This window comes from Pecten maximus, chromosome 12 (assembly GCF_902652985.1).
Source record: "Pecten maximus chromosome 12, xPecMax1.1, whole genome shotgun sequence".
NCBI lineage: Eukaryota > Metazoa > Mollusca > Bivalvia > Pectinida > Pectinidae > Pecten > Pecten maximus.
The window spans coordinates 30,434,352-30,578,530 of record NC_047026.1 but is presented as its reverse complement, the minus strand read 5'-3'; the positions used below and the strand labels follow the sequence as shown (position 1 = coordinate 30,578,530).

General features: G+C 34.8%; 5 protein-coding genes and 1 long non-coding RNA gene across 9 annotated transcripts; 4 read left to right on the top strand and 2 right to left on the bottom strand.

Annotated features, from left to right (window-relative positions):
• Positions 1 to 6,731: 6,731 nt before the first annotated feature.
• Positions 6,732 to 18,914, bottom strand: LOC117339523. Its single transcript, XM_033901175.1, has 10 exons — positions 18,762 to 18,914; positions 17,889 to 18,057; positions 16,957 to 17,261; positions 13,142 to 13,267; positions 12,406 to 12,465; positions 9,475 to 9,597; positions 8,662 to 8,706; positions 7,939 to 8,046; positions 7,710 to 7,816; positions 6,732 to 7,230 (listed from the first exon to the last, which is right to left on the bottom strand). Exons 1-10 carry the CDS (start codon positions 18,853 to 18,855, stop codon positions 7,051 to 7,053), a joined length of 1,317 nt encoding a protein of 438 aa, XP_033757066.1. The 5' UTR covers positions 18,856 to 18,914; the 3' UTR covers positions 6,732 to 7,050.
• A 6,288-nt stretch (positions 18,915 to 25,202) lies between these two features.
• Positions 25,203 to 44,503, bottom strand: LOC117339320 (succinate--CoA ligase [ADP/GDP-forming] subunit alpha, mitochondrial-like). Of its 3 annotated transcripts, none has more exons than XM_033900850.1 (9): positions 44,435 to 44,503; positions 42,548 to 42,651; positions 41,567 to 41,683; positions 38,834 to 39,104; positions 37,678 to 37,839; positions 37,477 to 37,550; positions 34,068 to 34,256; positions 33,649 to 33,686; positions 25,203 to 25,453 (listed from the first exon to the last, which is right to left on the bottom strand). In XM_033900850.1, exons 1-8 carry the CDS (start codon positions 44,469 to 44,471, stop codon positions 33,672 to 33,674), a joined length of 969 nt encoding a protein of 322 aa, XP_033756741.1. In that variant the 5' UTR covers positions 44,472 to 44,503; the 3' UTR covers positions 25,203 to 25,453; positions 33,649 to 33,671. The 3 variants fall into 3 exon arrangements, with proteins under 3 accessions (XP_033756741.1, XP_033756742.1, XP_033756740.1); XM_033900851.1 differs by having other exon boundaries at positions 33,660 to 33,686; XM_033900849.1 differs by lacking the exon at positions 33,649 to 33,686.
• Positions 44,504 to 48,528: 4,025 nt separating this feature from the next.
• Positions 48,529 to 58,128, top strand: LOC117338836 (golgin subfamily A member 7-like). 2 transcript variants are annotated; one of them, XM_033900194.1, is made up of 6 exons: positions 48,529 to 48,583; positions 50,333 to 50,413; positions 50,811 to 50,939; positions 52,026 to 52,178; positions 53,531 to 53,632; positions 53,936 to 58,128. In XM_033900194.1, exons 2-6 carry the CDS (start codon positions 50,405 to 50,407, stop codon positions 53,975 to 53,977), a joined length of 435 nt encoding a protein of 144 aa, XP_033756085.1. In that variant the 5' UTR covers positions 48,529 to 48,583; positions 50,333 to 50,404; the 3' UTR covers positions 53,978 to 58,128. The 2 variants fall into 2 exon arrangements, with proteins under 2 accessions (XP_033756085.1, XP_033756086.1); XM_033900195.1 differs by having other exon boundaries at positions 48,554 to 48,646.
• A 1,173-nt stretch (positions 58,129 to 59,301) lies between these two features.
• On the top strand, positions 59,302 to 60,198 carry LOC117339783. Its single transcript, XR_004535321.1, has 2 exons — positions 59,302 to 59,724; positions 60,063 to 60,198. It is a non-coding gene; the product is annotated as an uncharacterized LOC117339783 (long non-coding RNA).
• Positions 60,199 to 63,331: 3,133 nt separating this feature from the next.
• On the top strand, positions 63,332 to 77,013 carry LOC117339181 (schlafen family member 13-like). Its single transcript, XM_033900629.1, has 8 exons — positions 63,332 to 63,450; positions 67,837 to 67,977; positions 68,685 to 69,379; positions 69,867 to 69,985; positions 70,294 to 70,444; positions 71,004 to 71,117; positions 73,186 to 73,945; positions 75,127 to 77,013. The coding sequence occupies exons 2-8, from the start codon at positions 67,850 to 67,852 to the stop codon at positions 75,965 to 75,967; spliced, it is 2,808 nt and encodes a 935-aa protein (XP_033756520.1). The 5' UTR covers positions 63,332 to 63,450; positions 67,837 to 67,849; the 3' UTR covers positions 75,968 to 77,013.
• Positions 77,014 to 77,105: 92 nt separating this feature from the next.
• LOC117338981 (prominin-1-A-like) lies at positions 77,106 to 134,399 on the top strand. The gene is made up of 27 exons (XM_033900346.1): positions 77,106 to 78,003; positions 81,180 to 81,226; positions 97,269 to 97,474; positions 99,472 to 99,592; positions 100,221 to 100,290; positions 100,549 to 100,620; positions 101,761 to 101,882; positions 102,529 to 102,567; positions 103,996 to 104,047; positions 112,957 to 113,045; positions 113,777 to 113,856; positions 114,410 to 114,562; positions 114,895 to 115,027; positions 115,353 to 115,429; positions 117,972 to 118,077; positions 118,211 to 118,275; positions 124,309 to 124,414; positions 125,638 to 125,775; positions 127,614 to 127,652; positions 127,818 to 127,874; positions 128,613 to 128,666; positions 129,614 to 129,688; positions 131,134 to 131,202; positions 131,431 to 131,523; positions 132,089 to 132,192; positions 132,770 to 132,793; positions 132,938 to 134,399. The coding sequence occupies exons 1-27, from the start codon at positions 77,784 to 77,786 to the stop codon at positions 132,978 to 132,980; spliced, it is 2,454 nt and encodes an 817-aa protein (XP_033756237.1). The 5' UTR covers positions 77,106 to 77,783; the 3' UTR covers positions 132,981 to 134,399.
• The last annotated feature ends 9,780 nt before the right edge of the window (positions 134,400 to 144,179 follow it).

The window sequence follows — 144,179 nt, the reverse complement described above, 5'->3', positions numbered from 1 at the left end:
GACTACTATAACGTGTTCCCGTTGTTAACTGAGTTAGTCCTGTCTAGACTACTATAACGTGTTCCTGTGTTAACTGAGTTAGTCCTGTCTAGACTACTATAACGTGTTTCTGTCGTTAACTGAGTTAGTCCTGTCTACACTACTATAACGTGTTCCCGTCGTTAACTGAGTTAGTCCTGTCTACACTACTATAACGTGTCCCCGTCGTTAACTGGGTTAGTCCTGTCTAGACTACTATAACGTGTTCCCGTCGTTAACTGAGTTAGTCCTGTCTAGACTACTATAACGTGTTCCCGTCGTAAACTGAGTTAGTCCTGTCTAGACTACTATAACGTGTCCCCGTCGTTAACTGAGTTAGACCTGTCTAGACTCCTATAACATGTTCCCTTCGTTAACTGAGTTAGTCCTGTCTAGACTACTATAACGTGTCCCCGTCGTTAACTGAGTTAGACCTGTCTAAACTACTATAACGTGTTCCCCTCATAAACTGAGTTAGTCCTGTCTAGACTACTATAACGTGTCCCCGTCGTTAACTGAGTTAGTCCTATCTAGACTACTATAACGTGTTCCTGTCGTTAACTGAGTTAGTCCTGTCTAGACTACTATAACGTGTTCCCGTCGTTAACTGAGTTAGTCCTGTCTAGACTACTATAACGTGTTCCCGTCGTTAACTGAGTTAGTCCTGTCTAGACTACTATAACGTGTTCCCGTCGTTAACTGAGTTAGTCCTGTCTAGACTACTATAACGTGTTCCTGTCGTTAACTGAGTTAGTCCTGTCTAGACTACTATAACGTGTTCCCGTCGTTAACTGAGTTAGTCCTGTCTAGACTACTATAACGTGTTCCTGTGTTAACTGAGTTAGTCCTGTCTAGACTACTATAACGTGTCCCGTCGTTAACTGAGTTAGTCCTGTCTAGACTACTATAACGTGTTCCTGTCGTTAACTGAGTTAGTCCTGTCTAGACTACTATAACGTGTTCCTGTCGTTAACTGAGTTAGTCCTGTCTAGACTACTATAACGTGTTCCCGTCGTTAACTGAGTTAGTCCTGTCTAGACTACTATAACGTGTTCCCTGTCGTTAACTGAGTTAGTCCTGTCTAGACTACTATAACGTGTCCCCGTCGTTAACTGAGTTAGTCCTGTCTAGACTACTATAACGTGTTCCTGTCGTTAACTGAGTTAGTCCTGTCTAGACTACTATAACGTGTTCCTGTCGTTAACTGAGTTAGTCCTGTCTAGACTACTATAACGTGTTCCCGTCGTTAACTGAGTTAGTCCTGTCTAGACTACTATAACGTGTTCCCGTCGTTAACTGAGTTAGTCCTGTCTAGACTACTATAACGTGTTCCCGTCGTTAACTGAGTTAGTCCTGTCTAGACTACTATAACGTGTTCCTGTCGTTAACTGAGTTAGTCCTGTCTAGACTACTATAACGTGTTCCTGTCGTTAACTGAGTTAGTCCTGTCTAGACTACTATAACGTGTTCCTGTGTTAACTGAGTTAGTCCTGTCTAGACTACTATAACGTGTTCCCGTCGTTAACTGAGTTAGTCCTGTCTAGACTACTATAACGTGTTCCTGTGTTAACTGAGTTAGTCCTGTCTAGACTACTATAACGTGTTCCCGTCGTTAACTGAGTTAGTCCTGTCTAGACTACTATAACGTGTTCCTGTGTTAACTGAGTTAGTCCTGTCTAGACTACTATAACGTGTTCCTGTGTTAACTGAGTTAGTCCTGTCTAGACTACTATAACGTGTTCCTGTCGTTAACTGAGTTAGTCCTGTCTAGACTACTATAACGTGTTCCTGTGTTAACTGAGTTAGTCCTGTCTAGACTACTATAACGTGTTCCCGTCGTTAACTGAGTTAGTCCTGTCTAGACTACTATAACGTGTTCCTGTGTTAACTGAGTTAGTCCCGTCTAGACTACTATAACGTGTTCCTGTGTTAACTGAGTTAGTCCTGTCTAGACTACTATAACGTGTTCCCTCGTGTAACTGAGTTAGTCCCTGTCTAGACTACTATAACGTGTCCCCGTCGTTAACTGGGTTAGTCCTGTCTAGACTACTATAACGTGTTCCCTGTGTTAACTGAGTTAGTCCTGTCTAAACTACTATAACGTGTTCCTGTGTTAACTGAGTTAGTCCTGTCTAGACTACTATAACGTGTTCCTGTGTGAACTGAGTTAGTCCCGTCTAGACTACTATAACGTGTTCCTGTGTTAACTGAGTTAGTCCTGTCTAGACTACTATAACGTGTTCCCCTCGGAAACTGAGTTAGTCCTGTCTAGACTACTATAACGTGTCCCCGTCGTTAACTGAGTTAGACCTGTCTAGACTACTATAACGTGCTCCTGCGTTAACTGAGTTAGTCCTGTCTAGACTACTATAACGTGCTCCTGTGTTAACTGAGTTAGTCCTGTCTAAACTACTATAACGTGTTCCTGTGTTAACTAGGTTAGTCCTGTCTAGACTACTATAACGTGTTCCGTCGTTAACTGAGTTAGTCCTGTCTAGACTACTATAACGTGTTCCCGTCGTTAACTGAGTTAGTCCTGTCTAGATTACTTAACACGGTCCGTCGAACGTTATCGTCTAGATCTATACGTGTTCCCTCGTATACTGAGTTAGTCTGTCTAGACACTATAACGTGTGCCTTACGATGTTGTCCTTTAACACTATAACTGTTGTCGTTAACTGAGTTAGACCTGTCTAGATAAAACTGTTCCTGTGTTACTGTTGTCCTGTCTAGACTACATAAGGTCCTGGTTAAGAGTAGTCTGTCTAGGGGTACAAACGGTTCCACGTATAACGGTTATCCTGTAGACTACATACGTGTCTGTCTTATGATTAGCCGTCTAGACACTATAATGTTCCTCGGACTGAGTAGTCTAGCTATACACGTACGTGTTTCACTTACATAATAGTAGTCCTGTTAGTACTATATAAACGTTCCGTCATTTAACTGAAGTAGTCGATAACACTAAAGGTTCCTTGTAACTGAGTTCGTCCATCTGACTACTAAACGTTCCCGGTTACTGTTAGTCGCTATTAGACTACTAGTGTCCCGTGTCTCCGTCTAAATATAACGTGTTCCCGTCGTTAACTGAGTTAGTCCTGTCTAGACTACTATAACGTGTTCCGTGGTTAACTGAGTTTCCTGTCTAGACTACTATAAACTTGTCCCGTCGTTAACTGAGTTAGTCCTGTCTAGACTACTATAACGTGTCCCGTCGTTAACTGAGTTATCCTGTCTAGACTACTATAACGTGCTCCTGCGTTAACTGAGTTAGTCCTGTCTAGACTACTATAACGTGTTCCCCGTCGTTAACTGAGTTAGTCCTGTCTAGACTACTATAACGTATCCCCGTCGTTAACTGAGTTAGTCCTGTCTAGACTACTATAACTTGTCCCCGTCGTTAACTGAGTTAGTCCTGTCTAGACTACTTTTACGTGTTCCTGTCGTTAACTGAGTTAGTCCTGTCTAAACTACTATAACGTGTTCCCGTTGTTAACCGGGTTAGTCCTGTCTAGACTACTATAACGTGTTCCTGTGTTAACTGAGTTAGTCCTGTCTAGACTACTATAACGTGTCCCCGTCGTTAGCTGAGTTAGTCCTGTCTAGACTACTATAACCTGTTTCTGTGTTAACTGAGTTAGTCCTGTCTAGACTACTATAAGGTGCTCCTGTCGTTAACTGAGTTAGTCCTGTCTAGACTACTATAACGTGTTCCTGTGTTAACTGAGTTAGTCCTGTCTAGACTACTATAACGTGTTCCCGTTGTTAACTGAGTTAGTCCTGTCTAGACTACTATAACGTGTTCCCGTTGTTAACTGAGTTAGTCCTGTCTAGACTACTATAACGTGTTCCTGTCGTTAACTGAGTTAGTCCTGTCTAGACTACTATAACATGTTCCTGTCGTTAACTGAGTTAGTCCTGTCTAGACTACTATAACGTGTTCCTGTGTTAACTGAGTTAGTCCTGTCTAGACTACTATAACGTGTTCCCGTTGTTAACTGAGTCAATCCTGTCTAGACTACTATAACGTGTTCCCGTCGTTAACTGAGTGAGTCCTGTCTAGACTACTATAACGTGTTCCTGTGTTAACTGAGTTAGACCTGTCTAGACTACTATAACGTGTTCCTGTGGTAACTGAGGTAGTCCTGTCTAGACTACTATAACGTGTTCCTGTGTTAACTGAGTTAGTCCTGTCTAGACTACTTTAACGTGTTCCTGTGTTAACTGAGTTAGTCCTGTCTAAACTACTATAACGTGTTCCTGTGTTAACTGAGTTAGTCCTGTCTAGACTACTATAACGTGTTCCTGTGTTAACTGAGTTAGTCCCGTCTAGACTACTATAACGTGTCCCCGTCGTTTACTGAGTTAGTCCTGTCTAAACTACTATAACGTGTTCCCCTCATAAACTGAGTTAGTCCTGTCTAGACTACTATAACGTGTCCCCGTCGTTAACTGAGTTAGTCCTATCTAGACTACTATAACGTGTTCCTGTCGTTAACTGAGTTAGTCCTGTCTTGACTACTATAACGTGTTCCCGTCGTTAACTGGGTTAGTCCTGTCTAGACTACTATGACGTGTTCCTGTTGTTAACTGAGTTAGTCCTGTCTAAACTACTATAACGTGTTCCTGTGTTAACTGGGTTAGGCCTGTCTAGACTACTATAACGTGTTCCCGTCGTTAACTGAGTTAGTCCTGTCTAGACTACTATAACGTGTTCCCGTCGTTAACTGAGTTAGTCCTGTCTAGACTACTATAACGTGTTCCCGTCGTTAACTGAGTTAGTCCTGTCTAGACTACTATAACGTGTCCCCGTCGTTAACTGAGTTAGTCCTGTCTAGACTACTATAACGTGTTCCTGTGTTAACTGAGTTAGTCCCGTCTAGACTACTATAACGTGTTCCTGTGTTAACTGAGTTAGTCCCGTCTAGACTACTATAACGTGTTCCTGTGTTAACTGAGTTAGTCCTGTCTAAACTACTATAGCGTGTTCCCGTCGTTAACTGAGTTAGTCCTGTCTAGACTATTATAACGTGTTCCCTTCGTTAACTGAGTTAGTCCTGTCTAGACTACTATAACGTGTTCCTGTGTTAACTGAGTTAGTCCTGTCTAGACTACTATAACGTGTCCCCGTCGTTAACTGAGTTAGTCCTGTTTAGACTACTATAACGTGTTCCTGTGTTAACTGAGTTAGTCCTGTCTAGACTACTATAACGTGTTCCTGTGTTAACTGAGTTAGTCCTGTCTAGACTACTATAAGGTGTTCCTGTCGTTAACTGAGTTAGTCCTGTCTAGACTACTATAACGTGTTCCCCTCGGAAACTGAGTTAGTCCCGTCTAGACTACTATAACGTGACCCCGTCGTTAACTGAGTTAGACCTGTCTAGACTACTATAACGTGTTCCTGCGTTAACTGAGTTAGTCCTGTCTAGACTACTATAAGGTATCACCGTCGTTAACTGAGTTAGTCCTGTCTAGACTACTATAACGTATCCCCGTCGTTAACTGAGTTAGTCCTGTCTAGACTACTATAACGTGTCCCCGTCGTTAACTGAGTTAGTCCTGTCTAGACTACTTTTACGTGTTCCTGTCGTTAACTGAGTTAGTCCTGTCTAGACTACTATAACGTGTTCCTGTGTTAACCGGGTTAGTCCTGTCTAGACTACTATAACGTGTTCCTGTGTTAACTGAGTTAGTCCTGTCTAGACTACTATAACGTGTTTCTGTGTTAACTGAGTAAGTCCTGTCTAGACTACTATAAGGTGCTCCTGTCGTTAACTGAGTTAGTCCTGTCTAGACTACTATAACGTGTCCCCGTCGTTAACTGAGTTAGACCTGTCTAGACTACTATAACGTGTTCCTGTGTTAACTGAGTTAGTCCTGTCTAGACTACTATAACGTGTTCCCGTTGTTAACTGAGTTAGTCCTGTCTAGACTACTATAACGTGTTCCCGTTGTTAACTGAGTTAGTCCTGTCTAGACTACTATAACGTGTTCCTGTCGTTAACTGAGTTAGTCCTGTCTAGACTACTATAACGTGTCCCCGTCGTTAACTGAGTTAGTCCTGTCTAGACTACTATAACGTGTTCCTGTCGTAAACTGAGTTAGTCCTGTCTAGACTACTATAACGTGTTCCTGTGTTAACTGAGTTAGTCCTGTCTAGACTACTATAACGTGTTCCCGTTGTTAACTGAGTTAGTCCTGTCTAGACTACTATAACGTGTTCCTGTGTTAACTGAGTCAATCCTGTCTAGACTACTATAACGTGTTCTTGTGTTAACTGAGTTAGTCCTGTCTAGACTACTATAACGTGTTCCTGTGTTAACTGAGTTAGTCCTGTTAAGACTACTATAGCATGTCCCCGTCGTTAACTGAGTTAGTCCTGTCTAGACTACTATAACGTGTTCCTGTCGTTAACTGAGTTAGTCCTGTCTAGACTACTATAACGTGTTCCTGTGTTAACTGAGTTAGTCCTGTCAAGACTCCTGTTGATGACATTTTTGAGCAAAATGGAATGGTTGTTTTGTGCCACAATCATGCGTGTATGTAGTCCACACGAACTGCACAAATTCTTCAGAAACGGGCTGGTGATTTATGGGCTTGTTAAAATATCACGGGGTATGCTATCTAGCTCTCCTTTAACTCGTGCGTTAAACTTTTTAAGCAAATAACGTAGAATAAGTAAATTAAGCAACAAAAAAAAAAAAAAAATGAAGAAAATTACTTATGTATAAATACGTTTAATATGTAAATTAAAAGCCGACACACCTTTATATATACTGTTGGTAGCACACGCTCCTGTTTCAGTGACTTTCTCTTCAATTTACATGTCCAGCGTTATATATATATTTAAACGATCTTGTTATGAGTAATTCTTCTTATCCCCAACACGGAGTCGAACACTCGATCTATTATGAGCTCATTAGTGAAATAATGATTTCGTGCATGCTCCGCACACGTTCGTGCCACCATGGGTTATTACAACATAGTAACTTCATGTCAATGTGTATAATAAAAAAAAAACTTGTCTCTGATCTAGAAAACAGGAGATCGCTGGGTCGGCAAAAGACCACTAATAACGTCACTCCCTGCGCCAGCAGCTGCTGTCTTCATGTTGATATACATAGAACGAAGATTAATGATATTTGGACTAGGCACGATGGCAGACATCCGGACGTTTTGGTACTTATCATGGTAAGTATTCGCGTAAGTAATCTGAAATAATAAAGCAATTCCATAATTTAAAAGAAATGTACAGAAAACACACAAGTGACTGTCGCATATAAAAAATGTATTAGATAATATATATACATGTGTACTGTGAACGTAAAAATTTAAGCGAGAGGTTCTCGAACATTATAATGTTGTGGTGTAGTATCTATGGAACAAGGAGAAGGGCAAAACGTACATACACCGATTGCGGAAATAACTCACAAAGCGTAATTTACCTATTGAAATCACACACACACACATCTTTTCCCTTTTGAAATCGTGAATTAAACCCTCTACGGAAATAAACCTCTCGCAAATTCAACACTCGCGAAAACAGTACCAACGCGTACTTTATCTATCGAAACCGCGAAATTAAATCCTTCAGTTAAGAAAAGATTATGAAATGGTATTCAATTAAACTGGTTTCACATGAATGAAAACAAAAAAGAGAGGCATCGAAAGTTAAGAGATGTTAAACTTACGGATGTAATAAAATTTCCTTTAGTTCTGACAGCATCAAATATCTCTTTGATACGCTGCAAACGATTAACGGCAGTGCCAGCTTCAGGTAAAATATCATATCCACAAACTGAAAAATATACACACATACTGTATAATCTGACATTCGTTTAGTTAAGAATTAATTTTGATAGTACACATTAACAAGTTTTCAATAAGCAAATAATAAGACAATGGATTACATCTACTAACCGTCGTATATCAAGGGTTTGTTAGTCTCCGGACAGGAGAAGGAAGCGGAACAGGTAGATATCATCTGACGGCATTTTCCTCTTCCACTACATTCGAGGGTATCAGACTCTACGGAATTATTAAACAAATTCATAAAAAAATTAGTTGATCCTTTGTCCAACTAGTCACTTATTAATGACATTTACTAGACATGATTATTTTTTGAAAAATATATTTTGAAAAAGAAAATTCAGAACAGAGTAAATGACTTATGATAAATTCCCTTCTATAACTGGTTTAATTAAACCACAAAAATATTTTGATCTGTTTTACATCGTAAGACAATAAGTCGAACTAAATGACAAAATAAACAACAGTAACAATAGCAATGATAACACAATGTAACAATAACACCAATAACAACAACTTTTAACAATACTAACAATTATAACAATAAGATGACAATAGTACCGATTATAAAACACATCAGGAACAACTACATATATTGATATATACAACTCGCGAACATGAAAAAGATAAACATATTAAATATTGTTCTGATTAGTTGTTTGTTTTACATTTACATATATATGCATATTGCATTGCTTTTTTTCTATCTCGAATAATGATTGGTAAGGCTGTTGGTTACATATTTGTCAATTATATGTCTAAAATAAACGAAAGTGAGCATTCTTATATTGACATTTGAAAGTTCCTTTATATCATGTCATTATGAAAACCTACCTCCTGTCGCAGCTTGCTTCGCACCTCCCATAAACCTGCTAGGCACTTTAAAGAGAAAACAAGTTGTTACTGTCGGTGTTATTAATGTACAGATTATAACCCTGCTTGTTTAAGAAATACCTATTCCTACACTAAAATGAAAATGTCAGTATTTTACATGCATATTTTACATATCTAGAATCTGACACAACTTCGATAGGTAGTTTTAATGTTAGATCTGGCGGAGACTCAGAATTGCAAATGTAAATAAAACTAGTCGGTAATCAACATTTCAAGTATTGTTATATCAATGTAGATATATTTATTGTGGTCCTCTAGATTCCGTGTGTTATGTTATCAATGTCAATATATTTATTGTGGTCCTCTAGATTCCGTGTGTAATATTATCAATGTCAATAGATTTATTGTGGTCCTCTAGATTCCGTGTGTTATGTTATCAATGTCAATATATTTATTGTAGTCCTCTAGATTCCGTGTGTAATATTATCAATGTCAATAGATTTATTGTGGTCCTCTAGATTGCGTGTGTTATATTATCAATGTCAATATTTATTGTGGTCCTCTAGATTCCGTTTGTTGTGTTATCAATGTCAATAGATTTATTGTGGTTCTCTAGATTGCGTGTGTAATATTATCAATGTCAATAGATTTATTGTGGTCCTCTAGATTGCGTGTGTTATATTATCAATGTCAATATATTTATTGTGGTCCTCTAGATTCCGTTTGTTGTGTTATCAATGTAGATATATTTATTGTGGTCCTCTAGATTCCGTGTGTTGTGTTATCAATCTTTAGTAAGAAAGTGACACTTACTACCAAATGGTATTTGATGGTGTATTTTTGTCAACATGCTCGATATCTGGGTTCCGTTAGCAACATTTAGATTTTTCATGATTCCTGAGACCATTTGAATCCAGCGCTTCGTCCTCTTACGTTCTGCAATAGGAAATACAGTGTATAATGAAATGTATGACTATTCAAACGATATGCAGTGAAACCTATGATAATATTTAAAATGTCAACAACTATCATTATGGTACAAATATAGTAGCAATCTTTGACATTTGTGCATTTCTTAAACATCGACGGATGATGTTTACAGAAGCCCAAATGTAATTAAAACCCCTATGTTTTAATCATAACACATCTCGCGCTAGCTTTCACCCTGATAGGAACATTTCATGATGCTGTGGAGGCTCATCTCTTAAATATTTCATCTTCTCGTTTTCTTTTATATTTTACTTGAAAAAATGGCAGTTTTCACCTTTCTACTGAATGTTTTGACATGCGTAGGACAATATATAGAACAGTTTTGGTTTGAAGGTGCAGCATTTTTAACATGCTTTCCTTTGCATATATCTTTAATACATTAAAATTTCTCATTATTCAATTGGATAGTAAAAAGACACAAAATAGCTTTACATATCGATACAAAATGAGAAAAGTTAGATATAATAGATCAAAAATGAATATGAAACTGCACCATACTGCGAGGGCTGGTTGATAAGTTGGGAGTCTCGTATTGAAGGAAGTACTCAAGATGTTCTGTTTAAGTCCTACTATTCTCTGACTATAATTATAGGGCCGTGTACCCATGTACTGGTCTCATTTTGTTAGTTTATATCGACGAGGTAGCACTCTAAAGTAAACAAGACAAGCGGCTTTTGCAATATGGACAAAATCGGCTATAGGATTAGGGTTAGGGTGAAAGAGTCTGTCATTGCCATGGCTGCCATTCACCATTGTGGCTACAATTGTGGATTAATATTGATTGAGCATCCTCTTTATTCACCTAATCTCGCTCCATCAGACTTTTATCTATTTTCAAAACTGAAAACAGCTATTTCAGGCACCCTAACCCTAACATGCAGTGGGTGACTTTCTGAACAGCCAAGAAATGGAGTTCTATAAAAGTGGCATTGAGGCCCTTAAACACCGCTGGCAAAAGTGTATAGATACTGAAGGGGATTATGTTGAAAAAAAAATAAATACGAGGCTCATAACTTATCAATCAGCCCTCGTATATATCCGAAGAACATTACCGATTAAAGATTGTTGGAACGAAAAAAATAAAAATAAATAAAAAAATAAAAACCTGGTGTACTCCATTTTTACATACAATTTATTGCTGCATGACTCTTATGTAAATGCAAATTAAGTATTTCCGTATGTTGATCGATCAATATTTTTGACTGTTAACTGGCGAGGAACATCTGCACGCGCCAAAAAACCCAAATGTGTATTTCTGATCGTGGTTTGAAAACAGTGTCTCTACCAATGTCTAGCGATTGCTGCTAATTCGAAGTCAGAATGGTTCGAAGAAATCTCAAATCAGGGTTTGTTGTATCTAATTGAAAACAGGGATTCGACTACCACATAAAATGTCATCAACGGGCCAGTAAGAATTCTTACAGCGAACTGCGGGGCTAAAAGAAAGCCAACTTTGGAGTTCGAAAATGCACCAAAGCCGGGATTAACAGTTTAATTAAGAATTGTTACGCGTTTCCCAGCGTAAGAAAATAGCCTATATGTGAATCTTGTAGATTATTTAGGTAACAAAGCATTTGTTTTTGCCTTATCAGTCACCAGTCAAAACTCTTCCCTCGGTGTTGGGACCAATCCGATGAACTGTTTCCCGAGGCCGCACCAGCACCTCGAGGAACAGCTTAGACTGTTGACTGATAAGGCATGTAACAACTGAATACTGAAGAATATCATGAATATTTCAGACAAACTATGGGAGGTAAATTATATCATAGTCTCGCTTCGTGTCTTCGTCGCATGCAAGACAAATTCAGACACAACCAATATTTGCAGATACCTTATTTGCTACTTTTGTTATGTTTTGAAAGGTGTTAATATCCTGGGTCCTTTGTACAGTAATTTGTCAGATCACGTCCCCCCTTTTGAGATAATGTATAATATTTACATTTCCACTGTGTGTTCTCTATGAAGATACTAACAAAATTAGCGTTCATTCCTAGGTGAACAATTAACCTGCCGCGTATGAATACATACAGTACATTGTTGACGGTGCCAATGCAGAAGTGTGAATATAAAATCGCGTTTGATTACACATGAAATAATGATTTATCAACTTTAAAACTTGTTAATAATTGTAAAATTGAAGACAACATTTCAATATTTTTCTTTCATGATGACTAAAATAATGAATTTGTGTGGAACTATATTTTGTGTACTTGTGTACTTGATTACCTTTCCCGCCAAATTGAAACTATCTGTTACGCTGTTACATCGATCATTCAGCTGTTTCGTCACTACGTATAACGAACGTAGAATACTGTTTCTTATGATTTTTTTCAAAGATTACGTTGAAAAATAGTTTTGAAATGTAAATATAAGAAATAATTGTTATTTTTTGTTGTTCACTGGTGTATGAACGGCATTTTTTGACAGATATTTCAACATGACGCGCTAACGCGCATTTCATTTCATTTCATTTCAACAAATTTTATTGTATAAATACAAAGGGATTAGACAACAGGCAAAACCTACATAAGTCTTTTACTAAAGATAATGTGTATCTTCACCATGTTATGGAACTAGACGATAAAACATGTTTGATAAGGCAATCGATCCTACCTTTAGCAGTTAAACATGTTTATACCAAATAAGGCAATCAATCCTACCTTTAGCTGTTTAACATGTTTATACCAAATAAGGCAATCGATCCTACATTTAGCTGTTTAACATGTTTATACCAAATAAGGCATTCGATCCTACCTTTAGCAGTCTCCTTTCTGGCTGACCGTTTTACTTTTGGAATCGACATTCCTGAAAATTCTGAAAAATACAGACACAGACCCTCTTTTTTATAAAACAAAACACGGTAAACATTGGTTTCAATTGATGTATTAACAAGTATGTTATTAGTGCACTAAAAACGGTTAAACAGTATGATTTAAATTGTTATTCTTTCTTTTGCAATCCTGCAAAAGAACCTATTTGAAAAAGTAAACGCCCAGGAGAAACTCCAGGAACTCCCGACTTCCTCCTAGCATTTCACGCGCTTCCCTACAGATCAGCATGGGTAATTAATATCAGGTAATTTGCAGATACGCACTCTGACTATCGCGCTATCCAAAACATAATCATAACTCGGTACTCTCTTGACATGATGACGAGACAGGAAAATGTCGCAGCACCTACTGTTCGTCTGGGCGCATCATTTCTACTGGATGTCACATTGGACTAAGGTCTGGTAAATAGGGTCAATCTGTTCTCATTTCTTATGTATTTTCTTTACAAATCTAAATATACATATACGGTTATCATATTTTATCATTGACGTGCTATTCTATTGTATGTTGTAGTGACATAATTTAATCGTACATGTATTTTTATAATATACTAGATGTTGATTATGTTGATATACGATTCCATTTTAATTGTACCATAAAACATAATTTGTAACAACAACCTAACAAAGGACTATTTAAGTTCTGAAATTTGTACCTACCCTTTGCCATCTTCATATATTTCTTGATTTGTGACGCAATTTCTGGATTTTGTTTTTGTACTTCTTTAGGAATTTTGTCAACGACAGACTTCATATAATTAGTCCATCTCTTCCGCCTCACTGATGCTGAAACCCATTAAAGTATCTATCAGCAAGATTTTGACATTGGTGTTGTAATACTTTATAATAAAATATTTCAAAATTATATTGTCTGATTAATAATTACGATTTATTTTAGTATTTATACAAATAATGTATTTATACATGGCTATTTTTCATATTGCCTAATACAAATATTTTATTATTTTTTTGGCAATTAATTTTCTTCGTGTTTATAAAAGAAATAAATAGAAAGTCAAATATTTCCCTGTTGGGTATCTTCGCTGTTTCAGATGTATTACAGAAAAAAACACATGTATCTTTTTTTTTTTTTTTTTTTTTTACTTTTACACTATTTAAGATATTCTACAGGAGGACCATTCAGTACAATCACTTAAATATTATATTTTAGTGCTATGTTTGTTCTTCAAGGTAAGACCGTCATGAAAACCATAATTCTAACTTGATATACAGCGCATAATGTACACAATACATTTGAATACAAACAGGGACGAAAAGACCAGATATTACACGGCGAAAAAAAAAAAAACCAATGGCAGCATGATATTGAAATAAACCAGAGACACATGACTTCACTAGGGTTAATCGGAATACGAGAACACACCTTAATGATATGACCCATAACCCAGCAGTTTTCCCGAAACATAAATGGACAGTTGAGGCGCTACCACTTTTCTCTTTAAAATGAAATAATTACATTTCCACTGTGTGTTCTCTATATGAAGGTACTAACAAAATCAGCGTTCATTCCTAGGTGAACAATTAACCTGCCGCGTATGAATACATACAGTACATTGTTGACGGTGCCAATGCAGAAGTGTGAATATAAAATCGCGTTTGATTACACATGAAATAATGTTTTATCAACTTTAAAACTTGTTAATAATTGTAAAATTGAAGACAAAATTTCAATATTTTTCTTTCATGATGATTAAAATAATGAATGTGTGTGGAACTATATTTTGTGTACTTGTGTACTTGATGACCTTTCCCGCCAAATTGGAACTTTCAGCTGTTTCGTCACTACGTATAACGAACGTAAAATACTGTTTCTTATGATTTTTTTCAAAGATTACGTTAAATAATAGTTTTGAAATGTAAATATAAGAAATAATTGTTATTTTTTGCTGTTCCCTGGCGTCATGTTGAAATATCTGTCAAAAAATGCCGTTCATACAACAGTGAACAACAAAAAATAGCAAGTATTTCTTAAATATCCCACAGTTTGAATACATGCAGTTATATTGCCGGAATATAGCTACACATCACCGATGACTTAATTATCTGACCACGAATGTACGAAGTCATTAATCTAAACACTCTTCTATTATCGAGATGGTCGGTGGCACAGTGGTAACAAACCTGCCTTTCACATAGGCGGCCGGGGTTCGATTCCCCGATCGGAGGTTATAAGGTATTGAGTCATCTGCCCGACCACGTGGGTTTTCCCCGAGTACTCCGGTTTCCTCCCACAGTAAGACCCATCGCGCGCTTTCATCAGGCCTACAGGCGTGATTTATATAAGTTGATATAAAGAAAATTTTACATGTTTTACTACCTTTGAGGCAAGCTCCGCGGGGAGTTCTTCCTCCCCTTGCGAGAGAATTGACCCAGACGGGACGCGTACTACTTGTCATAAAGCGTGTGTATCCATTGGCGAGGGCGGGGAACTGTATGAGTTTGTCGATTTACCTCAACGAAATACCTGTCTTTTGGTAGGACTATGGTGTTCCGTTAGGGCCAATTTTCCAATTTCGCTCGTGTTTTCGCTCCTTCGCATATAAGTCGAAGGAGCGAAAACACGATGTCGAATGAACGAAAACACGATGGCGAAGGAGCGAGGAGCAAAGTTCCATAGCTCCTTCGCCATCGTGTTTTCGCTCCTTCGCCATTGTATTTTCGCTCCTTCGCCATCGTGTTTTCGCTCCTTCGCGTTTAGGTCGAAGGAGCGAAGAAGCGATATTGGAAATTCGGCCCTAACGGAACACCATATAAGACGGATAAGAACATCGTTCGCCTCAATAAATGGAAGTAATTTCTATAAAACTGGTATAAGATGATGGAATGCGCAATCAGATACTGTGAATGTTGAAAGTAGAGTATTTAAGGAAACGAAAGCACATGTTCCTGTCAAAAAACAAAACAACACACACATACACACACCAAGAAAAAAACGAAGCAGAACGAAAGAAAGAGAAAATTGTTTGTTTGAAAATTGGCGCCCCATGTAGGCCAGGAAGAAGCTAATAAATGTGTGTGTGCGCGCGACCCATTTCATATATAATATCATTTGTAACGAAGCCGTGTGCAAGGTTTCACTGAGGGCAAACTGGAACACGAGGACATGTCCTACGTAATAACATGACCCAGAACTCGAACCGGGCGGTAGATCAGAAAGTACACACACACACGCACACGCACACACAGTGATAGCTCATGGTTTTCATCAATTCTTCATCTCCTGGCATAGTGCAGACTGGCCACCAGATCCTGAGATATTTTTGTTAAGAATTTCCGAGCTAAATTCTAACACGAGATTATCTGCCCCTAGTAATCCTAGGGACCAAAATCATCAAGCTCAATTTATTTATAATTTTAATATTCTAGAGACAGGGGGCCAGCCTAGGCATGGTGTGTTGTAAAATTTTCTCCCAGTAGCCGAAAGTTACCATGGAAATCATGATACTTGGAACAATTCTTTAAATAACTACAGGTACTTCGTACTGCAATTTCATCGGTTTTGGAATTTTAAGACTGCATAATGTATATCGGGAACAGTTAAACGTTGAAATGCCTGTTTCGTTGATTGATGAGAGGAAAATAAAAAACCGTGTTTAACATTTTAAGTTTCAATTCTTATATCTAACAGTACAGACATTTGGTGTATTCACCATACCAAATAGGTATTTAAACTGATCTAGGATAAAAATTGTTACACTACTGGCAAACATAAACGATTAAGATGATGGGTATCATGAATAAATTCCAGGATAACCATTTATCTGTGACACAATCTTGACATTATTGCATAAGGCACCTTTATGTTAAGAGGATTTTTGTAAACTTCGTTTTTCTGCCTGCACATGCCGAATGACATTTGGTGCACGACACCATTAACTTGATATGAGCGTGACAGAATTTACCAATGAACTACACAAATGTCATTAAGCTTCAGGTGAGAAATGGAAATATACAGCTGGTAATATGTAATCTAACTATATGAGAACCGCAAGTTCTACTTCCCTCAATTAGTGGACACAGATCCAGGCAATCTACCATAATTTTATATTTTACACATACATTCACCTTGATTGTTAATTAGTACAAGCTAGCATTTGTCTATAAAAAAACCCAACAGGGAACGCCGACATCAAAACAATGTACTTATGAAACCGTACTCACTCATGCTCAAATACACATTTTGTGCCCGACCACATTTTAATTAATATTTTTCAATGAGTTCAGGGCATTTTGGAAAGACTTCCAGTAAGACATTATTGACAATGATTAGGTGTTTCTTTTAAAGTGTTATTTTATGATTTAAGAGAGTTTACAAAAATCTGGATTGATCACAATTTTTATGTTTGAGCATGAGAATAGATTATGGAAACGGGCCACGTGTGCTCTTACGTCATTCAAATTGAGAACATATATACATAATGTAAAATGTCATGTAAATCTTATCAGTTACGTACCTTGTTTTCCCTGAGCGGACAAGTTATTTTTAGAGTTTGTAACATATGTTTTTAGGCTGTCGGCTACAGCTGAAGCCCATGGCCCATTCAACATATCTTGGAAGACTTGTAGCATTTGGGGAGCATCGATGGAAGGTGTGAGCACAGAAAACATCGTTTGTTGAACTTTTTTCGTTGCTCGTTGGATGAATTCTAGAAATGGCTGGTCCTGATCTATAATTATCTGACATAATTCGTAATCAACATTGCTGTTGTTACAGAGAGACATCAGAGCATTGTCGATAGACAAAACTTTAGTTGGTTTGCTGAAACAACAAGAAATTATGTATTCCTCAAGCATTTGTTGGACTGAAATATATAAATATGTGACAAACTTTGAATTAAATCACACGAGAAGGCTTATAGTGTTACTTGTAGGTATACGGGCATTAAGGCCTGCTATTATTACAAAAAAATCTTTATACAGCATGTAAGAGGAAAAGTTACTTTTGTAAACATCACACTTTTTTCGTTGGGTGAGGATTTATGATACTGCTTATAAAAAATCACTTAATTAGATAAAACACGTATGTGAATATCAAGTTTGAAATATTGATTTGGTAATAGAGACAGAACTTGTGAATACCTAATAACAAAAAAACAGTGCATCCCACATCTGATTCAGTCTTTTATGACTCTCCATTGGTGGGAAAGTCATCATAGGCCTTAACATATGTAACGATTTAAGAGACGCACTAACTCACCGATTTAAATGTGTTGAACTGTTGCCACATGTGTATAGCCTACGCACCATTCATCATTATTCACAAGTATTCAGGCGTTATATGCAGCCTTAATTTGATAATGTTCACGAACAGATCTCTGTATTGTTACACCGTTATTATATGGAGAGAATAATGTTGTATAAATTGCGAGTTAAAATGTTTCCTTACCTTTCTGTATATTTGTCTTTCAGGCATTTGGCGCAATCAAAATACTTTTGCTTGATCACATCTTTGCATTTAGCGATGCCAGCAGAAATGCCCTGAATCGAAGACTTTGTGTTTTTTAGTTCAAGCCCAACCTGTTGCAGCAGAGGTCCGCGAATGGCTTTGTTGAATTCTAAAATTACACAATTTTTTTTTCATACAATAAAATGCTAATATTTAGTAAAGAAAGGGCAAATTATTCGCTAAAGCAACAGAAAAAATAACTAAAACTTGATCATTCGCTGCAGAAGCAAATCGTATGCGCCGGAAATATGAAAACATTTGTTTAATTGGAGTGGTTATACACGATTTTTAACTAAAATGAAATGTATTCTGAATATTTTCTGTATTGTACAAATAATGATTTGCGGTATAAGTTGCTATATTGAATTCGATATTTGAGGAAGGTGCGTTTGTAACTATTACTAAATTAGAATAGAAATATAGTAACTGACACCATTGATTCCTATTGCATTTCAAAGAATGCAGTTATCAGCGGTAATCTTTGCCACTAATATATAACCGTATGCATATTGTACTGACTACACAGATTACCTATTTAAAGGAATGCTTCTTCATTTCCCCGAGCACGGAAATTAAGACAATGTGAACTAAAACCTAGTGACAATACCCCAAGCGATAGAGTCACTTAAATATACAAGAAGAAAACTAAATTATATAAATAGGATTTAAAAGTCTCAACAATTTTACCACCTGTTTACAGTGAACGATTGCTTCAACAAAACATAAAATATTTTATTATGTATTTTCATCGTTTTCTACATTATTCTCCCTTTTGTCAGATATTTCATTAAAAAGAATTAAAGAATTACAAACCTGTGCGTTTATCCGCAGGTACATGTCGCATAAATGCTGAGCTCGGTCCAAGTTGACTCGAGAGAACACAAACTGCCAGCAGTGATAACCACATTGTCACCCTCCTGCACTATGATGGTAATAGACAGCCGTGTACAGGAACAAGCTATCATATATATGGAGCAACCAATGGGTTCACAGTATGTAGAAGCATCTCGTCAACACCTCGTGATCCTTCCTTAATTAATGCATGTCTACTGATGTTTTATGAAGTTCACGGGATGTATGACATGTGTTCTGATTGAATTATCATGTTTGTGGCACACTTTATAGATCATTTTAATATTACCTATTGTTTCGAATTTACAGGGCTAGCAAAGTGTACACATGAATCTAGGTATATCTTTGAGATACATTAATCATATCCTGCGTAAGTATCAGAAAGAGTTCACCGTAAGTAAGTAAGAGATTAAAATACACAGAGCCACGACATAAACATAAGCATAAACAAAGTAAGGCAAAACGTAGCCTGAGTTTCCTCTGGCCCTGACACCATGTCTGGTGTTAGGCCAGAGCGAACTACAATATGAAAACGTGGAATTCTCCGACACCGTTTGGTGTCGCTAAGATTTTGGTGCAAACCAAGAATTACCAAAAAAAAAAAATAATTAAACGAGGCCATACTTAAGCTAAAATTGTGCACTAAATCTCAGTAAAAATTTAAAAAAATCACAAATTCTGCATGTTATTTAATTGCACTTAATCCAGACATGCTAGATTAATTCATATATAATATATGTCATTAATGACATCGAGGTCTCGACGTTGTCACTGTATTTTGACAGGCTCATTTTCAACCCAACCCATTGGAGAAAATTCAGTAAATTCTATGGTCTTCATACACATTAATTCTGGCATCAACGATATAAATCATTATTATGACAATATAAACTTCACGAAATGAAACAAAAAATGTAATAATAGATGAGACAACTTAAAATGATTTGGCAGAAGTTGACCTTCTCAAAGGTTCCCTACAACTAGGTGACCATGATCATTCGTCGTACAATAGTGTCACCTCGGGCAATTCAGTCAAGGCTCGTGTGAATCAGAGTTCTGACGAAATTGGTCGAGATATCTAGATTACGCAAACGTACATGTACAATGAATGCATGTCGATGAAACAAATTCATGGTTACATATTGAGAAATATTTCATCTTCCAATTAATCCCACATGCCAATCATCTACCTACGCTGCATGTTTCCCTATCAATTCATTGTTCAGAAGAAAATAAATATAACAGTGTGCATAAACGAACGTTGCAATAACTGCAAAAAATACATCTTGCTCTTCCTCCATAATACTTTCACTATCGTTACTTACCCTCCCTGTGCGCTTATAGAGTTTATGTGTTTTAAGTACTAAAAATTCTTATCGATTCGTATCTGTCTATCTTGAAGAAGGCTGTCAATGTTGAGAAGATGGCGTCCATTCCTTCTTAGCTGTATTTCATTGCCGACATTAAGATCAGTCTCATTAAAGACCTATATATCATATATTTTTATTCAGTACACTAAGTTCCAATATAAGGATCTGACGTCTCCTCTGGTATGAAGGGGTTAACAAACAAGTCCGTGTACACGTTAATAAATGGTTGCCATTTGATACAACATAAAATCACTGCATGGTTCTCATGAAACATTTATTTGATACACAAACATGTAAAATCTATTCCGTAACTGTAACTCGATAAAACAGGGTATAACGTACCATTTTGTGTAATTGAAGAGGAAGGTTAACTTTTGGTGTTCTATTTGATATTTAGAGTTATGAACAAAACTATACTGATTTTTAACAATAAGAAGTATTGTAACTTTGTACTCACAAAATGTAAATAAAATATCTCAATCGAAGAAGAAATAACTGCCATTTAACAGTTTCGAATTGTCGTTTGTGTAATATACCCCGGGCTTATGTTTTATTGGCCGTGCCAGTCGATTGTGATGTCCAGAATTGTGAATGATGCAACAAAATGTCTGTCCCCGCTTGGTCAAACAATCCACATTTTGACTTTTAAAACCAGTTTTGAGATAAAAAGTATCTTAAATTTGATTTTTGACGTTGTAATATAACGATAGAAATCTAAACAATGAATGTTTTAGCGTGATTTCACTCTTAATTATAAATTCTGACAGTAAAAATTTAAAAACATAATGAATAAATTTTGAAAACATGAATAATATAATAATTAGACTGACAAATCTTAGCAATTATTGATAAAATTTATTAATGAAGTCATTAAAAGAAAACTTAAGAACACATTTTTGTATCTACCTCACTGATTCCCTTAGTGTAATAAGTCTTTATGAGTCTTTTCTGTTCAAGAAAGAATAATTATGTTTATGCTTGTTCCAGAAATAGGTCATGGAAAAAAATATATCAAAAGTTCGGCCATTTTGGAAAGCCCTCATTTCAGGACCATTTTGTTACACTTACAAGTTAATACCACCGGCGTTAATTACATGTCTCGTATGTCATCTCACGAATACATTAAGATACTTACTGTTGACTTCGGCATTTATTAGCTGAATAGAAAGTGTGTTACACGACGGTATTACGATGGCATGTACATCTGGGGGAGTTTGTGTAGATCAATGCATTATTTCTACATCTGCAAGACCATTGTGTCCAACAGCACAATCCGGCGACAAAGACCAGGCTCGAATTGTGACAGGATTTGTATCAATGCGATGTGTTTCTGAAAAACTTCAACAATGATACGTCAGTTAATTGGTTTATGTATATCAAGGCGTTTTTCGCGTTGAGGTTTCTGTTTAGTGTTTCTACACTACAGGTATTGTGCATTGGTGTTTCAGTTCTAGTAATGCGCAAAAAACAAGTGTCAAATAGCATTACCTTTACAAAATGCCAAATAACCAGTTGTTTTTCAAGCAAAACTTTTTCTAAATCTCGCACAAATTTACGAAACAAAGAGACTTTGTCGCCAATACTGCTATCAATTCCCACTGCTTTTTCAACACATCTGATAGAGTTGCACTATTTTGGTGCCAGTTTGCATAGATAACATATTGCCGACTTCCAATGACGAAATCGTATATTTTACTTCGAGAAATTTAATTGCACTACATCAATGTCTCAATTGTATAATGCGCACGTTATATTACTCACAGGCCCCTGGTGGTCAGTCTGTGCCAACATGTACATACTATCAAGCTTTCATCATATGCTGATAATGTTAACAAAGTTAGAATAAATTCCAATAGAAATTAAACAAATGATAATCAAAATTGTGATTTCCCTAGATAAACTATAGCAAAGTTTACCTTCTCCCCAGGGGCAAACATGAGACCACCCCAGTGTCGTGAAATTCACAATTTTCGTAAAGCAACTTACGACCATTCTATCTGTGGAGAGTATTTTATTCTACCATATCTGGAAGTTGAGTAGAAGATTTTTGAAATTAAATTTGTTAATTTGATCCTTTTTGGCCCCGCCCCTCAGGCCCCTAGGGGTTCGGGACCATATAATTCACAATTCTGGCTGAACTCCGGCCATGGAATCGTCTTACCAAATTTAATTGAATTTGGCTCAGCAGTTTCTGAGTAGAAGTCAAAAATGTAAATTGTTTACGGACGGACGACGGACGATGCCGGACAAAAGGCGGTTACAGTAGGTCACTTCCTCTCAAGTGACCTAAAAAGGCAAACAACTTTTTTTTCTTTGTCCCCTTTGTACATTTTCAATCACTGGCATAACAAAGTTTTTCGTTGCTGAGCAAACTAATCATCTTGACTATTTCCACTTTCACATAACATCCACCTTTCTTAAAGATATGTACACTATACAACTCAGTATATCTGTTGCGGATCAGGATTGCATACTTTCAACAATACATAACTTGTTCAATTCTTGTCGGTTTGTTTTATACGTACGTTTCTATTTAAATGCATTTAGTGATGTACCAAGATTATTTATTGTCTCTTCGTGAAGTGACGCATTGCATATAATTAATTAGCAAATTAAGATATTAAATTTAATTTTGCATATGTTGTTTAGTATAAATGGCTTATCGAGTTATTTATTATATTTTTTTTTAATATTTGGTATTTTTTCCCATTCAAGGGATAAATCTCTGGCCACATTATCTCAAATGACGGTTAATGTAGATTCCCGAACATCGTTACATGAACCCTACTTGCATATACGTATTCATAAATATTCAATAAGGACAGTTTGAAAATGGATGTCCTCTGTTTAACGTACGGAATAAGTGCAGAACTGGTCCTTTCGATCGCTCTTGTTACACTTCATACCGCACCTGTGTCCTACATATTTAGACAACTTAGATAGCATAAATGATATATGCTTTATAGAACATCTTCCAAATTGTATAGATTACCATATATATGTCATAAGATATAAGATCTTGTGCATGCAAAAACGTTTTGGTATAAAAGTATAATCAAATCTCATTAACATTTTATATCTTTCAGATTTTTTTAATTGATTGATTTTAAAGATATAACTTTGAGTGACGTAGGTTTGCGATGGTTTGGACGATTAAACAATCCCATGCAGACGTAATGCATGAATGAACAAACATGTCCAAGCTCCCTCTAGAAAATATAAGTAAAAACACTCGGTCACGTTCCCACTACGTCTAACCACGCCTTGAAAAATTATGGAGGTCGCAGTGAGAACGAAACACAGTAGGAAAACTACGTAACAAGCGTTACTAAGACAACAAGGCAGTGGAAGCATCTCCCGCTTCTCGGTAAGTCTGTCTTCGATTGTACTCTTATCCCGCGACTTTCCATTTATCGATATAGCTTGGGTAACATCCCAAGGACTATAATGACATCACTGGGTCACGTGACCGCCTAGCTCATTAACTCTCGGCTGAGATCGACAGTACCCCCAAATCGCTACGTAAACCAAGTTATAAAATCAAAACCCGGCCGATCGCTTGTATGAAAATATTTTTTAAATGATAATCAAAAGCGATTGCCTACTGTAACTAAAAAAAAATTGACTGCACAAATCCTTTAAGTACATTTGATGCATCTACAATTCTATGACTGCCAACTGATTACTCACAGAGTAAGTCCTTGTTCCAAACATCCAAAGACCATCCTCGTATACTCGTAACTTTGACGGTGTTTTCGTCAGGACAGTCACGTAAAATTCTAGCGATAATCCACACAAGAGTTATTTCAGGTCTATCTGAACGTCCAAAAATCAATATACGTAATGGTGACAACGTATAAAGTGTATTACAAACAATCATAGATGATAAGATTCAACAAAGAGGAAAAAAGATATCGTTCGGATATCAAACTATGTAAGCTACCGTTTGGACTTTTACAAAAGAGGGCCAGAAATTTGATCTGAACATTTTTATTTCATTTTTGCTATCATTTCAGAATACTTCCCCGTATTTCGATAGGTGATCTTTCAATTGTGAGGTTTCATATTGCATTAGCAACACTTAAATTGTTATTCATTCTCCTCTCGACTCCTGTGCCTTTTCAGCGTTCTTTCGGTTACAAATGCGCCCTGCAAACTTCACACTTGTCCATCCTTTCTTTCGACTGCAAACAGTCACGATGTCATAAATCAGACTTACAGAAAAATATTTTCTGGCACTCTTGACACTGGTATGGTCCCTTATCCTTGTGGCGTACCCCATGCTTTCTTAAAGAGGAACTGTTGGCAAACACCTTACCACAATGAGCTTACAGCATATGCGGTTTTCTCAAATGATAAAAATGAAATAAAAATCAAAATAAGTAATCAAATTTTGGCCCCCTTTTCCAAATGTCCGAAAGATAGCTTACATAGTTTGATATCCGAACGATATCCTTTTTTCCCTCTTTGATTTCAATTATATCACTCACTTGATCATTGTATGATTATTTGTAATACGCTATATACGTTTTCACCATCACGTATATTGATTTTTGACGTTCATGTAGACCTAAAATAACTTCTGTGTGGATTATTGCTAAAATTTTACGCTTTTGTCCTAACAAAGTAACAAGTATACGAGGATGGTCTTTGAATGTTTAAAACAACGACATATTATGTGAGTAACCCGATGCCATTCAAAGAATTGCGGATGCATCAAATGAACTTAAGCTTTCATATCGATAAATGCGAAATCGCAGGATAAGAGTAACTTACCGAGAAGCGAGAGATGAATCCGCCATCTTGGTGTTCTCTTGTTACGCTTGTGTCATAGTCTCCCTTCCGTAAGAACGCAATATCCTATAAAGACTCCATTTCGACTAATTCCTCTCAGAGTTCCTCGAAATTTTCAGGAAAGCAAAAAGACATACAAAGATGCATACATGTGCAACCACTGGTTCGTAGCACGGGTGTAACAACAGGATACAAAACCTAATCCTGAATAATCTAAAGAATAACACAAACAACGGGCAATTTCTTTTATATCTGGATAACTTTAATAATGTATATCAACGGTCATATGTCGGCTATTTTCCGTTTTAGTCACCTATCACACAATAAAACCAATCACGAATAGGTGCCTCACTAGTCCTTCGAAACTGTCGCACAGGATAAATCAGAATAAAATTAATGAAACAGTCAATCACATCATTGCTATGTTTCTGCTAGGTATCATATCAGTGTTGCTTCTGCGAACTAAGATTCCAGGGTCAATCCCATAGCCTGAAAACAAAATAGGATTTTAACAGAAATGGAACAACAGATTAGATATTATCTCCTAAAAATATACATTTTTTAACTATCACATTATGTATATATTATTTAAATTTACCTTGGAAATGTTGGTACTTCATAAAAGTACAAATCTTGTGAAAGACACAAATATGTGAAACACACAATTAAATATGGATTTAGTGATAATTACGTCATACATATATAGCTACTATAAGCAAAAGTTGTATCAAAGGCAAGCCTTGTCATATGATCACAGAACAAATATAGTTCACCGGAATATGTCAACACTTATTAATGTTTAACATATACACAAAAAATGTACATATCATTCTTTTGATATTAAGGACAAATATACTCAATGTCCTCCACCACCCTTCAAGCATTTCCAAAAAGATAAAAACCAGACCCTAATTAAATACCACTATCCCAGTGACCATTTACACCAAGCCAGTGGGATGTCCTACTAATTTATGCATCCTGGGAGTTTGAGGGGCCTATTTAGTGAATCCACTGATAACAAGAACATGATACTAGAAATGGTGTCATCAATAATACATATTCATTTAGGACCTGGTTTTAATCCAGAGTGTGCAATTAGACTTTTGGAGTGCAAACTATATTTATAGCAGAGGGAATTTAGTAAGACATCTCTAGTATCTACTTGGAATGATAATCAATTATTGTGCCTATTTCAAAAGTTGCCAAGAGAAACAATTGTATCATAACTTAAGCAGGTACATTTGAATGTTTCTTAAGATTTATATGACAAGCCATAACTTCAAACATTCCTAAAACATAAGCAGAAGCCATTCATTCCACGTGAAAGTTTCATGAAAATTACCAATGAACCTATTAAAATAATATTTTTTAAATATTATAATGATCATGAAATTGTGATGATTTTCTTTTGCACCATGAAAGCACAACCTCCGTATTGACATACATTACTGACATTCAAAATGAAGCATTTTGAAGGTATAAACAATCAAGGCCACTTTTTTATTTGAAGGTAAGACAATAAATTTAACATGGAAACTCACACTGTATAAATTCATAAAAAATAATGGTTATTAACTTGTTAGATAGAACATACAATGTACGGGAAATGTTGCAATGAGTAGAGAGTAGAATTTTCTTTTAAGATTATTTAAACAAAGTATCATACTTTGCCCCTCTACCACAGTTGTCCTGTTTCTATAGTGACCGACTGATCAAAATGAAGCCTGTATTCATGATCTAAAGCTTAATCCTGCTAAAAACCTAGCTTGACCGTTATTGCTTTCAATAACATTTAAATATTACTTTGATTTTCTTAGCAACTTTAGAAATAAAAAGAATATGGCCATTATGGTTTTAACTACTGACATCAGACAAAGAAATCTCTATATCTATGTGGAAACGTTTCAAGATGATCTTTTATGCTTTTGGCAGACTTTGAAATAACACATGTGCTATCATATCAACAATGAACATCATATAAAGATAAACACTACAGATAAGTATCAACTTTATGCATATTTTCATTTTGTAATATCTTGGTATCTTCCTATATTTATGCATGGCAGAGTAAAGGAAAATGCAAAGTTTCTTTTATTTGAATCGCCTTGATTATATCATTACATATATCAGATGATAAATATTGATTTTGGAATTTAGAAGATATCAATGTTTTGATACATCTGACCTCTCAAAATGAAAGTAGATGTATGTCAGTTTGACTGATTTTTGTTTTATGATTTCTCACTAACACCCTCTAAAAATAGCCTGTAGCCATAAAGAATGAAATTGGAATTGTTTGTGAATCTTCTTCTTTTAATGGCCTTGGGTCAGGTGCTTTTAAAGACAAAACAACATGACAGATGGTCCAGAAAACGAATAAAACTATCGTTTACAAATTGCATGATAAATATTCCTGAATAAAAATCCAGCCAAATGAAATAAACCTGTGACAGTTAGAAAACTAAAGATGTCATTATGCATTTATGCAGCAGATTTCTTCACATCACGATATGACTTATAATCATGAATAATTTTACTAGGAGATTAATTGTGCATATCTAAAAAGGTCAATTATATGATGAACCCATAAACAAGAGTGGTACACATACATATTCATGTATATTACCTGTTACACATAATAAAAAGACCCTTGCAATAGAATTTGGACACACCTATATTTGTATAACGTTCGTACAAATTTTTCATAAAATTCCAGCATTTACCCTAAATTCAAGCACTGACCCTAAATTTTAGCACTAACTCCAAATCCCAGCACTTTTCATCATCTAAATGAACCATATCTTGTATAATTCAACTTTGTTCATAACATGGTATTCTACTTGGTTTTAGTAATGGTTTTCAGTCGCTAATGCTATCACTCTCCGAGAGAATATTCAAATGATAACATTTTACGACTTCCGTGATTATTTTTCTTTAATCAATAAAATCAAAATATTGTGTATGTAGTAGGCCAATTTCGTGGGCAATGGATATAACCCTACTTGTGTCACTTTCATTCAAGCCTAATTGGTCTTTCATGAGGCCGCATTCAATCCTTGATATTTTTTTTCATTGAGTCTTTGCATATTGCATATGAAATATCACATGACATAGTATTCTTAAATAAAATTATACACATAGATGTGATTTTATATAGTATAATATGATATTTGTCTTTCGATCCTGTGTACATACATGTACATTGTATATTACCAAGGTTCTGATATAGAAACTTGTGTTAGTAAGAAACATTCGAAAAATAAAATATTGTTATTGATGCAAAAGGTCATATTGCTTATGGTATGAAGTACTATTGTATATGGATTTTCCGTTTAGTTATGTATTTTCTTTTAGTATATATCTTTTGAATAAAAGCAATTATTTTCTAGCTAGTTATAGTCAGATTGATTGTTTATAATTGGCCCTATTTCCGTAGTCCAAACGAAAAATGCAATGTATGACGTTTTCCAACAAACTTCACCGAAACCTTGCGTGGATCGGCCAGGCAAAAAAAAAGGCAAGATTTTAATCAACACATTTAGGGTAATGAGTTGTTTGTGTGATCATTGCAGTACAGCTGTGACAAACCAACCGTAAATATACATCAGAGATTTTAGCGTTGCTGCAGTTTTTTTTTATCTACCACTTTCACCGAAATGGGGGATATTGATTTGGGTTTGTCCGTCCGTCTGTCCGTCCGTCTATCACACTTTGATTCCATTCAATTACAGTAACAAATAGTATCGGATTTTCTTGAAACCTGGTTACTACATTTAATGCCTGAATGGCTCGGCTGAATTTCATCAACACTTATCGCGGACATTTGCATCATTTCAGGTAATATTTAGTATATGCTTATTTCAACCAGTTCACTTTGTTTCATAACACACGTTCAATAAAATATCTAACATGTTTAATTAAGGCTTTTAGTTTTGTTTGTTTTCCAAGCAATATGATTACCCCATCATGAAAGGGGAGATATAAATTATACGAATTAGCTTGTTTTACATTGTTTGAAATGCATCTTGCACAAGATGACTAATTGCAACTTTTGGCCCCAAAAATGTATAAATAACATGCGATCAGTACCAGCTGATGTCACGCCTATGCTAGTATAGCAAACTAAGAAACTACCTGTGTATTCTCAAATACAGTGTTTATTAAGCATTTTGATTATTTAATTGTGACCAGACATCTCTTATTTATTGCCAATCAAGGTATTACATGTAAACGTGTGCCCTCACACGATGTCTTCAATGTATTAAACAGACCGTTTGTTACTGTGTATTGTTTTTGAGCCTTAACAATGTCATATGCTGAATTATAAGAACCATAATTTAACATCACAAAATGAAGAAAGTTAAATGATTAATAAACATTGAATCAAAACTAGAAAATGACTGTAAGACATAAATGCCCCCGCTGCCACTTGACACCCCAAAACACAGTTTGGTGAGGATAGCATCAGTAGTTTCTGAGATACGCTAGTTACATTACATCGGGACGGGACCGGACGGACATCGGTAACACTATATGCCCCCTCCCTCATTTCATGGTGGGGGCATAAAAAGTGCTATAATTTTCCCCATTTATAAATGTGCCATTTTTCTATGCCAGCTGTTGTTGATACATATACATGTACATAGGCCGAAATTTTGGAATGTATTATATTATTTGTGCCTTCATTTACACTTTGTTGGCACTCTTGCAAATATTGACTCCGATAGTTTGAACTTGTGCTTACTTTTGAAGCATAATTTCACATGATTTGAACAGGTTTATTGAGATATATAAAATATTGTTCAAATTAACTGAAAGTTTACCATATAACTGACTACAGTTAACATATGAATGTCCATTCAATTGTCAGATATCAAGGTTCATATGAAATAAAATTTGATAATTCAGTTAAATGGAAGACTGAAAATTGCAGCTTCAAATACAAGTTCACCATAATAAACAACTATCCATATAGTCAGAATAAAACTTAAGTTACACTTTCTTCCATCAAATCTTAATAATAAAGTGATCTCACAAAATAGCTTCCTTAACTTTGGAAAGTTTCAGTGTGACAGTACTTCCAGTACTTTGATTAAAAGTCTTTTTACACAGTATTGAAATTCAGTACACATTTTGATGTTTTAATACACAAAGGACAATAAGCAAAAACAAGTTTTGTATGTTGAATCCATTTTTATCAGAAAAGAAAGTGGGTAGGAGAACATTTAAGAAAAGATTAATGGATTGACTTTATACATGAAGTGAGTATTATAAATAACTATTTTGCATGGTGACGCATCAATGTATGATTATTGCAACTTACGCTCATTTGAAGTATTCTCATACTTTGAATTTTGTTAAGAATGCATTCAATAATGAAGTCACTAGAGTGCTGATAAGATTTTCTATAAATAGAATGGTAACCTTCTTATTAACCTTGGCACAATGAAACACAAACTCGTTTAATGAATTCTCAGCCTTGATCTATTTTTTTAAATTCTTAATTGAAGTTGCAAGAGTGCCTATCAAGATTTTCTATGAATAATAATGGTGACCTAAAGCTTGTCGACATAGACTTGTCTGATGTATTTTCATTACCCATACATGAAGTAAATGTATGTTCATTCATAAACATGTATGTATGGCAAGCCGTTTTAACATTTAATCCCATTTCCTCTTAAGGGGATATTTTTTCACTTAAGTGAAATTCTTATTTTACTTAAGTGAAAAAAACATAATGCAAATAATTTATTCACCTTAAGGTGAAAAGAATTTCACTTAAGTGAAATAAAACATAATGCAAATAAATGTTAATATCCCTTAAGACAAAAAGAATTTCACTTAAGTAAAAAAAAATTATGTGCAGACATAATGCAAAATACTTGTCCCTTAAGTGAAATTCTTTTCATCTTATGGTAAATAAAACTGACCATATGTCCATAAAGTCACTCTGTCCTCCTATCCACCCCATGGTATAATGGAATGAACCCTCCCCTTGGACCTGTCTCCAAACCGGTTTTATACCACATTTGTATATCCACAACCATAACTTGAAGATACTTTTTTTATCATCATGAAAGTAAAGTGAAACAGATATCAATATAGGTTATGTTTCATTTCCATTAAGTTTTATTTTCTCCAAGGTCAACAAAAATTATTTCCATTATGTTTTATTTCACTTATGGTTTATTTCCATTATGTTCTATTTTTATTATGTTTTATTTCACTTATGATTTATACCTTCAGTGTAAACCTTTCGCTTATACATACTAATAACTATGAACAGATTTTTTCCTAAAATACTGAAATATTGGAATTAATTAGAAATCATGTTTAAGAAACGCCTTCATTTTTAATTTCTAAAAGTAAATTAAATAAAATAACCGATTTTGACAAAGAAGATGTAGTTAAAACCATTAAACACTAATCCAATGCTATGTCAACTAAGAACCAGCATGAGTAAACTTTAACTTTGACACTCAACAGCAGCGTTTGCATTATGTTTCATTTCACTTAAGTGAAAAAGATTTTCCCTTAAGATGAATAAAATTTATTTCACTTAAGTGAAATTCTTTTTCACTTAAGTGAAATAAAACATAGTGCAAAAAAAGGTCTTTTAACCTTAAGGTAAAAAGTATTTCACTTAAGTGAAATAAATTTGAAGCATATTTTACCTTAAGAGGAAATAGGATTAAATGTTAAAACGGCTTGCCATATGTATGTACGTATGTCCCCTCCCCAACTTTGCCATTGAGGGGATAGTTTAGAGTGTTTTACTGACTGCATATTCTGTACACTGATAAGAATTTTTTTTTTATCTTGCTCAAGTTTTTAGAATAATTGATTTAAAAGAATTAAGACTTCAGTGTGATTTTTAAAAAAATCAGTTATATTTAACCATGAACTATTGAAATACAGTATGTCAAAATGTCTCCATTTTGTCTGTCATTAAGTCTTTCCTAGCCTTGGGCAATAAATCTGGTCAGAAGGAACTGATACAGCATTATGTAAATATATACATCATACATCAATTCAAAGGTAACATTTAGTATCTTCAGTCCAGGAAATTAGGGAAGCAAGCAATATTGTGAATCCTTAAAAAGATGTGATCCATCATCATCATTGATACGTCAATCAGGAACAGAAAGGTCATATCTCTAAACATTGCATTCACTAAAATGAGAGAAATTTGTGGATATCGGTAAAGGTAACTAGCATTGCATTTTGTACTAAAATCAGAATTTTTGTTGGTTTAATCACTTTTCCACACTACTGTAAATCTGAACAAGAGGCCTAATAGGCCTATACTTTTCACCTGCTTCTAATGCAACTTTGAGGTTGATCTATGCCATTTTGGCATTTATGCAAATGTTAACCTAATACAAACTAGGCTAGGTTTATTTTTTCAAATTAACTTTGCAACCCTTGATTTTAACATTCTACTCATCCCATATCAGGTCTCTGGGTCTTTGGATATTGAGGAGTTGTCTTTTAAAGATTTTGACACAATTGACCCCTGTGACCTTGAAAGTCATCCAAGGTCATTAAACTAACTTGATAGCCCTGCACTCCAGCAAGCTACCTACTAAATATTAGGTCTCTAGGACTCTTGGTTATTAAGAAGAAACTGTTTAAAAGATTTTAATTTAGTATAATATTGACCTGTGACCTTGAATGTAGGTCAACGTCATCCATTTGAACAAACTTGGTAGTCCTTCAACCCAGCATGCTACAGGCCAAATATCAGGTGTCAGATGCCAGTGACAAGTACATGCATGACCATTATGTGCAAAGACTTAATGCAGCATAATTTAATGACATATTTCATCAAAAGATATACACAGAAATGTCTAAACAAAATACTAGACATGTATGTCAACAGGAGGGAAAATGTTCCAAAGTTCAAGTAAGCTACCAGAAAAATATTTCTAGCTAGTCCCTAGTGTATGATACACAAAAAAATATGGGAAAATAAGTATGCTATGTATTGCTAAAACATGTCCCCTACTGGCCCCTACTGAAAACAGTAACAGTGACCTTGATCAAAAAACTAGAACTTTAACTGTAGCTACTCATACTGGAGTGACATACCAACTTTCATCAATATACCTTGAAGCATGACTGAGAAAAGTGTGGAAAACTTGGTGGATGGACTGACAGACAGACGGACGAACGAAGAGGAAACCTATAGTCCCCCGGGTTCACCAGTACGAGACTAATAAGCCAAAATTAGCAGAGAAATTATTTAAATGAGATACAGTTTTATACCCTATCTTCTGGTATTTTATTTTTTTTAATTTAACAAAAACTTGACTTCTTGTCAATCTTAAAAGACTTGTCACTGTATAAAGGATTCTGTGACTCAAAATCAAAAAGCATCAATACAATTCCAAAGTCTTCGATATTTCAAAGACACATATATCATACATGTACATTTCTATATATATTGCCTGCTTCGGACGTAAGTTTCATGAAAAAAGGAATGTGTGACTGCAGGAAATAGAGATTCAAATGTCAGACTTACACTAATTTCCTTTCTTCTGACGAATGACTAGTGCTCTTTCAGCATTTTCATAACAAGCAAACAAGGAAGAACTACGGGGAAGGCGCAGGCAAAGAACCGTAACTCTTTACAACAATGCAGAATAAGAAGGAAAATAACTTCAAAATAGCAATAAACTCACCGGCAACTTACAACTAATCACTGCTATTTGTTCATAGCCTGTATAAAACGAAATTGATTTCAGTACCTGTTGCCTACAATAATTTGCATTGAAATGATATATAAAAAATACAGAAACTTTTAAACATTCACTTAAATGTTCTACTACCAGGGTTAGTTTTAACACTAATATTCAATGTTATGAGTTAACTGCCAATTACATATTAACCTTATACCATAAGCTCATATACCATATATATGAAGTGTTTATTAATCATGCACACCTTCAGATAAAAAATAATGATAATACAAATGTACTTAAATAAGTGATAAAACGCAACAGAATAAAAGCACATAAATGGTTAGATACAGAGGTGAAAATATGACTGATCAAATAAAAGTTATACTGTATAGTAAGTCATAGTTTGTTTCTTTACCCACCTGGAGCATTGTGGTACCTAGTTGAGCTGGAGACATGCTGACATGAACACCTGCAGATTTTAGGGACTCAATTTTCTCCTCTGCGCCTCCCTTACCTCCTGCGATGATAGCTCCAGCGTGACCCATACGACGGCCAGGAGGAGCTGTCAAACCAGCGATAAAAGACACAACTGGCTTAGCATTAGGTCCCTGAAAATTAACAAACCACCAGTCAGTTTTCTTACTTGGAAAAAGCTATTGAAACAAGGGAGATAAGTATGAGTGAAAAATATGTATTGTGAACGAAAAATTCCTACGATAGTAAGGCTATTCCAGTAAAACATACATATACAAATGTACGTATCACATGAGAGGACTCAGTCTAGAAATAAAGAAATTCTATGCATGGTGCAGGGCACAGGAAAAAATGTCTTATTATATGGTACTGTTTCAATTAAAAACATAAATTTAAAACTTTTTTCGGTAGTTCTTGTTTGATCAACCTGGAGCCTTCTTGTTTGGTAGATATTTTACTAGAATAACCCTTACTAACTATATACTTAGGCAGATGAAGTATCATCCCTGAAACTTCATCAAGGTGGGTTATTTTCATGAAAATATGCCATTGTCATTGACAGATTAATAATCATCAAGTTAATGTTTGTGATACACTTAAAATATTTAAACAAGTCAAAAGAGTGTCTTCAGTTTTTTATGGACGGTAGTCCTCAGTGAGGAAAGACACTTTTACAACTGAGTCAGATGTGTAATGCAGCATTACTATTAGTTATGTTACATGGTGTATGCCCAGGGAACTCTTTATACAATGCGTATGGAAGCGTATGTGTTGTATAAACAAGAGGCCCCGAGGGCCTGTATTGCTCACCTGGTTGATTTGACCAAACTTCAAAACAACGTTCATGTTCAATTTGTTAATAGCTTTATTTGTTGATGTTTAGCAATGCTATATATGGTTATGGAGTGGGGATCTCAACAGTTTCAAAGATATAACAAAACATTTAAGTCCCTATGGGTGGGAAAAAACCCCAGAGGCTATTTTTACAACATGAATTGTTGCCCAGCTATGCTATATATGGTTAGGAATACAAGAGGTCGTTTATAGCAATATAGATAAATTGCTCCCTTTTGCCCTACCCCTCAGGCCCCTGGGGGTCAGCCCCATCATTTGTAAAAATTTGAATCCCAGCCACCTAGGAATATTACCACTAAAATATCAATGTCATACATTGCTTAGTTCCAGAAGAGTCGTTAATATCAATATTGCCAAAATGGATCCCTTTAGGCTACAACCCCTCAGGCCCCTGGGGGGTCAGCCCAATCATTTGTAAAAATTTGAATCCCAGCCACCTAGGAATGTTACTGCTGAAATATCAATGTCATACGTATATAGCTTAGTTCCATCGTTAATATCAATATTGCCAAATGGACCCCTTTTGGCCCCGCCCCTCAGGCCCCTGGGGTGGTCAGCCCAATCATTTGTATAAATTTGAATTCTAGTCACCTATGGATGTTACTACTGAAAAATCAATGTCATACATTGCTTAGTTCCAAAGAAGTCGTTAATATCAATATTACTAAATGCACCCCTTTTGCCATGCCCCACAGGCCCCTGGGGGGTCAGCCCAATTATTTGTAAAAAAATTTATCCCACCCAACCTAGGGGTGCTTCCTACCAAATTAAGTTAAATTCCAATCAGCAGTTATGTAGAAGAAGTCAATCGGACAGACTCCTGAGGCCACGGTATGGCAAAAGCTCAACTTGGTCATTCGGACCAGGTGAGCTAATAATAAAACAAATTAATGTGTGCTTTAACTGTTATGGAGGAGAATCTTATTATTATTTCTGGAGGATTATATGAAAGAGTTCACTGTCAGATATTGTCAGTGTTCAATATAGAGTTTTGGTGTAATCCAATTTTGATATCTTCTATTTTGACTTAACATAATAAACAAGTGCAATCAATTGCTGCGAAAGCTCACCGGTTACCCGTAACCGGTGAGCTAAAAATTACTTGTTATATAATAATAAGGGTGCCCCTACCTTTTTTCAAGGAAATAAGTCTTTGACTGAGTGTCAAAATGGTGTTCAAAAAGTAATAATTCATGTGAAATGTTTTGCTACTTTATGAGTTCAACTTTCTTCAGCAAATTAAGTAACTGGAACACAAGTTTTCGCCACATTTTGTCTATTCCTACAGATGACATGTCAGTGCAAAGAGCACCCGAAACTAAACACACAAAATAATAACTTACCATCTTTATTTGAAGAACAGAAAGCAAATAAAAGGCATTGTAAATCAATTATTAGGTCAAAGAAAACCATGTCTGAAATGATCTGGGAAATCACAAAAGAGTTCCATTTGAACATAAATGGTGGAACACACGTTCTCTGGTCTAAAGATCAGCTGGCATGGTTTACAAGTTACAGGAATATTCAAGTGATGTTTAAGCTTAATATATGATAATGAATAGATATCTTCATCTGGAATATTTTTATGACTGAATATTTTACTGTTTCCACAGCCTTGGGTAATTCCCCACTGTCAATTACCCGCGCCCTGCGCCCTTATTAGGTCAAATACAGTATATTTTTGTGAGAAAAGCTGGCCGATGTCGAAGTGTAATATTTTTGTGAAGAAAACTGCCTGATGTCTACTCTAAGTGTAATGGTTTATGAGGAAGACTGGCCGAATGTCTAAGTGTAATGGAGGAAGACTGGCCGAAGTCTAAGTGTAATGTTTTGTAAGGAACACTGGCCGATGTCTAATGAAATGGAGGAAGACTGGCCAATGTCTAAGTGTAATGTTTTGTAGGGAAGATTGGCTGATGTCTAAGTGTAATGTTTTGTAGGGAAGATTGGCTGATGTCTAAGTGTAATGTTTTGTAAGGAAGATTGGCTGATGTCTAAGTGTAATGGTTTTGTGAGGAAGGCTGGCCGATGTCTAATGAAATGGAGGAAGACTGGCCGATGTCTAAGAGTAATGTTTTTTGTAGGGAAGATTGGCCGATGTCTAAGTGTAATGTTTTTGTAAGGAAGATTGGCCGATGTCTAAGTGAAATGGAGGAAGATTGGCTGATGTCTAAGTGTAATGTTTTTGTAAGGAAGATTGGCTGATGTCTAAGTGTAATGTTTTTGTAGGGAAGATTGGCTGATGTCTAAGTGTAATGTTTTTGTAAGGAAGATTGGCTGATGTCTAAGTGTAATGGTTTTGTGAGGAAGAATGGCCAATGTTAAAATTTGTAATCCTTAAACAAAAACATCACCTTAGAATGATTTCTTTCATAAATGTTTCCAGAAAAATATTCATGACATTTTAATCAACGTTGTTTAAGTCTCTTGTTTCTAATTATCAAGTCAAATATGAAAAAATTATAGCTTAAGTTTTAGCACGCTAATATGCATACTTACAGAGTTGTAGTTTTTAAGATATTCAGCTGCCTTTTCTTCTGCCTGACCGCCAATCTCACCGATCAGCACAATTCCTGAATGAAGGGAGATAACTCAATCAAAAGTGTTGGAAGCAATTGTTTCTAAAGAATTGGTTGATGTATTCTTTTAAGTCTGTTATAATAAAATCAAAAGATTCAGAAATTATGAAAGTATACCTACCTTCTGTATCTGGATCATTAAGGAAGACCTCCAAGCAGTCAATAAAATTTGTGCCATTAAAAGGATCTCCACCAATCCCAACACATAGAGTTTGGCCGAGTCCAGCTTGTGTTGTCTGGTGCACTGCCTCGTAAGTCAGCGTGCCTGAACGTGACACGATACCTACAACATTCAGCATAGTTTTCTTTCATTTACCTGTAAACATCATCTAAAATTGAATATGAAGGACCATTCATTGTGATATTTATATCTTTTCTAACAAAGTAAAGGTGGCACCATTCACTCAGATTCTGCAATATTCCCAAAGGTTTCAAAATCAAACTGCTTACCACATACCATAATCTAAAGCATAGTAAATACTTCCATCAGCACCCAGAAAAGGGGATTTGCAGCCTCTTTTTGTATGAGAACAAAATTTGATAATCGCCAAACCTTAATACCATTGAACCAATATTTTCTGTTTGGAAAGGCCAGTGACACAACTGGGGTTCTGAATTAGATTTTCATATTCTTCATAAACTTGTTTTGACTTATTCCACTGGTATGGCTGCCATGGTTAACTTGTATATTAGTTTATGGCAATGCAGTATCAAAACAACAGGCCCAATAGGCTTGCATCAGTCACCTGCTTTTAACGCAACCTTGAATTTGATCTAGGTCAACCATGCAGATAATCTAATAATCACTTGATTCAAATATAAAACAGGAGGCTAGAGTTATTCATTCAAATTTCGTTTGAATGATTGTAACTTACATACAACATTGTCATTGTTCAAATGTATGTATGATGTTGAATCATAGTGAAATAAAGTGACATAAATAATTTACATTTAAATTTAACAATATATCTAAATCATATCATGATACTGTATGATTTTATAAAGTATATGTATCTATAATAGGAAATGCACAAAATAAATATAATTTGTCAAGGTTAATATATATATTAATACATATCATGATACAGCTGTTCTGTATAACAATATATCGTGATATCATAGCAGCCCGATTCCATTCTAAATCATTTGTATAATATTTATCAAAATATTATATAAGAAATGGATTTATAATATACATGAATGAATTGTATCTAAATTTCTGAAATTATCTGAAAGTAAAAGAAGATAGCTTCCTATGATTAGATTGTAATACTGACCTATTTTTCCTTTTTGATGAATGTGACCGGGCATGATTCCTATTTTACACTCGCCAGGCTTAATGATTCCGGGACAGTTAGGGCCAATGAGTCTGGATTTATTTTGGCGTAGGAGTTTGTGTTTTACGCGGACCATATCCTGCTGTGGGATTCCCTCTGTGATACAGACAATTAGAGGCACCTCTGCATCTATAGCATCCACCAGGGCCTGACCAGCCATTTTGGGAGGCACATACACTACTGAAGCATCTGCATTAGTAGCTTCCATTGCCTGAAATTGGAGAGAAATTCAAAATGTACCTACAAAATGCAACATTTGAGACTTAATTTAATGGTATTAATAAACAATTTGACAAAATGATTATGCTGAATGATACCAAATTTATATAGGATACTGCCGTAATTAATGTTTATTGAAAACAGAATCCCCCCCTAAAAAAATAATGTAGCCTGAGAATATTTTGTAATGACCAAGCGTCACTTTGCACAATCAGAAAATATATATACATACAGTGTAGACTACATCATTGTAAATGTTACGTCTATATCTACATATAGTGTAGAGTACATCATTGTAAATGTTAGGTCTGTATCATACAGTGTAGACTACATCATTGTAAATGTTAGGTCTGTATCATACAGTGTAGAGTACATCATTGTAAATGTTAGGTCTGTATCACACAGTGTAGACTACATCATTGTAAATGTTAGGTCTGTATCATACAGTGTAGACTACATCATTGTAAATGTTAGGTCTGTATCTACATACAGTGTAGACTACATCATTGTAAATGTTAGGTCTGTATCTACATACAGTGTAGACTACATCATTGTAAATGTTAGGTCTGTATCATACAGTGTAGACTACATCATTGTAAATGTTAGGTCTGTATCACACAGTGTAGACTACATCATTGTAAATGTTAGGTCTGTATCACACAGTGTAGACTACATCATTGTAAATGTTAGGTCTGTATCTACATACAGTGTAGACTACATCATTGTAAATGTTATGTCTGTATCTACATACAGTGTAGACTACATCATTGTAAATGTTAGGTCTGTATCTACATACAGTGTAGACTACATCATTGTAAATGTTAGGTCTATATCTACATACAGTGTAGACTACATCATTGTAAATGTTATGTCTGTATCATACAGTGTAGACTACATCATTGTAAATGTTAGGTCTGTATCTACATACAGTGTAGACTACATCATTGTAAATGTTATGTCTGTATCATACAGTGTAGACTACATCCTTGTAAATGTTAGGTCTGTATCTACATACAGTGTAGACTACATCATTGTAAATGTTAGGTCTGTATCATACAGTGTAGACTACATCTTCTGTCGAGTTTATTAGGTCTACTAGGTTTCTAACTATAACTGTAAAAATCACTGTTAAAAAATATTTTCAGTCGTAATATTTAAAAAAAAAACAAGAGGCCCAGAGGGCCTGTATCGCTCACCTGGATTTCATGAGATATGAAACAAAAATGATGATTAAGTATATTTGTCACTGGTATTGCTATGTAAGTATATCATAGGCATTTTATATGGGTACGTGAGGTTTTTATGCCAAAAAATGACTTTTGGCAAAACCCCATAGGAATGCTACCACAGTACCACACAAATGTAAGTGATATCCATTGCTTAGTTTCAGAAAAGAAGTTGCTTAAACAAATTGACCCTTTTTGACCCCGCCTTCTGCACCCCTGGGGTCAGTTCCTTCCTTTATAAAATTTTGAATCTCTACCCAAAAGGATGCTACCAGTCAAATATGAGCTGTTTCAGAGAAGTTGTTCATATCAATTTAGCCATATTGACACCTTTTGGCCCCAACCCTCAGCCCCCTGGGGGCAACCCCAAAATTTGTACAATTTTGAATCCCTACCCTATGTCGACCATGCTACCATAAAAATGTGAATGATATCCATTGCTAAGTTTCAGAGAAGAAGTCAATTATATGAATATAGCCCGATTGACAACATTTGGCCCTGCCCCTCAGGCCCCAGGGGGGTCAGCCCCATCATTTGTACAATTTTGAATTCCCACCCCATAGTGATGCTACCATGCAAATATAAGCGATATATCCATTACTCAGTTTCAGGGAAGAAGTCGTTAATATCAATATAGCTATATTGACCCCTTTTGGCCCAACCCCTCAGGCCCCCAGGGGGTCAGCCCCACCATTTGTACAATTTTGAATACCCACCCCATAGTGATGCTATCGGGCAAATAGGAGCAATATCCTTTGCTTGGTTTCAGAGAAGAAGTCGTTTATATTAATAGAGCCAAATTGACCCCTTTTGGCCCCGCCCCTCAGACCCCTGGGGGGTCAGCCCCACCATTTGTACAATTTTGAGTCCCCACCCCATAGGGATGCTTCTTACCAAATTTGGTCAAATTCTGATCTGTGGTTATGAAGAAGTCAATTGGTGACGGACGGACGACGGACGCTACGGTATGGCATAAGCTCACCTTGGTCCTTCGGACCAGGTGAGCTAACAAATAATGCAGATCTCAAAACTATGACTATCCCTTAATACGGAAATTTTAATTGCTGCAGTCGTAAAATCGCCATCTAATGAGACTGAAATCGATAGTTAGAGTCCCTTTAAATAATCTATAATATACATGTACCTGCTAAGTGATAGTGTATTGATTGTACTATCTATATATTCTGTAGTTTGAAAAAATGTCATTTTAATAAGAACACAGTTTTACCTCTTTTGTAGTGTTAAACACTGGTAATCCTAGATGGGTTTGGCCCCCTTTACCAGGTGAGACTCCACCAACCATTTGTGTCCCATAGTCTATGGCTTGTTGACTGTGAAAAGTACCCTGAAATCAATCAGAAAGTATAGAAGTAACTGCAAGCTTTCAATAAACATGTAATTATTGAAAAAATTTGTTTTTTATATTACATATCATCAGGTATATAATGATAAGGCCAAAAGGGCTACAGTTATTGTCATTGCAAAAAATAATTAATACTATGGTATTTGTACACACCGAAGCAGCACAAATATATAGTTTTAGACTGGGTATATACACTTGACTTGTATCTCAACCATTTCAAGTTATTATGCATTCATAAAGGAGGAAGTCCAAAGGACAAATACCTGTGGGTTCCTGTGACCTTTGAATTAAAAACAGGTCATTTATTTGAGAAAAGTATAGATCACTTCAATACTAGCTGGGTACAGTTCATTATCGAGACCTATAAAATATCTATATAGGATCATTGACACAATATTTGGCATTTACTGTCCATTCACATCAATCATTTAATTTTGACCTTAGACCTCAACACAATATACAGTATATAAAAGCATATCACTTTATCACTCACAAAAGGATTTGCTGGCCTACATGCAATACCAAGCATCAAACCTTATCTTTACCTTCAACCGTATAAGCTTCTGCAATATTGTTTGATTCATACGTAGTAACTGTGACCTTGCAGGTAAATTATGAAAATTATTTGCACAAAAAAAATTTGATCTGATTTTCCTTCTGGTACACACGTAATACAAGCCAACAGTATGAATGATCATACATAATTCAGATGTTCAGTACACTATATACTGTTTTGACTGTATACTGACAGTGACAACAGAAAATAATTTTAAGGAGAGGTGAATTAGAGTTATATTCAATACTCATCAAGTAGCATTGCATTATATTAAACACTTTAATTCTTACCTGTTTCCCTGTGAATCCCTGACATATGACCTTTGTGTTTTTGTTGATAGCCAAATTACTTCTTGTGCCAGTGTAACAGTGTCTTATACCAACCCTGGCAGCCACTGAAAAAAATGTCACCGATAATATTGTTCGAATCATCAGAATAAAAGTTTTGATTTGAATTGGGCCTTTGAGATGAAAATTGGTAAATTGTCAAGGTGTAACCCGCACTGGGGGTACAATAGAGCAGTCACCCATCAAAGTGCTGACCATTTTGGACATTGTTTGACACTCAATCGCACAGCCACAAAAGCAATCTGAGTAAATCTATTGGACTATGCAGCTGAAATGCCCATATCCATTAATTTACCCCTTGGTCAATTTAAGCTGGCATCCTCAGCATACACAACTATCTCTCTTATTGACATAGCCTCCTAGACCTATAGACACCAACAAGTCACAAGGAACATTGTGTTTAATAATGTCTGAGGGCACCATATAGGATAGCAGGCCTGTTTTCAGTCAACAAATGTGAACCCAGAGAAAAATAGAGCAGCCACAAATCCAAGAGCTGATCAGCTGACCATATCACTCACTCACAACGTTGCTTAACTTAGATACATAGATACAACACTATTGCACAGCTACATAAGCTAACTATTGGACTGTTCGGCTTAAATGCCTATATCCATAAAGTTTCACAGTGGATGTATTCAGGAGTAAAGTGCAGATTAAAAAAAAAAGTTTCCTTCATTGAAAATCTTTTCATTTTGGAATGGAGCTCATTAATTTTATCAGCCCTAAATTATAAAGCACTCAGAAAATATAATATCAAGTGTGTAGACAAGCTTTGAAAGCCCCCAAAAGAAAATTTAAAAAAATTGGAAAAAAGTGTGCTTTCATTTAAAGGAAGACTAATACATGCAAGATATTCTAAAGATACTCCAAACTATATGTTTCTGTCCTGTTTGAAAATACCTGTGTTTCCTCTAGCCCTAATCTTGGTTTTTACAACAAGGGGTCAAATTGTGTTGTTCTGTCTATATTAGTAATGTTGTTAGAATAAGCAATTTTTGAAAGAGTTCTAAGTCCACAAGTATACTTTCCACATCCTTCCTATTTGGTATACATATACACTGATAAGAGGTCTATGAGTAATGTTATGACACAATATTCAAACTGTATATATTCAAATTAATTTGTTCCAAATGTGATGCATATTTGCATGTCTGCTATAGCTTTACTGTTCATATATATATTGTCAATTTTAATTTTGTCTGTCGATGTAGCAATAGCTCTACTTAGCTAATAATCATTATTACGGTATATTTGTTGTTAAACACATGACACAAAATAGAGTTCTACATACGTTTTGCATCAACGCTAAAATTATTGAAAGTTTTTTTCACACCCTTATCTTGTTAGTGTTCATTTTTTTTTTATTCTTCAATTTGGATTTAACCGTTTCGTTGTTTTCATATTATCTTTTAATTTACCTACTGTATATATATCAATATATCGATACTATGGTCTATACGTATACGTATATCCTCGAGGGGGGATCGAAGCGTGGGTATTAATAAAATGAGTAATCGCATTTTATTGGATACTGTAAATACACGAACTTAACCGTGTTCATCAATTGCCAGACAGTCTCGTCATTTTACAGGATTGCCACATGCCTTGCCAAGCACTGGAAGTTTATATAGGTCATATGTAAGATAAGTTTGACCGGCGTCTGCTGTAGGTCAAACGTGGACAGGAATTATTGAAGGGAGATATCGTGTAATGAGGTTTTATATTCGATCGTTACGAGCACGACTGTCAAATCAAGCTGTATATGCTACAAATCAATGTAAATAACTATTATTTTTTTCGTAATGAATACAAACGATATAACCTTACCCACTATTGGGCTGAAAACTCTCCTGGTCGCCGCCATGTTGAAACGATGTGATGACTAATAAAATGTTGATGTTTTTTTCCGCGACAAATTTTCCGGAAATATATGAGTTTAGAATATCGATAACGTTTTGTCATGATTTTTCTGGCAGTAAAATGCAATTATAAAACCGGAAGTTCTTTCAATAAATATGACATATCATTAAAAATATCAGCCTCCTATTTCTGTTTTTGCTGTAATCAAGTAACTGTATAATAACAAACAAAAATCGGCATTACTGTAAATGGAAGTGTGCACATTTGTTCGGTTTCGGTATTTTGAGTAATGTATGACACCAATTAATAAGTACAACACACAACAACAAAAACAAACAAAAAAACAAAAAACGTAGTTCTGCACATTCTAAAAACTTATAAAATCGGGCGTATCGCTTAAGGAAAAAAAATTGAAAGGATGACAGTTCACTTCTTTATGCATCGATATCCTCCAATTTTTATGTTGTTTTCTTATGGAAGAAACCGAAATACATATATGGAACGAAATAGCTGTGTTTTATGATATACGTACATTATCTGATGTGCATTTGTCATTATATGATGTGAGGTTGTCATTATCTGATTTTATTTTCATTATATGATTGTTTTTTTTTTATTATTATTATATGATGTGGGTTTTTCATTATATGATATGCATTTGTTATTAGATTGTCCTTTTTATGATGTGAGATTGTCGTTTTCTGATGGCTTGTTTTCCATTATATAATTTGTTTTCTTTATATGATGTCCGTCGACGTCCAATCCTAAAATACACTCCAGCGTCAGAGCTATCTTTTATTATATATTTGTGATACGATGTATTTTTGTCACTAAATGATGTGTTTTTATCACTAAATGATGTATAGCTGTCTTTGAATGATGTATATTTGTCATTATATCATTTGCTTTTGTCATAATATGATGTACACATTTATAAAAAAAAAATTACCATACAAGATAGCTCTGGTGTTCCATACTCACCCAATTTGCTATATTCATCAGGGTTTTTTGGGGTTTGTTTTTGACATAGTGCAGCCTTCCTATTTGGGATACTTTCATTAAAGTTCTAGGAGGTCATTACGGTAAATTAATGTGGAATTTATTTTGAACCTGTTCGAATTTTACCATGTTTTGGACATTTTTTGCATAAAACTCAAGCCATACCCCTTTCCTAATCATTATGGGTTTAGGATTAATAAAATGACATTTGGCTGTTGGAAATATTTTGATTTTGTTTTCTGAATTAGTTTAAACAATATTTCATTCATTACTCAAAATACTCAATACATATACAAATATTTGTATGGGATGGGAAAAGAAGCTTAGAGCTTATATCAATTCCTTGCCCATGTACATACAAAGGCAAATATAAATCTTCGGACCTGGAACACATTACATCAATATGAAATGAAATAATCAATGTCACGTACTTTGATAATCGTTGGACATCAAATCAAAACCTGTTGGGATTACTTTTGAAATTTGAAACTTCAAATAAATATTTTTATCTTTTTTTTTTGTATAAAATGCTTGAATTTGGCATTGAGATTTTATGAAATTGTAGTGTGAGTGTTTTGTAATGGCTTTCTCCTGTGAGCTTCGCAATCATTGATTGCACGTGTTACTTGTTTATCATTAATCAATTTTTATTACCATAAAAAATCACTCAAGTGGTGGGCAATTTCGCTTTCTCGTAAACAGTACAGTGCAGAGAGTATGTATACAAATAAATGGATAACAATAATACATGGTTAAAACGGGATGGGCATCAGTATTGTGAATAACAATGTACAACCAACAAATGCCGAAAAGCCAACTGGGATACACTTGACTCGCTGAATACTGTATTATCGTTAATTATGCCTCACTTCATTAATTTTGGTCTATGTTGTTTTAACTTATTGTGCTTTTGCGGAAATGTTACTTATGTACGGTATTGCAGCTGTAGTCTACTAATTTACGTCAGAGATCGGTACTATACGTGTCTCTGTACGAGTACGTACATCTTAAATGTGAATCGAAACTGTCCACTCGTACTTAAGTTCATTCTAATTGTCTTTTCAAGAATTTTCGACGTTTGCAACTTGAAGTGTAACGCGCTTTGCTGCAATATAGTCATTAGATCGTTTGATTTATCATTGTTTAACATCCTATCAACAAACAAGGACGGCCTCCAGTGCGTGCCACATGCATGCGTATATATGGTGAGCGCATACAGCGCTGTAGTTGTCGATTTATAGTGCTATCTCACTGAAACATACTCCTAAAGACACCAAGCAGGACACCTCATCCGGTCACAATATATTTTATAACAGCTGGAAAATGAAGCCGAATTGTCTAATGATTTCATTGTTATCCTTGCACTTCGTAAATTAGTATACACAAATTGTTTCTCGTGAAATACTGGCCATTTATGCTACAATGTACTTAAATATATAGACTGGGACACATATTTTTACTTTATTTCATGCATTTTGACAATTTTTAATGGATTTTCTTGAAAATTCTATACAGTATACAGCGTACTAGTAGACAATTGTTAGCTCTTTCACTCGATAATTTTACTCAGTAATGACGCTGTTGATGGGCTTTAAATGTAACATGCAATATCTATTGAAATCAGATACGGAAAACTATACTAATATTATTTAAAGAAGGAGCAATAATTCTGTACAAGTTTGTGAAATCTCAAGAAAATCCATTGAAAAATAAAGTCATAAAAACACATCAAATGCATGAAATATATAGTAAAATATTCTGTGTCTACTGTGGATTTGGGAATCCACCTGTCAAATCCCTCAGCCTGTGGACACAGCTCATTGTCATGCAAGTAAGACATTGACCAATGGTCTACAGTCTTCATTAACGACAGTATTTTGATTACTGAGATGATGGTTGAGATTTAGTACTAATCGCTCACGTACCGAAAAGAGGCATGCTGTGTAGTAGGACGCGCGTGGCGCTTCTATCGTCTCTTTAGAAGTGTTCTTGTTCAGGTGGGTCAGTATTTAAGAAAAATTATATGAACGAAAAATGAGATCCATGCCGAAGTGAAAGCTTTAAGTTTTTTTTAAACATACATAATATCAGATAACCAGCCTCTATTATCTACCTTCTACATTTACATTTACCATATTACAGTAATAGTAATAGGTTCATAAAACCGTAAATCTACAGGAAAGGACTAATTTATATAGGTTTAGCCTGTTGTCCAATCCCCTTTGTCAATACTGTTGGAACATTTCTATGTAAGAATACTTTGTTTATACTTGTTGTGTTGACAATAAAATGTTTTGAAATTGGAAAAAAAAACTTTGTTTGAGAATGATAGTCATTACAAAAACGACGAATTGATCCATATCTATATAATTTTGATCCCAAAAGGAGAAAAAAATCCAGCAATGCCATTGGTTGCCAGTGTTTGGCAAATGTAAAAAAGAGCGCGAAGTTTTGGGAAATTGACATTGGCAATTTTTTTTTCATGGCCTAGAAAAAAATGGTGCTTACGTAACAAAAATCTACATAACAACAAGATGCCCAAACTTAGGTAATACGCCTATTCAAGAAAATGTTTTGCCCGACATAAATAAAAACAGAAGAAAAAGTGATGTCGTACAGGCTGGGCAATCTGTTCTACCTTCTCTTGTTTTGTATTGAAACAAGGAAAAGTAGTACACGTTTATTGAAAACAGACACCCGCATTCCATATTTACAGGAGCCTGACACGTTCCTAAGACTCATATTGAAAAAAAACAACTTGATTACTCCCTGTGCTTATTCTTGTCTCCTCTGCTGAGGAAGCTCTTTGCCGAAAAGTCATTCCACATGCTTGTAATATGAGGATATTGTGTACTCAATACGGTATAAATCACACATTTTATTCAAGAATAAAGCACATAATTTATTGAATAAAATCGTTACGTTATCATGTTCCTTATTTAATTTTGTATTTATTTCGCATAAAATATTGTCTGTGTGTAATCCCGGATTAATACACACCCGTATTCGGTTTCTATATTACTGTTATCCTTCAAAAATTATAATATCGACCAATGAAATAACACGTACAGGCCCCGGATGAGTAAATTACAACATTCATGGCCGTCATCTCAACAGGTCTGTGTTATGATCGCAAATGTGTCGTTATCTAGCACTGTAGTATTACATTGGCTTAGATAGGTACATGTTTTTATTTTTATAGTGATACGCTGATTTTTTTTATTGTGATATGTATCTCCATTTACTGTCAGAATTCCAAACGCCTGTGATACCTAAACCTAATATATATAACTAGGCCTAGTTGTAACTTCGTATCATCATCATTCGATATTTTTGTGTTACGTATACATACGTAGTCCCTATTGTCTCATGGAATATACCTACTTGTAGTTCCCACTATTCATCATTTGTAAGAGTAACTAAATTGGTTCATATGCGCTTATCTCTACTTTCAGCAACATAGTAATTCAACATATTGTCCTATATTGTACGTTTTAATCATTGTGACATAATGTGTCACCCATCAAAGGTCCCATGTTAAATAATTATAAGCCTAGTAATACATTGGGATCCAGGTATATTCATATCATCTTATAGATGATTTGTCACTAGGATTATGTCAGGGTATCGGGCAGGCAATGCAATTGTTTATAATACAGATGTTGGGCAGTTATTTCATATATAGGAGAGGAAAAATACATGCCCAGACCGGGGTTCAAACCTGGGACCTCCGATCACTTGCCATGCCAGATGATCTACCAGTTGAGCTACCTGGTCGCCGGCGTTCATCCCAGTCTAGTTCCGCTAATATTCCTCCCTTCTTAAACAAAGTCTTCGACCCCGAAGACACACATGAGATGATGAGACCCTATAGCTATACCACCTCCCCTTTAGTTGGGTGCCATATGTAATAGGGTATTGTCTAGCTCATCCATCTGGTATAATTAAGCAGATTATAGGTAACCTTGGTAAATGTTAACCACAATATACACTCAGCTAGAGAGAACCTCTTTAGGTTTTTAGCTCACAGGTTACAAGTAACCGAGAGCTAATGCTGTCAACCTGGCGTCCGCGTCCGCGTCGGCGTCCCACCCCAAAACTTTTAAAGTTTTTGGGGTAAGTTTTTGGAAAGCTTGTAAGTCCAAAAGTATACACCTAGGAGTGATGTTATGGCAAAATCATGCAGAAAAGAATTGTGACTTTTTCGCATTTTACCATTTCGTTGACGTAACTTTTTTGGCACCAAAACTCACTTTAAAGTTTTGGGGGTACGTCCAAAAGTATACACCTATCACCCTTCTAATTTGGTTTATACAGTCATTAGAGGTCTAGGAGTGATATTATGTGACATACAATTTCAAAATGACATGCTTATACAACATACATTAAAAATGAATGCATAGTGTGATTGCTGCCGCCGGTGAGCTTTCACAATCATTGATTGCACTTGTTTAATTTGGAGCTATCATTGACTGTTTATGATATATGTCAAAAATACAACTTGTGTGAAGTCAGTATAACAAAAATTCATGGACGACTGATGATTTCAATTGGCCAAATGTATGATTATGGGTGATCAGTTGGCTTTCAAAATTCTTCATAAGTGATTTTGGTAAAATTATTTGTTTGAAATATTATCAGACATTGAATATTATTCACTAGAAAATTCCTTATTGCATTTTTCTCTCTTCTTGATCTCTCATTAAAAACCATGTGGACAGTAGAATACTCTTAGATACTACTTCCAAGTTCCTACCACCCATATGTAGCTATGATATGCACCATTGCCATAAAAACCCTCATAGCAACACAACTTCTGTTTCAACATTATAAGATGCATATTTTTTTCTCCTTTCATTATCCCAGATGTGTTGTTGTGACCCATTGATGATGAGAACACACTGACAAAAACCAAGTAGGTTTGGAAACAGTAAAGTCATGACACAAGTAAGTAGGATCCTGTTTGTGTCACTGTGAATATGCATGATTTGATTGATTGTTATTGTACATGTGTAAGATGTGAAATTCTCTAGTCTACATGTACATGGGCTGTGAGTCTAGAAAAAGTAATAAATATTAATTAGTAATAATTTGGAGTTTTATACAGTTTTTGTATTTATTACACTAGATCACAGCAATAGATGTGTTTTTGTGTCCCATATGACCACCATAATCATAGATTTTATCAGTAACATATTTAAAGCTGTGTCAAAGTTCATGAAAACAAGACTAAACTTGAAGTGCCAGTAATTATGAATGAGAACGGTAAATATCAGCCCTGATGATTTCTTCATTTAGAATTCATATAGGATTTGAAATTTAAACAGTTTCTTTATGATTGCAGAATCACAAGATGGACGACCTTTCAAGGGTAATGACAGCCAACTGTGCTAAGACTTTCGTCCAGAGAGATTTCAGTGACGGCACTTCCATCAAATTCCTCACAAAGTTTCCTCCGGAGTTGGATGGCAAAGTATTTGTTAAACTTCAAAATATCTAAGTATGAAACTGCCTTCTTTGGGAAGTTATATTTGTGGTCCTATAATTCTCACAGGATTATATATTTACAGACAAATCGAATAACTCACGTAATGGTTGATTTGTCTGCAATTCTTTGAGAATTAAAAAAGGACCACAACTTTCCAAAGAAGGCAGTTTAACACTTATATTTCTGTTCTAAATTTATATTTTTTTACATCCAGTCTGTAACAGTGTTATCAAGTGTACATTTCAAATTAAAGTCAATTTTAATCAATATATTCCACTGTGAAGATCTTCACCTTTATGCAACATAATTACATAGTTTTTGAAGTTACATTGATAACAAAAAGACATCATTTAGTGCTGACGTCACAAGCATATTGTTCTTTACACACTGCACCAATGGGAATTATGGTCCGATATCTTTCCCTTTTTGTTTGGTAAAGTTATGTGGTGACATTGCCTGAGCAAATGGAAATATATTCATTTAAATTGTATGAATAACTTTGAAACAAATAATTGTCTTCATTGTAAACATGGCAAAGTTCATAAATCAATTAAATATTTTTCTTCCACAACACGCTGCCATTGTATAAAAGACTGTTCATTTGATCGGTCAAGAATTCGAACTTTGACCCGAGATGCAATTATTATTGACGTCATCAATAATCGAATGACGTCACATCACCGGGTCCCGGACGTCGCCTTTACACCTTTTTTTCCATACATGAAATAATACTTTGCAACGTTTCCTTCGATCAAAGCTGAAAATATTGTGGTAGAAACAGGTCACACGACTCGTGATTGTTTGATATGGAATTAATTTCACACTCGTAAATTATTTTTTTAAAGTTGCAAAAGACACTCGCTAAAGCTCGTGTCTTTTGTAACTTAAAAAAAAATTTCCATATCCAACAATCACTCGTTGTGTAACCTCTATTTATCTAAATTATGAATTAAGGAATTGGGAAAAATTCTTACATATATCCTATTGATTGGAATATTAACAAAAGCTGACCTCTTTGATTGATAGGCACATATAGAATGTTCTAATAGTTTTTATTTGTTGCTATTTCAGATTGAATCAGAACAGTTTGTGAGAACTGTCACACAATTGAACTCAATGTTTTTGGAAGCAGAGAGTCTTGGTAGTAGAAACTACTGTGAAAGTTGCTTAGCCTGTTTAACAGCATATATGTCATATATTTGCTTTGATACTCATTATGAAAAGGTAAATAATGGTATTTTAATTATGGATATTAAAATCATATTTTAAGGTCACCGGAGCCAAAGTCTCAAGTGACCTATTGCGATCCATATTTTTTTGTCATCAGTAAACTTTTCTATATTGAATTTGATCTCAAACACTACTAAAGGCATTTCAATGAAACTTAACAGGAATGCTAAGTACCTGGCCCTGACCAAGTGTTGTTATTTTTCAAGTCAGTTTGAAAAAATCCAAATATGGCTGCCATGGTGGTCTTGAGAAACCTAATTCAAACTTAAATTCAAGTTGCATTGGCGGCATTTCAATGATATTTTGTAGGATTAAATCAATAACAGTTGGGATCAAAGTGTTGTTATTTTTCAGGTCTTTCGCATGTAATATTTTGCTGTAGGTGACCATTATAGAAATCTATTTTTATAAAACGAAGCCAATTATTAGGTGACCATTTCAAAAATCTAATTTTATAACCAAAGCCAATTATCTCAAAAACAGTCATCTTTTGGTAATACAATGTACACATATGCATTTATTGAAATGTAGGAAATCATGCAAATAATATCCTGGCAAAATTTCAGGATCTTGGTGTCGGCCATTTCACAATCATTTTTCGAAACAGCAAAAAAGGAAAATTACCTAAAAAGTTATCTTTTTGGGTCACCTGATCGCCTTTTTGTCCATCTTGCATCATAAACAATTTACATTTTGGAAATATTCTCAGTAACTAAGAGGCCCAGGGCTGTGATGTCCGGCAAGTAGCATGCTTGGATGAAGGGCAACCAAAAGATTGTTCAAATGAATGTTGGTGACCAATTTTCCCGGTCACAGGGGTCAGATGTACTAAAATCTTAAAACAACTTCTCAAAAACCAAGAGACCCGGGGCTGTGTTGTTGGACCAGTAGCATGCTGGAATGAAAAGCTACAAAATTTGTTCAAATCAATGACCTTGATCTACTTTCAAGGTCACAGGTCAAACGACTTAAAAATCTTAAATGACTTTTAAATAACCAAGAGGCCCAGGGCCATGATATTGGGACAGTAGCATGCTGGGATGAAAGGTAACAAAGTTTGTTCAAATCAAATGTCTTGACTTTCTTTCAAGGTCATGCACTGAAAAGTGTTTGAAATGTTGGTTTAAAAGCAAAACATCCTATCTGTGTACAGATCAGAACTCAGGTGACTGTTAAAGCCTTGTTGTTGATAAATTCACTTTGTTTTCATTAAATCTGAGCAGTGCATATATTTATTATAACAATCTAGTGAACACATATAGTTTACCCTGTTCGAAAATACACAAAACTCATGAAAATACATCTTTTTTGTTTCTATTGATGATATTTCTGTTTTCTTTATTTAGATGTTGAAAAAGATTAAGAAATTTGTAGAAGAACAGAACCAGACTATTTATCTACCAAGAGGATTGTTACTTGTGGATCCAGTGGAGAGAGGCCTGCGTGTCGTATCCTTTATCACAAATACTTCCTCGAGTTATATAGATTTGAATTTTAATGTATTGACGATGTCACCATCATGTCGGTTTTGGCAGGGTGACCAATATAATCATGAAATTCAGCAATGCTCCGGCATAAAATAGTAAGGAGCCTGTACAGTCAATAAATAAGTATGTTAGTAAGATTCTGTACTCTCTGTTTTCCAAACATTCATGACTACAATTTTCCATAAGTTTCTCATGAAACACATTTGCAAATAGTAGTTTATGTGATAAAATTATATTTAAACATTCTCCTTAACTACAAAACAGCTTGAAATATGTGTATTAAATGAAAGCAATGGTAGAGGATGAAAACTGAAAATTCAGCATCAATGGAAGGAAAATTGTTTTGTTTCAAAGTCCTTGAAAGAGAAGATAATTGTGACGCATATATATACAACAACACTGCAGTAGTAGTGATGGAACTCTAGAACAAGACGTTTCTCTTCTCCCAGACTAAAGTAAAGTGTAGATTTCTAGAGATATAATCACCCTTAAGTTTCTGTAAAATCAAACTCATGCTGAACATCAGTCATCTTCAAATTACATGTTAGTTTAGAATGGGGGGTGATTTAGAAATGGAGACAGTGGTATTATCTGGTATACATGTATAACTATATACTGGTTTTCTGAGTACAAATGAAACAAAATTGTATACACCCAGTGATTAAAAACAGTTGAAGAAATACATAATTTAGTTTTGTCAAACCTGAAAATTAAAAAAAAAATGACTTCTGCTAATTGTCCATTAATACAATATTGAAAGTGAAAATGATGTTCTACATATTTTCCCTTAGTTGGCTAGATGTTAATGCTTGTACCAGATATACAATTATGAGGTATTTGAAAATTGCATGGAAAACCATGGTCAACCATATGAACGAGCTAAGTTCATAATTAATTTTCTAGAGAATCTGAACATCCAGAGAAAACTTTATCTGAACCTTAGCTCTTTTTTGTAAGACCAAGGTTTCAAAATATTTCTATGAGACAATATACATTTAAGAAGATTGCGATTTGATTAAAATGATTGTAAGCAAATTAGTTGGTAATTGACTTCCTAGTGCTCATGACATATATGATAATCCAGACTAAATAATGCTACCTGGAGGAGTTCTGGCAATATTTAATAACATCTCATGATTTACCAATAATAGAGATTTAGGAGAATCATCATTCAAATCCTAAAACATTTGAAGCTCTCATCATTTTTCTTCCACTATGTTTGATTAGTGGACAAGAAATGCATTTTTTTATCTAACATTCTCATTTATAGAAAGATACTAGATAGAGTGTAATACAAAATATTTTGTATATAAAACCAAAACTTCTCAACCAATAAGAAGTATGTATTGTTCATTGTGTTTTGCATCTCTGTAAGTTTTACCCTGTTATACAGCTGAAAGAAGTTGTTTACTCTTGGTAAAAATTGAAATATCTTCTCAAATTGTATGTGACCATGACTTAACTTAATCCATGCAGATAAAAGCCATCACTTCATTCCATATACCTATATTAATGTGATTCCATTTCATTAAAATGCAGTTTTGGCATTAATGGGTGTAACCATGTGGATATTGTACAGGTAGAAACTGGCAAGATGTATGGTAACTCGCCACTCATAACAAAAATAACAACACATGTACTATTTACATCTCATTTTGTGTACTTTATTTGTGCTGTACATTTGATAGGATTTATTATGTTATAAAAAAAAGTGACACCAAATCTCCTAACGTGTAATTATGAAGTGAAAAGAAACAATCATGTTTTAAAAGTATGTAGTTATCTAGGTATATCTATAAGATTCATTGAAACAAATATGTTTACCAGTGCATTATTGTATTTGTCAAATTGTTTTATTATGTGATAGAAAAACAATTAAAATTTGTGATATGATGCTTATTGTATGTGCGATATTGATATTGAGAACTTATGTTACTGCTTATACTGTTCTTTTGTCATCATTTTAAAGGGAGACAATTCACTGCAAAGGTTCCACTTCCACTACATTATATTTACCGCAGAGGATCAATTTGTATATGTTCATCATTATTGTATGAATTCTTAAAGTCAGGAAATGTTGAAAACATATTGCTGATATTTAGTTCTTCAGAGATTCTAGGTGGAAATGTCTGTTGTGTGTGACAGAAGGGGTACAAGCTCAATTGATTTCTTCTCTACTAATTAGGGAAATCATTATTACAAAAAAATATATGTAGATGTATTATAATAGTCTTCAAGACAGGTTTATAATATTCCCACCTCGAATAGGCCTACTAATTAACATAAAGGCACATGTTATTAACTACTAAGTTATGACAGACTGACTATGTTTTCTGTAAACATATATACTGGTTAAAAAGTCTCAATATTCGGCACAAAACCTAGTTGTTACTTCGATATTGTAATTATATTCTTTGAAATACATTTGATCCAAATAATAAATTTTGATTCTGTGAAATACAATTATTGCTTGCATATTAATCAGGACTAAGATGTTGCACTTGCTGGGAGTTCAGACATTTTATGAGTATTTGAAGCACATAACTGTATACTGACTTGCAAATTTCGAATTTGCTGATGTGTATTGTACTTGTGTTATGTTGTTGACACTGCCCTTGTGATAAGAATTAATGGAGATTTTAAAGAAGTAATCGTGTACAAATTTGTACTGAATTGTAATGACTTAGGTTTCAAAGTAATGATTCATTGATTACCAGTACTAAAAATTATCTTATCATGTAATCACTTAAAATTATCAATTCTAACAGCAAATAATCACCAGAAAATATAAACAGAGCAAGCACATGATTTAAGAATTTGTCAATGCCAAAAGCCAAATAAAAACAAAATTGTTGTCAATGTCAGAACCATATGGTCATTTTGTCTGTAATCAAAGCTTACAAGATATACAGGTTTGTTCAGGGATTACACAGTACACATTCATTTGTAATTTATCATTCCAGGAACATAATTTTGGCTCTATTTATTGTTTATGGATACATGACTACCCTGTTTTTAGTCAACACTCGGTAGAATTGTGCTTTAGCCTGAAGGTTCCCAGTGTTCAATACACAGCCATCACAACCAAATTGTGTCATATGCACTGTGATGACACAGGGCAAAGCAGTGTTTTTTGAGCATTATACACAGGTAGTATATTTCATGTCGGTCGGAGTGAAGGGTGTTTTTATATATTACTGCATTTAAAAACAAAAAACCATTTTGTTTCATTCTTGACTAAAGAAACTCCCAAATATGAAAGAAAAATGTTCCAATAAATGCTTTTCATATGCAATGGAAATTAAGGGAATATTGTATATAACTGTTGTTTTTATTTTTTACAAGATTTATTAATGAAAATAATTTCAAACTTTCCTTTAGATAGGAAACCAATTAAGGATTGATTTCAACATTACCAAAATTAATTTGAAAACATTCAGCTGATTTTGTAAAATAAATATGAAAGTGTTGTATGCACTGTATAACAGGGTAGCCATGTAATATATGTTATTGTCTTGCTGGTATTGGTCAGACTAGTTGTTATGTTATTGGTGGTTGGATGACACAGCATTCTAACCTATCAGAGTTACCTCCCTTGGGCCATTGCGGGACGAGAATGGTGGCACAGTGGTAACAAACGGGCCTTCCACCTAGACGACCTTTGTTAGGGCCAGCTGTTCTACATGTAGTTTATATCCTGGTATTCCTGTATCCTCCCACAGTAAGACATCCTCACGTGCTTTTACCTTGGCCAATAAGAGTGGTGAATTGAATTGATATAATTAGTATTTTTTGGTAAAATGAATAAAGTGTACTATGAATTATTAAGTGTAAAAGCATCACGTAATTTGGCATATCCCTGGTGTATCTCAACATACATTCTAACCAATATCAACAAGATCTTGTGAACTGTTTGGCTGACATATTATCATTATTGATTTACACAGTGATGCCTTGCTACTAGATATGTAACGCTTGGCATAATTCATTTCCTAACTCTTGTGATTATTTTTGATTATAAAATGTTGACCATTTGTGATTAATTTGTCATGTTTGGGATTTTTTAACTTCTTTAAATGATATATGATTCTTATTTCAGTTGATAAGACATATATTTGGTTTTTAAAACCACAACAAAAAAATGTTGAATTAATAAGCTCATTTTGGGGAGAAAATACAAAAACGAAACAAACCTATTGTTTGGTAAGTAAATGTCCTCTTTTTAAGTTAAGCGATCTGTTTGAATATTAAATTGATGTGATACGATCCAGAAACGTTCTGTAAGCTATTGTATGTGGTAAATGTCATGTTGACACGTACATTACGATTAACACCTTGTGATTGGTACTATTGATCTAGGTCTCCCATCCTTTTGTCCCATTTATGTGATATAATATACATGTACCATTGTATTTAATTTTGATGTTGTTTTTGTAATATAATAATCGTGAGATTAATCAGACTTGTCTGTTTTTTGTTCTTAATAAGAGAAAATGCTGAAACTAGTCCCGAAATTGGCTTAATTGTAATACACATGAGAACCCCCCCCCCCCCAACACCAACACCAACACCAACCCCCCAACACCAACACCAACCCCCCAACCCCCGGAATTAAGTGGATTAGCGGTAATGGAAGGGAATATTTTAGAAGTTTATGCCATTCCTGGAGACGGGGAATGGGGTGTTGTACAGAGGGACATCTTAAGACCAATTTCTCCATTTACACACATTTTAGCTTACCTGGCTCAAGGGTCCGTGATCCTGTGCGGTGGTGCGTCGTCTGTCTGGCATCCACGTTTACTTGCAATGCCTTCTCAAATTCTCAAAAACCAAAAGGCCTGAAATAACAATATTTGGGAGGGGATGATGTCCAACAAAATGCGTGTAAAGAAACGACCTTGACGTTTATTCAAGGTCACGGGGATGAAGTTTGTTCAAACATTCACACATCTTATGATTAGCTAAATGGCCAAGAACCAAGCAATTTGGCCGGTGGGTTCCTGGGATGAGGTATGACAAATTTTGCAAAAGCAATGCCCTTGACCTATATTCAAGGTCATGGAGTGAACTGGTTGGTAGAGTATCATCAACGAAAGAATACCAGATGGGCGATTGGGCCTCTTATTGACTCTTTAAGATATAATCTATGTATAGATTCGTATCCCAAAATAAAAAAAATGACATTAGGGTATAGGTATGAGTAGGTACTATAATAATCTGTATCATTTATTACAAAGTGACAAGCTTATATACCCATGACGTGTACGTGACTTCAAATCGATCCTTAGACAAGATATCAAGTTGGCCTGTTAACTCGAATGTAATGCATTCTGATTAAAATACATCTCTTCAAATACATATTGAAGAGAAGTATTTTGATCAGACTGGAATGTAATGTATGCTCACGATCAGTAACACCAACATTGTGCAACTGTAGTAAGTTTTACTGTATTCAAATCGCCTAACACATGCATCTCTACAAGTTGCCTTCCTAAGATCTTATGATTTTCCTGGTGATCTAGTACCATTCTGTTGTAGGAGATGTAATAGATACATAATGGGTACGAGTGATGTATCGGATATATCACACGAGTGTGATATATGCGATACGTCACGAGTACCCATTTTGTATCTGTTTTATCCAATGACAGCCGAGGTTTTGTCACCCACGTGCCTAGGGGTGGAGCTATAAAATTGATAAAAACCTGTCACTGTGATATGTTTCCCGCCAATTTCTGACACGTTTCATTCTGTCACAGTAGACTACTAGCCTATTCATTTCTAGTGAGACTGTCAACCATGGCGGATCAGGTACTGATCATTGATGTCGATGTGTTTACCGACCTCGACCAAGTATGAGTATGAACTGGAAGATAGTGACACGGTAGCTACTGACATTGGATTATTTGATACCAAGGAATTAACGCAACCAATTGTAAACAAACTGAATGGTAATGTGAAAAGCATGTGAAAGACTGCAGGATTCGAGGGAAATTACACAAACGGTAACTGCTCCGGAAAGAGGACCTGCGCTACTTCCCTTTACCAAGCAGGTAAGTCTAAAATCATATTGTTTGAACAAATTGTGAAATGAAATATTTTTCGTAAATTTCGACGTTCACGATGTCACGAATCTTTCAAAGTCCATGAAATTGTTTAGATACATGGATGAATCGGTTAATCGGTATTTTTATCCACTCGTCCTGTTATTATTTTCATCACTATTTTGTTTATGATAAGATTTTTGTGCAACGAAAATGTACGATTATATTTGGCGTAATCTGAATAACCATTTTTTTAAATGACTGAAATTTTATATGTAATCATGAATGCATTTTTTTACTGATCTGTTAAAATATACTGAACAGGGTTTTATATTCTGTTTCGTCAGGTTTTGATGAACAACTCAATATGGACAGGACGGAACATCGCAGCACGGCTGTACGTTCATACAAGGTGAAGAAAGAAGACAACAAAGAACATTTCTAAACGGCACTCGTATTTCATTAAATTTTGTTTAAAATGTATTTCCTGTCTTTGTTCATTTGTCACGCCCACATTTGAAATTGGCCCCGCCTCAAGACTGAGGCATGGACCAATCAGAAATGCCATGTGATATTTCAGATATCACATATGTGATATTTGAAATATCACATAGTATGCAATATATCGCCAACAAAAGATCAAAGAAAAACCGAGGCGTCATTGGATAATCTTTTCTATCCACCGTTCCTTCCATTGGTCTAGTATCCAGTCCCGATGCAGTCCCGTTAAGCTTTAACGCGTTAAGACTTAACGCGTAAAGCTTTAACGCGTTAAATGTTTTCATGGAATTTTAACGCGTTAAATTTGTTACTTAGCTAGCATTTAACGTGATAAAAATTTGTTACTTAGCTAGCATTTTAACGTGATAAACGGCTTCAATCGTTTAACGCGTTAAAAGTCGTAGCTTTTGTTTTAACGCATTAAAATGATTTAAATAACAGACCAATCGAATTCCCTGTTTCATATACATCTTCTATGTATTTAAAGGACTAACAGTATTGCTGCCAGAGCCAGCTTTCTGGAGAGAATTGACTCTACCGTCAGCTATTGCTATCGTAATTATTGTTATTTTTTAAATAATTTACTACTGTTTACTTTTATATTTAAATTCTAATCGTGTGTTTATATTTGCCAGTTGTAGGAATATTTACTGTCATAAATGTAGCCATGGCAGCCGACCAGATAGACGAACTATCGACAAATACTTGTAGTTAGTAGGCTGATGGATGTTGGAGTGATAAATACAGTCTCTACATCTCGTTTTCTGTAAACTGCATTTATAACATGGTTTATTGTGAGATGTTCTGTATTATCTCATCAATGTTCTAAGATGAAAAAAACTACCATATCACTGAACACTATGCCACCTTCGTGTCGGCGAGTGAAGACACAACTCGGAACGCCAGTAAACAATGTGACGTCATCAGAATGTACCAGTTACAGTAATGTACAACAATGTATCTTACAGACCTTCATGAATACACGTAAATGATCAAAAGAATGAAGCACAGTGAAATAGGAAAAAGAAAATGTTGATTCATTGCACAATTGATTATTTTGATACGGTCTCTGTTTAAATCGGTTTTCAGAGATATCAACGTTCTTTTTGACGTGTTGATATTCTGTCAACGCGTACTGTAATATTCTGTCATGAAACTGTTTGCAATAATAATAAAAAAAACCCATCTTCAGACCAAAACAAACCCAACGTCGACATTGGGATTCATGCGTAGTAGTCATACGTTGACTCTTCATTTTTTGGACAAATAACCATTGTCAAATAGTTTATACTTGTCTACTGATAATATCGTCCACGGTCCCAAGGCATTCTTGTACCACCGAGCGAACCTCCCTTCTTGAAGCCTCCATTTTCTCGCTTCCCTGAAGAACTTTCATCCGAATGCTGATGCATGGGTACAACTGATTGGTTAATCTGATAAAGTTTAACGCGTTAATATCCTGTCTTTAACGCGTTAAATGACAACTACATTTAACGCGTTAAGCTTTAACGCGTTAAATGTTATGTTTAACGCGTTAAAGCTTAACGCTTTTAATGTACAGTGGAACTTCGTTAACTCGAAGTCGACGGGACCACGAAAAAACTTCGAGTTATCCGGGTGTTCGAATTAAGCGAGTTATCGTTTTTGGTGAAAAGTTTGGTCAATATTTGTCAACATTATATAATCATTATAACTTCGCTCTGTCGCTCATCAGTTTAGTGTGAAGACTGGTCAATACATGTAAATATATATGTAATGTTTCGTTATGTCACTTGTTATTTGGTGTAGTTTTGCCGATATACAGTCACGATAAAGTTTCTTTCACTTAGTCATTTCAATAACGATCTGATGTGCAAGTCATGTTTGCAAAAGGTAAACGATAAAACGGAATTCGACAAAATAACAAGTTATTAATGTCAAAACAAATAACCGTTTAAGTTTAACACAGATTGCATACAAAACGTAACAGAACCATTACCTTTATTGGACATATATAAAATACTGTTTGATCGGCCTACTTACTTTTTATTGATAACCACGCCATTTCCATGTGTATTAGCACCGGAAGTTGGGCTGCGCATGTGCGTATAAAATGTTACTGTAACTGAGTTGGCGTTTTATCCGATTTAATAGACAGCACTGACCGTTACAGTTGTACTCTGAACACCTCGGCGGTAATTACGCTATTGTTTCAGCAGTTTAAAGATTTAATAGGCGCCGGTGACTGTGTCATTCTACACCTGTAAAAACATCAGCCGGGTAGATCTACCGGTGTGTCAGAGATTAGTTCCGCTTGAGCGAACGGGTAGATGAGTTGTTGACTATCGTGTGTACTGATATCGGCGACCGCCTTGGGAAATTACCTGATGTAAGTAAAGCAGTACTTTTTATCACCAAGACTTGTTGTTATAAGATTCAACCGACAATTTCTTTTATGAATTTATGAAACACTTATAATAGCATGTAGGTTAGTAGTGCCGATATGTTCAGTATTACAAACGGAATTTAGCTCTTAAAAAATGTCGGCGTTTGCCACCGATCGACGAAAATTATACTTCGAGTTATTCGAACATTTCAAGTAGGATTTTTATTGTTGGGACCAAATTTTTACTTCGTATTATCCGAGTTTTTCGAGTTATCCGAATTCGAATTATCCGAGTTTTTTTTACTAAGATAAAGAGAGAATTCGGCCGGGACCGGCGAGGTACTTCGAGTTAAGCGGGGTATTCGAGTTATCCGAGTTCGAGTTAACGAAGTTCCACTGTATCTCGTTTTTGACCTGAACGGCCTTTCATACTATACATCTAGCTTTTCTCAAAGAGAGAATTCTATTGTCATTGAATGGTGCATGTTGAAAATCATGTGACTGGTCAGAGCACAGACACTCGGGTCGGTTAACAAGCATTGTATATTTTATATATTGAGCGTATTGACAGATGAGGCAAGTGCCTGTGTTCAGTGGCTATATATAGGCCGATCCAGGAATTTGAAAGGGGGCAGCGGTGGTAATGCCATACCTGGATCGGTAGTGGGTGGTCACTAAAGTTATCTCTCCACAAGTACCTCTTTGGACCTATTCCGGATTTTTCCATTCAGTGTTTTGATCATTAGTTTGGCATGTAAACTTCCGGTTATTGACTATCGTATGTGATGTACATATGTGTAGGCTAGCAGATGTACTTAAAGCCATCTAATAAGACAAACTGTAGTCAGTGAAACGAAACTGTCAGACAGGTACGGTTTAGCCTAATGAACCAATATATTTTTCACTTGTGATAAACTTCAAATATGTACACACGTAGCTTCAATGATAAGTAGGCCTAGTGCAAAGTGTAATGTTCAGCCGATGTTAGCTGATTCTGAGACTGGATAATATAAGTCTGCACATACTAGTTTACTCACTGCATGGTTTGGTTGATGATTTGGTCATACTAATTCGGACTACATTAACATATAGAGTAGAAGCACAGGAATCGGATGTTTGTTCTACCAATGGATTGTTAATTTACTAAATGATGTAATGAGTGGACTTAGTCTTAACTGATCGCAAACAACCTTAGTTCTTTTGTTTCCATGATAATTCAAGAAGTAACATATATATGTTACGACTAATAAGAAATGGTTGTGATTATTTTATCAAGGAAAGTTTTGTTTGTGTGGAGATTTTATGGAATGTACTTGCATGTATTGTCTGTAGCCCGAGTTTCTGGCCCTGACCAGACATGGTGTCAGGGCCAGAGGAAACTCGGGCTAGTATTGTCTGGTGTTGGTACCAAAATCAGACTAATTATATTAACTTCCATACTGATAATGAAATGACGCTAACAATCTATGCAGGCAGCATTTGATGTCTGGCGTTTGTGCCACAGAAAAATATTAACAAGAGACATGGGGACCAATAAGGCATCTTCTCTAGTATGGTACCATTTCCGCCAGTCAGTAGGTAACATGAAATGTTCCAATTTAAGGAAAAATTGATATCAAGATGTTCAGACCTAAAAATATAGATAAACTGTTGTCTTGATGTCTCCAAAAGAAAGACTCACAAAGGGGTGATTTGGATGGTCGGGTGGCACAGTGGTATTTAACACGCATGCTTTTCACCTACATGTACAGTTGAGTGTAGACTAAAGGTTACACCCAAGTGCACTCCGAGTGCACTCCGTTTGGACTTGGAGTGCACTCCGTTTGGACTCCAGGTAAACTTGGAGTGCACTCCAAGTGGACTCCGAGTCTACCTGGAGTCCTATAAGACACCATGTCTGCCCCGGGTCTATAATCAGACTATATCATATATAAATATTAATACTTTGATGCTTTTAATATAATTTATTATAAATAAATAGATTTTTACAAATTACTTTTGTTCTGTTCATATTACTATTTACATTTGTTTAGTCTACTAGATCTAGGAATATTTATTTTATTGTTAATACATGGTAATAATGCCTACATGTTAAATCTATATTTATTAAGATAAAATACAGTTATACAATTTATGCTATAATCAGGTTTTTATGAAAGTTAATTGCTTATTATTTCATATTTTATTAAAATGTAATTAAACTGTAGTTCATTTTATTAAGGAAGTAAAAAATTATTTCAATTAGAATATTTATTTCTGTACACATATCATGACTTTAAAGGAAGTTTAGATAATGTATCTATATTATGTTATTGATTATTCAAAATATTGAAAGTTTATAGTATTTAATGACTGATGTGGGTTTTTTTTATAAGACATTCTCTACATGAAAGGAAAATATAACTACAGATATGTACTCAGTTCAGGCAAGTAATTATAAAATAAACATAATCAATATAGTTTATATAGGTTTATATTTTTAAATGTATTGTTAAAAAGTATACATTTACAACTGTAAATATTTACGAGCATTACCTGGTTAAAATAATGTTCTGACATAATGTACACACAAGTATGAAGTTCTGTACTACCCATAATAAATGACAGTATCTGTTATAATTGCTATTATTATTGGCCATGCATGACTGACTCTGGCCTGACACACCTGAGAACTGTGCCAGGTGAGTTTTAGTAGCCAGCTACAGGTACTGTCCTGGGTTCACAGAAATACCTATGTCCATATTTGTTGTTGTATGGCTTCAAATGATGAAGCTGTGCAAAGCTGGGTGTGTAGCCTCAGGCCATCAGAACAGTAAGATTATCTCCTGACCTGAACAGCTGAAGGAAAGGATTGTATAGCTCTCCATCTGAGAGGCCTTAATCAGACCAAAACTATAAACGAAATACCAATATAATTAAGGTGGAAATGTCAAAATATGCTGTAAAACCATTAACAAACTGGTAAACAGGTTTTAGAAGACCAACTTTATTGAAATGAAGTTATTCTATACCGAAATTAGAAAGTAAAAATAAGCTGTTTCTTATAACATTGTAACCTGTCTAAACTGTAAGTCATTGAGACTAAACGTATTGGCCGGTTTATGCAGGTGTCCGGTATGTAGAGGTGAAATGTTGAATTATACAAGTTCAGAAAAAAATAATGTAAATCAAATTAAGAAATGACACAGTTCTTATCTTGTTATATTAAAAAATATAAAGGCATTGTTTTAAAAAAAATATTTGTAAAGAAAGAGATTAAAGTAAAAAAAATCAGTATAATTCCCAATGGTATAATAAATGTAAATTCACCATTTCACAAAACCAACCTATAGCCGTATACCCGTAATTAGTACACATTGTTCTCGTCCAGGAAATGGGATCATAACAGGAAACAGGAAACTGCCTGAGGTACAATTTGCCCCGTGGCAGTTGGACACTGGCAACCTATGTACCATTTACCTGTAAAACTTACCTGTTGGAACTATATTGTACATCGTTTTCTATTCCTATGCAGTCAATATCTATCATCGATGTGTCACTCATACATGTAACAGATACAGGTCATGAATGTACAATGATTGTTCAAGACAATTATAAAATCATAAAGTTAAATGTTTAAACTTTTAAAAAAAATTCATAAGGTAAGCTGCAGTTAGTGTATGGAATGTTTGATAAGTATTTACTTACAACTCAAACATGGAAATCATATTAATCTATGGTGATTTACATTATAATTGACTTCTAATACTCTATACATACTTACATTATAATATTAAAGACACAAAGTAATAGTACCAGTTTGAAATAAAATATCTTTTCTTATGTTTGGTATAGGTCAGCCTGAGTTTCCTCTAGCCCTGACACCATACCAGACATGGTGTCAGGGCCAGAGGGAAATCAGGCTAGGTAAAGGTAAGGTGTGATGACCAGTTTCCATCTAACAATTAAGGGGGTCTTTATCAAGTTAGATGGCTGTGTGTACACCTGTCCTGATCTTCACACCTTATGTATAAGGTAAACTTGGAGGAAGGGGTCATTATTGGGGTCAGTGTACAAGTCTGTCTTTTCTCCACACCCCTGTAATCACGCTTGATATACAAGTAAATATTGATTCTGGAAGTGGGGAGTGGGGATGGGGGGGGGGGGGGGGGGGGGGGGGGGGGGGGGGGTGATTGTATCTTACATAACAGTTAGAATAACTCCATGTATGACCTGGATTTAATTAGGCAAGTATAACAAAACAAAACAAAAAACCAGTTGGTTTACCAAATGGAAATGTAAGTCTGATGTTAAACTCTAAACAAAACTAGACTTTGGATCCAGAATATGCTATCAAGGTGATAAAAAAAACAAGATTTCTTTTGTATTGTATGTTAAGTAATATATATACTGTTGGAAGTAATGTATTTGAAATATTAAAAACAGTAGTACTTTGAGTACAAGATAGTTCCAGTACACATTCAGACTCTACATTTTGAGAGACCACAAACAACTTGCCAAATACATTTCTGCTTATTCCCAATTTCTATTCATTTATGGCGTGGCTTGTTAAAATTCTTCAAATCAAAGGAATGCTGTCATATATTTTTCAACAAAGTGCCATATCTATTCAGTCACTTATACAGGGTTTTCTAATAAAAAAAATCAATTATATTAAATGAACCAGCGAAATTATATGGTACATGTATATACAAAGATAAAACAGTAACACATAACTTATTGTTACATGTTTTAGGAGTCTTAATTGTATATGAGTATACATCTATATATAAACATTATGTGTATATGTACTTGGTTACAGGTACATGTGATACATGTGGACCAGGGTAGAATTGGGGCCTGATAGGACTCCAGGTAAACTTGGAGTGCACTCGGAGTGCACTCCAAGTTTACCTGGAGTCCAAACGGAGTGCACTCCAAGTCCAAACGGAGTGCACTCGGAGTGCACTTTGTGTAACCTTTAGTCTACACTCAACTGTAGATGGCCAGGGTTCACTTCCCTGATTAGACATTAAAAGGTATGGGTAAACATGCCCAACCATGTGGGTTTTTCTCCAGGTACTCTAGTTTTCTCCAAGAGTAAGACCCCTCCAACGCTTCCATCCGGGCCAACAAAAGTGATTAATATAAATTTGTATAAATTGGTTTGCAATAGTTGTAAAATAAATAAATTTTATATTCAAAAGATTTAAGTAACAGAAACTAAAATTTACAAATAAATACCTATGAGAACATCATGTTTAATTCAATTACAGGCGACAATGAGAAATGGAGGTTGATGTGGACTCCCATGATGAGCTGGACAATTGTGGACACCTCCAAGACAATGACAAAGTTCACAAATGGAAGAGAAGGAGAAAACATAGTGGGACATCAGCCCTGACTGCAGAGGAAATGTAAGCCTTGAACATATAGACATAACTACAGAACCTACATACTGTGGTAAAAACAATCAATGATTTGGTCAGATGTTGCAAAATTTTATCATTTTCTACTTCCTGTCAATACAAGTTGATGATTTATTACACATGCTAACTTGCTAAACCTCCCTTTTATGGATAGAAATTCCTGTTTTTGGACTGTAAATGTAGCTATAAATTATCAGTAAAACTTCCTCATTTTTCATAATCCAATTAGCTCAAAAGAAAGAGCATCAGTTTTTCTGAAGTAAAGTGATTATTTTTAAACTTGAACTAGAGATCTACATTATTCTATAATAGGTCTCTTCTTGGAAATTAAAAACAAATGGCTAACCATAATTACAGGACCCATGGATCACTTATTTCATGCCTTGTAGAGCTATTGCATGTGAGTTTAAGGATGGCAATTTGATTACTGCAGTAAACATACCTAGAAATGTAATTTATTTTTAGTGTTTTTTGCACATGAAGCACTGCACCAAATTATGATTACGCTAATCACACTTTCTTTTAGCCATTGCTATATCAAATAATATTGTAATTTAATGTAACATGGAATATTCTTTTGTTCCTTCAGGAAGTCATGGTTTGATCATATGTAAATTCTATATAGACTAGCATTGAAAAATGGTCATTTTAAACAAAAGCATCATTAATTCTTTAATGAAATTTGTATTTTACAGCACAAAAAATCGGCTACGATATGGGGAAACAATACTTCATTGTGCAGTCCATATTTCCAAGAATATACGAGATGCGGAAAACGGATCTGTCCTCAAGTACATCTGTGCACTACTTAACTCAGGTGGGGGGATCCTTCACATGGAGAATCTGGACTATGATGCAAGAGTTCAGCCAAAGGACCTGGATACTTGGTGGAGCGCTATGGAGAACAAAATGGCAGATATCATATCTGGGGATGATATTTGTAACTATTTTGACATGGTAGGCAACTATGATGATAAAGATCTGTATCTGTTTGTTAAAACTGCAGAGCATCTCTGTACCCTAGACTATTACTGTAGACTCCCGACAGATACAGCTACACATGAGGTGTCCTATCATTCAGCCATGAAACTTCTCAACTCTAATGGTGAACCGAGTGACCTTTCTGATCTCCCACATGTTCCAAAAGAATATCATTATGGAGAGACACATGAATGTTTGAAGCAAGAGACAAAACAGATTCAGTTTAAACAACTATCAGCTCCAAGCAGTAGGGACGGCAAATCACTCCCCACCAAGATAAAGTACACAGTCACCAGGTACCTTTCTGCATTCGCCAACCATGAGGGCGGCCATATCTACTTTGGGATAGAAGATGTCAAGGCCGCAGTACTTGGTGAAGAACTTTCAGAGGAGGAGCAGAAAAGAACTGGTGAGTTGTATGGCAAAGGCTTAGCTAGTGAAAAACTGGATAGGTGAGTTATGGCAAGGGCCCCATGCATGATTGTAAGGGCTATTCCAGTAAAATATCTACCCAGGGGAAGACTACACTTTAGTCAAACTACCACCAACAGAAGTGATTTTATTAAAACTACCATATTATACTAGATTTACCCACGAGATGTTGTATAGAAGATAATGATAAAAATATGGGGACAACACACATGTATGTTAATTGTAATATGAAACTCATTACAGATGTCGATAAGACTTTTCATTCTGTATTCATATAAATAGATTTCATATTTGGTTGTGTTGGTAATTTGAGTTGCTGTAGGTATTCTCTTTTACTTTCAAAATATGGTAATATAATCATTATGTAATTTATTAGTTTCATCGTTAATTAATGGCATATCCATCTTCCTGAGAATCCTAGAGATGCAAAATGTAACTACAAATGTTCTAATCACTGTTTACAGTTGACTTGATGGTTGCAAAGATGCAACCAGTTATTTGGGGCGACACTGACTTTCAACCAATCAGAGGCAGGCATTGGGACATTCAATTCTTTCCTGTTCATGGTTCCCCGAGACGAATGGTAGGTAAAAAGAAAAATAAGTTGATGTGCCTTTTATGCCTCCCGGAGCAGACAAATGGATGAACTTTATGCTAAAAGTAATCTTCACTACATTGTTAAGGACACTTATAGTTTCTTTTCTGTCGACCTTAGTATGTTTTAATGTAACCAGGATGACTATTTAAGCATTAAGTTGAGTAGGAAGGGAAATAAATGTATATACATTCATTAGTATGGGCAGTCAGGGCATTGTGTTATATGAAAGAGGGTATAAATATGCTGGTGGATACTAGGATTTACAACAAAAAACATATTTTTATTGTTACCAGGGACGGCGGATGGTGGTGGTAGTGTCCGTTTGTAAATTTCCTGGGGGAGTGTTCACAGCTGTACCAGAGAGCTACTATGTCAATGATTATGGGGGTGTGGAGGAATGGACATTTAAGCTATGGAAACAGGCACTTCTGTCATCTTACAGAGGTAAGTTGTGGAAACAGGCACTTCTGTCATCTTACAGAGGTAAGTTGTGGAAACAGGCACTTTTGTCTTCTTACAGAGGTAAGTTGTGGAAACAGGCACTTCTGTCATCTTACAGAGGTAAGTTATGGAAACAGGCACTTTTGTCTTCTCACAGAGGTAAGTTGTGGAAACAGGCACTTTTGTCTTCTTACAGAGGTAAGTTATGGAAACAGGCACTTTTGTCTTCTCACAGAGGTAAGTTATGGAAACAGGCACTTTTGTCTTCTCACAGAGGTAAGTTGTGGAAACAGGCACTTTTGTCTTCTTACAGAGGTAAGTTATGGAAACAAGGTACTTTTGTCTTCTCACAGAGGTAAGTTATGTAAACAATGTTCGTGATAAAGACCGTTGCCTCCTTTTGATATACAGTAGAAAGTCACACTTTCAGTTTTCTAAGCTTCTGCCATGTCCCCATGTTTTTAGCTGTTGTTTTGAAACCATATCATCTGTATGTGAGATTCTACTGTAATTGTGTATTTATGTAAAGGTCTGTAATCTTTACAATGTTATTTATTTACAGATAAACCTGAACTTCACAACAGATTTGTAAAGCTTGGCCTGAATGTACCTCAGGCCCCATTGGTGTTTACAGTGCAGCATACTGTTGATGCTATCAGAAACAAACTGCTCCAAAGTAGGTTTGACTTTGTCTTCGTGATTCTCCTTTAATTAACCCTAGAGCTGCTACATTGTTTCATCCTTGGTATCTGCCAGTGCTGAATTGTTTGAGATTTATCTTATTTTTATACTCCAATTTTTTTACTGTTTTAAATTATTCAGATGCATCCCTGTAACACACTGAGTGTGTGAGAGTTCAGGTTTTTAAAATTTTTTTTATGGATTTGACCATTTAAATAAGCACTTGATCAAAGTGTAAACATGTAAACAAAAAATAACAAAGACAAATTTATGAAATTCTGCTATCCTTCGAGGATTACATTTAGTGACAAAAATTTAACAATCAAATATAGAATGAAATTAAAACAACAAACAACTTTAATTTGCCACTTCTTTCATTGTTGAAAACACTAAAAGTAATATTGGAAATATTCAAGGGAGATAATCTATGGCAAATTCAAGGGAGCTAATTGATTACAAACCTGAAGTACATTGCCCTCCATAAACCTTAACATTAATAGTAGGCCTTAAGACCCCTTTAACATTAGGTCATTAATCAAAGTATATCGTAGCCTCATGTCTTAAAGTTATATCTCAACCCAGTTTGAATGATAAGACCTATTATTATGCCTTCATAAGACTTAGTCAGGAGCATATTGATGAATTGTTTTACCCTGGTTCTGTCTGTCATTCTTTACTTCCTCAGCATCCTTCGGGGGGGGGGGGGGGGGGGGGGGGGGGATTTGGACTGCATTTTAGTCCCCTGCTGTTTGAAAAACGGGGGGACTATAGGTTTACCGTCCGTCCGTCTGTCTGTCTGTCACGCAATAGTTGTCCGGACAACTCCTTCTAAAGTGCTACTCCGATTTTAACTAAACTTTGTATACATGATCAGTATAACATGTAGTTGTGCATCCCTCATTTTGTTTTCAAAAAATCCATTTTTCAAAATGGCTGCCGGCTTCTCATTGGTTGAGGCTTGTCCGGACAACTCCTCCTAAAGTACTACTCCGATTTTAACGAAACTTGGTATACATGATCAGTATAACATGTAGATGTGCATCCCACACATTTTTCAAAATGGCCGTTGGCTTCTCATTGGTTAAGGCGTGTCCGGACAACTCCTCCTAAAGTACTACTCCGATTTTAACAAAACTTGGTATACATGATCAGTATTACACGTAGTTTAAAAAATGGGAAATAAATAGGTGCACTCCTAGGTCAGGCAGGGGACTTTGTATTGCTGTTGCAATACTATCCATCCTTGTTACTGATGGATTGAACGAAAATTAAAATAGATTTTACATTCTGATCAACTTGCGGGTTGCAGCCTACAAGTTCACAGACAAAGCACTACACCCCACAAGTTCACAGACAAAGCACTACACCCCACAAGTTCACAGACAAAGCACTACACCCCACAAGCCAATCTAATGTTAGTCCGTCTATTTAGTGCCGCACTATAAGTTTATTGAGGTATTTGTGGGGATTGAAATAGAAATAAAGTGGGGAACAGGGACATTCATGTTGTACCAACATACACTTCCAGTTTTGTTATTGGTTCTTGTTTTGTCTCGGAAATAACTTGAATATATCTTGTTGAATTTAAAAAAGTCACTGGGCAGTGTACATACGTTAATATGGTCCCCGTTATCTTCATCTCAAGGTCAAAGGTCAATTTAGTGTAAACATTTCAAAAGTCTTCTCTTGTGCATAACTTTGAAGTACATTAAGATGTTTTGATGAAACTTGAAACGTACTTTAGTATAAGTTTTGTTAAGGCATATGTTATTTGTCGCAAGAACAGATCTCATTCAATTTTTGCTCTGGGAGAATTTTGTTTACAAATACACATTAGAGAGTGACATATTGTAGGTTTGATAAGTAAACAAATGACTCTTGTTGTCATCTTTCTGATGTAAATTGACTTTTGATTAATTTGATATATCATGAATGTAGTTGTACATCTTTTGTAATGGAATCAAAAGCTTTAACAATACTTGAAGATGGCAGAATTAGAACTTGAGTGTCACAGTAATATGTTTTAAGCTGCATGTTCATATTTGTATTTTTTATGTTTTCAGAAAGTAAAACTGAATGGATACAGCCGAGACATGCCTTGGATGTCATATCTCACTCGAAGAAAAAAGATTTTATCAGAGATAAATTGGAGAAGTATAAAGAGGCTGATAGCATCTGTATTGTTGTTAACAGCTGGGGCCTCCAGGTGGCGCTACCCCAACCAAAATGTGTTCTGTGTGATATCTTCATTATTAGTGAGTCACATGGGTGTCATCTCCTCACCTTCACTAACGAGGTAAACTGTAGGACACGAGAATACTCGTCATCTGTTGCTGCATTCCTTAAAAGTCGGCTGGTCCTTCATGGAGGCTGTACGGATAAATTTGGTGTTACCTGTCAAGTTGTACACGTTCAGGATAATTCTTGTCATCAAGACGTAACCTGCTCAAGAAATCATGACATTTTAGACGAAGAAGATCTTTATCCTTCCCACTTTTACATGAACCCTCACAAGATTAGAAACCTTATCGGATCTCTTATTGTTTGTATGGCAGCCTACAAACCTGTAGACTTTACTACGCTGGCAGCAGGAAATAGGGAAGAAGTATTGGCCAACATGTCCTACTTTTTCTTGCTGACGAGTGACCAGTTTGATCTGTTTTGGAGTCAGCAATTTACCAAGGAACTTTGGATTCATGGGCCGCCAGGGGCAGGCAAGACTGTTGCTGCTGTACAGTTGATTCAGGAACTCAGGAGACGAGGCAGTGCACAGAACCAAATCCTGTACCTAGCTGAGAATGATATGCTGTGTTCATACGTCAGGTATGGTCAAGTACAAAAGACTTTCCAGCAGCAATAATATCCTAAATCTACTGGAAGTTATATATAGCAGTAAACAATTTGTGCCAAATGTGTCTTTGTGTGTATCTGTCTGACTGCAGTTTCCAGTACATAACTCCAAACTGTAAAGGATTACTTCACCAAACCAAGTACACACATTGCTTTAGTGGTATCTTTCGTTGTAAAGTGGTTTTGGTTTTTCATAATTATTAATTTATTTATTGACGAATGGTTTAAAATCCAAAATATTACTGTTTTTGAAACATAACTCCAAAAATGTTTAAGATCACTTCACTTACATCACTTGATATACCTTTAACTTGAATTGGTTTCAGAGCTATTGGGACCTTTTGATATCGAGAAGTTTTCATTTTAGATAATGTTTCTTGGAAACAAATAGTCAAAATCGAAAAATTTCCATTTAACTCCAAAACTGTTAAATATTACTTCACAAAACCTTCATAACTGTTGGGTATAGTGGTCTAGTGATGTCTTATGTTATCATGTGGTTTTCATTTAAGGTAATGATTTTGTAACCATGGAAACAAATACCGGTAGTCAAAATCCGAAACATCACCATCTCCAAAACCGTTCAACTTAGATATCTACACAATAACTGTTACACACATTAGTCTAATGACCCTGTAGTGCCTTTTGCTATGTAGAGGAATTCAAATAAATGTATGTCTGAAGTGTTTTTGACTTTGGGGTCTAGAAACACTGCATTCTATTAGTTAAATTTTTCCAGTATAATATCTAGTCCGGGTGACTGTTAAGGTCCATAAACCTCCTGTTTCATTTATATTTTCCTACAAACATTTCATATAATCAATTCTGTATGTAAGTACTTCCAAGAAGAAAATATGAAGTTCCTTTTTGCCACAATCACACAAATTTACTCTGTGGCCATTAATACCCCTGGGCCTCTTATTTATTTTATTGTACATATATGCCTTCGTTTCTACGTTTACGCACTTTATGCAAACAACCAAATTCAAACATGTATGTGTAGTTTCTACTTCTTTAGCAGGGTGCAGGGGATATTGACGACTTTCAAACTAAAAGGTTGCTTAAAGATGTACATTGTACACCCACAAACTTAATAAAAAAAAAAACCTGTTTATTATGTGTACATAACACTCATTCATGCTTAATTTTTTCAGATCTTTTAACATTTGCGAGGTCTGCACTAGACGAAATTTTTTGAAGAAAATCCAAAGAAAGGAAAACAATCATGATGAATCAAAGAAAGCTTTTAATTGCATTAGGAATGTAATCATTGATGAGGCACAAAACTTCAAAGCAAGGGACGGTGATTGGTATACGATGACATTAAAACTCACTAAGCAAGGGCTAGTGGGTGGTTCGGAAAGCAAAACGGTTCCAGATGGGTACTTCTGGGTTTTCATGGACTATTCCCAAAAGGTTCACAAATTTGAAGCTGGTCTCCCTTCTATTGTTGGTAAAAACAATTTTATGTTGAGTGAGGTATCAAGAAACTCGAAAGAGATATTTGACTATGCTATGAATTTCATGGACCCTGAAGAAAAACTTACTGCAAATGATCAAGTTCAGAGTCTTAAAATGGTTGAATGTCTTCCGAAACTTGGTCATGGATATTCCTCGGGACGCGATGTTAACATTGTATCTTGTAGTTCTACTGAAGTGAACGATGCTGTTGCAAAGGTCTTGTCATCTGTTCTTGGAACTGGGGTGGATATCCAGGACATTGCTATTCTGGTAGGTAGGCGCCAAGATAAAGAAGTGATGACTCCATCTGTTAAAAATATAGTGGAAAGGTCAGGGGTCAAAGATCCTATTACCATAGATACTGTGAAAGGATTCAGTGGTATGGACAGATCAACCATTATAGGTGTGAACCCACGTGTGAATGATGACCATGCAGACTTCAATAAATATATTCTCAGTTTGGCTACGCGGGCTAGAGACAGCCTTGTCATCATTACGCAGCCCGAAAAAAATCAGGAGAAACTTTATCACTAAGCCTCTGATGGTCTCTGAAATATACGTCTGCATGCTACTAGAGATTGGCAATACAGACTTTAGCTTATAATACCTCAGATCATCTCTGAAATATACGTCTGCATGTCACTCTAGAATGGAAGTACAGACTAAAATATACGTCTGCATGTCACTCTAGAATGGAAGTACAGACTAAAATATACGTCTGCATGTCACTCTAGAATGGAAGTACAGACTAAAATATACGTCTGCATGTCACTCTAGAATGGAAGTACAGACTAAAATATACGTCTGCATGTCACTCTAGAATGGAAGTACAGACTAAAATATACGTCAGATTGTTACCAGACTTTATTATAAAACCTCTGGTGGTCTCCAAAATATACATCTGCATGCTTCTGCAGATTGGCAGCTTAACAAAGCGTATACAGTTGTACCTTAAGGTCAGCGTTCTATAGTCCACAGTTGTGTAGGATTTCATGTAAAATCAATATTATTGGACTTTTGAAGAAGAATTTTCTGCTGTGACTGGAGACAAATGTTTTGATATAATACCATGGATTAGATCATGTTTGGTCTACCTACCGAATTCAATACTTTATATTGATCGTAAATCTTATCTTTCGTTTCCAAGTACTTGTTTATGGATTGAATATCTTTCCTATCTGCCGTTTCTATGCTCAGATCATATTGACTGTTTTGTACAACTTTCTATGCACATTTAAGTATTAGATATTTAAGTGACCAATTGCAATGATTATTCTTCGGTGCCCATCATTGTTCATATTTTGTTATGCTAATGGCAACATTCGTTAACCCTATATTGTAACTATACAGATAATTCATATCCTCTTATTGTTCATGTATTTCCTAACATACAAATTCGTTATCTATAAGACATTAAATATGTTAGCATGTAGTTATACAAGGATAGTAAATGCTGTGAAGTTAAAACACGAATCTGATTTGGTGCCATAGTTAAGTATATTAATATTTTATACAGTATAACATTTGTTATTCAGAGCTTATCAAATTTTACTTTGACAGAATAAAATAAATCAAAATTGTCTGTTTATGTGTATCTCAAACTGAAATTGAGCCCCAAGAACAAATAATATTGTGTTCATAGAGAAAAGAAATTGAACTTACTTTATGATGTCACGGAAGGAGTAGATCTTGTGATAGTTCCTGATGTCAACTTGCGATCATGGTACATCATTTGTCGTCATATCAAAATCAGTAAACAAAGGGAAAATGTGAGCAAAAATATTTACAGATTCTGACAAGATTGCAAGGAAAAAAGACCCTGTGCTTCGGAGGGTATACGCGTCTTCATCAATGGATCGGCCATGCAAATCTTGGTCACATTTAATTATCAAAGAGCATCGTCTTATGAATGATGCCATAAATACTGTTTTGTTAGTTTTTAGGGGTTTCGCAACGGCCAGGGTCATATGGAGACGTGTGTCGAGGAGATTTTGACTTTTAAAATAAAGGATGATAATTTCAACAATGATAGTTGATAACACACAAGTTAATATATTTAATCTATACTTAGAATTGGTTTCGCCCTCACGAAGCACCCGTTTGAACAGTTGCAACTAAACCTTACGCAAATAGGCCTATATACTTCCTGCCTGATAATATTCTGAGAAGCACATAAAATATCGACAAGCATGTGGTATTTTTCTACCAAACGGTGCCCACCCCCGTATACCTATATTCCCGGGTCGGTATTTATTGATTGGAGAACATCCTGCTTTAGAGTATACTTGTCAAAACCTCGGCGGCCTTATCAGTCACCTTCACAAATTGTCGGAGTTATTAGAGAGAGAACATGACTGTCTATATCGCCCTTCTGTGGTGTGTGTTCCTGTGCTCCTTATCCCCGGGGAATGGGGTTGGGCAGTTCTCGCTGCCTCCCCTGCCCCCACAGCCATCGTTTAAAGCGGCCGGGATCACGTATGATGATGCGGGTATGGGGCCTTTGTTTGACTTCGCCAGGAGTTTTGTGGATACGTCCCTGTCAGCAGGATTTCCTACACAACTAATAAAGGGTAATACATGGTTTTTATTAGAGATAATTTTATCTCGTCCTTTTTAATCCCTCGGGGACATTCTCTGATATAGCTTTATACCTGGTGTGGTGTCGCCAACCTATACGTAGCTCATCAAGGTCAAGGACGAGGAGTCTTTACACATATCTATTGTTTTAAAATTGATATATCATGTGTCAACAGAAAACAAGTTGGAATATTATGTGCAATTCCTATTTATACTGCCGAAAATTTATTTTTTTATTACAGTCAAAATTATTGAAACCTTAGGCGGTTCAGTATTTTCTCATGATATAATTATAAGCACGTCATGATATTAGCCAACATCAAGTTGACCAAGCGGAAATAACACCTATAGATGATGAATTAACCGTGATTTTTGTTTTATTTTAGATACGGTCATAATCAAATTCTACATTTAGAGTTAATCTTACCCAAACAAACCACTCTAATAGCATACATATTGTTAAAGTGATGTCGCAATTCTCTGACTTAGGCGGTATTTACAAAATACAAAAAAATGTTATAAAGTAATGTACAGGTAATGTAATGGTTAGTCATAACATTTTTTCTGGCGTATTTTTAAAATTCTTAACTTTATTAACTTTAATAAGTTCAGTTGGTTCTGATGCCCACTCGCTAGGAACCTGTAAATATCCACAAGTCACCTCATACTACTTATCGTTTTGATATATCGTCATATAGGTATTATCTCTATGGAAATAATAGTGAGGTTGTACTTATGTATGAGAGAGTGAAATGATGAAATGTTATGCCGTCTAGATTTCTGTGTAGATACATTGTAGGGTAAAGGTTTTGAATGTTTAGATAAAATAAAAGGCTGTAAACGATAGTGACGTGCAAGTCTTATCATCGACTGTGGCGATAAACCAGACCTCATATTGGGACATTTTATCATGTTTGATACACAATAATGCGAGTTTATTCCAAAGTTTAAACTACTCCGCGTAGATCCCACACTCTTTACATGTATTAGAAATGAAGAGAAAGTTTATAAATCAGGGCCAGTGGTGTTACACACGATGACATGTTTATCTATCAGTATATTAAATTTGTGTAAGGTGTCATCTATTACTTTAGACACCGCTGAAACGATCAACGCTAAATCAAAATACCGGATCCATTACTAATATGTGAACGCCATGAAGTTTAAATCCTGTTTCTCCAATAAACTTTGTTCGATTTCATAATACACTGTGTTGTTGTCCTGTGTTCGTTAGTCAATACACTGTTGTTGTCCTGTGTTCATTAGTCAATACTCTGTGGTGTTGTCCTGTGTTCGTTAGTCAATGCACTGTGTTGTTGTCCTGTGTTCGTTAGTCAATACACTGTGTTGTTGTCCTGTGTTCATTAGTCAATGCACTGTGTTGTTGTCCTGTGTTCATTAGTCATACACTGTGTTGCTGTCCTGTTTTTCGTTAGTCAATACTCTGTGTTGACGTTGTTGTCCTGTTTTTCGTTAATCAATACACTGTGTTGTTGTCCTGTGTTCATTAGTCAATACACTGTGTTGTTGTCCTATGTTCATTAGTCAATACACTGTATTGCTGTCCTGTTTTTCGTTAGTCAATACACTGTGTTGACGTCCAGTTTTTCGTTAGTCAATACACCGTGTTGACGTCCAGTTTTTCGTTAGTCAATACTCTGTGTTGACGTCCAGTTTTTCGTTAGTCAATACTCTGTGTTGACGTCCAGTTTTTCGTTAGTCAATACACTTTGGTGTTGTCCAGTTTTTCGTTATATAATTCACTGTGTTGTTGTCCAGAGTTGTCGTTAGTCAATACTCTGTGGTGTTGTCCAGAATTGTCGTTAGTCAATACTCCGTGGTGTTGTCCTGTTTTTCGTTAGTCAATACTCCGTGGTGTTGTCCTGTTTTTCGTTAATCAATACACTGTGTTGACGTCCTGTTTTTCGTTTGTCAATACACTGTGTTATTGTCCTGTGTTCGTTAGTCAATACTCCGTGGTGTTGTCCTGTTTTTCGTTAGTCAATACTCTGTGTTGACGTCCAGTTTTTCGTTAGTCAATACACCGTGTTGTCCAGTTTTTCGTTAGTCAATACACCGTGGTGTTGTCATGTTTTTCGTTAATCAATACACTGTGTTGTTGTCCAGTTTTTCGTTAGTCAATACGTATACACTGCGTTGTTGTCCTGTTTTTCGTTAATCAATACACTGTTGTGTTGTCCTGTTTTTCGTTAGTCAATACACTGTGTTGACGTCCAGTTTTTCGTTAGTCAATACTCTGTTGTGTTGTCCTGTTTTTCGTTAATCAATACGTATACACTGGTGTTGTCCTGTTTTTCGTTAGTCAATACGTATACACTGTGTTGTTGTCCTGTTTTTCGTTAATCAATACACTGTGTTGTTGTCCTGTTTTTCGTTAGTCAATACACTGTTGTTGCCCTGTTTTTCGTTAGTCAATACTCTGTGTTGACGTCCTGTTTTTCGTTAGTCAATACACTGTGTTGTTGCCCTGTTTTTCGTTAGTCAATGCGTATACACTGTGTTGTTGTCCTTTTTTTCGTTAGTCAATACACTGTGTTGTTGTCCTGTTTTTCGTTAGTCAATACACTGTGTTGTTGTCCTGTTTTTCGTTAGTCAATACACTGTGTTGACGTCCTGTTTTTCGTTAGTCAATACACTGTGTTGACGTCCTGTTTTTCGTTAGTCAATACGTATACACTGGTGTTGCTAACTTGTTTAAACAGTTCTTCATAAATAACTTATCAAAGCATTCTTGAGATAGTTGCAAGTGTGTGAAAAAGTTGAGGTTTTTTCAAGCGCTTACAAACTTTTCTATCATTAGATATTATTTGTTGATGTGCAGTCGGCGTACAAAGACAGATTGCACTTTAATTTGAACTCGAAAGCTTTCTCAGAGATGAGGATATAGAGAGAATTGAAAAGACACAAACTCATTGATAAATAGATAAAGAGAAACTATTACTGTTTTTATAGGTTGTGTATTTCACTTTGAAAAACAACAACCCGAAATTCAATAAGTGTAGATAGTCTATCTTTACTTGCCAGGTATTTGCTATTACAAAAGTCGGCTGGTTCTACCACAGAATTTGGAAAGTTTATATAGACCTTAAATACTTCATATGATGTTTTTCTGTTTATTTTTACCTAACTCTAAACTTTTCATTTTCAGATATAACGAATGGAAACATCTCTTTTGATATGGATATGATCAAACAGGTAACGTGATAAGTTGACTCTGTGGGGTTAGCAAACCACTTTATAGCGTTTAACAGTAAATGTGGCATGCTGTGATGTCGCCGTGTATAAGAACTTCAAATTATTACATTTCATATATTATTATTGTTAAGAAATATCACAGTTAATAGCCTGCTAGCCTGATAAGGTGGCCAAATGTGGTAATTCGACTGGTCTTTCACAATCAATTCAATTATTGTAACCTTGGCGACAATTATAAAGAATGAGATGTACATTACATTATACAAACATATAGAGAGTGAGATGTACATTACATTATACAAACATAGAGAGTGAGATGTACATTACATTATACAAACATACAGAGTGAGATGTACATTACATTATATAAAACATAGAGAGTGAGATGTACATTACATTATACAAACAGATAATGAGATGTGCATTACATTATAAAAACAGTGAGATGTACATTACATTATACAAACATATAGATGAGATGTACATTACATTATACAAACATATAGAGAATGTGATGTACATTACATTATACAAACATAGAGAGTGAGATGTACATTACATTATATAAAACATAGAGAGTGAGATGTACATTACATTATACAAACAGATAATGAGATGTGCATTACATTGTAAAAACAGTGAGGTGTACATTACATTATACAAACATATAGATGAGATGTACATTACATTATACAAACATATAGAGAATGTGATGTACATTACATTATACAAACATAGAGAGTGAGATGTACATTACATTATACAAACATATAGAGTGAGATGTACATTACATTATACAAACATATAGATGAGATGTACATTACATTATACAAACATATAGAGAGTGAGATGTACATTACATTATACAAACATATAGATGAGATGTACATTACATTATACAAACATAGAGAGTGAGATGTACATTACATTATACAAACATATAGATAATGAGAAGTACATTACATTATACAAACATAGATAATGAGATGTACATTACATTATACAAACATATAGAGAGTGAGATGTACATTACATTATACAAACATATAGAGAGTGAGATGTACATTACATTATACAAACATATAAAGAGTGAGATGTACATTACATTATACAAACATATAGAGAATGAGATGTACATTACATTATACAAACATACAGATAATGTGATGTACAATACATTAAACAAACATATAAAGAGTGAGATGTACATTACATTATACAAACATGAAGAGTGAGATGTACATTACATTATACAAACATATAGAGAGTGAGATGTACATTACATCATAGAAACATAGATAATGAGATGTACATTACATTATACAAACATAGATAATGAGATGTACATTACATTATACAAACATACAGAGTGAGATGTACATTACATTATATAAAACATAGAGAGTGAGATGTACATTACATTATACAAACAGATAATGAGATGTGCATTACATTATAAAAACAGTGAGATGTACATTACATTATACAAACATATAGATGAGATGTACATTACATTATACAAACATATAGAGAATGTGATGTACATTACATTATACAAACATAGAGAGTGAGATGTACATTACATTATATAAAACATAGAGAGTGAGATGTACATTACATTATACAAACAGATAATGAGATGTGCATTACATTATAAAAACAGTGAGGTGTACATTACATTATACAAACATATAGATGAGATGTACATTACATTATACAAACATATAGAGAATGTGATGTACATTACATTATACAAACATAGAGAGTGAGATGTACATTACATTATACAAACATATAGAGAGTGAGATGTACATTACATTATACAAACATATAGATGAGATGTACATTACATTATACAAACATATAGAGAGTGAGATGTACATTACATTATACAAACATATAGATGAGATGTACATTACATTATACAAACATAAAGAGTGAGATGTACATTACATTATACAAACATATAGATAATGAGAAGTACATTACATTATACAAACATAGATAATGAGATGTACATTACATTATACAAACATATAGAGAGTGAGATGTACATTACATTATACAAACATATAGAGAGTGAGATGTACATTACATTATACAAACATATAAAGAGTGAGATGTACATTACATTATACAAACATATAGAGAATGAGATGTACATTACATTATACAAACATACAGATAATGTGATGTACAATACATTAAACAAACATATAAAGAGTGAGATGTACATTACATTATACAAACATGAAGAGTGAGATGTACATTACATTATACAAACATATAGAGAGTGAGATGTACATTACATCATAGAAACATAGAGAATGAGATGTACATTACATTATACAAACATCTAGATGAGATGTATTACATACAACATAGAGATGATTACATTACATTATACAAACATAGAGAGTGAGATGTACATTACATTATACAAACATAGAGAGTGAGATGTACATTACATTATACAAACATATAGAGAGTGAGATGTACATTACATTATACAAACATAGAGAGTGAGATGTACATTACATTATACAAACATATAGAGTGAGATGTACATTACATTATACAAACATAGAGATGAGATGTACATTACATTATACAAACATAGAGAGTGAGATGTACATTACATTATACAAACATAGAGAGTGAGATGTACATTACATTATACAAACATAGAGAGTGAGATGTACATTACATTATACAAACATATAGAGAGTGAGATGTACATTACATTATACAAACATACAGAGTGAGATGTACATTACATTATACAAACATAGAGAGTGAGATGTACATTACATTATACAAACATAGAGAGTGAGATGTACATTACATTATACAAACATAGAGAGTGAGATGTACATTACATTATACAAACATATAGAGAGTGAGATGTACATTACATTATACAAACATATAGAGTGAGATGTACATTACATTATACAAACATAAGAGTGAGATGTACATTACATTATACAAACATATAGAGAATGAGATGTACATTACATTATACAAACATACAGAGTGAGATGTACATTACATTATACAAACATATAGAGTGAGATGTACATTACATTATACAAACATAAGAGAGTGAGATGTACATTACATTATACAAACATAGAGAGTGAGATGTACATTACATTATACAAACATAGAGAGTGAGATGTACATTACATTATACAAACATAGAGAGTGAGATGTACATTACATTATACAAACATACTGAGAGTGAGATGTACATTACATTATACAAACATATAGAGAGTGAGATGTACATTACATTATACAAACATATAGAGAGTGAGATGTACATTACATTATACAAACATATAGAGAGTGAGATGTACATTACATTATACAAACATACAGATAATGTGATGTACATTACATTATACAAACATATAGAGTGAGATGTACATTACATTATACAAACATAAAGAGTGAGATGTACATTACATTATACAAACAAAGAGTGAGATGTACATTACATTATACAAACATATAGAGTGAGATGTACATTACATTATACAAACATATAGAGAGTGAGATGTACATTACATTATACAAACACATAGAGTGAGATGTACATTACATTATACAAACATAGAGTGAGATGTACATTACTTTATACAAACATAGAGAGTGAGATGTACATTACATTATACAAACATATAGAGAGTGAGATGTACATTACATTATACAAACATAGAGTGAGATGTACATTACATTACAAACATATAGAGTGAGATGTACATTACATTATACAAACATATAGAGAGTGAGATGTACATTACATTATACAAACATATAGAGTGAGATGTACATTACATTATACAAACATACAGAGTTAGATGTACATTACATTATACAAACATAGAGAGTGAGATGTACATTACATTATACAAACATACAGAGTGAGATGTACATTACATTATACAAACATAGAGTGAGATGTACATTACATTATACAAACATACAGAGAGTGAGATGTACATTACATTATACAAACATACAGAGTGAGATGTACATTACATCATACAAACATAGAGAGTGAGATGTGCATTACATTATACAAACATAGAGAATGAGATGTACATTACACATTATACAAACATACAGAGTGAGATGTACATTACATTATACAAACATATAGAGTGAGATGTACATTACATTATACAAACAGAGAATGAGATGTACATTACATTATACAAACATATAGAGAGTGATATGTACATTACATTATACAAACATATAGAGAATGTGATGTACATTATATTATACAAACATATAGAGAATGTGATGTACATTACATTATACAAACATATAGAGAGTGAGATGTACATTACATTATACAAACATAGAGAGTGAGATGTACATTACATTATACAAACATATAGAGTGAGATGTACATTACATTATACAAACTTATAGAGAGTGAGATGTACATTACATTATACAAACATAGAGAATGAGATGTACATTACATCATACAAACATAGAGAATGAGATGTACATTACATTATACAAACATATAGAGAATGAGATGTACATTACATTATACAAACATACATAGTGAGATGTACATTACATTATACAAACATAGAGAGTGAGATGTACATTACATTATACAAACATATAGAGAGTGAGATGTACATTACATTATACAAACATATAGAGAGTGAGATGTACATTACATTATACAAACACATAGAGTGAGATGTACATTACATTATACAAACATAGAGTGAGATGTACATTACATTATACAAACATATAGAGAATGAGATGTACATTACATTATACAAACACATAGAGTGAGATGTACATTACATTATACAAACATAGAGTGAGATGCACATTACATTATATAAACATATAGAGAGTGAGATGTACATTACATTATACAAACATAGAGAATGGGATGTACATTACATTATACAAACATATAGATAATGAGATGTACGTTACATTATACAAACATAGAGAGTGAGATGTACATTACATTATACAAACATACTGAGAGTGAGATGTACATTACATTGTACAAACATATAGAGAGTGAGAAGTACATTACATTATACAAACATACAGATAGTGAGATGTACATTACATTATACAAACATATAGAGAGTGAGATGTACATTACATTATACAAACATACAGATAATGTGATGTACATTACATTATACAAACATATAGAGTGAGATGTACATTACATTATACAAACATAAAGAGTGAGATGTACATTACATTATACAAACATAGAGTGAGATGTACATTACATTATACAAACATATAGAGTGAGATGTACATTACATTATACAAACATATAGAGAGTGAGATGTACATTACATTATACAAACACATAGAGTGAGATGTACATTACATTATACAAACATAGAGTGAGATGTACATTACATTATACAAACATAGAGAGTGAGATGTACATTACATTATACAAACATAGAGAGTGAGATGTACATTACATTATACAAACATAGAGTGAGATGTACATTACATTATACAAACATATAGAGTGAGATGTACATTACATTATACAAACATATAGAGAGTGAGATGTACATTACATTATACAAACATATAGAGTGAGATGTACATTACATTATACAAACATACAGAGTGAGATGTACATTACATTATACAAACATAGAGAGTGAGATGTACATTACATTATACAAACATACAGAGTGAGATGTACATTACATTATACAAACATAGAGTGAGATGTACATTACATTATACAAACATACAGAGAGTGAGATGTACATTACATTATACAAACATACAGAGTGAGATGTACATTACATTATACAAACATAGAGAGTGAGATGTGCATTACATTATACAAACATAGAGAATGAGATGTACATTACACATTATACAAACATACAGAGTGAGATGTACATTACATTATACAAACATATAGAGTGAGATGTACATTACATTATACAAACAGAGAATGAGATGTACATTACATTATACAAACATACAGAGTGAGATGTATATTACATCATACAAACATAGAGAGTGAGATGTACATTACATTATACAAACATAGAGAATGAGATGTACATTACATCATACAAACAGAGTGAGATGTACTTACATTATACAAACATATAGAGTGAGATGTACATTACATTATACAAACAGAGAATGAGATGTACATTACATTATACAAACATACAGAGTGAGATGTACATTACATCATACAAACATAGAGAGTGAGATGTACTTACATTATACAAACAGATAGTGAGATGTACTTACATTATACAAACATACAGAGTGAGATGTACATTACATCATACAAACATAGAGAGTGAGATGTACATTACAGTATACAAACATATAGAGAGTGAGATGTACATTACATTATACAAACATACAGAGTGAGATGTACTTTACATTATACAAACATATAGAGAGTGAGATGAACATTACATTATACAAACATATAGAGAGTGAGATGTACATTACATTATACAAACACATAGAGTGAGATGTACATTACATTATACAAACATAGAGTGAGATGTACATTACATTATACAAACATATAGAGAATGAGATGTACATTACATTATACAAACACATAGAGTGAGATGTACATTACATTATACAAACATAGAGTGAGATGCACATTACATTATATAAACATATAGAGAGTGAGATGTACATTACATTATACAAACACAGAGAATGAGATGTACATTACATTATACAAACATATAGATAATGAGATGTACGTTACATTATACAAACATAGAGAGTGAGATGTACATTACATTATACAAACATACAGAGAGTGAGATGTACATTACATTGTACAAACATATAGAGAGTGAGAAGTACATTACATTATACAAACATACAGATAGTGAGATGTACATTACATTATACAAACATATAGAGAATGAGATGTACATTACATTATACAAACATACAGATAATGTGATGTACATTACATTATACAAACATAAAGAGTGAGATGTACATTACATTATACAAACATAGAGTGAGATGTACATTACATTATACAAACATATAGAGTGAGATGTACATTACATTATACAAACATATAGAGAGTGAGATGTACATTACATTATACAAACACATAGAGTGAGATGTACATTACATTATACAAACATAGAGTGAGATGTACATTACTTTATACAAACATAGAGAGTGAGATGTACATTACATTATACAAACATATAGAGAGTGAGATGTACATTACATTATACAAACATAGAGTGAGATGTACATTACATTACAAACATATAGAGTGAGATGTACATTACATTATACAAACATATAGAGAGTGAGATGTACATTACATTATACAAACATATAGAGTGAGATGTACATTACATTATACAAACATAGAGAATGAGATGTACATTACATTATACAAACATACAGAGTGAGATGTACATTACATCATACAAACATAGAGAGTGAGATGTACATTACATTATACAAACATAGAGAATGAGATGTACATTACATTATACAAACATACAGAGTGAGATGTACATTACATTATACAAACATATAGAGTGAGATGTACATTACATTATACAAACATATAGAGTGAGATGTACATTACATTATACAAACATATAGAGAGTGAGATGTACATTACATTATACAAACATATAGAGTGAGATGTACATTACATTATACAAACATATAGAGAATGATATATACATTACATTTTACAAACATAAAGTGAATGAAATGTACATTACAATATAGAATTTTATTGGTCATATTTTTAGCTATTGTCTTCTATTTTTTAATTGATAGGCTTCATATATATACATGTTGTTTTATCCAGAGAACACAGTTCTTGGACGTTTTCTACCCCAAACATAACTGGATCAATTTAAACACAAATGTTTTTTTCTAATAGTAATTTTTGATATATTTTCCATAAACTACACGCATTACATTCAAGAACAAAATTGTATTCGTCTTCAGTCATTAACTTAGTTACACTAAGCGTATTTAATGGGACAATTATAACAGTATTATTTTTACTACGTTGTATGTAGAAGTTTAGTGTTCGTTAGTTATTAAGAATACAAGACACACATCATGTTTGTTAGAAGTAAGTTGTATTAGTGTTGAGGCATACACGGTGTAAAATACACAATGGCTGACAGCAATAATATACGTTTATATATGGTGTACTTGATGAATTGTCGTCATTCATAAATAAGAGACAATAATTGATGTCGGGGTACGACCGTAAGTAAACACACACCGAGGTTATACAGGTGGAAATACCAAGGGTATGTATATCCTGTTGGCAATGATAAATCATACCTTGGCTGGTCGGGTGACACAGTGGTAACACAATTGCCTTTCACCTAGGCGGCCGGGGTTCGATTCCCCGATCGGACGTGAAAAGGTATGGGTATGAAGTCACCTGCCCGACCACGTGGGTTTCCCCCGGGTACTCCGGTTTTCCTCCCACAGTAAGACCCCTCGCGCGCACGTGGTCACGACTTTTGTAATGAGCAATACTACTATAGACATATTTTGCAAAGATGTGATAATTCTTGTTACGTAAGTCATTTCCTGTATTTTGGTTATTAACTTATCAAACTGGTGTATAGTTTGTAGTACCCCGCCTTGCGGTAGAGTACTTTTGTTCAATAATGAAACGCACTATTGTACTGTATGGATATTTTCGCTTTTTATTTCAAGTTTGATATTCCCTTATGAATTTAAATATGAAACATCTAGAATATGCTTACTGTTACAATGCATTTGTTTAAAGCGTTACGTCAGAACTGACACAAAATGTTCGTTATGATGTTAACATCAATATCGAGAAATTCGAAATATTTATGATATATAGAAATGGGACTTATACAACTCGAGCTAACACAAACTATGCAATTGTTATAAAATTATGAAAAGTACATTTGTTTATGAAAGTACAGCTCGGAGCCCTGAACGGACATGGTATTTTTCATTACTCCTTAATACTTTGCCCGCGCTGGGGCTCGAACTAACGATCTCCCGCTCTCATACATCCATCAATATAATATAGGCCGACATACTTTCATACATACATACATTCATACCGTATAAACGTGCCCAGCTTCTACACTAGCATATAGGGTAATAAGCATTCCTGTCAAAATAGCAACCATCGCTAATATGTTCTACCAGAAGGAAATTAGAATTCCTGTCTTAATAGCAACCATCGATAATATGTTCTTTCTGAAGGTAATTAAAATTCCTGTTTTAATATCAACCATCGCTAATATGTTCTATCACAGGATAATTAACATTCCTGTCTAAATAGCAACTATCGCTAATATCTATATATATGTTCTATTACAATATAATTAGAATTCCTGTCTAAATAACAACCATCGCTAATATGTTCTATCACAGGGTAAATTAACATTCCTATCTTAAAAAAACATCGCTAATATGTTCTATCACAGGATAATTAGCATTCCTGTCTAAATAGCAACTATCGCTAATATATATATATATGTTCTATTACAATATAATTAGAATTCCTGTCTAAATAACAACCATCGCTAATATGTTCTATCACAGGGTAAATTAGACTTCCTCTCTTAATAATAACCATCGTTAATATGTTCTATCACAGGGTAATTAACATTCCTATCTTAATAACAACTATCGGTTACACGTTATTGGCAAGTGTGAAATATTGTGTAACATTTTTAAAGCTTTCTTTTGAACATTTTATTATTTAACTAAAACGTAATTTTTTTTTATGTTGTACCCTATCGGTATGTCTACATACGGACATTGTTCATAGGACATGTGATAAACACGTGTCTAATCTTGTTTTACACAACTTAAAGATACATAGCCGCTAACAAGATCAATATGACACACTATGGGACCGGCCATAGTTAACAAAAGTGTCAATCAGTTGTCGTAGTTTTATCTGAAGTACAGAGGCCGTGCTTCCTGGAGACGTACATGTATGTTAAACACGTTTACGATCGGGAGTATATGTACACAAGTCCCACGTGTCTTTCTGTTGTAGAATACTGTCAAACGTTCGGACGAACTCGATGTTTACTCTTCGTACCGCCACTCCACATCTTAAAACACTGTTGTAATATGCTAAATCTTAAACTGTTTTCCATTTGATTTTGGAATGAAATCTTGTGGCAATAAATATATTTAAATCAATATCATATATAGCATAACACTGTGGACCTTGACTTGTAGTATCTTAACGTGTGATTGTCTCATACCTTTTGATTGCCATTGTTTTTTCTTTAGACACGATGTTTTAACACAATATGAAAATATCCAGTATATCACATAAAAGGTCGACCATCTAGAATCATCATCCAGTCTGTCAAAACAAGATACAAATAAATTGAGTCTATTGGATTCTCATGCATATTTCAGGGATGGATATACCCGTAAATAATGAAACTTGACAAATGCTGACTAGCCAAGTTCAGTTATTGAGTAGAGATATTTTTTTGGGCGAAGCATGGCTTAGGTTTTTACTGAAATTTCTATAAGTTTTAAACATGACTTATAAATAATTCAGTTAACTTAAATACAGAGGGGCGCCGATAAAAATACGGCTTAATGTACGGCTTCATCTTCAACTTGTCTTTTAATACATAATAGACACAGTGTTTGGGCTCTGGTGATAGCTTGGTATCTACCAGTTTCAACACTTAAATCGTGTGCTTGTATCCTAAACTTAGTAAGGATATTTTAAGATCTAACAGTTGATTGACTTCGTGAGATATAACTCCAATTACCACACCTTCAATACGCCAAGAAAAAGGATATCATGGCACCAGCAAATTAAACATTAAGTTAAAAAGGTATCTTTTTTAGTTTTTATTTTCACAGAGAAAACATTATATACTTTTAGGAAATTTCCGTACATAAGATTTCGGATTAAACCCGGTGATGCTTTTTTATGGAGACTTTTAAGCCAAGAGATTTTCTTTATTTGAGAAACATTGAGTGAACTTTGGCCAAAATAGTGTATCTTTTATTGTCAGTTGTTTTTAGTTCACAACAATATTTGGCAGATCTGAAGGAACAATTAAAAAATAATACCATCGTAATTATAAGTTAAATAAAACAAACAATAAAAACAGGTACAATGTATGTGGTAGATCAAATAATTCCGACATATCAATTTTGCCACAATCGATAGATGGTAATCCTTGTAAGCATGGGGTGTATTTGCTCAGGATTACCATCTGATAAAAACTGATATGCTTTCACATGTGTATCAATAACCACGTACCAATGCGGACACCTTGTTAAAAACGCACCATATAAGTCTAACCATTTCTCGGAATTGGAACAGATTATTGGGAAGCATGCTTTGTGTACAAGTTACTATGTGACGTATGGCTGGTATCCAGGGGTAGACTGGTTGAATCGATTAAGTCAACGTTTTTTCTGTACGATACATGTATTGACCTGTTTTTTTTTCAGGTGAAAATGAGGATTTATTAACCCGAGAAATATCACGTTCGATATTTTGAAAATCCTTGTATTCACTTGAAAGCAGGTCAATACATTTTATTATACGCCATTTCTTTATATAAATCATAACCAGTAACTAGAAATATCTTTAAAAAAGATAAACGGCATAGGTTTAATTTAATGCTGGTGGTTTTAATGTAAAACTGCTGGTGAAATAAATCAACGAACTAATGCGTTTCAGCGCGGATAACAAAATGATATCAGTTTGAATCATTTTTGGTGATAATACTAGTAATTGTATTCATATGTGTCATTTGAAAAGATACATCCACTTATTCAGCTTGCATTCAATCTTAACTTTGTGTCGTTTTTAACTGCACATCTGCATTTTGCATCTACCGCTACATTAACCAATCACATACTTCACCTTGACCAGTAACGCCACCTGTCGCGTTACATCCGGGGCCAAAAGAATATTATACGGCTATGCCGAAAAAGTGATCTTACCGGATTGTACTATTCATCCGTTATGTGCCCGACGGGGTTTTGAACTGTTATTTAGCGTACCACGAGGAGCCCTACGGGGTTGTGAATTGTTATCTGGCTTGCTGTGAGGCGCCCGGATGGGTTTTAGACTGGTACATGGCATGCTGTGAGGCGCTCGACGGGGTTTTGGATTGTTACATTGCGTGCAATCTGCGTTGCTGATTGATCAAATATTGCAGCATAGCTTACTGTTGTAATTTTGAAATATGAGGCGCCCGACGGGGTTTTTGACTGTAATATTCACCTCGCGTGCACGGATTATGTATATTTGGGTGTAACACCACTCTGTCTAGACCGGACAATCAGCATGTAGGGAAAATGATACATAATACTCCAAGATAGTTTATACCATTAAAAAATGACACAGATGTTTTTGATTTTTTTTATAAATATTCGGGTAGACATTCTTTTTCCAGTCTATAGGAGATTTATTTGCACTTAATTTTGGTAGAGCAATGTTCTGTCAACTCTGCTTTTATAGGGTTGGAGCGGAACTGGGCTGGGATGAACTCCGGCTAAATGGGTAGAGCATCCGGCTAGTGTTCGGAGGTCCCGGGTTAGAACCCTGGTCTGGCCGTGTATTTTCCCTCTCCAATTACATATGGCCTTCAACTAAATACCCAGGGAGGTGGTAAAGGGTGTCTTAGGGGTCGACGACTTTGTTGTAAGAGGGAGGAATGTATTGGAACTGCACTGGGATGAACGCCGGCTTAATGGGTAGAGCATGCGGCTAGTGTTTAGAGGTCCTGGGTTTGAACCCTGGTCTGGCCGTGCATTTTCCCCTCCACTAGTACAAGGTTAAGCAATGTGTATTGGAAGCATAAAACAATGTATTGGATGGTGTTAGTTAGAATAACTAGACACTCGTCTACTGTCTTTTATATGTGATAATGACCGACATTTGTCTACTGTCTATAATGTGTGATAATGACCGACACTGGTCTACTGTCTTTTATATGTGATAATGACCGACATTTGTCTACTGTCTATAATGTGTGATAATGACCGACACTGGTCTACTGTATATAATGTGTGATAATGACCGACATTTGTCTACTGTCTATACTGTGTGATAATGACCGACACTGGTCTACTGTCTATTATGTGTGATCATGACCGACACTGGTCTACTGTCTATAATGTGTGATAATGACCGACACTGGTCTACTGTCTATAATGTGTGATAATGACCGACACTGGTCTACTGTCTATAATGTGTGATAATGACCGACATTTGTCTACTGTCTATACTGTGTGATAATGACCGACATTTGTCTACTGTCTATAATGTGTGATAATGACCGACACTGGTCTACTGTCTATTATGTGTGATCATGACCGACACTGGTCTACTGTCTATAATGTGTGATAATGACCGACACTGGTCTACTGTCTATAATGTGTGATAATGACCGACACTGGTCTACTCTCTATAATGTGTGATAATGACCGACACTGGTCTACTGTCTATAATGTGTGATAATGACAGACACTGGTCTACTGTCTATTGTGTGATAATGACCGACACTGGTCTACTGTCTATAATGTGTGATAATGACCGACATTTGTCTACTGTCTATAATGTGTGATAATAACCGACACTTGTCTTTTGTCTATAATGTGTGATAATGACCGATACTCGTCTACTGTCTATAATGTGTGATAATGACCGACACTCGTGTACTGTCTATAATGTGTGATAATGACCGACACTGGTCTACTGTCTATAATGTGTGATAATGACCGACATTTGTCTACTGTCTATAATGTGTGATACTGACCGACACTGGTCTACTGTCTATAATGTGTGATAATGACAGGTACTCGTCTACTGTCTATAATGTGTGATAATGACCGACATTTGTCTAGTGTCTATAATGTGTGATAATGACCGACACATGTCTACTGTCTATAATGTGTGATAATGACCGACATTTGTCTACTGTCTATAATGTGTGATAATGACCGACACTTGTCTACTGTCTATAATGTGTGATAATGACCGACACTTGTCTACTGTCTATAATGGGTGATAATGACCGACTTTTGTCTACTGTCTATAATGTGTGATAATGACCGACATTTGTCTACTGTCTATAATGTGTGATAATGACCGACACTGGTCTACTGTCTATAATGTGTGATAATGACCGACACTGGTCTACTGTCTATTGTGTGATAATGACCGACACTTGTCTACTGTCTATAATGTGTGATAATGACCGATACTTGTCTACTGTCTATAATGTGTGATAATGACCGAGACTTGTCAACTGTCTATAATGTGTGATAATGACCGACATTTGTCTACTGTCTATAATGTGTGATAATGACCGACATTTGTCTACTGTCTATAATGTGTGATAATGACCGACATTTGTCTACTGTCTATAATGTGTGATAATGACCGACACTGGTCTACTGTCTATAATGTGTGATAATGACCGACACTGGTCTACTGTCTATAATGTGTGATAATGACCGACACTGGTCTACTGTCTATAATGTGTGATAATGACCGACACTGGTCTACTGTCTATTATGTGTGATAATGACCGACACTGGTCTACTGTCTATAATGTGTGATAATGACCGACACTTGTCTACTGTCTATAATGTGTGATAATGACCGACATTTGTCTACTGTCTATAATGTGTGATAATAACCGACACTTGTCTATTGTCTATAATGTGTGATAATGACCGATACTCGTCTACTGTCTATAATGTGTGATAATGACCGACACTGGTCTACTGTCTATAATGTGTGATAATGACCGACACTGGTCTACTGTCTATAATGTGTGATAATGACCGACACTGGTCTACTGTCTATAATGTGTGATAATGACCGACACTGGTCTACTGTCTATAATGTGTGATAATGACCGACACTCGTCTATTGTCTATAATGTGTGATAATGACCTACACTCGTCTACTGTCTATAATGTGTGATAATGACGACACTCGTCTACTGTCTATAATGTGTGATAATGACCGACATTTGTCTAGTGTCTATAATGTGTGATAATGACCGACACTTGTCTACTGTCTATAATGTGTGATAATGACCGACACTGGTCTACTGTCTATAATGTGTGATAATGACTGACATTTGTCTACTGTCTATAATGTGTGATAATGACCTACACTGGTCTACTGTCTTTAATGTGTGATAATGACCGACACTTGGCTACTGTCTATAATGTGTGATAATGACCACACTCGTCTACTGTCTATAATGTGTGATAATGACCGACACTGGTCTACTGTCTATAATGTGTGATAATGACCGACACTGGTCTACTATCTATAATGTGTGATAATGACCGACACTGGTCTACTGTGTATAATGTGTGATAATGATCGACACTGGTCTACTGTCTATAATGTGTGATAATGACCGACACTGGTCTACTGTCTATAATGTGTGATAATGACCGACACTGGTCTACTGTCTTTAATGTGTGATAATGACCGACATTTGTCTACTGTTTATAATGTGTGATAATGACCGACATTTGTCTACTGTCTATACTGTGTGATAATGACCGACACTGGTCTACTGTCTATAATGTGTGATAATGACCGACACTGGTCTACTGTCTATAATGTGTGATAATGATCGACACTCGTCTACTGTCTATAATGTGTGATAATGACCGACACTGGTCTACTGTCTATAATGTGTGATAATGACCGACATTTGTCTACTGTCTATAATATGTGATAATGACCGACACTGGTCTACTGTCTTTAATGTGTGATAATGACCGACATTTGTCTACTGTCTATAATGTGTGATAATGACCGACATTTGTCTACTGTCTATACTGTGTGATAATGACCGACACTGGTCTACTGTCTATAATGTGTGATAATAACAGGTACTCGTCTAATGTCTCTGATGTGTCATAATGACCGACATTTGTCTACTGCCTATAATGTGTGATAATGACCGAAACTTGATTTTATTGACAGCTCCTCCTCGACTACATCGGATATGCCATAGCTGTTGTCCTTGGTATCCTCTTCGTTATCCTGTTTCCTGTCATCGGCTGTTGTTTCTGCTGCTGTCGTAATTGCTGTAGAGCCTGCTGTGATCGCCCGAAGACTGCCGATCCGAAAGCATCCTGTAAACGAAAGGTTTACGGAAGTATCTTCTTTGTCCTTGTCACATTTACAATGTAAGTTGGAGAGTGTAACCTCTAGCAACCCATGTAAATTGGTTTCCTTCTTTTTGTTATCAGTACTTAAAATCTTAACAATAGGGTGATCGGATAAATCACAATACAACATTCAATATTTCTTGAAGAACGGAGGAAGCAACTAAGAATAAAAACATTGATATTGTATTAATTATGATGGTAACCTATAAATAGTTTCTCAAACATTGGCAATATACATGTATATATGTTATGAGCCTCATATTGAAGGTGATACCCAAGGACTGAATTTTGCAAAATAGACAAAATCGGTAAAAGAGCAGTGATCTAATATTTACATAAAAAGGTTTCACACCTTAGGTTATCTATAGCGATATGGTAGCAACACTAGGTAAAGATGTCCCTTCATATGCTACAGCGGAAAGGTGGGAGGCGGAATTTAAGCGCGGCCGACAGAGCCTTGAGGATGACCCCGTCTTGGAAGGCCTGTCAAAGTTGCAACCCCAGAAATGGTCAATACAGTTCATGATATTGTTACGACTGGCAGATGAGTCACAGAAAGATATATAGCCAGTAGAGTTGGCATTTCACAGGAAAGAGTACATTCAAGTCTGACCGAGGATCTTGCAGTGAGATAGCTTTCGGTCCGATGGGTAGTTTATCAGAAGCACACCAGGCGCACATTATAGCGTAACCTTTTTTAGGAAGATCCTGCCAACTTTCTTCAGAGATTTGTCACTAAGGATGAAACATGGGACCATCATTTTACCCCAGAGGCCAAACAACAATCGAAACATTGAAAGCACCATGACTCACCCTCGTCAAAGAAGGCAACAACTGTTTCTGGGAGGTTATGGCCTCGGTTTTCTGGGATGCAGATGGCATTCTGCTGATAAATTACATATGTATCTCTAAAACGGAAAAAACAATCAATGGCACATACTATGCTTCACTTCTGGGGCAGTTACGGCGAAATATTAAATTTAGCGCTGCGGAAAGCTCACTAAAGGTGTGCTATTCTGTCAGGACATCACTAATAGTTCCCGCGTTGTTATTTAATGTTAAGTATTAGACACGAGAGTTTTATGAAATGGCAAAATGCACTGTTGTTAACATCAGAATTGCATTACTGATACCTTATTTCAATGTCTGTTTTAAATATTGTTGTGAATTAATTCTAGACCTTTGTTTTCTTGTGTAATGATATTGGGATGCATTTTTGGGGGGCTGTGATAGGTACATGTACTTCTTCAAATGAGGATATTCATGCGCCGACCATGTGCATTTGTTTACAGACATACCTTGTCCACCGATTTGATATGATATTGTTTAAAGTGGTGGGAGAAAAAGTCAGGAAAAGATTTTATTAGATTTGATTGTGATATATCAACACTAAATATACAAAAGTAAGGCATTATAATTATTGTTTTTTCTTTTCTTTTTTGTTTTTGTTGCTGTTGTTTTTTATTTTTTTTTTTTATTTTTTTTTTGCTTTTTTTTTTATTGTTTTTTTGTTGTTTTATTTTACTGAAATTATATCAACTTATTTTACAATAGTTCATATCTTCGGTCTGTGACATTTGAACTCTTTCGAAGCGGTGTTCTAGACTGAAAAAAAAAAACACTAAAAAAATACTGCTCTATCCAAAGTTTTTCATCCATTTTTTATTTTTTTAATCCACTCTTATCTTGTATCTGTTGTAAGCTACATATAGCAATGGGTACATTTATTGAGGATTATAATGGTTTTTATTTATCCATATCAGGCACATTGTATTGATAATTTGATTAGAAACGTACCTTTTCACAATCACCAGTCGCAAACCAACAAGTACAATTTATCGTAGTGATGGTTATTGTAAATACTTTCTGTGATATAATTGTCTAACTGTCCATGGTATGTTGAGTTATTTCATGTGATCATGATGGAATCTATTTATGAAACATTTTAATATCAGTATATGAATCCTCGATTATTACTTTCACATATCTATATCATCCATTACATCTTTGAACAGTGTAGGAAATGCGTGTATATACGTATCAAATGGGAGGATAAGCACAGCCTTAGACAAAGTCACCGGTACCGTCACAGACAACCTGGACGATTTCGACACGTTTCTGAACTCATCAGAAAAGGTGAGTTCAGTTATAACGATTTTATGTATACTACTTAGGAAATATAGACATTTATAGGAACATTTTGAGTTGCACTAAAACGTTGTAGAATCGTCCTCGAATATGTTGCAACGATATACTGACGATGATAGTTTTCATGGTAGCGTTTCCATCAAATCATCACCAGGCCGTTCAAAACGACGGTGGTACCAAGATCCATTGAGTATAATAAATCATATAACATTACAATCACATGGGGTGTAGATTACAGGAATTACAACAAATTTGAAACAAAGGAAAAGATAATATGGGAATAAATGACTAATGGTTATGCAAATCTATTTGTTGTTATTGTTCCATCAGTAGCCATAATTGTTTTATTTATCAATTATCTTCGAAACTGATTTGATCTTACACATTTTGCAAACTATTTCATAGTTGTTGTTTAACATAACAAATATAGATGCGTTTTACATATCATGAAACGTACAAGGTAAAGTTATGAATCGGGGCGTGATGCAGAGATTTGAACAATATTGATAACTTATGTTTGTATATTTTTCTGTTTCCAAAACAATACCATTGTTGGACCCATTGTAATACGTGTTTTAATACAGGTGTGTAATGACGTCTTTTTCATATATTGCAGCAAATTGAACAAATAAAAACCAACTTCCATCTGACTACCGACGAAATCAACAAGCTACTGAACTCAACTAGTATGTATCAGTAACTTTGGAGTTTGAAAAAGAATATATTTGATTAATCTTTATTATAGATTATTTTTAAATGCATATAACTAAAAACGTCCGAGAAACAATATTAAAGCCCCGTCAGAATACAACATGATTATCTTGTAGAATTATATGGAATAGTTTTAGTTTATTTGTCAGCTAGTTATCCATCACATGATTCTTAAACTTTATACTCCCTAATTAATCATGATAAAATGCATTAAAATTGACATTTGCTTGTAGGTTTCAGTCAGACACTGTCCGAGTATGCTGTGTCCAGTCTGACCGGAGGAGCTGTACAGCGTCTTCAAGATAGTACGTATATTTACAAAATTAATGTGTACAGCACGTACATTTCATCCTAGTAAACGATGTATAATTAAGGCAGCACGTGCATTGAACAAAAATAGGTACATTCTCGAAACTTTTTCAATAGAAACAGAAAGTCATTTACATTTGCATGTGTATCTAAACTATAGGACGATTGTTCTATATCAAAAGTGAGAGTGATTTTTTTTTTATTATTAAATTAATTTTATTACTCTTTTAATTTTAGTTAAAGTTTGTAGAGGCCAGTGAGTTTGGTAGGTATATATTCCCAATCACCTGCCTTCTGTGCAATTAATTTCACAATCTTAATTTATAATTAGAAATTAACTGTTTTAAAAGCTTTCATGATAATCTTTAGTGCCTTTTATTTGAAAAAAAATATCGGCACTCGTAAAGTTTGGCTTGTTCAGGCCACATATTTTTTTCATATAACTTTGCTGTCAGTGACGTTGGCCAATTTGACTCTTTGTTGGATAATTTGTGAGTTCTCCAGACTTTATACACAACATGTCTATTATATCCATTATCATTTCATGGATGATCATGTATCAAGTAGTTATGTAATATCGTCTACACGCTGCATCCATATTAAATCATTTTGGGACGAAACGTCTATTAACACTTCGGCATTTGCACGCGCGGAATATTTTCAAATGTCTTGGCCGTTGGTGATCACCTAGCGTTCCATCATAGAGCATGACTTTGTACATGTCACGCTAGCCACCGCCTTTGGCCCACGTCAGCCGAAGGGTTCATGGTTGTTATTTCAACTACTGCCAAAAATACTAGTCTTACTGTATTTTATTGTATTTTCTCGTACTGTTTATTTGATTACATTTGTGTATCTTAGTGCAGGATTAATTAAAATGAAATCACTGCCTCCGCTAGGGATCGAACCCGGGACATATGTCTTACTAATCTTACGCTCAACCGATCGAGCTAAAGATCTCTCTTTAGCCGAGCGGTATATTGCGGCTAGTATTTACCAGGGTTACATTTGTATTATCTGTGTCTTGATAAAGGGGTTATTGCCTCGAAAATTTGACATTTTTCATGTCAACACTGTTATAATTACTTATTTGCCCCACGTCTGCATATAGTGCTGAATATGTTTGACCTTTTAAGGTGCCGAATCTGTAAAACACAATATAGACGGCATACAGGCAGAACTCAACAAACCGGGTTTTACTAGTGCTATAACTGCGCTGAAAGTATTGCCTGGTGGGTCCGGATTGGCACCACCCTCAGTAAGTATATTCTATTCAATGTTATGCTTTATTCTATTTTAAAAAGGGCATATGTAAAATTCAACATTTAATTGAAATACATTTTCAGAAAATCATTAAAGCACAAGGTACATAATCGTTTCATGAATTATAGAAATATCACGGTATTAACTTTTAAATTATCTCCCTTGTCAAGTTTCGTTACCGGGATTTATTCTCTCGAAACTTTCGAATTTTTCAAGGATTGTGATTTCATAAAAAATCTTGTACTTTTAATTGTACACAAACCCCACACACATATATATATATATCAAAGTCATTAACCTATAACCGGAACAACTCGATTAATTTGAATCAGATCACTGTTATTTAAACCACTATCCCGCTATTCAAAGTAGGTTGATTTAAACCACTATCTCGCTATTCAAAGTTGGTTGATTCATAATTGTTGTAAAACAAAAAAGTTTAAATTTACAATATGCAATTTAAAATTGCACTCATTTCCTTTCACAATGGGTATTTTGTTGTTTGAGTCAAATGACTAACAATATATGTGACGAATAAATCATTTGCTTTTTTTGTATTCGTTCTCCCCACGTTGGTACCATTTCTATGTGGATAAAAGTAACTGTTTTCATATAACCAAGCATGTTTCTTTATGTTGCAGGTAAACCTTCCAACCATTGACACTGGCATTCTTACTGACGTGAGTTTTCACATTATAGCGTAACGCTATGATCCTGCAAAATTGTAGCATATAGATATAGCACTTTAAATAGTTTTATTTGCAATTAGTTTGATGTGTCGCTATTTCAAATAGAGAAGTTAAATTAAAAAAATAAATAATAAAACCCCCCAAAAACCGGATTTCATGGAAATGAATAACGAAACCAATTCTTCTCTGTCCAGGTGTTGACTGATTGGGCCTACAGCATGCTTTTACATTAGAAACTCAATATATTATTACGTTATTAGATATGATGTGATGAGCACGTATCTTAAGTGTTTTCACATGACAAATCTTTTGATGTTTTGGTAGGTTAAAATATAAGGTTGTGATAGTATATTCTGTACCGATTAGTTTTGTATCAGTTTTTCGGTATACCGTAGAGTTGGATGATTTTGTATGTGTTATAATTTCGTTTACGCGTGGATCCTTAATTTAATTACTTAAAAGATCTATTACTATAGATTCCATATCCATTAAAGCGATTATAACTTTCAATAATCTTCAAAGCGACTATAACTATACGCATTAAAACTATAACTATAGATTGAATACCCATTAAAGTGACTGTATCTGTAGATTTCATACTAATGAAACAGACTATAAATGTAGTATAAGATATATTATATCTTTTATATGTATATAAAATATCTTATTTAAAGTTGATGAGATATCTCATATAATATATCCCATAAAATATATAATATATCTTATAAAGAAAATTAAATAAGATATCTTTTAAAGCATATAAGATAACCTATAAAATTTTAAAGATATTTTATATATCTTTATAAGATATCTTATATAATTCGATTATAAGATATCGTATAAAGAACGAGATTTGAATTTGAGATAATGAACTCTCCTCCAATCGATAAAGGAGTCAAGATGAAAATGAAACTACACATAATGATTTGAAACAGATTTATAATTGCCATATATTCATGTTTGCTCGAACACGACATCTGCTCCGTGCCTAGCCGATCGTGGACGCGACAGAGGGTTGATTGTGTACATGTATGTTGGGCGTGCCTTCTAACAAAGCGGAAGTTACCTTACAGAGGGATTCTCGATTTTTTAGGTTTCAAAGGTCTCACGAGAGTCTCGTTCTTTATAAGATATCTTATATAATATATTACATATCTTATATATATTTTAAAGAGATATATTATAAAGAAAGGTTTATAAGATATCTTATAAAAGATATAAGATATCTTATATCTTTTATGAGATATCTTATATAATTTGGTAAACTACTGGATCAACAACGCTCCGCGAATAAATGACAACTTGGCTTGCCATAGTATGGCTACGCGTCACGTTAATTTGGAAAATCAAAAATATATACTCTTACTGAAAATATAATGAGGTGTCAAGGTGTATAAATATACCTGCATATTATTGTAGGTTACAAGTAGTCTGAAAAGCGCAGTCGGTTCCGCTACCGGAAGCATAACAGGTAAATATTGATTTATTTTCCTTTTTATCCATTTTTTCCCCACATTTCTTTTGACTTAACCTAATTCGGTCGCCTCCTTTGATCACATAGGGACCTAAGCTTTAATTACGAGTCCTAGAAGGACAGCTGTATGGTGCAGTTTGATTCATTTTCGCTCTACTTTATCTAACTCTTGTATTGATAGGCATTAATACATTGTAATGTGCATGTTTTTGTACCATCCCTTGACATCACATACTCGTCATAACTCCGTACCATATTTACATAAGTCATATTTGATGTATATTTGACTTTCATTAAGATACCAAAGTGCCGACAGCCAATATACTGCTTGTCACAAAAATATATCAATTTAATTAACACCAACACAAGAATAAACGAATACGACACCAGTGTCGTAATAAAGATAGATTTAAGACCTAAACTTATAAACCCATCAGAGTAATCTGTCGTGTTGACCTTTGATTGATAGACAAGTCGATATACATGCATGGGAATATCTTGTAATATGCAACAGTTTAAAATAATGCGTTAGGGTTTTTATATTCACGAATCTGTCGTGAGGGCTTAGTGGTTATGTCGGTGAATACAGGTACACAAGTGTTCCGAGATCGAGTCCCGATTGGTCTTGTTTTCCCTTTATTAACAATTGTGTGTGTGTGTGTGTGTGTGTGTGTGTGTGTGTGTGTGCGTGCGTTGTTTATGTGTGGGTTTTTTTGTTTGTGTGTTGTTTATTTGTGCATTTTTTGTTTGTCTGTTGTCTTTATGTGCATATTGTCTTTGTGTGGTTTATGTGTGCCTTTTATGTCTCTGTGTTGTTTGTGTGTGGATTTTGTGTCTGTTTGTTCTCTATATGTGCATGTATTGTCTTTATGTTGTTTACGTATGCTTTTTTGTTGATGTGTTGTTTTTATGTGCATTTTTGTTTGTGTGTTTTTGTTTGTGTGCATTTTTGTTTGTGTGTTGTTCATGTGTGCATATTTTGTTTGTGGATTTTCGTGGTATCTATTTTTCTTCCTCTTTTTTCATTATTTTCCTCAGTTTTTTATTCCAATTTACATTTTATTTTTGCCGTCATCCTTGTTGCTAAATTGAATTACTCGAGTATGACATAGAAAAAGTTTAACGAGATAATCCAAGAATATCGAATTTTAGAATGTAGATAATTATGTCCCCCAAACGAAGTGGGGGACATATTGTTTTTGCTCCGTTTCTTCTTCTTCTTCTTATTATTATTACAAGCTAACTGGTAATAAGTATTTATATATTTAAAAAAAAAAAAAAAAAACACTACCGTATCTATCACCTGTGTTCATTGAAGAATAACACAATCTGTGTAAGATAGTTTTTTATTCGGGGAAAATAAAGTCTTTCTGCGATAAAGCACTGGACAAAGTCTGAGTGCATAGAATCCAACAAAAAAGTGATGACACACATGTGCATGATTTTTTTTGTTTTCGTTTTTCTCTATTTATAGTAACATTATCTTTGACCTTTGACTTTCAAGCCTGAAGCTACATGTAGTATTTTACTAAGCAAATACTTTCTTCAGTAGCAGTGATCTTGACCATCGGGGCCTTATAAGTTATCCTTGAAAGCAGGCACAAGGTAGAACTTGATAACTTCAAATAGCATAATCAGCTCAGCTGAATTCATAATATAATGTACTTCAACTGATTTTCAATTTATAGAAATAGTACCATTGACCTGCAGGCCTGAAAGAGTAATTAAGGTATTGTGCAGCAACCAAACAAGATGCCCTATGGACCTGTATCAATGACCTGCTTCTCTGGACCTCTTGGCGATTGAGAAAAAAATTGTTTCAATATTTTAGCATGTTTGACTCCTGTGACTGTGAATGTATGTCAAGGTCATTCATTTTAACAAACTTTGTATCACTTTACCACAGCATACTACAGGCCCAATATCAGGTCACTTGGCCTCTGAGTTATTGAGTAGAAGATTTTCAAATGTTTGCATGTTTGGCCCCTGTGCCCTATAATGAAGGTAAAGGTAATTCATTCAAAAAAAAACTTGGTAGACTTTCCGGCATGTGATTGAGTTGAAAATAGACGGACAGACAGAGACCATTTCATTTTAGGGCACTACATCTCGTAATTTGGGACCATAACTACAAAGTGTGTACTGTTCATTTGAATGGAAGAAGCCCCCCTTTGGTCCCATTTCTCCCCCTTGGGAGCATGCAGAGTGCTACGAGAGAAACTCAAGTCTCTTAAAAACATTTAGTCCAGCTAAGTAATGCTCCAGAACAAGTTTGAAAACATTGTGATCATCAGGTTGGCCATACAGAAGAACAAATTAACAGGGATATTCTCTTAGACTATTTGCTTTAATCCCCCCCCCTTCCACCACAGAGTAATTATGTCTTCTATCATAAACTGTCACACTTAGATGTATACCCCCTAGGAGAAAACTGTTGTGTAACCTTAAGAATGAAAAAGCAAAAGGACATAATTATTGATGTGACAAATATAATGCAATTTCAATTAAGTACATGTATGTGCTGATCTGACAAATCAGCAAATTCAAGATGTCCAACACCATCAGTATGGGAAGTTTTAAAGAAACTCAAACATTCAACATAAAAGGAAGTGGCAGAGCATGTCTATATTTATTATAGCCATGCAAAATATTGACGTATTGCAAAGCAAAAAGAAATTCTACAAAACAACCAATTATCAAAATTCACCTAAATATGACCATATTTTACCCAAAGGAAACTGGGAACATATAGAAATGAGAAGAAAAATATGTAACAGAAAGAAATATAAAGAACCTTTTGAGGGACTTTAACTAAAGAGATATGAAAAAAAATCAGAAATATACAAATAAGAAAGTGGAAACCTTACTATATAAAAGTTATATCTGATTGATATGAATAAGTCCCCTATCCCCACAATGGAAAGTAAAACAACCATAATTAAATCATGGAAACAGAAATGACTTTGTAAAGTTTCGAATCTTCTGTAACTTTAAGATTTCTTGAACTTGATGAATTTGAGAAATGAAGTCAATGAGACTAAACAAAATAACGAACTTCATTTTTCGAACACTTCCAGATACATATGTATCATCAGATGTATATTAATTATGAAGTGCAGAACAATTGGGAAAAGATGAACGATAAACTGCTAGAATAGCTAGAACTGTATTTTAAGATATACATAGGAAAGAAAATAAAGGGACACAACTCTTCAAGTTAGTGGAAATCCAGCCCTGAATTTAATATGTGATGATTGTCTTTTGAGAATGTGTTCCTAAACCAAAGTCAAGAGAGCTTGTATGTGTCTAACTTCCGGTGTTTGGGCCAGAGGAAACTCTGGCTACTCATTCTCATAAAGGGTCTTTGACGTGTTAGAAGGTGAGATTGCCAGATCTAATAATAAAATCTGATAAAAAAGTATTGCCGTGTTTTTGGATGGATCCACCAATGTTAATACAATGTTTAACAAAATTGTTTTCGTATTATTAAAGCAAAAATATATATTTTCTGTAATTATTTTCATTACAGATTTCAGAATTGAAGGAAATGCTTATGTTTGAGTTGATCCAAGAGATATAACACAGTATTCTAACAAATATGTGTATTAATTATAATTGTCACAGAAAAATGTCAACACACGATATGATGTGGAGTGCATTGGCTGTTGAAAGCTTAATTCCTGCTTTGTAGTCAAGTTGTCAAGAATCATATCCTTTTACATACAATGTATATATATATATATTTGACTTTAATAGTTGAAGTGAGGATTTATAACAAAGAAAAAAAAATTCTACAGAGAATAGTGTGGAAATAGAGATGAACTAAATTCAAAAATGTAGACAATTCAATCTGGTGATTTGTGTAAAATGAGCTTAATTTTACATCTTCATAATGTGTTAAATGTACAGAGAAAAAGATTCCATACATTCATATGTTTTCTTCTGCTTTTACTGTTGTCATTCCCTGTTGTGTCCAGTATGTAACATCTCATCTTCAATAACCAAAGTTTTATTTCTAAAACCATATTTTCATGACTTAGCCTTGATAGGCCTAATAGAATAAAAGCTTTGTTTCTTCTAACCCATCATAACCTTAAAAAGATTTCCCCCAAATCAGTTTTTTCCTAAGTTGCAAATATTTGTTACCTTTGTGTAGTTGATTCCTTTTTTAACTGTCAGTAATACAAATTTACAATGTACATTTTGTAATTCACTTACACTTAAAATATAGATATCTCCAGGTTTTCCATCCATTGGTTATATCTGTTAACAGTTCAATGAACTGTTACATTGTTCTATTTCAGATTTTCCTGTGTTGAATTGTTTCACTTTTTCAAATTTCCCTGTGCTGAATTGTTTTTGCCAGATTGTTTAAAAAAAAACAACCTACCCACCAATTAACTGTGTACCCTCTTTTCCATTTACCTGTTCGTAGAAACAAACAAGCTTTCCAATTAGTGCGTGTCTTTTTTAAGAGTATCTAATGAAATTGTGTATTACATATGGGTAGACCATGGGTTCAAATTCATGGCAAGTCCCTGGAAGTGTAAATAGTAATGACAGCACATAGTACTGAGGTGATTTGTGCAATATGTCAGATTTTTTGCTGAAATTATTCGGGGGAAATTTTCTGTATTTATATCAATTGGGGAAGATTAAATTGACTATATTCTTAATGTAAATGTCAACAAAGGAAAAGACTAGGTGGCCAGTGCTGAAACAATCATAAGTTTCAAAGTTTTTTATAGTAAAAAGCTACACTATTATGTGGCGGATGAGGGGAATTAAATGCAAGGCTAAATCTGCCAAGGTTGAATACAAAATAATCAACCTTTGGTTATGCCCCCATCACACTAAGACAAAGACCACGAAGACCGCACTGCGTCCTTAAAATTTCGAGAAACGCAGCGGGGTCGTGGCAAAAATGGAGAATTTTGCAGTTGTCACGTTCATATTACGCCCTCATTACGTCCTTGCTGGGTTCTTACTACGTCCTACACGTTTCCACTAAGACCTTATCTCGCGCATGTTCGCGCGTGCACCACGCTCTGTGTGTTCTTAATACGCTCTTACTACGTCCAAAAAGATCTTTCTACGCGTGCATTACGTAATTACTACGTTCTCTCTGCGTTTGCCCGTTCCCTATAAATACAACTTGACTTGTTTCTTTTTTCCATTCCCCTGCAATATTCATTAGTCGATCATAATGGCCAAATTGTAGTCTTCTTTCAACAGAAAGCCAAGGACGAACCCAAAAAAGCCTAGGTTGTCTTTTATTCCTTCTTCGCCTTCTTCGCAGCATCAAAAGTGCGGCCTGTGCATCAATAAAAACCTGTTGTCCTTGAATCAGAGCAAGATGCATAAGAAGTTCTTGATAACTTGAAACCATCTTCTTTTGTAGTTTGAACGAAAGTGATAATGAATTAAACTTGAAATGAGTATTTATACAGCCGATCCTCTGGACGTGGTTTTGACGTGGTGGTAACCTGTGACAGACGTGTCGTAAACTTAATGAGCACCGTAAGAACGTACTGGAAACCTAACGTGGTCATCAACAACGTGGTATTGGCGTACCTTGGTCATTGTACAAGCGTAGAGAGGTCGCAATAAGAACTACATTGACGTAGCAAGAACGCACTGACAACGCAATGAGAACGTAATACAATCCTTTCCATCAGCGCTACGCTTCCACTGCGTCAATGAAGTTCTCATTGGGTTTTGGTTACGTCATTACCACGTCAATACCGCTGGTACTGCGTCCCTGTTACGTTCTTACTACGTCCCGATTGGACCACGTCCTCGCTACGCTTTTTTTTAACATGCTCAAAGTTTGTTCACGTCCTCCAGGTCCATGAAGACCATAACACGTCCTTATCGGTCTCTATTGAGTCTTTACTACGTTGTACAAGTTCTTTCTGCGTTCGCATTGCGTTCTTCAATTTTTTCCAGGACGTGGTTGGACGTAGTGGGAACGTGACCTAGTGTGATGGGGGTATTAGAAAAGACGGTTAGATACAGAGGTTCGATAATAAACTATAATGTGTCTTGTCTTTTCTTTTGCTGGGTGTCTTCAGCAATTTAGGTTCGCTTTAGTGAGTTAACCTTAAAGTTGGCATCAGATCCACAGTTCCATAAATAAATTTAATTAATCTTGTAATACAAAACTGTTCCCAATAGAGCTGTGTTATCAACACCAACCCCTGTGCTCAGTGCCTAAAGCAATGTCAGTCGGGCACAGGGCCTCGTCACAATATTAGCGTTTTGTAAGCACTTGAATCATTTTGATACATATCTCTGTTCACCCTATGAATCATGATTAGCCTGAGACACACTTGATATGTCTCTTTAGCCTATAACAACTCATAACCTGCGGCATCCAGGTTATGAGTCGTATGGTAAACAGACAAGTGTTCAAAACGTGAATGTAGTTACGTGGCCCTGTGATCGGGGTACTTAATTATATAAATATTCCAAACCAGACCAGTCAATTAAAAAAAAGTAATTACACTGTACTGTACAGAACTACAAATATTCTTACATAGAACAATGTCGCGGATAAGCATTTATATAGACAATGGTTTTGAAGATGAAGTATTTAAATGACCATGTGCGTAAACTGTAAAACGAAAGTAGGTCTAGCTCAGCAAGCGGACACTGCTATTTCGCAATGACTGTTCGTTTTATTTGATACGATAGCTATGGAGTAAATAAGTGTTACCTTTCGTTGTATTCTAGCACACTGGTGTCTCAACAAATACGGAAAAAATCAAGTCATATTCGATTTTTTTATTATCGTCAAGTTTCTGTCGTTTACAGGTGAACATATCTTCCGGGTCACGTTCTGAAAGCATGCGCTTCCGGTTACGTCATCAAATTCATTTCCCACGAATATATTGGGGAATCTAATTTTCCTTTTAAAATGAAATGAAATGAAAGAAATAAAGATTATCTAAATAAAAGAAAAGTTATCAGTTTTGAGTAGAAAATTAAATTCCCTTTGTAAATAATTGTTCCAATTTGCTTACCTAAATCTTAAGCAATCAAAATTAAAATGATATAAAATTTACTTTTCGCTTCTTTTATAATCATAAAAGTTATGATTACAATATCATTTAGAAGCTTTGCAGTACTTAGTTTTTCAAACGCACAGATGCTTTGATTTGAACACAGATGGCGACCTGAAGCTGTGAGGCGGTTTGGATTGGAATTAAATTGCGTATATTTCGGCAAGTAAGCACCGTACAATGTTCCCGTGTGGTCTGATCATCTAGTTTTTTCAATACGTATTCAGAACAGTTGTTGTTTAGTCGCTACGTTATTAACATAAAAATTCGGATTATTATACATTGTATAAATACTTATTTAATTATTCTTATTTCTTCCACTTTCTTCCGCCGCGGAGGTTTCCGACACTTTTCTCAGAAACTACTGGGCGGATCATCATCAAACTTCACAGACATACACGTTAGTGTATGGGGGTGTGCAACCAGGTGCTTTTTTTTTCGCGATCGGACATCCAAGATGGCCACCAGAGCCCACTTCCTGTTTTTAGATTTCGGTCTCCGATTTCAGTGAAAATTGGTGTATATGGGTTTTTAGGAATGCCGAATAACGTGGTAACATTTCCGAAAAGTTTTGTATTGAGGGAAGGCGAACACAAAGGTACCACTTACGAAACGTCCGTTGCCATGGAAACGAAATTGAGGCTTCTGATTGGTCCAAATTTAGATATTGTCCGATTTTAATGAAATTTGGTATGTAGGTACATAATGGGACACCAGTCACTCCCGTAACCTCACTTCCACATTTTAACAAACTGGCCGCCATTTCCTGGCCTCTGATTGGTCTAAATTTACATATTGTCTGATTTTGATGAAATTTGGTACATGTACGTAGGTACATCATGGGACACCGGTCACTCTTGTAACCTCACTTTCACTTTTTAACAAAATGGTCGCCATTACCTGACCTCTGATTGGTCTAAATTAAGATATTGTCCGATTTTGATGAAATTTGGTATGTAGGGGTATTAGGGGACTCCAAAATCAACTGAATGGGTTTCCTTGCCATAGCAACCATACGGAGGGTTCTGATTGGTCGAAATTTAGATGTTGTTCAATTTCAATTAAATTTGGTATATAGGGATATTGAGGGATGCCGAACATAATTGTACGACTGCAGGGGCGTTTGGGGGACATCTGTAATGGTTTACCATTACAATTAGTACTTGTTATAATTGTATTTTTTTTAAACATTGACACATCAGTTGTATTTATCTTATACACATACTTATATTTTAACGGTTTGGTCTGTATAAGTACAGGTACCATGCTCAAAAAGATTGTTATAATACTACACTAATTCATTACGAATTCTTCACTGTTCTCTTTCCAAACATCTTGTATGTATTATCGCAGCCATGTGTAATTTATGCACCTAAACATATATACATACGCACAAATTGGATCGCCTACTCTAAGAATCACACGAAATGTCAACGCGACAGCTTGGAAGAGAGAACGATATAATTTCTTCTGGACGTAATTATTTTCCCGTGTTTAAATAAAAAAATATATAATTAGAAACTGAAACATTTGGTGAGTGGTAAAAGCATAGTGTTTTAAACCTTGGGTATAGTATAAAGATATATGACATCCTATTGTTGTTTTAAATCGGTCATAATTACTCTTTGTCGGCGCTGTAGCATCTTTAATAGGTTTTTGTTTTAATGGATAATGACAATATCAAATACATGTATTTGAAACACTATTTTAAAAGTTGTAAAAATGTATTTAATTTAATGACAATAATACTTTTGTTTTGTATTGTGATGTTATTTGCATAATAAATATATATTTTGTCAAGAAAATGTTTGATGCTGTAATAGTATACGTTTGGTTTTCCAGCACAGCTTAACGCTGCTAAGACACAGGTTTCACAGTTGTCAGGCCAAGTCGATAGTGTCGTAGATGGAATAAAAACTACAATAGATGACGTGAGTGAACACGGGGGGTTAATTAGCAAATTTTATGCTAAATGGGATTTCAAAAACTCAGTTATATGTGTATGCACTTCTAGTTTTTACCAATGATGTCACGTAGTTCGTGCGAATTTATAATACTTGCACTTCTAGATTTGTAAAATTTTCTCACCATGTAGTTACATAAAATGAAATTTTATTTGTCGGCAGAATATCATATCTAGGGGAACCTCAAAGGTAATTTCATTCTGCCGGATAGACAACGGACTTATATTCTCTCGGACGCGCGCTGTTAGAAATACTTAAACATTTTCCATCCTCGATACTCCAGGGGTTACTTTCACTGCTTCTAGACAAATCCAATTACTCTATGGGAGATTTCGATTTTGCCATGACACATTCCAGGGGTGAATAGAGCGTATGTGATCGGAATCCCTGGATCATCGAGGAAGAGGCATTTCTGGAAATGCCGTATTCTTTGTGTATTGAAATATCATTTTCACTGTACTGTTTGAAGAATTACGACAGGTGATATGTATGTAGCGATGTTATATTGTCATTAGATACACCTGTATCTGTTGTGAAGTTCTATCTCTAGCCATACAAAACAAGTACACATTTAAATAGAAACTGTGTAATGAGTTAAAATCTTAACAATATGTACTTGTTCTTTATTGTTTTTATCTTTTGTCGGTTGGTGCACCTGTCTTGGTCGACTTAACACTTTCTGTTTTGTTGTTATTCAGGCCAAGCAGTCGAACTTAGATAGCATCAAAGATACTGTCAGCGATACAGTGGATACCATTAAACCTTATGACAAATACAGGTAAAATATTGGATATAATAATGTTTATCTAACGTTACGCCCACCTGCTTAACTCGTTATTTTTAACCAGTGTTTTAATATTGATACAACACACACAATTTACGCTAACAAGTCAGTAAGCTCCCATTAGGAACCGAAGAGGCATCGAAACAAAGCGAGATATATACACAACAATATACCTACCGAAAATCAGTAAATCTGATTATCATGGGGTAAAAATGTATATCCGCGAACGAGTTGATATTATATTATATTACATTATAAAACCCCGTTACCTGTGTTTGTAACGGTGTTGAGTTCATAAAAAATGAAATGAGGTCAAATCAGGGTACGACTTGATCTGATTGTTATCATATCATATTATATATTTCTGTATACCACGGTGTTAACATTATGATAAATGAAATGAGGTCAAATTAGGATACGAGTTGATCACGGCATTTCTATCAACGATGAGAGTGACGTCACTGTTAGGGATCCGGCCATGATGTCTACCATAACATGTACATTACGAATTTTCATACAATAGTTATAGACTCTGAATCTGTCACAGATGGATTGCTGGAGTATCGATCGGGGGAATTATTTCACTGATTGTTGGACTACAGTTTTTTGGGTTGGGTTTTGGTGTTTGCGGCAGCTGCGGTTCTTCCTCTGAGGATTCTAAAGGCTGTATGTCCAACTCTGGCGGAAGGATGATCATTGCGTATGTATAGCATTATACGAATTGATTTTGTTACTTTCCATTCTTCCTGGGAGAAACACAGTAGTCTGTATAATATTTATGTGTTAAAACAAAGAACTCACCGCTTATGGAATAATTTATTACAACATATTGTTTTAATAAAACTAGCATTGGTTATGTTTAATTTGTTTGATAGTGAATGTAAAACTGAATAAGCAAGTCTTTTTGTATATGTTTATTTCTGTCTGTTTGTCTATGTCATCAGAGCTTGTATCATATAGTGATTGATATTAAAAATTGAACACAAGTGGACATGAATACTCTTATTAATATTGTTTGATACATATCATCAGATCTATCATCTTCATCTTCCTGTTTTCCTGGCTGTTGATGTTGCTGACCACATTGTTGTTCTCTGTCGGGGCATTGGTAGAGAAATTTATGTGTGAACCCCTGAAGGATCCGCAACTCACGGATATAGAATCGGTGAGACATTACTCTAAAACTTCCATGATTTTAGTCAATATCATGGACATAATGGATAATTGTTACCAATAATTGTATGTTAACAACAAAGGGTGTAATAAAATCTTGACTTATATAAGTCTAAAGAGATCTCTATCGATTCAAAATCTGTAACTCCTTCAGAAGATCAAATTACTATTTGAAATAAAAAATTGTTAACAGATTTACTACGATATAAACTATTTGTCAATAATATTTACTTCACGACAAGCATTGCTATGCTTACCAATAACCATTTAGACAAGCAGTCATTTTTAATTGTAATAAAAAAACTTTCTTTGTATAGGTACTGGACGACATTGTTGATATGAATTCAATGCTGCAGTACCAGCAGGAACCGCCCAGTCTGGGCACAATACTGAGGTTAGACATTTCCACTGACATGCAACTCTCTCGTACATATTTATACATGCAATGTATATACAAATGTAATCATGTATATACTAGTATTCGAACAGCAATATAAATTATTATTTATTCCAAACAACTGTTACTCTTTCAAATCCATTTTAGTCTTTTTGGCTAACTTACTCCTAACATCCAAATTATCCATTTGTTACGAATTAGTTTTCTTATTAACGACACAGTGGCCATCCGTAATTATCATAAGTTGTACATATAAAAAGTATCACCTAGTTGATAATGTTCCCGGGGATTGAATGGGATTTGAAACGCTCATAAATGTCGGACCTACATTTGAGTAAGCTACATCCTGGTGTCGGTTTGTGTTTCTTGGGAAGCTGAGAAACGGACCGCTCTGTGCTTTGGTGGTTGTGTCCTTGGGCAGGATACACTACCCTAATTGCTCTGGGTGCCATGCGATGAGCTTCCTGGGAGACCCCGCCTCAAAATGACCTTCCCTGTTCACGAAGCAAAGAAACGAACAATATATTTGAGTACAGCTTGAAAGAGTAATCCCCCTTCGAGCGCTAATACATATCAGTTGTAGCCGGAGCCATGCAGGGCTGTCACCAGTAAAACTATCAAACATATAGGGGAGATAACTCACTTTTATGAGATAGGAAGACAAACTACAATAATGTGCTGTATTATTTTTATTTTTATGACAAGGTAATGTTTTTATTCTTATATAATCTAATTATTATCATAGTCCATCACGGCAAGAAAGGTTTATGATTTCGTTTGTGACATTTTCTTTGAAAAAAAAGGTTCAAAAGTGGTGTTTCCAGCAATGTTAATTTCCCCTAGGGGTCGGACTAAAGATTTTATTGCACTTAGAGACCATTCACCAATACATTGCTGTGTTGCCATTTTTGGGTCTGATGTACAGGATGTATGTCATTGACTTGTTGAACTGTAGTGGATATAGCCAACATGTGTAGGCCACATTCTTATATGACCATCGCTGTTAATTATAATTGGGACGTTAATTACGATATATTACATTATATTACACGATAGTGACTAATCCAATCAACAAATAAATATATCAAATTTACCCTAATATCATTATTCTTTTGCTTCTATGAGCGCTTCTATCCTATATACAAATTCGCATCTGACGGAGACTTTAATCTCCCAATACAGTACCGTTCTCACAATGAGAGATAGGTGTGTTGGTGCGGGTCCCGAAATTGTCTTTAGGAGAGAAACATAAGACTTCCCCAGCACAATAGATTGTCTATTGCTGCGCACTCGTGAAAAATATCAAAATATTAGCCCCACTCGTGAAATATATTTGGTATTACTGAAGACACTGTTAGATATCCTCTATTTAGTTGGTTGTTAGTTGAGTTGTCAGTCGTCCCTGTGTTCTAACGAAATCAAGTATAATATTTTCTTTCAGTACACTTTACAAAATTCCAAAGCAAAACAGCTTTTCCCCTAAGCTCGTTTTTCTTTTAAAAATTACATAGCATCATTTTCGAAAGGAAGTTGTATTTTTGACCTTTAGAAAATTTCGCTTTCACATTTTTATCTCTTGCTTCTAATGTATTGAAAATACCAATATCACTTACAAGCATTCGTATTTGCTTCTTAGGCCAATTTGAAACCCCACCTTTCCATATTTCGGTGAGATAAAAATGCCCTCAAAAATGAATTCTTACCTGAAGGTAAAATTCGCAATCATATTAGGATTGATCTTGTAGACATTAAACATTCACAGAGATTAGTATGGCATTTTAGTCTAGATATCACGAATATTAGCATATGAATTCATGCTAATAAAACAGAGCAAATGTTGCCAAAAAGGTCACTCATCAATTTTCATGACAATTTATTCATTATTTCCTGGCCGTGTCGTGTTTCCTTAATTTTTTTGCATGCGTTGTCATAAAGTATAGCGCTGATTTGTTTAGATATCATCTAATAGACGACGTGTCCTTATGATCATATCAGGGTATCGGGCCGACCATCACTCCGCTATTGGAACGTTCTTTTTTAAGAACGTGGATGTAGCGCAGGGTTTAAGCTACAGGTATTTCTGGCTAGGCGATTGGCTGCCGTAGATCGAGGCCCGGTCAGGGCACGAGTCATAACGTTGTCTTCCTTCGTCATTTGTGTTGCTATGTTAGATATTTTAATATCTAAATATGCACAGACAAATGTAGAGAAGTGTTTCCAAAACGCGGATGTGCAAAATTAATACCCGCGTACCAGGTCCAACACGGGCGACTATATGACATATAAACCCAGTGATAACTATACAGTAAATCAACATGTTAAACCTTTTACAAGACAGAACCGTAAGAAGACTTTTATATCCCTTTTATTGCTGTTTGTATCACTTCAAAGATCAATTTCCAATTATTAATTCCCATGTTGCAATATAGGCCGAATGACGTGATAATAGTGTCCTTGCTTTCACGTTTGTCTAAGGAAAATGTTCGTGTTAGCCTAGTCATGAAGTAACGTCGGCATGAACAATTTGTTTCCATTTCAGTTCTTGTAAGGAAAACAAGGCGATCTACAGTGCTCTGCAAATGGACAAAATGGGAAACCTGGTTGATTTTCCTGCACTTGAACAACAAATACAATCGGCAAAGACCGTAAGCTGATTTCCGGTACTGGCTGAAAGTCTTAACTAATTTTTTAGTCATCAAGATATATGAAAAAAGTCTGAAATCCTAGGCTGATGATGTTTTAAAAGCAGATGGCAATACCTTTACTGATGTTCAATAGGTTGACAAGTGTGCGAAGTTTCTCAAAATTATCAAAAACGAAAGCGGCAACCTGAAGATCAAAACGTTGGTCTTGATGATGATGGACAACCCATTATTATCCATAGAATATCTATGTTATGGACAGTCTTTCCTAACCAAATGCACACGATGCATGAACAGTTACAATCAAAACTTGACCATTTTGCCCAAGCGTGCCAAACAGGCAAACACAAACTCATCTTTCGTCACAAACTGTGATGTCCTTGGTCCTCATGTATTTCTTCACATCATCTCATAGGGAAAGATCTATCTCTCATGTTGAAATTCACACCGACAAAAGAGAAATGCTGACTTCTCGGCTACCCTCCGTATGAAAGAAAATCATCAATGATTTTTTGGAGATATCACATATGTTATTAATGCAGGAGTTTTCCTTTTCTCTGCGTTTCTCCTCTCTGAATAATGTAGATTATAGAGCACTTGTTGGAATAGGAACGGCTTGTCTCAGAGCGAGGCGAGTACTGGCTGACGGAATGAAAACACATAAGTGTTCACAACTCCTCAGCCCATCTTGTGAAATATGAGCCAGATCTTACTAAAAGGGCCAAGTCACTATTTGTCAAACAAGATGTGAATGCGAATTATTGTGACTTTTCAAAATTAGACATGAAATACCTACGACAATATCCCGTGGTACATGCTAAATATCGCTGGCAGCTGGCTACATCAGTGCGCAACTCAGCGATGATGGTGACTACGAGATCTGGATATATCGGCACTGAAGGGACATCATAAGATGTCAAATCCACTCGAGGCATATAAACATTATACAGTATGTGGTGTATGTGCCCACGCAACCAGTATTCTATACTATTTAGGATACTACACGCATTTGAAAACAATTAAGCCTTTGCATACAAAAGTCAAGATGTTAAAAATAAACCTCTAGTAGTGTAGATTTTGCTGTCAAGTGTCATCTTCAAGGTATAAGATAAGGTTCAGATAAATTAGAATTACGATGTAGACCAACTCTGACATGGCCAATCGGACCCTAGGATGAGGAAGCCCTACTGGATTCCAGATAAGTGGTTTAATACGAAAACCAACATAAATCTATCACGATGCGTTCTTGTCAGAAAATTAATTCAGCAGTAAGAACATTTAATATTTGTGGTTATCAGGGAACACGGTGGCCATTTTGAAAGTGGAAATTTCACTTTAGTTGGTTGTTAGTTGAGTTGTCAGTCGTCCCTGTGTTCTAACGAAATCAAGTATAATATTTTCTTTCAGTACACTTTACAAAATTCCAAAGCAAAACAGCTTTTCCCCTAAGCTCGTTTTTCTTTTAAAAATTACATAGCACCATTTTCGAAAGGAAGTTGTATTTTTGACCTTTAGAAAATTTCGCTTTCACATTTTTATCTCTTGCTTCTAATGTATTGAAGATACCAATATCACTTACAAGCATTCGTATTTGCTTCTTAGGCCAATTTGAAACCCCACCTTTCCATATTTTGGTGAAATAAAAATGCCCTCAAAAATGAATTCTTACCTGAAGGTAAAATTCGCAATCATATTAGGATTGATCTTGTAGACATTAAACATTCACAGAGATTAGTATGGCATTTTAGTCTAGATATCACGAATATTGGCATATGAATTCATGCTAGTAAAACAGAGCAAATGTTGCCAAAAAGGTCACTCATCAATTTTCATGACAATTTATTCATTATTTTCTGGCCATGTCGTGTTTCCTTAATCTTTTTTGCATGCGTTGTCATAAAGTATAGCGCTAATTTGTTTAGATATCATCTAACAGACGACATGTCCTTGTGATCATATCAGGGTTTCGGGCCGACCATCACTCCGCTATTGGAACGTTCTTTTTTAAGAACGTGGATGTAGCGCAGCGGTTTAAGCTACGGGTATTTCTGGCTAGGCGATTGGCTGCCGTAGATCGAGGCCCGGTCAGGTCACGAGTCATAACGTTGTCTTCCTTCGTCATTTGTGTTGCTATGTTAGATATTTTAATATTTAAATATGCACAGACAAATGTAGAGAAGTGTTTCCGGGGCAAAACGCGGATGTGCAAAATTAATACCCGCGTACCAGGTCCAACACGGGCGACTATGACATATAAACCCAGTGATAACTATACAGTAAATCAACATGTTAAACCTTTTACAAGACAGAAGCGTAAGAAGACTTTTATATCCCTTTGATTCAATTTCAATTTCAACATATTTTATTGACATGATGTTAAGTCAATAGGATTGGACATCGGGCATAGCCTATCTTAGTCCTTTCCTTATAATTAACAGATGGTAAATAAACACAGACCCATATACATATATGGAAGGTTGGTGAGGGTATCAGGGGAAGTAATTCCTTAATAATTAAAAGGATTTATTAATTTTAACATTAAATAGTAACCCTTAGGATATTTAGTTTAGCTAATTGTTTTATCATTTACTAAATGAATATTCAAACATAGTGTATTTTGTAAAGTAGGTGTATCTATATGATGATATTGAGTTTTTTCCTCCAACAGATACAGGCCATAAAGTCCATATGTTTAACACACAAGCCATCCACTGAAGAGGATCAAAATTCAATTTCATCCCATAGAAACATATTAAGTTAGTAGAGTTACACCAACTCTTGAAAATAAAATTATTGTTTCAAAAAGACCTTTATAGGAATTACCTCACTTACATATAAGCACAAACAAATAAGGTTATAGATAAAATAGATTAACAGAAGATCAATTGTTAATAGACTGTCCAGAGTTCATTATTACATTAATCAAGTATATTTGGTAATCAAGAATAAATAGACATTGTTCACTCAATTTCATATTACATATTCTAAACATGTATTTAGATGTCTATTTAATTATTTAATTATATTGCTGTATAATTGGAGTCACCAGGGGTTAAAAAGAAATATTAAAAATATTAGATCATTATACATCAGACATGATTTCAAAATCTCTTTGATTGCAGGATGAAATTTGAGACATGTGTCAAGATGCTAAAATTTTGAATATTATTACAAAGAGTACATCCATTGACAATGACATTGGTGCATAAATGATTATGATGTGGATGATTTAAATGTTGTATAAGTACTAGACGAGGATTTTGATATAAATTACATTCAAAGAAATAATGTGATATAGTTTCAACAGATTGATTGCATTGACACATTGGAGATTCAATTAGATGATCATTAAAACGGTCGTAATTTAGATTACTTACGTTGTTTCTTAATTGGCATAGAATAATGTTTATATCACGCCGGCCAGAATATTTAAATACATCAGTTGTAGTGGATATAATATGGTGATTGTTATTTAAAAGTTTTTAAATTGATTAGTGGAGTGAATATTAATGATTTCAGGAGCTAGTCTATTCATTTCATTTAACACGGATGGGAAAAAACTTTTAAAATAACTTACTGTACGACATAAGGGGGGGGGGGGGGGGGTGTCAAATAATCGAACTGTACGGAGTGGATATCTAACTAAGGTTTCGTCATGAATATATGGTTCAATCATTTCTCTTAAGTAATCTGGGGTTTCATTATTTAATATTTTGAACATTAAGATAAGTTTGTGTTTTTGCCTTCTGCAACTCGATGATTCCCACCCTAATTCTGTATATAGTTTTTCATGTGAAGTACCTTTGCGTAAACCAGTAATAAATCTAGCAGCATCTGATTGAATTGATTCTAAGATATTTTTTTTTTGTATTTGTGAACAGTTATCCCAAACAACATCGGCATATTCAATAATTGGCCTAATGTAGGATGTATATATGGTTGTTAGAGACTTCCTATCAATTTTAGTTTTTAATAATCTTAAAATGTTTATTCTTTTTGAAGCTTTATCATATATATTAGAAATGTGTTGGTTCCACTTGGCATCATCACTGAGTGTTAGACCAAGGTGTGTATGTAATTTATTTTCAGTAACTAGTTCATCATAAAAATCTACAGCAGGGTGATCTTTATTATTTTTTCTAAAAAAATATAACTGATTCTGTCTTAGCAGGATTAAATTTAATATCCCATTTATTAGCCCATTGTTTGATATTAATTAGATTATTAGTGAGACTTTGAGCTATTTCAATGTATTACATATACCATACAGAGAGGTGTCATCTGCAAATAGTTTTATCTGATTAGAAACACAGTCAACAATATCATTAATATAGATTAAAAACATCAGTGGTCCGAGGACTGACCCTTGAGGAACCTCAGCTTGAACAGGGTCAAATGTCGATACAAAGCCTTCAGTTTGAACTCTCTGTTTTCAGTGTAATAATTTTTTTTTAAACCAGTTTAAACGATTACCTTTAATACCATATAACTCCAGCTTGTAAACCAGACCATCATGCCAAACCCTGTCAAATGCCTTACTAATATCGCAAAATATGTATCTATTTTCTTTGTTTTGATCAAGACATTTAACAATGGTATGGTAGATAGACAATAATTGATTTACAGTAGAGTCATTGGGTGTAAAGCCAGACTGATGTTTAGTGATAATTTTTAAAAGTGATGAGGTAATTATATAAGTATTTAAAAATAATCTTTTGTAACATTTTACTAAAACATGATGTTACAGAGATTGGTCTATAGTTAGATACCTCATTGACTAATCCTTTACCTTTAAAGATAGCATTAATATTTGCCATTTTCCAGCTAAGTGGGATTACACCTGTTTCAAGAGTTTTGTTGAATAAAAGAGTAAGAGGTACATATATAGATGATAGTAGATTTTTATGACTTTAGGAATCATATTGTCTGGTCCAGCAGGTTTGTTACTATTTAAGAGGAATAACTGATATTTTACATCCTGCTGTGTTATAATAATGTTGTCAATGGAATGGGGGGAATTCTGGATAATTTCTGGAATTGGATCAGTGTTTGCTGATGTTGTTGATATGGAAACAAAATATTTATTTAAACACTCAGCTTTGTCAAAGGGATGTTGTAAAAAAGTGTTGTTGTGTAATAGTGGGGGAATAGATGTAGATTTATTATTAATATTAAGGACATTTCTTGCAATTTTCCACCATTTATTGGGGGGAATAGATTTATCAGAAAGTGACTTTTGTAAATTTTCAATATATGTGTTTTTTGCTTCTCTTATCTTAGTAATAATTTCATTTCTCTTAATTCTATAATTTTCCCAATGGTGCATGGATTTAGTAGTTTTGGCTTTCCTATGAACTCTATTTCTTTGTCTTATAAGTAATCTGATATCATTAGTCATCCATTTCTTATCATTTGGTCAAACTGTAACATATTTACTTGGTACACATTCACTGATTAAATCATTTACAGTATTACATAAGATATTATTAAATTCATTCGTATGATGTATATTGATTAAATTATCCCAATCCTTCTCTAAAATATGTCTGTCCATCTTATCAAAATCAGCATCTTGATATATAAAGATTTTTTTACGATAAGATTGTTTTTTGAAAACTGAATAGGAGATAGTGAATTGAACCAGTGAATGGTCACTACATATTGGAGGAAGTACGGATGCATTTTTAATCAGACTTGTATTATTAGTAAAAACAATATCAATTGAAGTTGATAAAGTTGGGGTGATACGAGTAGGGTCATTTATGAGATTTGAAAGATTAAATTTAGTTATCATTCTAGCCAGATTTGAATGAGGTTGAAGATTAAGCATGTTGACATTGATATCACCAGTTATCACTATGTCAAGGTTTGTGTTAATGGCTTTTTCAATGATGGTGTCCAGAATGTCCCAAATATCTAACTGGTGATTCCGGTCGATATTCAATGTGGACCTCTACCCATAACATTTCAACTTTATCTTGTTCAAGATCATGTCTTCTTTTAGTAACAATATTATCTTTATGATATATTAAAACTCCACCACCGGGGCCAGTTTCCCTTTTATTGCTGTTTGTATCACTTCAAAGATCAATTTCCAATTATTAATTCCCATGTTGCAATATAGGCCGAATGACGTGATAATGATGTCCTTGCTTTCAAGTTTGCCTAAGGAAAATGTTCGTGTTAGCCTAGTCATGAAGTAACGTCGGCATGAACAATTTGTTTCCATTTCAGTTCTTGTAAGGAAAACAAGGCGATCTACAGTGCTCTGCAAATGGACAAAATGGGAAACCTGGTTGATTTTCCTGCACTTGAACAACAAATACAATCGGCAAAGACCGTAAGCTGATTTCCGGTACTGGCTGAAAGTCTAAACTATTTTTTTAGTCATCAAGATATATGAAAAAAGTCTGAAATCCTAGGCTGATTGATGTTCTGGTATAAGTCCATGACATAAAAATTGCTAACTTGACTACGTTTTGTCATGCAGATTGCGACTCAAGGTAAAATTAATTATTTTACAAAAATAAAACAAGTCACTCTGGGTAAGTTTATGATTGATTTATCGTCATATTCAGAAATATATATAATGCTGATGTTGACGAGATGCAAGTTATCAGTTATATATATATATATATATATATATATATATGTGTGTAAACGTATATCAAAAGGCCACTCATTGGTGAAGTGAAAAGCGGTCTTCATAGGCACTATTGTTATGTTTATGGAATGTAGAATGCATATAAGTCATCATTTTGCTTGAAATCATTTTAAATGATGATTAAGGTGGGAAACTGAAATATGTGGTGTATATTGGAGAAATTGAATAATCCTCATTGGTTTGAGGTATACATAGAAATTATTTCTAATAGGATATCAATTGCTGAGAATTATACAGTTTATTGAATAATGGTTCTTTAGTACCTCCTAATCCAGAGTTTTACATTGCGTTCGGCCTTTCGAATCTTTTCAGTCGTCTCATATGTTGATGATACCTAAAAGGACGAAACAGCTGTTTGATACAGTTTGATTAATTTCGACTCTGCTATCGCTAACTATAATTTTGTATTGGAAGTTGCTAATGTCTTACTTGTCTTTTGTACCATCATTTTACTATTTTGTTTTCCCATATCTATATATATCGTTAAACTACCAAATAAATATCCATGTTATTGAGATTTTTCTGAACGTCTCTTGGTATTTACTAAACAGATTAACCTTTAACTTGAACCAACCGACGTGGGAATCTTCATCAGCCCATTTTTATAGATAAAATGGTATTTTGGTGTGTCGTAAATCTACAGATAGTTTATTCCATAGCCATTAAATGAAGTATTGATATGGAAGCTGTATATTTAGCACGGTTAAATTGAACGTGTACTAATGCATGCTGATTACTTTCTTTACTTCCGCAAATGGTTTGATGTTCGTGTTGTTATTGTTAATCTATCAGTAGCCGCGAGATAATTATGTTATAAAGATATTCAATATCATAAATTTGAGAGCAAACTGAACTTTGTTGTATGACATAATCAATTTTAAATCCTTGGTTAACTACAGAATATGGAGACCCAATTAGCCGGCGTCCTTGCTCAGCTGACGGGAGGTAATTTCGGAAGTGTTAGCCTGAACTCGGCTAAGCTTGATAAAATAAAAACTGACATTGGACACATGGATGTTGCTGGCGTTGAAAGCAAGGTATGGTTACAAAAATCGGTAAGTGTTTAGGAGAGATGACGGGCAATTATGATTCCTGCTTATATTTTCTTACTTAACTGTATTCATGGATATCGATGATAAGTACAATGTACTGGTACGTTGGATTAATATAATCTAATATTGGTCTGTTCTGGGGATAACCTGAATCTAGCTGGTCAGCCAAACTCTTGCATGAGGGTCTATATATCCTTGTCCAAGGACCAAACCCATGTTTCATTATTTTTCTCGCATGCTTGAACAAAATCAAATCCTAACAATTGTATGTCATGGATACAATAAAACGACGTCACGACGACAATTCATTTTTATGACGTCATAGCTTTCTCTTTACTTACGAGATAATTATAATCTGCCCCTACCTACAGTGACAGAGAAATAACCATAAGAGGTTGTCTTAATCGAGGCTCTACTGAATATGACCTAGAAGGTCAAATCTGCAAGTGAGGGGATGATTTTTGTTTTAATAACATACCATTTCATTTACGCAGTGTCAATTGTTCAAATCATGCTCAGCTTAATGAAAACACACACAATAATCCAATGTATTCGTTTAGATATCCAAACTGATATTACACATTTGTTATTATTAATAAGTATATGCAGCATCAGAATCTTACCCCGATGGCTGATACACCCTTGGTTCAATTCCCTGGGGGTGAATGATTATTTTATCTTAGCATTTGCATCTGACGTTGATGTTGCATTACTAGCAACAACGGTATCACCCTGTGAAGTATGTGGGAAAATATTTACTTTGTATGTGTTAATTAATGAATAAGTGTAAAGTGGAGTACCAATTCGAAGAAATCAATGCAGAATACTTGCAATTCATTATATAGGTAGTTCTGTGTGTTTATAGTATTGTCAATGAGGCACTGTTAGCATTGTTACGATACCACATGCTTAGTTTAAATGGTAAGTTTGGCTTCCCTATTCAAAACATGTGCACAACCGCCCAACCGACTCGTGAAAGTGATACCTATATACTAGTTTTTTAATCCTCGTTGTCACATTTGGAGTCCCACAATGCAGTAAACACTGCCTGACATTTTTTAGCTAGTACGGACTTTTGTCTAGATCAAATATTTTTACGCCAAATATGCCATGAGTTTTGAACCATTGTTCAATTTGATGGCACAAGTCATGTTCACTCACCATTGCTGTAGGTAAGCATCTTGTGGTGTTGTGTCTAATAGACATCATATTCAAATAGATTGATTAATTCGCATTTAAGGTTCCTTTCTCTTTGCTGAGGTAAAATCTTCCAGAATGGATGATATGATTGTATGGCATTTTCGACCGATCCTTAATTCATTCATTCAATCATTCATTCATTCATTCATTCATTCATTCATTAAACCTGCTATGCACCGTATCTAAGTATCTCTAGATGCCGAAAACTTGATCTTATGTTCCCTTATGTATACTCCCAGATTCGTTTTAAGCAAGTAGGAAGAGAAGCAATCGCTATAGGAGTTACATCGTAATATAAGAACAACTCGGGTATATAATATTGATTATGGTATCTCTACTGGTATCATACAGAGTTAAACTTCTTGATGATCTTTTTAAAGGTCAATATTGTCCACCCCAGCATTAAGACCCTGCCCGCTATTAGACAAATTTCACTCAGACCCCCATGTGGTATTAATAGAGAGTTTTCACTGCATAAATGAATAATGAATCTTTGATCGTTCATGTGCAGCAGGTATTGTCTCTATATCTGAATATTTTTACAATCATGCATTGGAAGATACTTGTTTGTCTGTGAATAATGAACAACCGATCCCCATTTAATATTCCAATTATCTTTGTAGGTTACTGATCTGCAAAATAAAGTGGACGCGTTGGCAAGGGTGAGTCAGATATTATTGCATTAACCTCATGGTCTTTACAACGCTGTTGAGAATGTATCTGTCAACTTATTCAATTTAATAAACCAATGAATAGATATAAGAGTATTAGATCGTATCAATCATTGTTAAATACCTTGTACAATCAACCATTTCTTATTCGGACAGCTCTCAGGTCTACCTGCCCCTCAGCACCAACACATATTGACAATCACTGCATCACTGGTAAGCTTATGATTCTTCACGAAATGATTATATAACTTTATTAGAAGTTAATATTAGTATTATAATGATTCTCATAACACCATAAGCACATCCATCCATAGTAAATATTCCATGTTTTTTTTTTTACCTTTTCTCAAACATGATAACTTGTCGTTACATATATTATATTATTTCTTCTTGCATGATATAATATATAAACCAATATTCCTTAAATATTAATAGTATGATCAATTACTTGGATAAGTTTGAACACCAAATAATAAGCTGGTCAAGGGGGATAACCCTTTAATACAGAATAAGTAAATAACGGTTGCTTGTCTCCAGTTTAACGATGACAACATTCTTATAATCATATCTTCAATATTATCGTTAACATATGCCATGTGTAGGCCCTTAATCGTACTAATAAACATATTATACCATTCTATATCTTGTATAATGTGAAGTATGGCATTAGAGTACAGATGCATGGCACATACCTTAGATTGCATGATAATCAATTTGAGTGGATATTGTAAAACATGATTATGTAATTAATACCCAAAGTAGATACATATATTGATTTGCAATGAAACAAAATACAGGAATTATTGAAATTCTGAAAATTGATAGTGATGATAGCTGAATATTGACAAAAACCAGTCATTTTTTCTGGACATTCATTGTTGTGAGATGATTCGTACAAGTATATTTATGGTGCTATTTACCAATATCAATGCTGAGACAACTTATTTCCAGAGTGTGATTAAACAGAAGTTAGTTCCTCTCAAACAACTGAAAGTCTCAATCGGGGTGAGTACTGTATGCTGTCTTAATTTGATACAGTTGTTAATTATGATGGTGTCGAAAAAATTGTTTCAATGAACTTATATTCTTACACTTTATCATATCTTAAGTAAAAAAATAGTATAACTGTATTATTCATATATGCTAGCCATTGAATTATCCGATCTTCAGGTAGACAGACCACGTGCACGGACTCGAATGTGAACTCCATCAGAATTCTGAATTAGCGGTCGTCTCAAGCATTTTGATTTGGGCTACGTTGTGATAAACTTCTTCTTCTTCTTCTTCTTCTTCTTCTTCTTCTTCTTCTTCCGAATGAAACTTCACAGATATACTCAATAGGGACGGGGTTTGCACGCATGTTTTATTTCGCGATCGGAAATCTAAGATGGCCGCCAGAGCCCATTCCCTTTCTTTGACCACATTTAAACAAAATAGGCACAATTCCTGGCGTCTGATTAATGGAAAATTTAGATATTTTTTTATTTCAATGAAAATTAGTATAAAGGGTTTTGAGGGTGGCCAACAAAATTACAATTAGCACTTGTTACTGTAAACTCGGTGACACTGACTACACCGAACAGCATCGCTTGAACCCCACCAATTACGATAGCGCATACAGTTGCCTCACGTGTTTAATGAATATATTTCAAAGGTTTCTTACCTGCAATTCAGTCAATAACTATTTCTATTCAAAATAACAATACTGTCATGTTCACGGCCATACGAGTTGTCTCAAATGTGTATGTATGCGTATACGTTAGTGGTCCATCTACGAGAAAATCAGGAATACCTTATACGACAACCACGAGGAAAACTATGGATTTAGTTGTAACATTCACGTTTCCGCAGTAGACAGCAAAACAAGAAATATTTGATCGTTACCGAAAAATAAGTCAAAGAGAAGTTATGTTAATCCGTAGAAAATAAGATAATCGTTCGTTTATTTCTAGCCTATGGTTGATGACGTTAAGAACCAGCTGACGACGGCGACTTCCCAGATCACAGGAAACGGAGAAATGACCAGGGTATGCATAGTGTAGTATTGATACAGAATTACAGTTTTATAAACAAACGTCTAATAAGTATTCAGTTGGTGATTTTAAATTCTATACATTATTCCAGTTATAATCAAAAGCTGTTAAATGTGATTGCAGTTATCGTTAGATTAAATATTTGTTCGTATATGTAGTTGTAAAACTGTAAACTTTATTTATTTTACAACTGCGAAACAAGTTATATCAACTTATATGAATCACGCTTGTTGATACGAAATATATTAGATGGATTGCCTCCCTTTTCGCGCAAAAGAAGTTTATAATGTTGCATCAAAATAAAGCTATCCGTACTGTAATCCGTTGCCCTACTATGAAACATGTTGGTGAGCTTGCCTAATGTCTGCATACACATTAAGGCTTGATTGTATTAGATATGGCATATATCAATTCACATATTAATAAAAGTTCTTGAAGTTTGCCTTTACACTCCAGGTCACTTACATTTTATATAAGAATTCTGGCACCGGCTCAGATTATGTTAACACGCCTGATGTTCTTTACGATTATTCGATATCCACAATTTGTCTACCAACATGTATATCTAACAGATGTGTATTAAGTTATTAGATAAGTCAACCAACATGTATATCTAACATTTGTTTATTGAGTTATTAGATAAGTCAACCAACATGTATATCTAACAGATGTTTATTAAGTTATTAGATAAGTCTACCAACTTGTATATCTAACAGATGTTTATTAAGTTATTAGATACGTCAACCAACATGTATATCTAACATTTGTTTATTGAGCTATTAGATAAGTTTACCAACATGTATATCTAACATTTGTTTATTGAGTTATTAGATAAGTCAACCAACATGTATATATAACATTTGTTTATTAAGTTATCAAATAAGTCTACCAACTTGTATATCTTACAGATGTTTATTAAGTTATCAAATAAGTCTACCAACTTGTATATCTAACATTTGTTTATTAAGTTATCAAATAAGTCTACCAACTTGTATATCTTACAGATGTTTATTGAGTTATTAGATAAGTTAACCAACATGTATATCTAACATTTGTTTATTGAGTTATTAGATAAGTTAACCAACATGTATATATAACATTTGTTAATTAAGTTATCAAATAAGTCTACCAACATGTATATCTAACAGATGTTTATTAAGTTATTAGATACGTCTACCAACATGCATATCTAACATTTGTTTATTGAGTTATTAGATAAGTCTACCAACATGTATATCTAACATTTGTTTATTAAGTTATTAGATGAGTCTATTTGAATGTAAATTTATAAACCTTTTCCCTCGGCTAAGTTAAAGCTTTTGATTTTACTCATTTCTTTCTCATTGCACTAATTATGAATCGCAGATAGATACAAGTCATGTCGTTACATAGTTTATCCAATGTATTGTTTTGTTAAACTATAGATTTTTGTATTGTAGCTGTCGAATGAATTCATCAATAATACATTTGATGTTGTGGATGTATTTTATAGAAGCACTAAGAATGCGGTATGTCTGAAGTAAAGCAAAATAAATACCATCTAAAGTATCAATTTATAAAGTGACTTATATATAGTATCTAATAAACTTTAAATGCAAATTGAAATGATAAATTAATCATCTAATGAACAAAATACAAATCAATAGATTATCATAAGATATATGCCTTATATATTGAAATCAAAGCCCAATTTTGATCAATATTTTTTTTTCAATGAACATATATATGGATTTCAGATCTACCAAGATCTTGGAAAATGTGGTCCAATTTGGAACCTGTACAGTTCTATCGTCATCATATCGGTGTGTCAGTACACTGTAGATGCACTGGTAAGGAACATGTTATTAAAACATTTGATCGGCAAATTTCACCAATGACCAGTAATAACAAATATCACTCTCCATGAAAATACTACCTAATACGCCTCACCATGAAAATACTTCCAAATACGCCACACCATAAAAATACTACCAAATATACTTCTCCATGAAATATGACACTCCATGAAAATACTACCAAATACGCCTCACCATAAAAATACTACCAAATACGCCACGCCATAAAACTACTGCCAAATATACCTCTCAATGAATTCCATGTACCATATGGATATATATCATTTAACATACAGCTTTATACAGTACACAAGGGAGAAGTAATGCACAAAGGATCCATATATAGGATAAAAGTGAACAGTAAAAGCGAATCCCGAATATTATAGCAGTAATGTTTTGTGTGGTTCAAGGAGCATTGTGGAACAGTCAACACTGTCCGGTTCTCATTTTTCAACTATCATCAACCAATACAAATTACATTATAATGCGGACATTATGGTATTATATCATGCATACATGTATATACTTCGTCCAATATGTTTACAACGCACTGTTTCAGAACGGATTCTGGTTTTCGTTGGGTTGGTGTATATTCTTCCTCGTCCCAAGCATTGTGTTTGGTATCAAGCTGTCCAATCTGTTCCGGGATATACCCTCCGGCCTGTAAGTAATGTTACCTATTACAATATGCAATAAACAGTGCGTATGGATTTGCAATAACTTGAAGACATAAAAATAAATAAATAGATAAATAAAAATAAATAGGTTGAAATAGATATTCACATCAACATGAAACTTGTATGTTCAACAGACCATGAGGCATAATGTCATTAATGTAAACGGTTATCTCCCCTACTCTGTGTATTTTACTCAGGATCCTACTACATACACTGAACAGTGAACAGCGCAAGGCTAACCAAGAAACTTCTTTCGGATATTTTTTCTCGTGTATGTTTTAACTAACGTAACGAACTATAAAACATCTTAACAAACTTCTATGATAATAGTAGGGACTAACAACGTGTATGTTTTTACAAGAATCGTTTGATAAAAGGGATAGGGTACAAGTTGACTGTTAGAACCTTTAATGATAATTTGAGCCATTTACCAACAGCATTATGTTGCAAAATTTGTTGTTAAATACCACTAAAATTCGCTGATCATTGGAAACATTATTTATGCATGCGAAGTGAAACAAAATTTCTTAACGTTTCTATTCTGTGTCAATATTTCTTTCCAGGCAAGAGCCAAAATGGAAGAACAGGTATGTTTTATATATTATAAAAAGTAAGAAAAACTCAAATCTTCTTTCAACTCTATATACATAAATATTGAACAACACTGACGAGAACATTTATTTTCTTTTTGAAGTTTAAAATATATGAACATGATTAACTTTGTTTTTCAGGAACAAAGTTGGCCATTCTGCTGAACACCCTTTTAGGTATTAAAGCAAATACCGACTTTTGTGTACTAGACGGAATACGATTAGATAGTGTTTATGTGTGATTATACATTTGTTTACTTGATTTATAATATCTTTTGATCATTTGCATTTTATTCAAAATTTTATGTTTTTGTATGTTGTTGGTAGTTTAGTAAATCACTATTAATTTGTATTTCGTGTCTACGGGCATTTAGAATCCGTCCGAAATCAAATGTTTGTCCGTCCAGGAAATATCCGCTTCACATTGACTAATTTAAATTATAGCTATCTTATTAGCAAATAATTACTATATACATGTACAAGGTTTTGTTATATTTTTTTATCGTTTATTTTATGACTGATTATATATTTTACTAGCTAGGTTAATATTTTGCAGATATCCATTTAACAAAATTTATTTACATAATTTATAACAATCAATGTGATAACATACATGTATCTACTTGAATGCATAGTGATCTGCATTGGAAGTTTTTGGCGCAGAGAAGGTTTCAACCAATGCCAGGGAAAAAATCAGATTAGATGGCAACAAGACTTATGTGGCTTTGAAGTCTCTCAATAGAATCTCATTCGGAATTTACCTGCGGAGTTATTTAAGCGTTAAATACACTGGGATGTTGCTATGAACGCCTGTAAAACACAAATCTCAAAAAGCATTTAGTTTATATTTTTTCCAAGTAAAATATTTTATACTTATAACAACAATGTGCATTTATGCAGAATACTTGACACTTCCAAAAATTGCACTGCGTTTAATTGATATGCAAGGACGTCTTGTGAAATATTGATAGAGGTATTTTTTTTATTGTAGTCTGTTCTAGAACATTTGCCAGTTGAAGTTATTTAGTTGTAAGAAAAAACTTCGAGTAGAAGGTTCAATCAATTTACGGAAATGTATCTGCATTTTTAATTTTTCAGAAAAGAATATAAACATTATTGATTGACGATTTTATATTGTGTGTTCTTTACGGATCTCTAAAACTCGTATTAATTTATTGTGCTCCAAATGTAACATTACAAAAATATCACATTCACGTAATCAGATGATTACATATATTGTGAAATATATAATCTGAGATTGCTACGTGTGAAATCAGGATTTAAATGTAATTTGTGCATTGTGTAATTTACCTAACATAACAGTTTTTTGATATTTGATTCATTGTATGTTCTTTTTGTTGATTTCTTAACTGGTATTTGTATTTGGTATTTGTCGTCAATTTAATCAAACCCGATTTCTATATCTGGTATCAGTTGGTACAATGACTGCCACTTTTGTTAATAGTATATCTATAACAATTCCTCTCGAATTTATCCAATGTTGTAGTATTTCGCTAAACGCTTTCCCTATACTTGCTCTTTATTTTTTGTATTACAGAAATGTTCAAATCATATAGAATAAAATCCGTATTGAGAGTTTTTATTTTGCTGGTTTGTCATAAAATCGAAATCACTTTACGTTAAATATGCTTATGTGCTTTGATATTCAATACATTAATTATGGATTTTCATTTATCATAATTTTATCATTTGTGAAATTTGTATTAATTTTGTGAATATAGATTTACGGATGTGATTCCAATAGAATCGATTCAACTACAGCTTCATGGAGAATTAACGAGGATTAACAATGTTAATGTATTTTTAAGATGGGTTCCCACTTATTTACGCTCAACTTTTGATCCCGTAAAATATTTGATAATTTCTATTATTCCTGGATTGCTTAAGATATAAGCTTTATCAAATTAAATCAAAGTAGCTTTCAGTATAAGTAGTAAAATAATAAGACTTTATCTCATATTTGATAGGGATCCACTTTCTACACGCCTACTGAATACGTCAGGTCGAGAAAACGTCATATTTGAAAGTAAACAGGCGATCGTGATGCCCCATAATGTATATAATGTATCTTCCTGATCCAATCGCGCACATGTAAAATGGGCACGTGCACATTGACTACGTAATTGAAGATTCATTCATGATGTTTCTTACCATAACTAGTTTTATAAATCTGCCCCAAAGAGAATCATATACAATGACACAATCAAGTAGAATGACATTACTTTCTGAGACATTTTAATGAACTGTCCAAAACAATTAGCAATAGTACAATTGACGTTTTCATTTCTACTATGTAGGTTTGCAACATCGGGCACGTGTGGATGTACCAATATTTAACTGACTTCAATTTGATATCCGATCTCTCAATTAGGGGTCACATAAATAAAGAATTCAGTCGGGATAGACGGGTGGCACAGTGGTAAAACGCTTGCCTCTCACGTAGGCGCCCGGGATTCGACTGCCAGATGAGACGAGAAAAGTATGGGATTGCCTGCCCGACCACGTGGTTTTTCCCGGGTACTCCGGATTCCTCCCACATTAAACCACTCGCGAGCTTTCATCCGAGCCAACAAGCTCAGATATAAAATGATAAAACTGATAATTGTTTCGCAATTGTTAAATTGTAAAACAGATAAACATAATTTGTTAAGCTGTTTGTTAATTTTGGCAAAATGCATGTTTTTGGAGAACACAATTGGTTCATGTGGAACAAAAGGAAAAAAGAGCATTGAAGTGTTACTGAGTGCAATTTAGGTACATTGATTAATAGAAATACTTATCTGTCACCAAAGTTTATTCATATCGACTGTATGCTACCATTTGGTAACGGTTCAATGCTTTTATTTACATTCATAATGGTTTTCTGATTTAATGCAGCCTATGACGCGTTTACATTTGCCGCTTACCATATCACAGTCGAAATTCCAGAAAAATATTAGTCCCTCATTTCGTCAGTGATAACAAGCACATTTGTTATTTGCACAAATTTTGCTTTATTATATATTTCATTTACGGGTGTAGATATCGTAAACATTTTAACAATTGCATACTTTCCGGAATCAAAGCCGTTTTTCTCCGCAATGATAAACCATAACCAGTTAGAAGTGATGCGGCGATGAACGGGTATTGTACCGGATAGACGCGATTGTTTCCTCAGAAACACTTATGTTTCTAACGACTTGATTCACGTTATGTTTAGAAGCTTTTTAATTCTAAATCTGAAAATTATGACGATACTCTCGATTTTCGAAGTATTTTTTTTTTATTAATGCTGCACTCTTAATGTTGTCATTTCTCAAAATTCGGAAACGAGCCCCTCTGAGTGTGGTGACTTTTTAGACCTAGAATAGTGCTTATAATAATTTTGTGCATAACTACATTTTTATGATAAAATTTCAGTGTCATAACTTGTGAAGTTGCTATATCTTTTGTGGTGGCTTATGTGAATACATGCTTACATTCTAAATTTCTCTAGGCCGGAACTAACTGTCAGCCATTATCTTTTTAACCTACAACACCAGTAGCTGTATTCCTACACTAACCGAACTACTGTAAATCGTATATACACACAATATGGTTATTAACGACATACACTCTAATGCAACACAAAATGTGAATATATATATATACATTACCGCGTCCTGGCGCTAGTTTCTCTCCGAATTGCATCAAGCACGTGTTAGTGTAGTGTAAACACGTGATAACATTGTGAATGTGTCTGCATGCGTGTGGGTATCATGTTTGTCACATGGTTGTCCGTTTACTTCAAAATATGGTGTTTTCCCGACCTGATAGGCAAAGTAGGTGGAGAGCAAACTTTTCTTTGTATTACTTGACTATTTGTGGTACATACACCAAGGAAGTATTGTTGTGCGTTGTAAAATTGAATGGCGTTAACAATAACAAGGGAGGTAACTTTAAGCTAGTCATCTTTTTCGGAATCTTTTCTGTATACGAAAAAATAATGATACTTGCATCGTAGTTATAGATAATGCAGTTACATAATACAATGCTGTTAAGTCAAATTTAAGGAATATCAAGGATTGGTATTTTAAATTTATGAAAATTTATCAAGTCTGATGCAAAATTGAATCCGGAAAGTATATTTGCTTGAATGCTTTTCAAATAACCGTGTCATATCAAAGAACGAGTGAGATAGTATTACAGAACGAGCTTATATCCGGTGAACAGGTTTTATGGGTATCAACTTCGAAGCATTATGTGATTATTTCCCTTTAAGATTCCTGTTTTCAGTTAACATGAAAGACAAGCAAATAGATATTTTTTTTTATACTTTTGTAAGTATTAAGCTTGATTATTTCATTAAAAATCAGCATACGTTATTTATAAACTTCGGGTTGCTAAACGTGGAAATCTTTAGATATCTATACCCCAAAACCTACCAATTCGTCGATTTCGAGAGTTAGAAAGTAAAACATGAGGAGTAATCTACATTCTAAATAGTTTCCAAGAGCTTTGTCCATCCCTGTCTTACACACAATCTCACTAACAAAAATGGCTGCGATATCGTAGGCAAAAATAATTTTGCCTACGCAAAAATAGAATTTTGCCTATTCCAAATTTGATTTTGCCTTGGCAAACTTCAATATTCTGTTTCTGCATAGACAAAATTCGAATTCTGTTCAAGTTATTAGCTAATAAAAAATAACCTTACAACTTTGATAATATTCCTACACGATCGAAGTTTCAGTGGGAAAAAGCGAAAACGGATGACGAGATGACGTCAACGTGGCCAACGTGGCCACGTGGCCAACGTTATTAAGATTAGATTCCACTGTCAGTAAGCTCAGTCTATGATGCTGTAAGTTTACTGTATAATAAAAGTCTAAACCACCCGTGCGTTCCTTTATCGGGCTAGTACCAGGGACATGTTCAATTATGCGGACAAACCTCAAAGCAGTCTGGACAATATGGGCATACTGCCGCTTCACTACGCATGGAAGTAGATTTCCCTGGATCCGCTGAATGAAATAATCCCTATTTTCAAAAGTTGTTTTCATTGGTTGAAGCATTATGAATTTTGCATTGGCAAAATTATTTAATTAAGACATCCTTCCCGCACCATACGTTATTGATATATATTTACATTTGCCGCGCATTTCCCCATTGACACAATGCTAAGAGGTAGTTGCCACCATACGCCTATAACACCCAGTGCCTCAGGCTATAACACCCAGTGGGTCATGTGACATTAAAAATGGCGGTTTTTTTTGTGTTGGTTTAGTTATTTTCAAAGTTGACAAATATGATAAGATAATGTAAATATAAGTATTGAACAGTGGTGGTTTTAATGTTGTTATAGTCGATATGGAAGCAAGATGTATGTAGGGCAAATGTAGCATGGGGTTCCCATGCCATTTGCCCATCATACATCTTGCTTCCATATCGACTATAACAACATTAAAACCACCGTTCATTGCTTAAGTATAAGCTACAGATTACACAATTCTGACAACATGTACATGTACGCGTAGGAGTGCGCTGAACATGATGACGACATTTAACTTCTGTAAGTATTCATGTACGCAGCAGATAAAGCCGTTTATTAGCTGGTTTCAACGTCAAACAAACTAGCTATACAAGATTCATATTGTAGTTTAGCTTATCTGTATTCTGCGTCATTTTAGATAAGTAGATACACGGTAGCTATATAACAATATGTGTATTGTAACCTACCGCAAAGGGCGGTTACAGGAAACATCGTTTAGCTATATTACACAATATATTTTACATGTAACCACAAGTGGGGTCTCCAAGTAATGGACTTCATTGTGTGAGGTGATGGTATTTTTCCCTTTGTTTCGGTGACTTTAATTCTGATCACTAAAAGTTGCAGTTTATGACAATTCAATTGGATATTATTTAAATATATAATTCCATATTGTATCGCAGGCATTTTCAATACTATACAAAAGTGTGTCCCAGCAACATAGTAATTTGTTGATTCAGTCAAAGCAGAATACAATTATAGATTTTTATGATGAATGTTCTATCGACCATTTGTCTATCAAATTAAGCCTCGCGTGTTTAAGCTGGATTTGGTTGGAGACAAAATGACTGAGATTTTCTATAAATTAATTAATGGTATGAGGATGTATTTCTTAATATTTATCAAATGAAAAAGTAAAAAAGATCTAAAACTATTCTATTGAAATTTTCAAATACGCATTTCCCTATTGGAAAAATGTATTTGAAGACAAAAAAATATATATAAAAAAAAAACAAAAAAAACAAAAAACAAATGTAGGGGTTTTTTATCGGTTTTAACAAGAACATCTATTCTTCGTGTCAAAACTGTTCTGCACTTACAGTGATTCAAATATCAGAGATTGGATTCGAAATTAAAACAGATTAATTACTTATTTGTTCATTTACGAATAGTGTTAAATTATTTGATAACATCACCTTTTACAAGGATACAGGACATTTTATTAAGTAAAGTATTAAATGCCCACATATCTTGATCACAAATTAAGGCTGTGTATAATTGATCGGTAAAGGTAGCTGGGACGCACCCTTACTAATCACAGGTGGACAACTACAGGCAGACAGACTACCGCTAACATTTACGAAATGGATTACCGTTTTATCACATAACTATATTCAGCGTTGCTTATGAAGGTAATATGTCTTCCCACTACCTAACGACTATCTACAACCGTATTGTAATGTATGTTGACACACGCTCACGATGGAGCCAAGTCGTTAATTATGCCACATTAACTTACAATAAAACTGGTGCTTGGTCTCCTAATGTTTACATTTCCTTTTCACGGTATCATAATTTATCACAAGCCTTTCAATAGATAGTCCGCATTTTCTCAGCTATTCGACGGGATTAACAGTGCAATTACCCTAATCCCGGACTGAAATGAGGCATTTGGTGAAAACGGCTATTTAAATGTAGCCCGATAATGATGTCCATATCTGAACTATAGAGCTACTCCGTTCAATACATACATCATTGAAAGTTTTTAGAAAGGCATTTTAAAATGGTAGGAAAGTTAATGTAGTCAGTATAAATGTAAAACTTTATCAAGTAAAATTAGGAGATTGATGAGTGTAATGGGTAGGGATACGATACCGGGTATATAAATGGGAAGTGCCATATCTTATCAATGTACGTACACTGTTTGGTGAACTGTTCTATCAATGTCTAAATCCTCATCCTTTGTGTATGATACTTATGTCGAAGAGGAAACCGTTGTTCCTTTCAAGTGTCATACACTATCGAAAGAAAGTTATAGGATTAAATCCACAATCTACCCAGATTACATGGTTTTCAGAACCACATATAGGTATATATTTATCGATATATAACGAAGGGGCTTTATCCTTATAGTCAAAGCGTTTCCCGGTATTCCCAATGTATGTTCCACTTATTTCTAAACAAATTTTCTGCTACTGGTGACAGAAAACCAAGAACGTATTTAGACGAAAGCTATCAATACCTTAACACATCCCATACAAATATGATACTATCAACACCACAACGCACACTCAGTACAAATTTGACGCTGACAACCTCAACACACACCCCATACAGATCTGACACTATCAACACCCCAACATATACCCCATACAGATCTGACACTATCAACACCCCAACACACACCCCATACAGATCTGACACTATCAACACCCCAACACACACACCTCATGCAGTTTTGACACTATCAACACCCCAACACACACCCCATACAGATCTGACACTATCAACACCCCAACACACACCCCATACAGATCTGACACTATCAACACCCCAACACACACACCTCATGCAGTTTTGACACTATCAACACCCCAACACACACACCTCATACAGATCTGACACTATCAACACCCCAACACACACCCCATACAGATCTGACACTATCAACACCCCAACACACACCCCATACAGATCTGACACTATCAACACCCCAACACACACCCCATACAGATCTGACACTATCAACACCCCAACACACACCCCATACAGATCTGACACTATCAACACCCCAACACACACCCCATACAGATCTTACACTATCAACACACCAACACACACCCCATACAGATCTGACACTATCAACATCTCAACACACACCCCATACAGATCTGACACTATCAACACCCCAACACATACCCAATACAGATCTGACACTATCAACACCCCAACACACACCCCATACAGATCTGACACTATCAACACCCCAACACACACCCCATACAGATCTGACACTATCAACACCCCAACACACACCCCATACAGATATTACACTATCAACACCCCAACACACACCCCATACAGATCTGACACTATCAACACCCCAACACACACCCCATACAGATCTGACACTATCAACACCCCAACACACACCCCATACAGATCTGACACTATCAACACCCCAACACACACCCCATACAGATCTGACACTATCAACACCCCAACACACACCCCATACAGATCTGACACTATCAACACCACAATGCACACCCATGCAGATCTGACACTATCAACACCCCAACACACACCCCATACAGATCTGACACTATCAACACCCCAACACACACCCCATACAGATCTGACACTATCAACACCCCAACACACACCCATGCAGATCTGACACTATCAACACCCCAACACACACCCCATACAGATCTGACACTATCAACACCCCAACACACACCCCATACAGATCTGACACTATCAACACCCCAACACACACCCCATACAGATCTGACACTATCAACACCCCAACACACACCCCATACAGATCTGACACTATCAACACCCCAACACACACCCATGCAGATCTGACACTATCAACACCCCAACACACACCCCATACAGATCTGACACTATCACACCCCAACACACACCCCATACAGATCTGACACTATCAACACCCCAACATACACCCCTTACAGATCTGACACTATCAACACCCCAACACACACCCCATACAGATCTGACACTATCAACACCCCAACACACACCCCATACATATCTGACACTATCAACACCCCAACACACACCCCATACAGATCTGACACTATCAACACCCCAACACACACCCCATACAGATCTGACACTATCAACACCCCAACACACACCCCATACAGATCTGACACTATCAACACCCCAACACACACCCATACAGATCTGACACTATCAACACCCTAATACACGCCCCATACAGATCTGACACTATCAACACCCCAACACACACCCCATACAGATCTGACACTATCAACACCTCAACACACACCCCATACAGATCTGACACTATCAACACACCAACACACACCCCATACAGATCTGACACTATCAACACCCCAATACACACCCCATACAGATCTGACACTATCAACACCCCAACACACACCCCATACAGATCTGACACTATCAACACCCCAACACACACCCCATACAGATCTGACACTATCAACACCCCAACACACACCCCATACAGATCTGACACTATCAACACACCAACACACACCCCATACAGATCTGACACTATCAACACCCCAACACACACCCCATACAGATCTGACACTATCAACACACCAACACACACCCCATACAGATCTGACACTATCAACACACCAACACACACCCCATACATATCTGACACTATCAACACCCCAACACACACCCCATACAGATCTGACACTATCAACACCCCAACACACACCCCATACAGATCTGACACTATCAACACCCCAACACACACCCCATACAGATCTGACACTATCAACACCCCAACACACCCATACAGATATTACACTATCAACACCCCAACACACACCCCATACAGATATGACACTATCAACACCCCAACACACACCCCATACAGATCTGACACTATCAACACCCCAACACACACCCCATACAGATAGCACCACACCTTCTGCAAATGGCACTGATATCTTCCATATAGAATGGCATATATGCCATCCATAAAGTATGTTTACCTAGACCATATATACTAAGGATATCAAAAATCTCTGTTTATAATTTGCGCCATTATTGTCAATAATGTGGATAGGCATTAGGGCCATCCATGTGGAATTAACATTAGCATCTTCCATATAGAAATGCAAAAGAACTATAAATGTAGTCAATACCAATGAAAATGGCATCAAGGTCTAATTAGGAAATAATAATAATAATGATATACAGTGTGGATATATATAGAGGATATCTAACAGTATCTTCGGTAATACTAAATATATTTCACGAGTGTGGCTATTATTTTGTTATTTTTGACGAGTGAGTAGCCACACGAGTGAAATGTATTTGGTAATACTGAATATACTGTTAGATATTCTGTTTATTAAATTTAATAGAAAAGTATGGAAAGCTTATTCTCTCCCAAAATTCATTGCGGTCCCTCTTCAACGACTCGAAATGTACGCCAAAACGTGACTTTATGTATTCTATCTTGCGTTATGACGTCATATAACCTGACGAGAGCTAAATGCAAATCTTAATTTTCCCGATTGACGTTTTTAAGCAGTGTTCTGATTAGTCAAATTAGAAAAAATGATATGTATATCAGAAAAAGTTTCGATATTTCACTGGTAAAAATGTAAAAATATATATTGCATGGTATTGCAAGGAAGTGTAATGAAAGAGACCTGATGTGCTGGCTTTGGACCATGTGTTAGGCGAAAGACATCATGTCATCGGACAGTACATCGATAAGACATGGAACACTATGATAATGAACAAACGTTAAACAATATGTGCTCTATCTATTCATTTGGAATATTGCTCTTTTTGGGAGTTCTTCAACTCCAATGATGGTTTGCCGACACATGCAATTAAAACATATTTATTGAATATCTTTTAGTGTTTCTATTCTGTAATACTCCACTACAAGGTGTTCGTCTGAAGTTTTAATGCGCAATCGAGTCACACGCAAGGTAGACAATGGCGTCCATGATAATTGACCACTCGAAATCCACATTTTTATGTTTCACTCGACGTCACTTGACGTTGAATTTTCTTGTTACTTTAACACGCTGTCTCAATAGTGCATTGTCACCGGAAAATACACAATGTTGTAACAATGCAATCCAATTAAAACGAAGGAAACAGCTTATTTCAGTATGTATAGAGCTCTACAATCCATTGTGTTATTAACATTTATTTGCCATAAAATGAAAGTAAGTAATGATAACCGTATTGAATTGTCAATCTGATCAATCTTCTGAAGGCAAAAGTGTTTCACACAAATATTGTTAGGATTATAAAAGATATGGTCTTAAGTAAGATATCTAATACTTGTACGTGAAATGAATGAATAGGACATTTTTTTAAGCCGCATTCGCAATTACATGCACCTTA

What these genes read in the sequence shown, in the direction of transcription:
- LOC117339523 (XM_033901175.1), bottom strand. Translation starts at nt 18,855, where the DNA reads ATGTGGTTATCACTGCTGGCAGTTTGTGTTCTCTCGAGTCAACTTGGA. An exon ending in ATATATGAAGATGGCAAAGG is followed by an intron (nt 12,466 to 13,141) that starts GTAGGTACAAAT and finishes TGTATTTTTCAG; the next exon opens with AATTTTCAGGAATGTCGATT. An exon ending in CAAACCCTTGATATACGACG is followed by an intron (nt 7,817 to 7,938) that starts GTTAGTAGATGT and finishes TATATTTTTCAG; the next exon opens with TTTGTGGATATGATATTTTA.
- LOC117339320 (XM_033900849.1), bottom strand. Translation starts at nt 44,471, where the DNA reads ATGGCGGCGACCAGGAGAGTTTTCAGCCCAATAGTGG. An exon ending in AGTTTTCAGCCCAATAGTGG is followed by an intron (nt 42,652 to 44,434) that starts GTAAGGTTATAT and finishes CATTTTTTTCAG; the next exon opens with TGGCTGCCAGGGTTGGTATA. An exon ending in AGGGATTCACAGGGAAACAG is followed by an intron (nt 41,684 to 42,547) that starts GTAAGAATTAAA and finishes GATTGATTTCAG; the next exon opens with GGTACTTTTCACAGTCAACA.
- LOC117338981 (XM_033900346.1), top strand. Translation starts at nt 77,784, where the DNA reads ATGACTGTCTATATCGCCCTTCTGTGGTGTGTGTTCCTGTGCTCCTTA. An exon ending in TAAAAACTACAATAGATGAC is followed by an intron (nt 113,046 to 113,776) that starts GTGAGTGAACAC and finishes GTTGTTATTCAG; the next exon opens with GCCAAGCAGTCGAACTTAGA. An exon ending in GGCGGAAGGATGATCATTGC is followed by an intron (nt 114,563 to 114,894) that starts GTATGTATAGCA and finishes ACATATCATCAG; the next exon opens with ATCTATCATCTTCATCTTCC.
- LOC117338836 (XM_033900194.1), top strand. An exon ending in CTCCGGAGTTGGATGGCAAA is followed by an intron (nt 50,940 to 52,025) that starts GTATTTGTTAAA and finishes TTGCTATTTCAG; the next exon opens with ATTGAATCAGAACAGTTTGT. An exon ending in TTGATACTCATTATGAAAAG is followed by an intron (nt 52,179 to 53,530) that starts GTAAATAATGGT and finishes TTCTTTATTTAG; the next exon opens with ATGTTGAAAAAGATTAAGAA.
- LOC117339181 (XM_033900629.1), top strand. Translation starts at nt 67,850, where the DNA reads ATGGAGGTTGATGTGGACTCCCATGATGAGCTGGACAATTGTGGACAC. An exon ending in GCCCTGACTGCAGAGGAAAT is followed by an intron (nt 67,978 to 68,684) that starts GTAAGCCTTGAA and finishes TGTATTTTACAG; the next exon opens with CACAAAAAATCGGCTACGAT. An exon ending in GGAGGAGCAGAAAAGAACTG is followed by an intron (nt 69,380 to 69,866) that starts GTGAGTTGTATG and finishes CACTGTTTACAG; the next exon opens with TTGACTTGATGGTTGCAAAG.